This window comes from Sander vitreus, chromosome 14 (genome assembly GCF_031162955.1).
Source record: "Sander vitreus isolate 19-12246 chromosome 14, sanVit1, whole genome shotgun sequence".
In the NCBI taxonomy this organism is placed as follows: Eukaryota; Metazoa; Chordata; class Actinopteri; order Perciformes; family Percidae; genus Sander; species Sander vitreus.
Window position 1 is genome coordinate 8,196,596 of NC_135868.1, and position 123,293 is coordinate 8,319,888.

The 123,293-nt window shown below is 39.4% G+C and overlaps 13 protein-coding genes and 1 long non-coding RNA gene across 20 annotated transcripts in view; 9 read left to right on the forward strand and 5 right to left on the reverse strand.

The window, feature by feature from the left end:
* The window catches only part of ago3b (argonaute RISC catalytic component 3b), an 18,687-nt gene extending 14,715 nt beyond the window's left edge, over window positions 1–3,972 (reverse strand). For all 4 annotated transcript variants that reach the window (XM_078267046.1, XM_078267044.1, XM_078267045.1 and 1 more), the window contains exons 1-3: window positions 3,815–3,972; window positions 3,359–3,640; window positions 1–84 (exon numbers count right to left, since the gene is read on the reverse strand). The exon at window positions 1–84 is cut by the window's left edge and continues 100 nt beyond it. In XM_078267046.1, coding sequence (XP_078123172.1) covers window positions 1–84; window positions 3,359–3,377 — 103 coding nt within the window. In that variant the 5' untranslated portion in view covers window positions 3,378–3,640; window positions 3,815–3,972. The remainder of the gene's footprint in view (window positions 85–3,358; window positions 3,641–3,814) is intronic.
* A 1,063-nt stretch (window positions 3,973–5,035) lies between these two features.
* Window positions 5,036–9,815, forward strand: olah (oleoyl-ACP hydrolase). 2 transcript variants are annotated; one of them, XM_078266905.1, is made up of 7 exons: window positions 5,036–5,156; window positions 5,571–5,701; window positions 5,951–6,089; window positions 6,218–6,317; window positions 7,479–7,648; window positions 7,753–7,835; window positions 8,270–9,815. In XM_078266905.1, exons 2-7 carry the CDS (start codon window positions 5,572–5,574, stop codon window positions 8,410–8,412), a joined length of 765 nt encoding a protein of 254 aa, XP_078123031.1. In that variant the 5' UTR covers window positions 5,036–5,156; window position 5,571; the 3' UTR covers window positions 8,413–9,815. The 2 variants fall into 2 exon arrangements, with proteins under 2 accessions (XP_078123031.1, XP_078123028.1); XM_078266902.1 differs by lacking the exon at window positions 5,036–5,156 and adding an exon at window positions 5,322–5,384.
* On the reverse strand, window positions 9,448–25,748 carry slc9a3.2 (solute carrier family 9 member A3, tandem duplicate 2). The gene is made up of 16 exons (XM_078266901.1): window positions 25,286–25,748; window positions 17,376–17,678; window positions 16,674–16,834; window positions 15,849–15,927; window positions 15,492–15,669; window positions 15,158–15,378; window positions 14,853–15,055; window positions 14,644–14,733; window positions 14,485–14,555; window positions 13,834–13,963; window positions 13,567–13,703; window positions 13,052–13,175; window positions 12,412–12,585; window positions 11,900–11,954; window positions 11,702–11,788; window positions 9,448–10,479 (listed from the first exon to the last, which is right to left on the reverse strand). The coding sequence occupies exons 1-16, from the start codon at window positions 25,542–25,544 to the stop codon at window positions 10,202–10,204; spliced, it is 2,550 nt and encodes an 849-aa protein (XP_078123027.1). The 5' UTR covers window positions 25,545–25,748; the 3' UTR covers window positions 9,448–10,201.
* A 23,781-nt stretch (window positions 25,749–49,529) lies between these two features.
* Window positions 49,530–61,988, forward strand: lipea (lipase, hormone-sensitive a). Its single transcript, XM_078267807.1, has 11 exons — window positions 49,530–49,596; window positions 52,105–52,352; window positions 53,460–53,744; window positions 54,080–54,170; window positions 54,264–54,409; window positions 54,990–55,175; window positions 55,581–55,733; window positions 55,977–56,121; window positions 57,132–57,359; window positions 59,263–59,654; window positions 61,021–61,988. Exons 1-11 carry the CDS (start codon window positions 49,587–49,589, stop codon window positions 61,285–61,287), a joined length of 2,151 nt encoding a protein of 716 aa, XP_078123933.1. The 5' UTR covers window positions 49,530–49,586; the 3' UTR covers window positions 61,288–61,988.
* Window positions 61,989–62,656: 668 nt separating this feature from the next.
* On the forward strand, window positions 62,657–69,477 carry LOC144528402 (putative ATP-dependent RNA helicase ddx6). The gene is made up of 13 exons (XM_078266945.1): window positions 62,657–62,820; window positions 64,508–65,583; window positions 65,675–65,779; window positions 66,040–66,169; window positions 66,423–66,569; window positions 66,804–66,898; window positions 67,086–67,208; window positions 67,668–67,796; window positions 68,110–68,226; window positions 68,370–68,433; window positions 68,545–68,646; window positions 69,081–69,300; window positions 69,389–69,477. The coding sequence occupies exons 2-12, from the start codon at window positions 65,341–65,343 to the stop codon at window positions 69,293–69,295; spliced, it is 1,470 nt and encodes a 489-aa protein (XP_078123071.1). The 5' UTR covers window positions 62,657–62,820; window positions 64,508–65,340; the 3' UTR covers window positions 69,296–69,300; window positions 69,389–69,477.
* Window positions 68,705–69,455, reverse strand: LOC144528404 (uncharacterized). The gene is made up of 2 exons (XR_013502898.1): window positions 69,367–69,455; window positions 68,705–69,291 (listed from the first exon to the last, which is right to left on the reverse strand). It is a non-coding gene; the product is annotated as an uncharacterized LOC144528404 (long non-coding RNA).
* Window positions 69,478–74,638: 5,161 nt separating the features above from the next.
* On the forward strand, window positions 74,639–79,950 carry tomm40l (translocase of outer mitochondrial membrane 40 homolog, like). Its single transcript, XM_078266946.1, has 10 exons — window positions 74,639–74,740; window positions 76,243–76,466; window positions 76,632–76,699; window positions 76,968–77,060; window positions 77,160–77,261; window positions 77,747–77,852; window positions 78,025–78,147; window positions 78,288–78,364; window positions 78,547–78,649; window positions 79,175–79,950. Exons 2-10 carry the CDS (start codon window positions 76,244–76,246, stop codon window positions 79,312–79,314), a joined length of 1,035 nt encoding a protein of 344 aa, XP_078123072.1. The 5' UTR covers window positions 74,639–74,740; window position 76,243; the 3' UTR covers window positions 79,315–79,950.
* Window positions 79,951–81,515: 1,565 nt separating this feature from the next.
* LOC144529050 (uncharacterized) lies at window positions 81,516–82,459 on the reverse strand. Its single transcript, XM_078267978.1, has 3 exons — window positions 82,426–82,459; window positions 82,178–82,325; window positions 81,516–82,092 (listed from the first exon to the last, which is right to left on the reverse strand). The coding sequence occupies exons 1-3, from the start codon at window positions 82,457–82,459 to the stop codon at window positions 81,516–81,518; spliced, it is 759 nt and encodes a 252-aa protein (XP_078124104.1).
* Window positions 82,460–85,794: 3,335 nt separating this feature from the next.
* Window positions 85,795–87,100, forward strand: apoa4a (apolipoprotein A-IV a). Its single transcript, XM_078268149.1, has 3 exons — window positions 85,795–85,834; window positions 85,954–86,104; window positions 86,521–87,100. The coding sequence occupies exons 1-3, from the start codon at window positions 85,795–85,797 to the stop codon at window positions 87,098–87,100; spliced, it is 771 nt and encodes a 256-aa protein (XP_078124275.1).
* A 4,004-nt stretch (window positions 87,101–91,104) lies between these two features.
* Window positions 91,105–94,727, forward strand: apoea (apolipoprotein Ea). Its single transcript, XM_078267913.1, has 4 exons — window positions 91,105–91,147; window positions 92,101–92,239; window positions 93,556–93,843; window positions 94,421–94,727. The coding sequence occupies exons 1-4, from the start codon at window positions 91,105–91,107 to the stop codon at window positions 94,725–94,727; spliced, it is 777 nt and encodes a 258-aa protein (XP_078124039.1).
* Window positions 94,728–96,261: 1,534 nt separating this feature from the next.
* On the forward strand, window positions 96,262–104,909 carry msto1 (misato mitochondrial distribution and morphology regulator 1). Of its 2 annotated transcripts, none has more exons than XM_078267178.1 (14): window positions 96,262–96,463; window positions 97,774–97,903; window positions 98,151–98,220; window positions 98,569–98,644; window positions 99,531–99,588; window positions 99,684–99,837; window positions 100,742–100,856; window positions 101,009–101,143; window positions 101,278–101,430; window positions 101,864–101,995; window positions 102,083–102,267; window positions 103,071–103,175; window positions 103,292–103,404; window positions 103,508–104,909. In XM_078267178.1, exons 1-14 carry the CDS (start codon window positions 96,380–96,382, stop codon window positions 103,756–103,758), a joined length of 1,761 nt encoding a protein of 586 aa, XP_078123304.1. In that variant the 5' UTR covers window positions 96,262–96,379; the 3' UTR covers window positions 103,759–104,909. The 2 variants fall into 2 exon arrangements, with proteins under 2 accessions (XP_078123304.1, XP_078123305.1); XM_078267179.1 differs by having other exon boundaries at window positions 99,687–99,837.
* On the reverse strand, window positions 104,703–110,377 carry srsf4 (serine and arginine rich splicing factor 4). Of its 2 annotated transcripts, XM_078267180.1 has the most exons (6): window positions 110,171–110,377; window positions 108,931–109,103; window positions 107,043–107,149; window positions 106,360–106,574; window positions 106,058–106,135; window positions 104,703–105,610 (listed from the first exon to the last, which is right to left on the reverse strand). In XM_078267180.1, the coding sequence occupies exons 1-6, from the start codon at window positions 110,275–110,277 to the stop codon at window positions 105,121–105,123; spliced, it is 1,170 nt and encodes a 389-aa protein (XP_078123306.1). In that variant the 5' UTR covers window positions 110,278–110,377; the 3' UTR covers window positions 104,703–105,120. The 2 variants fall into 2 exon arrangements, with proteins under 2 accessions (XP_078123306.1, XP_078123308.1); XM_078267182.1 differs by lacking the exons at window positions 108,931–109,103; window positions 110,171–110,377 and adding an exon at window positions 107,645–108,393.
* Window positions 110,378–111,010: 633 nt separating this feature from the next.
* xkr8.3 (XK related 8, tandem duplicate 3) lies at window positions 111,011–115,495 on the forward strand. The gene is made up of 3 exons (XM_078268468.1): window positions 111,011–111,684; window positions 112,861–113,048; window positions 113,230–115,495. The coding sequence occupies exons 1-3, from the start codon at window positions 111,359–111,361 to the stop codon at window positions 113,979–113,981; spliced, it is 1,266 nt and encodes a 421-aa protein (XP_078124594.1). The 5' UTR covers window positions 111,011–111,358; the 3' UTR covers window positions 113,982–115,495.
* A 339-nt stretch (window positions 115,496–115,834) lies between these two features.
* On the forward strand, window positions 115,835–120,166 carry LOC144528383 (XK-related protein 8-like). The gene is made up of 3 exons (XM_078266900.1): window positions 115,835–116,292; window positions 117,031–117,221; window positions 118,210–120,166. Exons 1-3 carry the CDS (start codon window positions 115,997–115,999, stop codon window positions 118,995–118,997), a joined length of 1,275 nt encoding a protein of 424 aa, XP_078123026.1. The 5' UTR covers window positions 115,835–115,996; the 3' UTR covers window positions 118,998–120,166.
* The last annotated feature ends 3,127 nt before the right edge of the window (window positions 120,167–123,293 follow it).

A 123,293-nucleotide genomic window follows, 5' to 3' on the forward strand; every position in this document is an offset into this window, starting at 1 on the left:
TAATGGGCTTCCCAAGGGTGCCAAAGCCAGGTCGCCTTGGCAACGCAAATAAAGCTTGGGCTTCAGCGGCTGCTCCATCGTCTCCTAAAACAACACACAGCAAAAATAAATAAGTAAAATAGTTGACATCACTCTTTCTAGATACATGAAAAACATTGTTGTAAAAGTAATTTGAATATTCTTGTATATTACAATATCTATCTTGATAATTCAAAAGTGCAGTGTGCGGACTAGAAATGAATGCTAACGTTGCGCTATACTGTTTGTGTTGGACGTAGGTAGGCAAGTGTTCACTGACACGAACCGTATCTACGATCGGCATTTATATCAATTCTGCACCATCTGTGTCCCAACGTTCAACGTCCCAAAACAGCTGAAACAGAACCCGGACCAGTAATCATGAATGTGATCTCCCCTTTCAAAACAAGCTCTGAGAGGAAGGAAGTGGTTAATAAGGAGGAAAGAGCAGACAGCGGGTGCTGAGATTAAAGATGGTCAGGGACGTTAAATTGCCTCATGTCAAACTGACAAAACTGAAACAAGCGGGCCAACGCTGTATTCCCCACATCAATCTGATAATGACCGTATAAAAAGGTTACAGAGTTAGATGACATTTGGAATAAAGACCAGCTCAGTGGTCACAGACTTCTCCTGACTGACATGGCCTTTGCCAGACGTGATGAGAAGTAGGCGGGTGACGCACCACGCCAATCTGACACCAATTTTCAGAAATGCCAAACTGGAAAGTACTTGGTAAAAAAAAAAAAAGAAACTCACACAACCACACAATTTCCATAAATGTGACTCAGAGGATCCACACACGTACACACAATGTACTATGTGACATAAGGTCTGCACACCGAGCCGTTAAAATATGGCTTTGTTTGTAATAAGAGAAAAAAATAAAATAAAAAAGTGTACGGCTGAAAAAAAAAAGCAATGATGAATGTGGCCATGAAATAAGTACGACAGAGCAGCTGTGGGTGGAAAATATTAAATAGTTTCAGCTCCCGTCAGGATCAAGGGCTGACCCTGGACCTGCCCTGACGAGGTATCATTCAGTAAAAGACTGCACTTTCTGCTCATACGTCCCCAGGTCGCTTCCTCCCCTGTGCCGTTTCCATGGCAATGGCACCCATGTTACTACAGTTTCTCCATGGCAACTAAAGGTATGCTGACGGGAGGAGGAAAAACAGGTGCACACAGATCAGTCTCATTCATCGTGGAGGTCCGGTGACAAAAACTATTTGAAATATAGCTTTTAAAACTATATCTTACTTTAGTTTGATGTCATTGCGATTGCAGTTTTCTGTATTTATTGATTACTTACTTTATTATGTGATAAAATATTGGTTATCTCCTGCGTATAACTTATTTTAAGTACCGGGTGTAATTAATCTGTTTTTACTATTTCTGCCCTGATAAAGCCGGTCTGCCTAAAAGCGATTACGTCATGTTTCGATTCTATTTCTTTACTTTTATGCAAAAACTAAAGAATGGCAAATCAAAAAGTGACAAAAGGAATTTCAACCTTGGATTTCTTTCTGACACTGTAAAGACCAAATGATTAATCAATTAGTCAAAAACATGTTTGTTTGTTGCAGCCCTAAACCAGATTAACTGTCAGGGAACTTGAGAGATCTAAAACATATATAAGAACATTAAGTGGCTTTTTACACAGGGACACAGTAGATTTAAAATGACAACTTTCAAAAAGGTGAAATAACACACAGACAAACGATAAAAGAACAACCCCAGAGTTTTGTTAACACAAAACATGGGTGATGGATGTTTGCAAGATGAATATGAAGACAAATCTGAGGCTGATCTGTGTGCTTCAAACAGCAGACTTTTAAGAAACAACACCGCTACCACGCTTTTACCCCTCAATTCATTAAATAGGAAGATTACTCTAACAGCCCATTACCATCGTGCTCGCACAGTGTCCTATAATTGATCATTTCAGCCTCAACAATGGGAAGATTGACCTGTAGAAGCAACATAAAAAGTTTTCCTGGTGGATCAGCTGCAAGTCATACTAATCAAGGAACATTAAGCTGCCCTCAATGTGCCTGTTAGAGAGAAAAAGCTCCACATTGGGAGTTGAACACACATGTATCAGTGAGGACATTAGGAGGATACGACAAGTCCAGAATTTTCAATTGGAGCAGAAACACATGGTCAATTATTGATTAGTCAATTGACAGAAAATGAATTACCAAACACTCACTGGTTCCATCAGCTTCTCAAATGTGAGGACTTGCTCTTTATATCATTATTCATTTAATATTTTGGGAGTTTGGACCCTTGGTCAGAAACAAGCTCTTTGATGGCATCCCCTTAGGCTCTGGGACATTGTGATGGGATGTTTTACTGGTTTTAACATTTATTATACCAATCAAAATAATTGAAAACGTAACTGAGAAATGATACTGAAAATAACTTAGTTGCGACCCTACTTTCAAAAATACCTGTTCCACAGATTTTACAAGTACAGGCACCGTTGATAAATCTGTTATGTTTAAACTAAACATAAATGAGCTTATTCATCAAAGTCTGACTTGTTTCTTTTTTTTCTAAATCTATGTTACTTTCTGATAAAGCTTTGTTCTGCTCATTAGGTGAAAAAAGGGTAGAGAATAAATGAGTTAGTTTCAGTGAACCAGTCCCCTCCCAGTCCACCACTGGCCCCAACAACATCAATAATATACATGCTGTGATTCACAATTTGTGCCCGTTGGCAAGTAAAATGACTGTCCTGCCATGCTCAATTGATTTGTAATTAACAGAGACAGCGGTTAACTGAACATTATTCAATAACTAGGGTAACTATGGCAGCAGCTGGTGTGAAAGGCTGACACACACACACACACACACACACACACACACACACACACACACACACACACACACACACACACACACACACACACACACGGCTTCACGTACACCTGACGACGGGATCTCCACCTGCATTTGACAGCCGGCAAAGAATGACGTTGACAATACAAGTAACCTGTGAGACTGGTTTGGCGCATATGCACACAGACACAAACCGAGGCGCAAAAATGACCGGTAAAACACCGCAGAGGACCAATCAACCCAGTATATTATGCCTGTTGTGGCTGGAAATGGGAATTTGAATTACGTTTTCAAGCTGAGCTGCTTTTGCACCAGTGTCCATGATAGCCTGACAACTTATTTAACCACCATGTTAACGACTTAGATCAACTTGCAGCCCCCAAATGCTCAATCATGGGTGTCTAACTTGTGTCTAGCACTGCACACTGTCTGCAAATAACTCATGTGCAGCACCTGAACACCAAATTAAGCATGGCGGTTAGTAGAGGAATCCCACCTGTTGTTCCGATTTCCATTCATGAGGTCTCTGTCCGGATGACCCGGCACCCAGTGATTACTTCTCCTGCGCAGATTAAAACTTGACTATAGATCCGCCGACTATACGCCTCTCCCCGGCTACGCGACTCTCTGCTCCGCGGTCGCTGATTTGGAACCGGGCCGCTTGGGGGGGGTCCCCTCGACTGGAAGTCTTCTCCCCCGACCTTCCTTACCGCAACTGACAACTTAAAGTTGTACAAAATGTCCCAGCGTTCGTCCTTTGAAGCTCTTTCTGTTGTATCTGAAAGAAAAACAATGTTATGCTCAGTGTCGGAAATGTTTTTGACAGTTTGAACACGGAGTTGGTTACATTTCACTGATAGTCGTTAGCAGCGGTGGGTAAGCTAACAGCGATAGTTAGCTTTAGCCGACGACAACTAGCAACTCGACACACAAGACTGTTATGGATATTTACCCGGTCAGTGGCTGAATTAGTCCTCCCGGTTGGTTAACGTGACAATCCGGTGTTCTTCTTCTTTATCAAACAGATATGAGGGCTTTTCTGCCCCGGCGTCCTCCTCGGTATTGGCGAGTAACCGGTCTGAAATCTGCACTTACACCGCCCTCTAGCTCACAAATGTAAAGTTTGCGAGAATAGAAAATCAAGACTTCCGGCATGCTCTTTCATGATAAAAGCATGAATAACAAAACAAATGTTGCCAGGCAGATGTTTTAGCATTTGTCTTAGAGCTATTATTGTTCTACACACAGACACACACACACACACACATACAGACACACAGACATACACGCACGCACACACACACACACACACACACACACACACACACACACACACACACACACACACAATCAGTGGTGGAATGTACATTAACTCAAATATTTTAGTTTTATTTGACATATATAACTACTGGCTGCTTTTCAGATTAAACTTTAACATACAAACCGTGTGATCAGTTTGTAAAATATTAAATAATTAAATGTATGTACTATCAAAATTAATCTGTGTTGACTTGCAACCCCCTCACATGTTGCATATGCTACTGGGTGTTAGTTCAACCAAAGACTGATTTTCCTTCTTATTTGACTATGTTAAAGGCCTTAAGCAAAAAAAGAAAGAAAGCAAAAGCTGAGATTAGATTAGAAATATCAGACAAGTAAACACTATTTTGCGCAGGAGAAATATATCTCTTGTTTCTGCTTCCCAATTCAGTATACTCTCAACCCCTCAGATTGGGAACCACTGCATAGATTAAACTACTCATTAGTTAATCAGTCAAATTTGTGAAAATTGGCTCCACGTTGACAAATACACCATTAAAATACTGCTTACGTAAGAATAAAAGAATGTACAAAATGATATACAATTCTGTCGAAGGGCCAGTGTGACAATTATATTGACTTTTGATAGGCTTCTGTAAGTACTTTCCTGATAATGACCTGCTTCTTAAGGGCTTTACTTGAGTACAGTTTTGAATGCAGGATTTTTTTTCTTCTTGAAATTGAGTATTTTTACACTGTTGATATGTTGCCACCTTAACTTAAGTTAATGATTTTTATTGCTGCATATACACGGCAATGTTATCCCTCCCACAGAGAAGATCATCAGATTTCCGGTATTGCTCTGTGTAATGTTGTCTAACTTGACCAAGCTGTTGCTCCCTCCTCCTCCTCCTCCTCCACCACCACCGAGGGAAATCCGTCGGAAATACCAACTGTAGAAAACAGCGTCACTTCCTAGAAACTATTTTCTCAACTATTTACGTCATGTTTTGAAATAACTGATTGTATTTAAGGTAAGTGTTATGTTTCTATCCTGTCCTTTCCATCCAGGTAACAAAATATGACATGATCGTGTACACACAATTATTCTAGACATACACACTCCATACTGTAGATGTCTCCAAAATCCATGGATATCATTTTTACCACAGCTCCATAGAGAAACCATAGAAGAAAATAACCAGGAAATGTTACTTTTCAGCATGAGGAATTAGCACTGTTTTCCTGCCAGCAACTGACAGGTGTGAAGTAACAAGTCTTCCAATTACCCCTAACTGTTTAAATCAACTTTGCTTTAGGGTGGATTGTTTTGGTGATGGAGCAACAGTATTACATGTGTTTCCTCTTGTTTAGCAGAATTAGGAGCATAAACTGCAGTCCCAGCAGAAGTGAATGATTATTGGATCTTTGCTCTTGTGTTAAATTAGAATGGAAAAGGTGATCAGCTGTTTTAAGAAGAGCCCAGATGCTGTGGCCAGGCTGATATGCTTTCCCTGGGCAGGTGGAGGGTCCATCCACTATGCACGCTGGGGAAACGTCCTCAGCAGCTCCATAGAAGGTAACACGCCATCTCTATAAGTGCTGCACTTTGCACTGTTTATCTTTAGTGTTTGCTCTAAATTCACAATTTATTATCAGATGTTTTAAATATTGCTAATGTCCTTTATCTAAAAAAAATGAACTGAAAAGGAATTATGGGAACTTGAACTTAAAAATGATGTCCTTGTACTGTGAAAACAAAGTCCAGACATGTTACAATGAGATGATATTCCTACCTGAAATGGTTTTTTTTGTCTGTCACTTTCAGTGTTTGCTGTCAAACTTCCAGGCAGAGAGAGTCGAGCCAAAGAGCCGTTCTTTCAGAACATGCAGCAGGTTGTGGACGAGGTTATAAGTGTATTGTTACCATTGATGAAAGAGAAGCCATTTGCTCTGTTCGGACACAGGTATGATAACAATACAGGCTTTATAAGTAACATCATATCTGTCATGACAACCTGCCTTGCTTTTTCTATTCCACCACCTACAACTTCTTTTTTTTATTAATGTTTGCACTATCTTTATCTGGTTTTAGTTTTGGTGCCTTCACCAGTTTCGCCGTGGCAGATGCTCTGAAGAGACTGCACAACCTCGAACCCGTTCATATCTTCCTGTCTGGTGCCTCTGCACCTTATGTGAGTTTATTTATTACTTTTCACTGTATTTGGCCAGGATTATCCGCACAGCACCAATCGGTATCAATATATGTATCCAAGTCTCTGCCAACTCTGTTGATTAAGTGTAAAATGTCCAGATTTCAGTTTATATTTGAAAGCCTGTAGACAAGTTGGTCCCCCAGGTAGACCTGCGTAACTGATTCTGATTATAACTGCAGATAGTGGCGTTATAACAATGATGGCTTGTTATTAACCTACACAGTATCTAATCTTATCCACAAGCCCCGTAGTATTTTCATTTTCAAAGCTTTCGTCTTTAAATTTGCTATGGTTCAAAATGAGAACTTGATTTCCTGATAATGTTCTGCAAATTCATTAAAATAACTAAACCTGCATTGTGACGCTGCAAATTTGCCTGATTTAAAACTTTAGTGCGTAACTTTTTTAAATGAATGAACGTCCGTTGCATTCAAGCCATTGCCAAATGAGTTGCTACAAAGCTTATTAAGACTATCAGCTCCACACAACTCTCTCTGTATTTCTCAGTATGGCTATGTTCAGAAACTGGTGGATAAATTCATGTGGACTCTTCTGAAGAGTCATTCATGGTTTTTTAATCCTCCGTGTCCTCCTTGGTTACTAGCAAATGCGTGCAGTTTTGTTGTCATTACTTAGCATTCCTCATGGGGATTGACAGAAACTACGCACTATAGCTTTAAATAATTATTTTAGTGAGGTAAATCAATCAGTCCAGTTGTAGTACCTTCAGAACAATACTGCCTGAAGAAAAAAAAAAAATCAATAAATGTAATCCATCACACAACACCATATTTCAACATCAATCCATTGGTTTTCCAAACCATTTATCCTGTTGAGGGTCGCAAGTGAATTTAACAATGTCATCTTTCAATAGCTCTGATAATATATAGGCCAAAAATGTTCTCAGACACGGTGAAGTCTTTAATGACGAGTGCATATGACCAAAAAAAGCTGTAAATTGAGAAGGAAGAACAGTGTGCAGGATTTCTATTTATTCAGAAGGAATTGGATACAATTCTAACCTGATGTAGGTCTACGGACCAAAACATCTGGTTTCTTATACATATACAACTGTGTACACTTAAAGTTTAGACCTGGTGTTGATAATATACCGTTAATATGTTGTGTTTTGTCTTTTAGTCAGAGACGCGTATCAAAGCCCCAAAGAAAAGCGATTTATCTGATGATGATTTTCTCAAGTGGTTGATTTCGATTGGAGGAACTCCTCCTGAGTTGCTGGCGAACCCTGAAGTGCTGAAGCTCTTCCTTCCTGCCCTGAAGGCCGACCTGCACATTGTGGAAAACTACAGGTGGGCTGACAGTTTAATTTAATCTGTATTTACCCTTAATTTTAAATAATTTGGGATTCAGAATGAAATGTTTGTAGTGACTGAAGTTGCTGACTTTCCTGTAGGTGTAACGAGCCAGACATTCCATTTCTCTCCTGCGCAGTCACGTGTTTTGATGGAAAGGATGACATTCCTCATGACTTACAAGGTCAGGCCTCTCATGTCCTGCAGCACTGCGTTATCACCCTGTATGTCAGTTTCTGGATGCTCAAAATCAGAAATCAAGGAAAATTTGGTCCTAACAAATGCATTTTACTTATACATCTGGCAGCTTGTTTAGGTGTTCTGCATATGAATTGAAAAATTACTGATTTAGTGCCAAACACAAATGCCTACAAACACATGTACAAGTGCCCCATCTTTATGAGCACTAGCCTGCTGTGAGAAAAAAAAAAAGAAGAAAAAGCTAATATTGCTCTAAACTACATATCAGACAATAGGCAGTGTCTGTAGATTTTCATAAAAAAAACATGTTATGATAGTACAGGACTGTTTGTGTTCTCTGTGTATGCTGACTAGACTCAGTTTAAGTGGTCTCCCTGTTCATATGTAAATAATTGTATTTCTATATTTTATCAACAGCTTGGAAAAGTGTCACATCAGGTGATTTCACCGTCAGGATGCTTGACGGCTCCCATTTTTATCTGAAGGAGTCTGGAAATGAAAAGATTATATTAGACTACGTCACAAAGCAGGTGGAAACATCAGAAATGGACTATTTGTAATGAAATCACTTTATATTGTATCTAAAAACTTTAAACTTTTTTTTTTACTAATTCATTGTGATTGAATTTAATTCTGGAAGTAATTTCAGAAGTGTTAAAAATTGTGACAAATTTGTGTGTGGTGGATAATAAAGAGTCATTTAACACAATTTGACTTTTGATGTATCAATATTAGGGCTGCAACAATTATTTTATTATTATTGATTAATCTATTATAGGTTAGTTTATGAAATAGTCAGAAGATTGTTAAAATTGTCACAAGTTCCAATTGCTGAAGGTGACATATTTTTTACTTTCTCTGATTACCTTACTTTTATGTATTGGGTACAGCACACATTAATTAAAGAGCCCCTATTATGCTTTTTAGATTTTTCCTTTTAGTGTGTTATATAGTTTTTTGTTTATGCAATAGGTGTATAAAGTACAAAAAAACACATTTCACTCCAAATGAAGTTTTCTCTCCCACAGACAGCATTTTTTTCTCAACTGCTGGAAACGTCCCGCCCACATTTGTGTTTGATATTCCTCAATTAGTGATGTCATTGATTGAGAAAGCCAGCCCAGTTTTTCAAATATGCTGCCTATTGGTGCTGCCTGAGCAAAAGCACAGCCCGCCCAGTGGCTTGTTGGAATCTGGTTGACTAATCATAGTGGGCCAGCTGACTAATCAGGGCAGACTGGGCTTTTCAAGAAGGCAGGCCAAGAGTTCAGACAGAGTGTTTCAGGTGGAGGAGCTGCAGCAATGGCAGCATGAGAAACATAATGTTTTTTGAACATCAAACCATGTAAACCTTTCCTAGTAGACCCCAGAAGTACACATATGACAATGAAAAGGAGTGTAATAGGGGCTCTTTAACATCAGTTTGATGTAAATGTGCACGATTTAGCTAAAAAGGCTCATTTTCATCTGTAGTAATGCATATATATGAAAAGAGAAAAGCAGCCAAAAAACAGCCTGTTTAAATGAATGAATCAATGATTAATCTATCTACTAATCAATGAAATGACTAATCATTTCACTTAATACACAGTAACTGACTCCACAAATACTTAATTTTTATTTCCAAATCCATATTTTCAATCCATACAGTTAAAAACCAGACAGTCAAAGTGCTCTTTGTTAGAGGAACATAAAAATATATATACCTGTTCACTTGTGCACAGATTTGAGATGGTTGTAATGTCCACACAAACTTCATTTGTGAATAAATATAATGTGTCTTTCATAGACATTTTTACAATGATCTTATTTTCAAGTTTAATATTTGACCTCAAGTGCTGTTCTGAAACATATGACGAAACACACAAAAATGTTATATTAAGATTATAGAGCTGCGATTATTTTCATATCACTCTAATTAAATTCATCATCTTCATAATACAACACAATACATACTTATTTACTTTTTTGAAAAATGTTTCTGCATAACATTCAGGGATGAGATACTTCAGTAGCAATGTTACTATGAACCAGAGAATATGATGATGTTCGATGATTGCTAGTAAATAACTTGCTACTGCGCATACAGGATCTCTGGCTTTACGTGCAGCCTCCCTTTTGCTCAAGTTAGAGCAACAAACAGAAGCTGAAGAGAAGGGCACAGGGCAGTTTTGAGACTGGGAATGTTTTGTCTACAGACACAGAAGTAAGATTACCGGTAAGCAATGGCATGGAAAACAATTATTTCCCTAGTCAAAATTTTGAGAGTAGACTGTGCAAAGTCTGAGATTATGTTCTGTGTCTTTAGGCAGCCAGGTTAAAGGGAGATGAAGAAGGGATGGGATGCTTCTACTTGTCAGAGGGAGGTGGTGGTGGAGGCGGCCACTTCTTGTCCTTCTCCTGCGAGGCAGGAGTGTCGGCCTGGGCAAAGGAGTCGGTGGACTGACTGCTGATGCGTAGAGGAGCCAGGCGGAGCAGGTTGGTGGGCGTCCATGGCAGCCTCACCTGGGCCCGCTGCGAAGGACTCACTGTGCTGCCATCGGGCTCGTCCTCTGCCTGCCACGGAGGGATCTGCATCGGTGCCATAGGGTCCGGGTCTGGCATGAAGATTGGATTCTCAATTCCAGCTGGTTGTAAGAAAGAAACCGAATTAGTGCTGACAGGATTTGGGAGTTAAAGACAGTAACAACTAGTAGTGGAAAGTAACTAAGTACATTTACTCAAGTTCTGAACTTAAGTGAAATTGTGAGGTACTTGTACCATTTGAGTATTTCCATTTTTTGCTACTTTACGCTTCTACTCCACTACAATTCAGAGGCAAATTAAAAATGAATTAATTAAAAACTTTATACTCCACTACTATAAAAGCTTTGGTTACTAGTTATTTTTCTGATTAGGATTTTACATTAAATATAATACATTTTAAAGATTAAACCAGTGGTTACCAACCTTTTTGGCTTGTGCCTTACTAAAAACAGTGTCTAGTTGGAGCCCATTGTCACAGTATAGATGCCTTGAGTTTTAAGCAGTTCATTTAAATAACTGCTTGAGGTCCAACAAGGTAAAAACATTCAATGTTTCACAAAACCAGCAAAGCTTAGAGAAAAGTAGCAGAACTTTGTTTTTTTCTTCTTATCTGGCCATTCCGAGGGGCCTGATCTCTAGGTTTGGATCCACTGGACCAAACTACCATACCACTACATAAAGGAGTTAAAAAGGTAATACTTTATTTTAAGGGGTGTGCATAAGACTGACATGACACCATCTTAACCATGACATGACACAGTTTGATAATTGGGCCTGCCATGACATATTTATGAGGTTATGTTGTCTAGGTTAATGTCAAGTTGTCATAATACAGAGACTGTTGTCTTCCTTAATGACAAGTTGTCTCAAGCAACACTAACTTTGCATTAAAAGTGTCATAATTGACCAAATGACACTTAATGACAACAGTCATAAACTTTCAAAAACACTCCTTCATGTTCATGACAGGTGTCGTGTCATGTTCATGACAGCGTCATGTCAGTCTTATACACACCGCTTCAAATAAAGTGTTACCGTTAAAACCAACTCCACCTCAAACAGCTACAACTGTAAAATACTTCCTGCACATTGATGCATCATTGTTAACAATCTAATAATGTCAGATGTAATAATAAATCAGTCACCGGGCATTTTACTCCAGAACGAGTATTTTGCGATACTATTTCTGATAATGTTTTTGTACTTAAGGAGGATTGTAAATAAATGACTTTTACTTGTAATGAAGTATTTCTAGAATGTTGTATTGGTACTTTTACTCAAGTAAAGGATCTGAGTAGTTATTCTTCCACTGATTAATTTTACCTCCTGCTCTGTAGTTAACCCTGAAGGGGAATGAACCACCTGATGCCTCTGAGCCAGAGGCGTTGTTTCCCTCTGACAACTCAAAACCTAGAAGAAGAAAGAAATAAGAAATTGTTTTTCAAAAAAAGGGGTTTCATTAAGCACTTGGGCCATTCAGGGCTTATGTATAGTTTTTAAAACTAAAACACTGATACTAACCTTCATTATTAGCATAGTAGTTTTTACTTGTGTCCGTTGAGTTCCCATTTGGCATCTGCAGGTAGTAGAATAGTTATTTTATTTGTAAATTACATCTTAAACCAAGTTACAAAATGTGAAAAGCAAAGCCGTAGTACACTTGTTTTGACTCTTAGGGCTGGGTATTATTATAATTATTTTTTCTAGTGCTGATTTTAAGTACAATATCAAAATATATAATAATACTTTTTTATTATCTTACTGGCCTGCAAAAACTGTATTCTCTATTCTTTCTCTGATTTAGATTTTTTTTTAAAGGAATGCCTAAATTAAATATGATAAAAATGTGATACATTTTGATTTAAATCAGGTACTATCTGAACAGAAAATATGTTTTAAAAGATTACTGATTTTTGATATTAGTGCTATGACCACATTTTGATTGCTACCAAAAAAGGTTTTGTGGTTTAATACCCAGCCATTTTGCCTATTGTATAATACCCCATGTATTTGATACTGTAAATAAAAATGACCTTCTGTTGCTGGTCTTTCTTTGTGTGCTTGGTTATTGTCTTTGCTGGAGCAAGGCCCATCTTTGCAGACTTAAAGGACTCCAAACGGTTTCTCATGGTCCTCTGGAAGATCTCCTGCACCTCATTATCATCTGTGTTGATAGCGAAATGGTTCCGGCTGTACCTGTGCAAGTGCTATACACCAGAAAACAAGAGACAAAAAAATTAAAAAAGAGTCAGTATGAGAATTTGACAAAGACATAGAGGACAAGAAGACAGTAACTTGTCTGCAAAGAGAGTTTGTCATAAGTTTCAGACATTGTTTTTAATGGGACACGTTTATAATTGTAGTTGTAAAGTTGTAAAATGTCCTATGTGGCTTCTAAAGTTACAAAATAATCCTGATTGTGACAAACTGGGGGTGCAGGGTTTAAAAGAAGCGGGTGTTTAGGAGGCAGGTTGCATAAAGCTATTGTGTTGCATGACGGGAAATGTAGGCTACAGCATTTCTGGAGGTTGTAGGGACTGAAACTCAGGATAGCTTGGCCTCTGCTGCATCAACTTTGACCATTCTTTTTTTTAATATCTATCGTGAGTCATTAACCTATATGGAAATGCAATGCAATGTTGTGTGTATAGTGATGTTACTGAAAATGCTTACCTGTTTCCTGCCCTTGTACAGATGCTGTTGGAGCAGGTGATGAGCGTCGATGTCCTCTGTTTCCCTTGTACCCTGCATGGTCTTCTCATGCATTTGCAGGCTCACTGATGACACAGGGTCTCTTCTACAGCAGGAACAAAATACTGTCAGTTACTTCATGTATTTAACACACTCAGAGTACAGCATTAATTTAGGCTTATCATACAAAATATGGTGGAGAATTGGAGCTAGATGGTCAGAGCAAGATCATTTCTACTAGTTTGGTTGCTTGTGGTCAGAGTCTGAGCAGATCGACGACAATTGTAGCTCAACCCTGATTTTCAACTTCTAAGTACTTAATGCACCCTTGGTATCTTCTATTTAAAAATGTCAATCTTCAAATTCATATTTATAGAAGAAAATTAAAGGAATTGGAGAGTTTTTCAGTAAATTATGGCTCTTAGAGTTTGTTCTTGTAATTACAGACTACCTTCTCCTGTTATTGTGGTGTGAATCAGGTAAAAATGTTTGCTCACCTCATAGCATCGGGATCATCTGACGCAGCAGCCATGATGTCAGGCAGGACCTCTGAGAATTCATCACCAAACTTCTTCTTGAAGTCGATGAATGCAGATTCATTGCGGACAAACTCCAAAGAGCCTCTACGTTCACCCTACAACATCAAGACCAGAGGACTTCCTTTACCAACTGTCATTGCCCAGCGCCAAATCTCATGTCTGGTCCTTTAATGTCCACTTGAACAAAACACACTTGAATATACTTATGCAGCATTTGGCCCTCACCTCATCCACGTAGCCCACGGCATCCTTGAGGTTCAGCTGATGGAAGACGTTGAAAATGTTGTCCTGTTTCTTCCTCGCCTCCGACGTCAACAAAAACCTTGACATCCACTTCTCCTCAAATATTTTCCACCTTCACAGTGAAAGAAGAGATTGTAGTTTCATTGGTAGGCTACTACTTAAATGGTTTTAAACAAGGGCAATTCTAGGATCAGACCTTTAGGGAGGCTCAGCCCCTAATGAGAATTTGACACAGATACAGTGCCTTGCAAAAGTGTTAAACCCCCGCTAAATCAGTAATTTCACTGGATAACAATGAATATATGTATTTATTATTATAACAGAGGATAAATGCAAAATATTGAACATAAGAAAAAACTACGAAAGTCCCTTCATGGACTACCAGAATCAATTGAAGTGATAATGAGGTGTAAACAATAAATAAATAAAAACTAATAATAACTAATAAAACTTTCCTTGACTGGGTTACAGGTGCATAGCTTTGGCGACAGCGACACAGGATATTTAACCTGTTTTAATTTTTTTTTTTTTTTTTTTTTATAATTTTTAGGGGGTTGAGATTAAATTTAGGGGCTTGAGCCCCCCTAAAAAGGGTCTAAAATCGCCACTGGTTTTAATGATGTCTTTACATACTTGCCCCTCAGGTAGTTATCTCCTATTTGTCCAGATATATCTTCTATGGCAACAAGCGAGTGTTCAAACACCTAAAAAAACAAGAACAGAGATTCTGTAGTAGTTGGACTGCACCCTTGTACATATTGTTTCCTGCTGTTGTTTAATTTTGAGCTCTACCTTGTTCTGCACTTTTTCTATGAGTGTGACATCCGCCAATGCAGCTCTCTTTACTTTAAGCCACGTGACAAAAGGTTTCATCGTTACTCCCTGCAACAGAAGGAGATTCATAAGTTAGCTGTTATGCCTTTTGTGTGAGAAAGTTACAAAAAAAAAGTACCAATATTGTAGTTTCGATCGGTTAAATACATAGACAGAAAAGTGGTTACCTGAAGAATGACAGTGAAGTACACTACAATGAGAGTAGTGCCGATCATCAGCTTCTTCTCCTTTATTCTCTGGTCATCCAGCATCGTAGCCAGGCCATATGCGACAGCCCCTCGCAGGCCACCGTAGCTCATAATCAGCTGATCTATGAACGCAATAGGGATCAGCCTGTACTGGTTAAGCCACCAGGTTTGGATAAATGTACCTGTAGTACACATGCACACAAACACAGTATATGTTGTGACCTCTGACATCAGATAGTGGGCTGTTTGCACTCAAAACCAACAGCAAAATACATAAATCTCACCGATGAATCTATACACAAGGGTGAAGAAGAGCGTGAGGAGGACGAAGCCTGTGTTCCACACCCAGATTGTCTTATCAATGGCCGAGATGCCGAGGAACACAAAGATGATGGTTTCTGATCCATTTGCGAAAACCTTCATGACATATCTGACTGTGTTGACAGAGCTCTCAGCCATGTTTGAATTGAGGTACTTCTGGCAGCTAACACCACAGAAGGTGACCCTACAGAACAAAAAGCACAGAAATAACTAAACATATTTATGGTTTTGTGCCTGCTTCTATGAATCTTTCTATGTACAGAAATACAAATGAGATGTTTTTCATCGAGAACTCACGAAAGGATGGCAGACAGGGAGAGCATATCAGCTGTCAGGTAGGAGAGGTATCCCAAGACGAAGATAAAGCCTGGCTCAATGATCTGGATGTTTTTAGTGTATTTACTCAGTAAAGAGACCAGCAGTCCAAATGCTAAGCCCACGAGGGAACCACCGAACGCCACCACAAAAAAGGAAACTGGAAAGAGCGAGAGGACAAAATATGTTATCCAGTATAACTTGTAAACATGTCTGCATACATATAGCATCTCTAAAACCAAACCCTGGTAGAGTCTATGGACCCAGGCAGAACCGCCTACACCACAAGCACATGTTACATTCTTTCCTATCAATGTGTAAATACATTTGACTCCTTACTTATCCCTTTAATGATCTCCACAGCATTTATTCTGGGTCCTCCCAATTTCACAAACGCATCAAATACGTTGAAGAGCACCTAAGAGAAGAAGAAGAAAGTTAATTTTCTATCTTTTGGTAGAATAAGGTTAAAAACGAATATCACATATATAGATCTACATTTGTTCATTTCAAATGCTTTCTTCTTATTTTTGTAATTATTCTTTATCTGCAGCTCCTATATTGTCTGTAAATGCATCACAATGCCTTTGTTTTGGGCCTGTAATGCCAATGTGTATTGAATATGAGGCTGTACTAGATACTTTTACTTGACTTTTTGTTTACAAACTTAAGAAAAAATATCTTTAATCTTTATCTTTAATTGAACCACATGGTTTGAAAAAAATTGTTTAAAAGTGTTTCTTTCACTCCCAGAAGTTAAATACTTGGAGGATAATAATTATCCTCACATATATATAATACGCCTCAGCGATGTCAGAGACTGTCATTAGAAAGGTGTGAAAAGTTGAAAGCAGCTCCTTTTTCCCCCCTCTTCTCATCACTGTAGTTTCAGCATGAATAGAGTGGAATTTCATGATTCATAACACATAATAAAGTAATGTTTCTCATTAGATCAACCTTCTCAAGGAGCACTTAGACTGACCAGTGAGAGATAAAGTTCAGGCAAGATGACAAGACCTCAGTCAGGGTAAAGGTCCTCACTCTGAAGTCCACAATGTTTGTATTCCTTACGCTTTATGTCTTAGAAGTATGGAAATGATGGACGTCTCGGCAAACTGTTCTGCTTCTCAGGTAACATTAAAAAAAACGTTGTAGCATACGAACCACTGTCACACCGTCGTTGAGCAGCGACTCTCCAAACACCATGATGAAGAGGACCTCATTGACGTGGACTTGCTCAAACACAGCGAGGACGGCTACAGGGTCCACAGCAGCAATCAGACTGCCGAAGAGAAGATACTGCAGCAGACCGATGTCCAAAGCACCTACAGCACAGCACAAGGGCCAAAATATACACTAAATTTGGCTTTTATTTAGTTTGAAAGAAGCTGTAAGGCCCTTTAATTACCATACAATCCACTAGTTGACTAAAAATCCAACGACAGACCCTTCTAAATAAATCCTGGCCTCTTTTAATTTTATGTTTTTAGCCATACCAGCAGCATGGATTTATGGATGGCAAAGCAGGTTTGACAATCCACCGCTTTGGTCCAGACTGTAACACAACTATTGGATGGATTGCCATGAAATGTGATACAGACATTCATGGTAATAGCTACTATAATTCCATCTCAGACCTCCAATCCTTCTCATCAGATAAATTAGTATAGTATTTCCAACCCTAGTACAATGTTTTTTTAGTGCCTGACACTGACCCACACCTCACACAGTTCAAACTGTATTCACCCGTCACAGTCCTAGTGGACATTTAAATTAATAAATTAATTAATTCATTAAAATAATAAATTAACACAATAATGAGAGTGACAAAGCAGCAGGCAGCCTGCTAAAGTGAAAGTCTCTTACCCATGGCTCCTCCCACCTGACAGCCCCACAGCGACAGCCCCAGGGTGGCAGCACACCAGACGGTCCCCAAGATGGCGTAGAGCAGGATGCCCCCCAAGTTGGTAAAGAAGAGCTTGTTTGGCATGGAGTAGCCTGCGTCCAGGATGATTTGAGGCAACAGGAAGTAAAAGAAGACTCTTGGGGTCAGCGAGAAGGTCTGTTGAAGGTCTGCAGCCCAAATGATCCCACCCAGAATCCAGCCGAAGCAGATGAGCAAGGCACTCTCTGGGATCACATTAGTCACACTAGGGAAGGAATCGATGACTGAGAGAAGAGAAGAGAGGAGAAGAGAAGTTTTTTTCTTTAAAAATGTATCAGAAACTATAATGTGAAACTTTATCTAGTGGGATCCCACACAAGTAAGTGCAGTTTCATAATAACCAGTAATAAGACTGAATCTTAGATTCTTAGATATTCAGATTTGACTGACAAAGTACAACTCAGTGAGGTTGACAAATTTACAAATGATCAACTGAGAAAGTGCCACTTTCTTGGCATATGATTAACCAGCATGATGGTGCATATGAAGGGTTATAAATCTCTCTGTGTAACTAAAGTCTTTTCTTAAGGTCAATTTAATGGCCTGACAAAGTGTTATATATTATATATTTAATAATCAAAACCTACTGAACCATAAGAATAGACCCATTTCAAAATGTTGAGTTCTCTTTCCAGCCCACAGGGCTAAAGATTTCTTGTAACAATATGCTCTATTTAAAAGTAGTTAAAGAATAAGTTAAGACATTTTTGATGAAGGTCTGTTATATTCCAATGCTGTGTTTATATTTGTGCATGAGAGTGGAACCCAAAGGACGCTAAAAGAGCAAGTAGAAGATCAGTGCAACCTGTAAATATGATGCATCAAACATTAAACGATGAAGTGATTATAAAAGGTCAAAAACTTGTGACAATCTGTGGAATTTCTAATACAGTACAAACATGCATAAAAACTGTAGAAACTCTCCTGTTCTCAGGATCATCATGCTATCTTGATAACAGACTAGTGTTCACTGATGCCAGAAGTGACACTGTTTGTTATAATATAACAGCCATATGCAATTTAAAAAGAACAAATAGATAATAAAAATGTCTCCCTTTCCCAAAATTTAAGTATTGGCACCGTAAAGGCCCTGAAAAAACTATTTTCTTAACCAGCTTCTTATTATTAACAATAGGGCTACTTCACAAAAAACAAACTTGATAAGTTTTGGAAAGGACACGAAAAAACGAGTGATGGAATGATGAACTGATCTAAATGCTAAAAGGGCGGTGTGTGTTTTTTTTTTATCTTTCTCTTATTTGTATATGTGTATTGGCTCCCTTCTTGTAAAAGACAATATAACAATGGGGTCCTAGATGAACATATCATTTTCAGATATGTGTGTTTTTGTTCTAGATCTTGTGAGTTGTGAGAAACTTTTACATTTATTTAGAAAATTTTCAGGGGCTTTAAAATACAAGTTCAAATGAATATTCCCTTCTTTCACAAAACACATTTTCGTTTTAAAATGTAGGCCTAATAAAAAAATTTCAGTATGAGATAATGCCAACATGTGGAAGATCTTCCAGAGTGTGTAACAAGATGATAACACTGTAATTATTTGACATTAGGTGGGTTAAAAATAGCTCAACATTATCTTGTTTGACAAAGGAATCTGTCAGGTTGCAATATCCAAATTATGCATGATGTAACTCTAATAGGCTGGTGCTTTTCTTAACTTCTTTTCTCAACTCATAAGATCAATAGTCCTATAAAATGAGTAACTAGTAGTAATGGGTGACTGGTAGTTCATATCTATCAGTCTACATCATAAAAAAATACTTTTCTAGGACATTTGATTTCATAAAATGTTTGTTACATACCCAATTTAGCCAAAACAGCCACCAATATCCATAATGCAACTAGGTAAGGGGTCTTCACATGGTTCCACTTAAAGGTCACAATGGATATTCCTGTGATGACCCTGGAGCCATTGCCTTGTTCAGTCTGATTCAAGTTCGATTTGAACTCAGACGGTGGCTTCAGATGGGACTCTAGCGCCACGTCCCTGTTCACGCTTGTGACCCCCGAGATAAGGCAGACTAGTAACACTGACCCCAGCAGCCAGAGGTGTACGTATCCGCAGCGTTGCATTCGAACAAATTGATTTAAAAATGTAGTAAAAAAAAAGTCCTTTTATCTGAGATAGTCAAGCAGGTGAACTGATCGTACCAAGACCAGACCAAACTGCCGGACAGTGTGTCACACCTCTTATCCCTGCTTTGCTTTTTGTAGGTATGTGCTTTCTCTGTCTTTTGTTTACTATCACTTTCTATCTTTTCCCTTCTCTTTCCCTCTATCTTTTTATCTCAGTCTGTGACTCTGTGTCCTACGGCAGTCTGTGGTCAGCAGCGGTGCAGTGAATTCACAAGTGTGCAGAACCCTGGACTCAGCCTTTTATATGTACAGTGTCTCCTCTATGACAAGGTTATGTGTGTGTGTGTGTGTGTGTGTGTGTGTGTGTGTGTGTGTGTGTGTGTGTGTGTGTGTGTGTGTGCGTGCGTGTGTGCGTGTGTGCGTGTGAATGGGGAGTAATGGATGTCCAAGAAAGGTCTCCAGTTATTCAGTCACGTTAGAAACATCCACCAGTCATTACTTTGTTTGCGCTTTTTCCGGTCTCTAAACGCATCAACTCAAGTTTGTGTGTGTCTGGGAGTGAGGAAGTGAGTGATGGAGCAGAGGTCATTTGATGTTGAATGAATACCTGTGTGTGCTTGGTAACATTTCCACTGGCTTCGTAGGACAGCTTTGTGCTTAGTAATGATTGACATTGACGTTACTCAATCTTGGTTAAAGACTCCCAGTCCTTTGACGTAGGAGAGAGATGACAAAGCTGTTGTCTCACCCTCCCAAAATAAACTTCTACTATGATATAATGGAGCTATGATTCACTTCATAAGCGTATTCCTTTGTTTTGTCCTGAAACTTTTGACATTTACTTTATGATACTGATTTTTAAAGGATACGTCCAGGAGCTCCATTGTTGTCCATAAATTATAAACCGGGGTGGTGATGGTGCAGTGGATATGACACATACCTTGAGTGTGGGGGTTCTGGGTTTGAGTCTCACTGTGATGATACATCAACCAATGTGTCCCTGAGCAAGACACTTGTTTAATGTTTTATTGTTGTATGACTGTTTGAATGTGACTCCCGAAGGGGAGACATGTTTTTTCAGTCCACTGCTAGCAGTGTTTTATCGATGTATTGTTTTGTCATATCACAAGACTGTTTTGATGTGACTCCATCAAGGAGAAGCATGATTCAGTCCGCTGTCAGCTGCAGTGTAACATTTGCCTTTCTGTCTTGTCATTTTCATCATGTTGTTTATTAAACCTTTTTGCTTAACTTTCAGATCAAATGATCACGTCTTATTTAGATTTCTTAACATTACTCCCATAGGCTGTATAAAACCGTTACTCTTAGAAAATACACGATCGTATTTATCATGATTCATTTCTCACGGCTATGGCAACTGTAAGTCACTTCGGATAAATGACATGTAATGCGATGTAATGTAAATAAAAATAAAAACAGTGATCCAAACCGTTGAACTGGGAGCTGTAGTTTATTTAGACAATATCCTGCATACTCCGTCCTGATGCAATAAACACTAAAACACCAAATGTGTGTTAATCCACAGCTGAAAATACTCCCCCCAAAATACACTGTGTACTCCTCTTTGAGTAAAATTACTGAAAACCACAGTGCCCAGCTGTTAAAAAAGTACTGAGCCTCTACAGAATGAAACTGTATATTTGTGAGCCATTATTAATCAATAGGCTTGGGGCTTGGGAGTTCCACACACAGTATAAAGTTGGAAAGTATTAATAGGCAGAGTAACACATTGTTGGTTTTGGTCTTTTCGTGAGATTTGTTGACTTTAAGAAGAAAGAATTTAAAATATTGGCAGCCTTATCCTTAAAATGATCACTTAACTTCTTAAAAATCTCTCCAAAGCGAAGATAGATTAGTCTTCTTACAGTACTTTCAAGTACATATTCTAAGCATTGATTCACTGAAATGGTTGTATAATAATAACCAAATGTTTGTAACCATAGTGTCCCACCCTGTGGGAACAGTGCAAGGGACAATAGCCTCATTGGTAAGATTAACTGCTTTGATGATTTGATACATGTAAGCTCTTACACACACGCAATGTGTTGCACACACAGGTATGTGTCAGTATGTCTCTCATAAGACACAAAAATATTACTTATTTATTCCATTTACTTAATTTAAGGACCATTACTAAAAGCATTAAAGCACATTAAAGCAGCTTTATATGTGACGAACATTTGTTTGGTTTCTGACAGTGGTGGGGGAAAAAAAGTAATAATACCAGATATTTGAGATTATATTTGTGAATTATTATATATATATATATATATATATATATATATATATATATATATATATATATATATTTATATGATGTTTTGATGTAGTGGATTAGAAGTGCAAGTACCTTGTATTTGTACTTAAAAATAGTGCTTGAGTAAATTAGTTACATTCCACCACTAGTTTCTGATGTGCTCTAAATGTTGTAAATCAACCTTATAAGAATATTTAGCTGCACAGCCTGCACAGTCAAGCATGAAATGCCCTTTTCAGCCATATTAACTAATGACCTAATACATATTGCTGAACAGTGGCTGGCCTTTAACTTAAACCTTTCAATCATTCTAAAGTGGACACAGCTCTGTGCACACTTTTACAAGAGGTCAACTTCATGGTGAAAAAGAGGTCACATAGAGGTTGTTTTCAGACTGGGAGGTACATTAGCTGCAGTTAAGGATTAGTGTTTGTCAGGCTGCTGTGATAGAAATATCTTTTTTGCTCAATAAAATGAGTCATTTGTGACCCAGCAAACACGTCAGTGTAACAAACGTGGATAAAGTTATATTATACATCACTTCTTCTTGAAATACAAGTGTGTATGTCTAGTTTCAAACATTTAAATGTAAGTACATGCTAATGGTTTCCCCACTGCAGAACAATCAAACATGTATTCTTATTTTCTTTGTATCCAATATAGCACAAGTAGATCTTATATTTCACAATTTTTTTTTTTTCCGTCAGATGGTTTACAGATTTGACATTTCCGACCTCAGCTTCATTTCATGGAGAAAGAGAGAAGGAAAAGAGATAAGCGACAGGGCTTTGTGCTGAAGCTTGTTGCAGTTGAGGATTAGTGTTCCTCAAGTTACAGTGGGGATATCAGTTGTTTGTTTGTTTTTAGAACATATTTAAACTATGTTAAGTCAAATTTTAAGTGTCTAACCTCTCAAACTTGCAAAATTTGGAAGCATTTCTTTTCACAAAAATGTAAAGACAAATGTCAGTAGCTGCAGAAACAGCTACTAAAACTAAACATATTATTTTGTTTTCACTTATAACAGGACTGTAACGTTTTCAGCTAAAATCAGCACAGATTAACACTGAAGCTGCCAAAACATCTCTCACACGCTATATCTACTGTAAAAAAAAACAAGAAAAAACTAGTTAGTTAGTTGTGTCCTATTTCATTGTTTTGTTATCAACATCAGTCATTTTCTGGATAATCTACGGACAACCACAGTCCCATATTTATGTCAGTGGAGTTGTAGGCTACACAAACATGTACACACACACACACACACACACACACACACACACACACACACACACACACACACACACACACACACAAATGCATTAACATTTACATTGTCCACAGTGCCCCAACTCATTTGGGTCTGTTGTGTATACATGAATTGCTATTTACCATGTTCCAGGACAAAGACATCTGGTGAGATATATACATTAACAGAGGTCAAGCTTTCTTTAGGCCGCAATCTATCTAAAATTCATTTTTTCAGAAGTGGATTTTGTCCGCAACCATTTAAAGCGTTTGAATTTGAGCGCACGTATACTGAGAGGGTTATGCCTCGACACAAAGGTCCAGGGTTCCAATCTAACCTATGACGATTTCCTGCATGTCTTCCTCCTTTGTCACCTAGCTGTCCTGTCAAAAATTAAAGGCAGAAAAGCCCCAAGAAATAATCTTACACCCCTGGCATCTCTGTAGTCTCTCCCGGTACTTTAAGTATTTCCATGTTATATTACGTCGTACTACTACTCTACCTTTCAGGGGGGAAATAACCTACACACATTGATATAAGTGGGATGAACAAAATATTAGAAACACCTTTCAGTATAATGTGGTACAATTCAACATCACAAACTCCTGCTTCCGATATGACCATCAAGTTCAATTAACACCTGAAAAACTGATAATAACCTTCATTATAACGCATAGTAAGGTGACATTGGGTGTCCTGAAAAGCACCCTAAAATAAAATGTATAATTATTATTATTATTCATGAAGGGGTGATTTATTTCAGCACTGTTGTATTAGACTATTAAGACTAGTTTTAGCTACAGTAAGTAAATGTAAATGGACTGTTTTTATATTCCGCTTTTATAGTCTTAACGACTACTCAAATCGCTTTTATATAGTACAGAAACCATTCACCATTCACACACATTCATACACTGTGGCCGGGGCTGCCGTGCAAGGTGCCACCTGCTCATCAGATAAACAGTCACACACATTTAAACTCCGATAGCGCAGCATCGGGAGCATTTCAGGGTTCAGTGTCTTGCCCAAGGACCGACCGCTTTAAACTGAGCCACAGCCGCCCAGTGTGCCTAATAAACTGGCAGCTAAGTGTGTGATCAGCTTTTAAAATAGGATGCATTGTTTTCCCACCTGAAAGTTCGAACCAAGGTCCGGACTAAGATTCATGTTTTTGTTACATTGTATACATTTGATCCGGTAAGTTTTCACACTGCAGTTATGCATGCGCACTAAAGATCTATAGCCTACGTGACAAAACTACGTCCTGCCGTCCTCACATACGTGAGCTGCATCTCCAGATACTTATAATTGATTGGTTTGTAGACGGGCTTCCCCGTCCTCTCCTATCCTCTCTCTGTGTGTCGGAGTTTTTTGAACTGACTGCTGCTCTCCTCTACTGCCGCGGCTCTTTTTGTTTTGTTGTGATGTTGAGAAGCGTTCTTTCTGGAGCATTTATTCAGAGACAAACGGAAACCTACACTGTACATTTACTACCACTTAACAAGTAAACTGCTGATGTATTCTCTGCTGTGATAGCCGACCTCTGTCTGCTCTGAGCGCATTCACCGTCACTCTCCCTCACGTACAGGCTAAGCACTGAGCTATTCCCCGGTCTTGTAACACAAGGAGAGCCTGCCAGACCTTCTTGTATTTGGTCCGAAAGTCCGAACTATATATGCACTATAAACGAACTGGACCATGGTTCAGTTTGGTCCGGACCGAGACCACCTCTTTTGATCGGACCAAAATTTGGTCTTTTGATCCGGACCGTGGTCCGAGGCACCTTTCTCACCTGCAGTTTTGGTTCGGAGCAAGTGAGGTAGGTTTGAAAGATTAGCTCTACCTCAACCTGCTATAATATTAAAATGCTTACGTTAATAGATCATTAATAATAAGCCAATGACATAGTATAATATTATTAGACTAAAATGTTTTTCTGCTGTTTGTTGCAATAGTGAAACTATAAATGCAGGACTTTTACTTGTAATGGAGTACACTGTGATGTTAATACTTTTACTAAAGGATATTATAAGTATTTCTTCCACAACTCAATCAACCCCCTTTACCTTGGAAGTGTAAATTCTGCACTCTAATCACTGTCAGAATGCCCTAATCACAATTGAATGCAACCTCTAAATAGGTCACCACGACTTTATCAAAATATATGCTCAACTAAATCACATTTATTATTAAAATAACTGACTCACCGAATTTGCAGAGCCAGCTCACCAGGACCCACAGGGCCACCAGGTACGGGATGGAGACATGTTCCCACCTCCAGCTCACAATAGCCAGAGAGGTGACTTCTTGACTACTGTTATTTTCAGTTTCAGAACCTGGAGCCACCACGGTTTCGGTGCTGAAATTTGTGATGGTTATTGTAGTGACATCCCTGGCCAGACTCTGGCCTCTGGACTCCATCAGCAACATGCAGATACAAAGTGTGTATTGCCATGTAGCTGCCATGTTTGGGGAAAACTGCTCTACAAACTCTTACTGCAAAAGTTATTTAGGCTGTTGACTCAAGTGCTGCAGGTCAACCTCAGATTATGAGTCTTTCATTCCTCTCCTGTGTCTCTCCTTCCTTCTCAGGTCAGTTTCATGTTGTTCTTACCTATGTCCACATCTTTGGCCTGAGCATTGTGGCCCCCTCTCTGCTCTCTCCTCTCTGTAAGGATACAGCTTTTAACAGCCGCTGAAGCTCAGCCCATTCTAATGCTCGTCTTTCTCCTCCCACTCTCAACCCAGACCAGCTAGTTTAGTCACTTTCCTCAATGGAAAATTTGATTCTCCTGTCTTTTCTCTATTGGCTATGAATGTCTTATAAGCCAATTTTCACAAAATACTGACCTGTTTAAAGGCAAAATACCAGTCTAACAGATCCGATTTAGGATTTACCCTGATTTGTTCCACCCTGTTTTATACAGTCTATGGTTCCATTCAATCACCCTTGAGTCTTTGTCCCCTTGTCGGTTCATCATTGTTGCTTTAATGTTTGGAGTTTTTGTTACCTGTTACCTGTTTGCCTGCCTACATCTGGACCATAGACTGTAAGCCTTGTTTCTTGAAAAATTATTGAACTGCACCAGTCTGTCAGTCACACTACTCTCGAGAGGGCACACGCAGATGGCTCTCCTCTTTTTCATCTTCATCTCATCTGATCAATCTAATACACATAGGGCTGTCAAAACGGACGTTAAAATATTCCTTTCAAAAAAACACATTTGTTCGAACTATTGGTATATCTATTTTTGCACATTATGTCCATAAGAGGGCAAACGTACAACAAGATACATAACTACTTGTGTAGGTATATTTATTTCAACATAAACATGTCTTTTTAAAGATCTACATACCTAAACATTACAAAATAAACTAATAAAATAATGTCCTATACCGTATAATTTTATATAAAGACTGTAGTCCTCTCTTCCTCTCTCTCTCTGCACCGTGGTTTGTGCTAGACTAACTGAGCCCTCTAGCAAGCAAGCTAACTAGCCAGTCGGCCGGCCGGCCACTAAATTTAACAACTTAGAGTTTCAATCACACACTCTTGTCCCATGGTAGGAAAGCACAATACTATTGCCAGATAAGTGACAGCTTTGCTTGGCTCATTTTTTGTAACCAGTTTAGCATGAAAGCATGTTGGGTGGAATCATATATATATATATATATATATATATATATACACACACACACACACACACGTGCTGGTCAAAAGTTGATTTATTTCAGTAATTCCATTCAAAAAGTGAAATTTGTATATTATATTCATTCATCACACAGAGTGATATATTTCAAATGTTCATTTCTTTTAATTGTGATGATTATAACTGACAACTAATGAAAATCCCAAATTCAGTATCTCTGAAATTTATTTATTTATTATTTAAATTAGAATATTACTTAAGACCAATACAAAAATGGATTTTTAGAAATATTGGCCAACTGAAAAGTATGAACATGAAAAGTATGAGCATGTACAGCACTCAATACTTAGTTGGGGCTCCTTTTGCCTGAATTACTGCAGCAATGCGGCGTGGCATGGAGTCGATCAGTCTGTGGCACTGCTCAGGTGTTATGAGAGCCCAGGTTGCTCTGATAGTGGCCTTCAGCTCTTCTGCATTGTTGGGTCTGGCGCATCGCATCTTCCTCTTCACAATACCCCATAGATTTTCTATAGGGTTAAGGTCAGGCGAGTTTGCTGGCCCATTAAGAACAGGGATACCATGGTCTTTAAACCAGGTACTGGTAGCTTTGGCACTGTGTGTAGGTGCCACGTCCTGTTGGAAAATAAAATCTGCATCTCCATAAAGTTGGTCAGCAGCAGGAAGCATGAAGTGCTCTAAAACTTCCTGGTAGACGGCTGCGTTGACCCTGGACCTCAGAAAACACAGTGGACCAACACCAGCAGATGACATGGCACCCCAAACCATCACTGACTGTGGAAACTTTACACTGGACTTCAAGCAACGTGGATTCTGTGCCTCTCCTCTCTTCCTCCAGACTCTGGGACCTTGATTTCCAAAGGAAATGCAAAATTTACTTTCATCAGAGAACATAACTTTGGACCACTGAGCAGCAGTCCAGTCCTTTTTGTCTTTAGCCCAGGCAAGACGCTTCTGACGCTGTGTCTTGTTCAGGAGTGGCTTGACACAAGGACTACGATGGCTGAAACCCATGTCTTGCATACGTCTGTGCGTGGTGGTTCTTGAAGCACTGACTCCAGCTGCAGTCCAGTCTTTGTGAATCCCCCCCCACATTTTTGAATGGGTTTTGTTTCATAATCCTCTCCAGGGTGCGGTTATCCCTATTGCTTGTACACTTTTTTTCTACCACATTTTTCCTTCCCTTCACCTCTCTATTAATGTGCTTGGACACAGAGCTCTGTAAACAGCCAGCCTCTTTAGCAATGACCTTTTGTGTCTTGCCCTCCTTGTGCAAGGTGTCAATGGTCGTCTTTTGGACAGCTGTCAAGTCAGCAGTCTTCCCCATGATTGTGTAGCCTCCAGAACTAGACTGAGAGACCATTTAAAGGCCTTTGCAGGTGTTTTGAGTTAATTAGCTGATTAGAGTGTAGCACCAGGTGTCTTCAATATTGAACCTTTTCTCAATATTCAAATTTTCTGAGATACTGAATTTGGGGTTTTCATTAGTTGTCAGTTATAATCATCAAAATTAAAAGAAATAAACACTTGAAATATATCAGTCTGTGTGGAATGAATGTATACATTATACAAGTTTCACTTTTTGAATGGAATTACTGAAATAAATCAACTTTTTCATGATATTCTAATTATATGACCAGCACCTGAGTATATATATATATATATATATATATATATATATATATATATATATATATATATATATATATATATAAATTGGAATTAGCAAGCAAGCTAGCTAAGTAGCCAGTAGCCACAGCGGGCTGCTTGGTCCCTCCTCTTCCCCACCGCCGTGAGGTGGTTTTTGTCGCCACTAGTTCTTGCCTGTCTGCTTAATGTGTCAGCACCTGCATCCCTATTATTCCCTCTTCTTGCCACACTGCACAACAGTAACTGTGTTGAGACTTCATTACCAGTATAACCGTGTGTTTACGTGACAGACTTGTAAATGAAGCTTAGACGTGCCAATGCTTTTTTATGAGTCATTAATCAAGGTTTGCCTCTCTGCTCGGCACAATCATTTAAGTTAAAATTTAAACAGCCATATCAGCTCCTTATCTCATTGGAGGGATACTGTATTCATTCTCATTCTGTATATGTCAGGAGGTTAATGAACTGTGCTGCCAGGGCCTTTCCAGAAATCCCGAAAAGAAATGTACACAAAACAGTGTTTAAATAAATGTTTCCTCATAACTTCCCTGATTCTTGTCTCAAGAGTGCTAAGGATATTTAATGACAAAACTAGACCTTTAGACTTTGAATGAATAAGACTGAAAGTGAATGCTTCATCTGGCTCTCTTCAGTTTGACATTTTTTTCTGGATCTATAAACCTACATATCTGGATCTGAAGTGTGGTAAATAACAAAGTAAAATGCCAAATTGTTCAAAATCGCGTTATGGTGCATTGTTGAGAAATATTAGGGGGAAGAAATCAGGAAATGTTCAGGTATTTTTTCATGGATTTGCAACCAAAATCTTCCTCCTTTATCAGCCTAACACATTAAACCACACTGAAACCTACACAGTCAGTTTCATGCTGGTGTTCTCTTCTGGGACACCAGCATGAACTTCAGGGGAGCTGTTTGCACAGCAGCTCTGTTGACAGTTTATGAGTAAACTGGCTGCATCAATTGCTACGCTAGAAGCAAAAGTCGTGCTATATTTCAGGCCAATCCTTCTAGTAGATGTTGACATGTAGATGTAGATCAAATAAAATCAATTAATTAGTTGATTAATTAACAATCTACAGACAATCAATTGTATCTATTTAGCCATTTTACAAGTAAAACTGTGACATATCTGATTCCAGCTTCAGAAATGTGAGGAATTGCTGATTTTATACATCATATATGATAGTATTAGAATATAAAAAAAACAAAAAATTTGAAGACATCATCATGGGCCCTAAAATAGCATTGGGCATTTCTTGACATTTTATACAGTTTATAACAGTTATAGTTGTGTCTTAACTATACCGTTGAAAGGCCATAACTGCAGCTCAGTGATTCTATGTAGCCTACACATGATCAGAAATGACATTGATGAAGGCCACAAGCCAAAACAAGTTGGTCTAACAATAAAGTTGTTCTGCATAATAAAAGTATTGCTTGAGTTTTACCTCTATGTATGTAGTAGTATGTCAGTCTACAGATTTAGACCACGAAAACATATTATTGTGAGTACTAACTTGCATGTTAGGTGACAGGAAGGTTTACAGTGGAGAATGCAGAGTCATTAAAGCTAAACATCCTCATTCTTGTAGATAGATAGATAGATAGATGGATAGATAGATAGTTTATTCATCCCGAAGGAAATTTTAGGCATCCAGTAGCTTAGACAACCATAACACAACAAACACATATACACATATTTCACACATAAATAAATAAAAATAAAAATCACTCACAGAAATGCAATGACCATGATAAGGTGCTATGGCAGAGTGTGTGCAAGGTGGTAGTGCAAAAGTGACCAGTGCAGGGATTGAACAGTGCAATAGATTATTATTAAATATTAACTATGACTATGAAATATGAACTGGCTATGAATAAGAACAATATATAACAGGGAATAAATTATAAGCTGTAGATGTTATGACCACAGTCCAGATTGTGTAGGAGGGCTAATATAGCCTATAAGACAGTTGTACAGCAGACGTGATCATTTATAGGTTATCAGTGTTAACATTTAGATTAGTGCTTGTCCTAGACAATACCTTATTGATTGATTTGACAGGCTTGTGTCTGTCAACAAATGTCAATAAATGCCCAGTGACTCTACTCTTTTATTTATTTTTTTTAAACAAACTCATAATAAAAATCACTCCATGTAAGTAAATAAATGCTTCTTTTTTTTTTTTTTTTACAGAAAGTAGATTCTGTCATGATACAGTGAAACAAGATAAGGGCGAATTTGGGGCTTTCTACAACAAAACAAAATTACAGGTATTATTCTTCATATATGGCCGATTGTTCTTAATATTTTCTAGATAGATGACACTGATTTGTGGCAGAAGTGGGCAAGGAGTCTAAAACTTGGTACAACAAACACAACTATACTGAATGTGACAAAAAGTCACTGAAAGTTCACCTGCCTCAAGCTGTTTATGGTGTCAAATTCCAAAGGAGAGGATGTTCAATAAGGAAGGACATGTTTACGGTTCAAGTAAGAAACACAGACGTGTTGAACCAACATAAGATCACTGAGGTGACCTTTGATATGTGTGTGCGCCACTCTGACTCTTACTGAATATGCTGTATATATAACTTATTATAACAGGTGATTGTCTGAAGTATGGATAAAACAATACTTTCTACACAATGTCGTATCAACACTTAAATGATCATACATGGAAAATTGCCACAATGACCACCACACCCAATACGTAATTTAACAAAAAACCTTAACTGGAAACATCAATTAATTTATTACGTCTTATGTTATCTTGAGACAACAGAGCATAAAGAGGAGGATAAAAAAAACATTTCCCTCACATTGATAGACCTAAAGTCACCATTTGAATTTAATCATTTACAGACTTTACATGGTAAAATACATCAGTACCTTTTCACTTATATGCATGTACTGTATTTATTCTATTTTAAAATGTCGTTGCCACCCGATCTCAAAACATTTTGGAATCATATCACAGGAAGAAACGGCTATCATCAAGACCAAACTGTCACCGTCCTGCTCTGTGGCCAGTGGTCTTCAGACTCTTTGTCTCTGTGTGACAGTATGTCTTTAGTTGCCTTTACTCCAGTGTCTATTTCTTGAAGGGTTTGGGTTTTCTGTTCATGTTCCTTGTGTCATGATCCAGCTCAAAGTTACAACAAAACAAGGGAGACCACACATAATTAAGGATTCAATTAAAACCAATTGAATTAATCTAAGTTAAATAATATTTCAAAAAAAATGTAGTGAGGGCATGGGTGCAAGTGAGTGCGTGGAAAATAAAACAGAACCCAAAAGACAAACCAAACCCAACCATAAACAAACCCTGCTGGCTTTGTGGACACTGGACAGAGAGCTGCATCTCATGTCACTTATTGGATAGCTCCTCGACTCCTCGGCCCTCGGCTGAACCGGAAGTTGTTCCCTCCCTCCTCGGTGAAGGCTGTCTCAAAGCTCTTATTTCTGCCCCGAGGACCGAGGAGCGAGCATCGAGGAGGGATCATCGAGGAGCTATAGGCGAGGATACCCAAGAGCAGCCTTCCCGGAAGCCGTGCAGTTGAAAGCCGTTGTTAACTACGCCCATACAGCTGACGTATTCATGTGACGCTTCAGAGGAAAGCACGTCTCATCCCTCTAAAACACATTTGCTAGTTGCCTCTCTCCTCCGATGATTTCCTTGCGTCTCTCCCGTGCTTCCTCGGTGGGAGGGACTCAGACGCGAGGAAGGGAGGCAAGTCGAGGAGGCAATTTAAGTGACATGAGAAGCACCTGTAAACTTCTTCTTCTTTTAATTTCCAGCAGTCTAGATGCCTTTACGGCACATTGCTGCATCCCAGAGGGCAAATATATATTCCCATTTATTAACCTATTTCAAAAGGAATAATCCGGTTGCCTTGATGAATTCTAGGACAGCTTTTTTAGTCCCAGGTTGGTTCTCTGTAGGATTTAACAAGTGTTTTAATGATATAGTTTAGTGCCCAGGCTTTTCACTGCTGCACACAGTCTCTGTTTCTTCTGTGAATCCAGTGCATTCCATTAGTAGATGTTTCACTGTCTGTTGATGTTTACATAGTCCACAAAGCCCATCGTCATGCTTTCCCATTTTTCCAAGTCCCATGACAATCCACAATGCCCCTGCCTAGTCATCATGACTGTCTATTTTATTTCCCCAAATACCAATGGCCCTTTATCACACTTTTCTGGATGCTGTAATAATGCTTCCCCTTCTTTTCCCCCTCCTCCTGCCACACAGCCGTGATGCTTTTGTTAATGATGGACCTACACTTAGTTGACCCTAACTTCACTCTTAAGTTAACCTCCCTTTTAATGCCTGTGGAGTTATATTCTTATCTTTATTCAAGAGGGCATTCTTTCAATTTGAGAGTATTTCTCACTGATATTACGTTCAGATTTTGTAATAATTTCCCTCAAAACCTTGCTCTCACACTCAAATAGCCACTGCTCGCGCTTGGATTTGCTCTGCTTGTGCTCCAACTTTCTGCTTGGACTCAGATATGTTGTTGCTTGGATAGATTTCCTGCTCTCAGCTTTGGCCCTTCCAGTATGTGTGTTTAATGACCTTTGTGTTTTTTTCTCATTTGGTTAAACATGTTCCTGGGGATTTGGCTAGTTTCATGTTAGAGCCAATAGTAAAACCTAAACCGTAATATAACGTAGAAGAACACAAGAAACTGGATTGTTTGTGTCAGTTCTTGCATCAATGTTATGTGTTGTTCATCAGAATTTAATCTTCATTCCTTCATATAACATAGTCAGCATAGTCTGACAATTATGGATTCATATCAGTCTGTATAAAACGTAATGTTAAGTACAATTTCACCACTATAATAAAAACAGATCTAGAAATGATATGCTTTCTTATTTGCTCCTTAAATAGCGGTTATTTTTTTAATTAATACAAAGCAAACTGAACAGAAAAAACAAGTATTTTATTTTACTTTCGTTTCATCCAGGTGTGGCTGAAGGGCTCAACCACTGTTGAGCTGCTGCATCATGCAGCACAGTGTCTTATCACCAACCCATAAAAGCTAGAAGTCACCCTACTGCTCCAGATCTACCTACTGTATGGCTGGCTACAGACTACAACCATCTGCAAGTTTTGTTTGTAGTAAACATCATCAACAGCTGCACTTAAAGTCTCTTGGGGTCATATGGGACTTGGTTGTTCTCCATACTGCATCATACACTATATTATTTTTCTGTTTTGTTATATTAGTAGGCTACAGACAACACTAAGTATCATTACTTAATCACAGTATATATTATTCTGGTGTACACTGTTGACGTGACTCCCTGCTACTGATAATATGTCACTTTATGCTTGCTACAACCTCATAACTTTACCGTAATTGCTCTTGTATAGTTACAATACCTTAATTATTACCTGAATTATCCCTCTTGTGAACACTAGGCTTATCTTATTTTTATTTAAGTTCATATCATAACCCTGCTCACAAAGTCACCTGTACCTGGATCATCTGTTTGCCAATATCAATGTTCCTGCTACAGTAAATCCTAAAGGCAAAGTGTACTGCTTCACAGGAGTATGAACCATACGCTTTTTAGGTTTAAAATGTTGTAGTTGTGCCCTATGTTTGCTGTACATCTTTCTACAGAAATCAGCAAGTCCAAGAATGATGTACCAGCCCAACTTGAATCTATTCCCAGCCATTTTGATGGGGGACAGAAGACGGAGCTTCAGGCCAAACTGGTGTAATCTTCATCCATGGCTTGAGTTGACTCGAAATATTGTTATGCATGTAGACATTTTTCATTTTTTATGGCCCTACCTCTCTTGCACCTGCACTCGCTCTTGTACTAAATAAATGTTTATATTATTTTAAAGTAAAATAAAGTTTAATATCTTTAAATATCATTTGTTGCCATTTTTTAATGTGCCCCTCTGGTTAAACACTGGCCCCTCCTTGGCCCCCCTAGTAAAATTTGTCCAAGTACCCACTGGGTTTATGCCTCGACACAGAGGTCCAGGCTTCGAATCTGACCTGTGACGATTTCCTGCATGGCTTCCCCCTCTCTCTCCCCTTTCTCACCTAGCTGTCCTGTCAAATATTTAAGGCGGAAAAGATCCAAAAAAAAATCTTAAAAAAAAAAAAAAAAAAAAAAACTGATGCAGAGTCTGAGCATATCACTGCTGGCCCTGGTTTTACCTCCTCTACCCACTGCAGAGCCCAAATTATAGCCATCAACTCTGTTGTATACTGAAACCCCCTCAGACAGTAAAATGCTAACCCTTACTTCCCAGTTTTCGGATCTTGAGCCCCATCTGTAAAAATTTGAATGGACTGTCCCCAGGTGTCCGTTTGCCTTTCTCCAACTATTTCACCATATGCTGCAGTGCTCTTATTTGATTTTCTTGAGTCTAATACAGCAAAATCAATCTCTGGCGTAGGTCAAATACATTGTGGTATAGCTGGCCAGTGAACTATAGGGGCAACCCCCTCCTCCCCAAACTCTATCCTCTCCATAACCTTATTTACTTTAAAGATAAAATATTCCCTCTTCACTTTTTCTCCTCCCAAAACCCCAAGCACTTTCCAAAGCTAGCTTCTGTGGTGTCCCGTCAGTTTAGATAAATATTGCATTGCCAACTTGGATCTTCAAATTTCCAATTGGGTCTCCCCACCATTTCTACAGATCCATGGACTGCAACTTCAGCTATCTTAAATACGAGCAGAAGTCAATCAGGAGGATTGGAAACAGGTGTGCCACGCCGCTGCCTACTTCCTACACAGCTCACATGGGGTGTTTCTCAATCTCAAGAATGCAAAGAACAGACTTGTGTTCTTGGGGAGAACGTTCTTGCTGGTTGTTCTTGGAAGAATGAACTCGCAAGTTCACAAACGCTGTTAACAGTTTGAGACGATGCGCTCTTGCTGGTATTGCTCAACACCCCCAGCACAGAGGCTACCTGCAGGGCTCCAAAATAACAGCTAGAAATAAAAATCACAACAATATAACCACTTTGTATTAAAAAAATCTCCGGACAAGAAAACCTCACAATGATACAACTATTGCAATAATATTGAAAAATAAAACTTATTGAGCTTTAATTTTATTGTTTATGGTTTAGCTCAAACACCCCTTACTTATTCAAAAGAGTGGAACGCGATCCCTACTATTATTAGTGTATTAGTTTAAGTCAGTTTAAATTAAAAAATAAGTAGGCATATGCACTGGTGTGTCCTATGTGTCCCTATTAGTGTTATGTGGAATTATCATTTCTATATTATTGTAGTGCACTGTATATGCCCAGGGACAACAGATGGAAATTAGCAATTCAAATTATAACGGTTGGTGTCTCCCCTTTAATCTACATAACATGTCATAGCGTGTTACCACTTTATGTATATAACTGTTCATTTATCATACAGACTGAAACTTAACTCTAATAAATCAGAAAACAAATCCACCAAAAAAATATGAACTAAATACTAAATCTAATGTATAGCCTATGGCATAATTTAAACAAGTCTCCCGGAGAGAAACCGGTATCTCTCTCTCCCCTGCCTCTGCCTGCTGCGCTGTGTGCGTGTGCGTGCGTGCGTGCGTGCGTGCGTGCGTGTGTGTGTGTGTGTGTGTGTGTGTGTGTGTGTGTGTGTGCTTGTGGAGTTTAACTCTGAAATGACAGTTACACAGGTTCCCGTTAATCTTATGATGAACATGTGTTGTGATATTTAAACAAATGATCCGTCAACGGTGAAATAAAAGCCTCTTATTTACGAGACCGGTCTGAGAGACCTCCGGCTTACAGCGGGGTCTCCGAGCGAGACCGTCCGAGCGACGAGCTAGCGGCCCCGGCAGGCGCAAGCTGGCTGCCGCGTCACTTTATGGAGCTCCTCAACTCCGTAAACTTTGGAGCAAATTGTCAATTCGGCAAAGATTTTCGCAAGACTGCCTATATTCGAAATCTAAACCGTTCATTTCTCGCCTAAAATGTTCTCAGAAGTGAATTTAGTGATGAATAAGATGGCAAAATTTTTTGGTCTGTCTATGTACTGGAACCCCTACCCTCACTGAATGCCGAAATGAATGTTGGGATACGGGTGATGCCAAGTTCATACATTTCCAGGAATCTTAAAGGGGTGATAGAATGATTATATAGAACACTGTTCCTTAAGATCTCCGTAACATTGGTTGGGCTGAAAATTGCCCGAATGCTATTTCATGGGTCCTTAACTACCCTGTGAATATGGCCATATTTGTAACAGGAGCATTTCTTCAAAATATGGTATGCTCATGAATATTTAGAGGGATTTCGTTAGCTGCTACTGTCCCTTCAATCCTATGTGTACAGATTGCGGCTAGTTAGCTTCACTTTCGGCATAATTAGAGTATATTTACAGTTTGAATTTCGTCACGCCACTTATATAACATCTACCCCAAGGTCTTATTTTTTTCTTTCTTCGGTCTTTGCGCGGGTATGGAGCGCCTTCGTGACGGAGATCCAGCTAGCTCACAGCGAGCCAGAGTCTATGAAGTAGGACACGCCGGGCGGCGAGGCAGCACCGGCCGCTGTCACGTAGCCTGCTGAGCTCATGCTGAACTGCGACTCACAGTTGGACAAAATTTGCAATTAGCCATCAATTTTCGTAAAACGGCCCATATTTGACCTCTACATAGTTGATTTCTCGCATAAAAAAGTCTCAGAAGTGAATTTAGTAATTAAATAACGGACCTCTGTTGATCTGCATGACCTAGCTAGATTCAGAAGACTAAGCTGACCTCAGGTCAGTGGTGTAGCCTATGCAATTGTTGGGGCATGACAAAGACTAGGAGTTGAGATGCTTACGTCAACTTTTAGCTTTGTTCAGATTTGCCCGTTTTCAGCAGCAGTTTCAAAATGTGAGATTTGCATAGTAAAGGGGTATCAATGGGATTTTGAACTTCTATGTATGTCCTATTTACCCACCGAACTGTCATTATTCAACTATGACAAGGTAAAATCGGTTTTGCATTCTATCACCCCTTTAACTGTTCTTGGTGAAATGCAAACTTGTGTATTTGGACAGTACTTTGGCAACACAAGATGACGTTTTGCAGGGACACAAAAACACAAGTCAATAGAAGAACACAGATTGAGAAACGCCCATGGAAAAGTACCAAGAGCCATGCACAAAGTGGGATGGGTCTCATTCATTGTGTGATTTTGAGTTTTCTGTGCTTGCCATTGAGTTCCTGTAGCCCTGCATAACTTCCCTTGTACACCTGTTTTGTGTCTAGCCTTGTCAGCCTGCTTTTGTGTTGCCAGTCCTTGGTGTCTTGTTACCCAATCAGTGTTTCCCTCACTATTTCTGTTCCCTTCCCACTCCAGCTGTACCTTGTCTTGTGATAAGATTCTTGTGTAATTTTACCTGTCTGTTCTTTGTCTTTTTTGTGGCGTTTGCCTGCGTTTCTCCTCGTATTCTGTCTATCTTAGTTTTCCAGTTTGTTTCTCTGTTTGGAGACTACAATAGTTTGCTCTTATTAAAGATATAAAATCATGGATGACCTACAATATTCTAATGTTAAACTCAGACAAAACTGAAGTTATTGTGCTGGGAACCTCATTATCTAAAGACATAGCTACTCTGGATGGCATTGCACTGGCCTCCAGCACTACTGTCAGAAATCTAGGAGTTATTTTTGATCAGGATATATCCTTTAACGCCCACTTAAAACAAACCTCAAGAACAGCCTTTTTTCACCTTCGTAACATTGCCAAAATTAGGCACATTCTGTCTCAAAACGATGCTGAAAAAGTAGTCCATGCATTTGTTAATTCCAGGCTGCACTACTGTAATTCCTTACTATCAGGTTGCTCAAATAAGTCCCTTAAGACTCTCCAGCTGATCCAGACTGCTGCAGTGTGTGTTCTGACAAGAACCAAGAAAAGAGATCATATTTCTCTTCTTCTTCCAAATTCCTTCTTCTAGCTTCTCTGCACTGGCTTCCTGTAAAATCCAGGATTTAATTTAAAATCCTTCTCCTGACCTACAAAGCTTTAAATGGTCAAGCACCATCATATCTTGAAGAGCTCATAGTATCTTATTGTCACACTAGAGCACTGCACTCCCAGAATTCAAAGCTACTGGTTCCTTCTAAAAGTAGAATGGGAGCCAGAGCCTTCAGCTATCAGGCTCCTCTCCTGTGGAACCAGCTCCCAGTCTGGATTCGGGGGGCAGACACTGTCACCACATTTAAGAATATACTTAAAACTTTCCTCTTTGATAACGCTTATAGTTAGGGAGTGAGGAGTTGCAGCGTTCGCCTAGACCAGCGGGGGAGAGTGTATAACTAAAGACACGGCACCCCTTCTCTTCTCTGCTTCTCTTCATAGTCAGATTCATCTAGCAACCCTTATAGAACTGGCTCAGGTTTGCCTTGCACCAGCTCTTAATTATGCTGTTATAGTTTTAGACTGCCGGGAGACTTCCTTCCTTTGACACACTAAGCTCCTCTCTCCTCTCTCTTTCCATCTGTGTGCATCCATGTCCCAGAAATTCTTGTTACTAACCTAGAGTCCTTATGTTTTTTTCGCCCAGCAGTTTTCCTTGGATTAGGGTGGCACCTAAATCATGGTTGTAGCTTTCGCCGTGGTCCTGCTCCGCGCCTTGCCATGCCCTGCTACACCCTGCTATGCTAGACCTACTCTATCTGTAAAGTGTCTTGAGATAACTCGTTATGATTTGATACTATAAATAAAATTGAATTGAAATTGAATCTTAAATTCCTGTGTCCTGCCGGTTTTTGGGTCCAAACCTGAAGTAACCATGATACAAACAGTTTCTTCAGAGGACATTTGGCATTGCTGGGATAATTTATAGAAATTTAATGTAAAATAAATCCTAATTCTAGGGCAACAATTTATGATTTTTCTATTTAACAATTAATATATGTCAGAAAGTCACAATTACAACAGAGCTAAAGGTGACAGTCTTAAACTCAAAGAAGATATCGGCAAAAAAATGTTGCTGGTTGTAAGAGCATTAAAGTGGTCATATTATGCTCATTTTCAGGTTCATAATTGCATTATCCGGACACTCCTGAGAACACGGAACTCTGCCTTCAAGTCATGTGACAAAGAACAGTACAGCGTGACAAGGGCAGAGCTGCGGAGAGGCGAAACTGCTAAGGCGGCTCATAAGAGGAAAGTGGAGGACCACCTCGCTAACAACAACCCCTGGCTGGTGTGGCAGGGGCTATAGAGTATCTCCAACTACAAAGGCTCTACACCCGTAACTATCATCGCTGACACATCACTGGCTGAGAATTTGAACATTTTCTTTTCCCGCTTCGAGATAGAGGCTCCACACACAGCTGCACGGCCACCACAGACCTCCAGTCACAGTACACTCACACTCCAGGAACACCAGGTGAGGCAGGTGCTGAAGACTGTGAACATCAGAAAAGCAGCCGGTCTGGATGGTGTACTCGGAAAAGTACTCAGTGCCTGTGCTGACCAGCTAGTGGGAGTCCTGACTAGGTTGTTCAACCTCTCACTGTCACAGGCTACCATCCCCTAGTGCCTGAAGTCAGCTATCATCATCCCTGTCCCAAAGTCTCCTGCCCCAAAGTGCCCCAACGACTACAGACCTATTGCCTTAGCATCAGTAGTCATGAAATGCTTTGAGAGGCTCGTCTTGCACCACATCAAGGCCTGTCGCCCCTCAAACCTGGACCCATATCAGTTTGCCTACAGAGCTAACAGATCAACGGAGGACGCCATCGCTACATCTCTTCACACAGCACTTAGCCACCTCGAGCAGCCCGGGAGCTACGTCAGGATGCTGTTCATAGACTACAGCTCGGCATTTAACACCATTGTTCTTGATATCCTGGTGGACAAGCTGACCAACATCGCTCTCCCCTCACTTCTGTTCCATCTTTGTTGGGAGTCGCACATGCACGGTACCTAGGTGAGCACTGCTAGCTAATCAGAAGTGAAGTATGAGGGCGTGCCATGCTAGAAGCTAGGCGAGCATTATAACTAGGGCTGTCAGCATTAACGTGTTAATCGCGATGCGATTAAGGGCCGATCCCAAAAAATTACTACAGCTCTTGCAAAATGGGTGGCAACTAACTGCAGACCTGTCAGCATCGTAGATGACTTGGGTCTTAAAGACGTACTACGGTTGGCATGTTCTGACCCGTCTCATTGCCGTCGAGGGGGACAGCAGCCCCACGTACAGCCTGTATGACACGGAGAAAGCAGCCACACTGGAACTGCTGCAAAGTGCTGCAAATGCTGTCTCATTAACCGGTGATCACTGGACGTCAGTGAGTAATCAAAATTATTTAGGAGTTACTAAACACTATATTGACTCTGGTAAGGATAGGGATTTTTAGTTTTTTAGTTAGGTACTTGGAGGAATTGTGCAAATAATGACAGATTCACACATTTTTCTTTTGTTTACAGTAAATAAATAATTACAAATCTTAAAATCAAGTTCATAAAGTAACTTTCTTTGCATTCATTTGATTCCCAATCAAAATACTCTGATAATATTTCTTTCGATTGTTAATATGTACTTAAAAACTTTTCTGAAATGCAAAATAATAGAATTGTAATCATGTGATAAAATATGCAATTAATCGCGATTAAATATAGAAATTCAGCAATTAATCGCGTTTAAAAAAATTAATCGTTTGACAGCCCTAATTATAACGTTACAAAGTGACGCACTTTAGTCACGGAAGCAAAGGCTGGACTACAATAGAGCTGTTTGAAGCAGTTTGTGAACAATGTTTTCTGTTGGAGATGGTAAGTGCCTTTGGGGTGGACTTTGGGCTTTTTCACTTTGTACACCTATTACATGCACAAAAAAGATATATAACTGAACTATATATAAAGGAAAGGGAAAAAGGGAAAAAGCATAAAATGAGTACTCAGAAGTCAAAGGCACTCTGAAGAGCAAAACTTCACCAATGCCCAGAGTGTTGCAAATAATCTGTTGGCCACTAGAGACTCCCATAATCTCATCACATACTGCAGTATAAACTGTACTACATGCACAACATATTTTCTAGTCATTAGAGTTTGTTGTATTCTGTGCTTGTACAACAGTGAGCAGGAGCAAGTGTATTTCTACAGAAGTCTGTAAACTGACAGGACACAAGCATAGAGGCCTTTTTCCACAGAAGGCATTACTTATACTGCAAAACTACATTTGACATGTCACAGTAGGAAAAACACAGGTGTAAATAATAAAATTAGTGATGTGTCCTTAGGGCTATTTCACAAAACCTAGATAGGGGATTAAGCCAGGATTTCCCAGTTATCCTGGATTTATAAATTCTGCTTTTGTGAAACAGCCCCCTGGTATTATGTATGCTGGCTCACTGTTGTGTCATTACTGGGACACTTGAATAGAACAGAGCCTTATTTAATGTAATTAATAACACTTGTGCTTTCTCTACTATGAAAAAGGTCTATCTAAACCTTAATACGCCAATATCTTAACATGACATCAAAACACAAACATGGTGACAGCTTTGACAAATGTAAATCATTTTGATTTAGAAAGTAATATTTACATACTATCTCATAGTATTGATTTACCATGAGCATTTTTGTATCTATCAGCTTTCATTTTCCCGGGCAGAGTTAAAGTGTAATATTTCTCCTTACTGCTGTAGTTGGTCGAGGTGGAGCTCATTTTAAACAATTTTGTATTGGACTGCAACTAATGATTATTTTCATTAATCTGCTTATAATTTTGTCCATTACTTCATTGATTTTTTTTGTTTGTAAACATTATAAGAAATGCCATCACAATTACCCAGAGCCCAAAGTGACACCTTCACAATGTTTGTTTTGTCCAACCAACAGTCCAAAGCTCAACATTAGTAAAAATGTATAATATATAATATTATCATATTTGTAAAAATATAACCATGTTTGCATTAAACATTTCTTCAATGATTATCAAAATAATTGGCAATTTTTTTTTTGTCATTCGACTAACTGATTAATCGACTAATTATTACAGCTGTACTTGCATAATACTGTTGGAAAGTTTAATTTATAACAAAATATATTTTATAAACTTCATGTTTTGTGTGCAAAGATCTCAATTTGTAAAGTTACTAAAGCTGTCAGATAGCCTAAATGTAGTTAAGGAAAAAGAACATTATTTCCCTAAATGCACTTAGTTATTTCCACCACTGGGGGGGTTCCGGCAAGATGGCGGGTTGAGCAGTCGCGAAGTAGTCCCAAAGTATAGTTAGAAGTTGTTGAATGTCCACTCTGAAGTGTAAAAATGGATCTGAAACGTGTCATTAAACCTGCAACACTTAAAATAGATCACAAAGTAAAGAAATCCTCGCCTAACGTCAAAAGAATTGAAAACATGCGTGAAGAGGAGCATGACTATGCTATGGATGAATCTCTGCTAAATAAAAGGGACCGCTCTGGTAATGATTCCGCACCGCCAACACATACCAAGCAACTCGTGGAAAAGAAGGCCAAGTCAACTGAAGTCGGTGAGAGTAATAAAGCTAGCCGACTTAAGTGAGCGAACAAAGCAAAGCAGCGCCATGATTGCTATCTTAGCGAAGACCGTCCAGTTTAACACGGAGGCACTGACAGAATGTAAAAAGAAAGTAGAAGATCTGGAGAAACAAAACCACTATCTTTGCAAAGAGAATAATGAGCTTAAAGAGAGAGTCAAAGAACAAGTAAGGTACAGGATGAGGTGGTGCCTCTGGATAAAAGGTTTGGAAGAGAAACAAGACGAAGATATCTGTACGCAGGTCACCCAAATCCTGGTTATGATTGCTCCAGATATTGGGTCAAAGCTGAAAGAAGCAGTGGACATTGTCCACAGAGTCGGAAAGAAGATTGACAACCCCCCTATACTTCAGGACAAACTGAACAGGATGGGAGTGGACCCCTATCTGGTAGACTGGATCAAGGATTACCTCACTGACATGTCAGGCTGTACGTCAGGCTGAAGGACACCACGTCTGACACTGTGGTAAGCAGCACTGGAGCCCCCCAGGGCACAGTGCTGGCTCCTCTTCTCTTCACCCTGTACACCTCGGACTTCTGTTACAACTCAGAGCTGTGTCACATACAGAAGTACGCCGATGACACAGCCATCGTTGGGTGTATCAGGGGTGACAGAGAGGAGGAGTATCTCCAGAGGAGTCTGGTGGGGGATTTTGCTCTCTGGTGTCACACTAACTGCCTACAGCTCAACACCTCCAAGACAAAGGAGCTGGTCATTGACTTTGGGAGGTCCAGACCAAGACCAAGACCAAGACCGCAACCAGTCCTGCTAGAGGGAGCTGAGGTGGAGGCTGTGCAATCATACAAATACCTCGGCCTGTGGCTGGATAATAAACTGGACTGGACAACACACACCAGCCACCTGTACAGAAAGACACAAAGCAGGTTGTACTTCCTGAGGAGACTGCGGTCTTTCAACATCTACAGCAAACTGCTGTTGATGTTTTACCAGTCTGTGGTTACCAGCGTCCTCTTCTACACTGTGGTGTGCTGGGGGGGGCAGCATATCCAAGAAAGACACCTCCAGACTGGATAAACCGATCAGGCGGGCCGGCTCTGTGGTCGGCATGAAGCTGGACTCACTGGTGACAGTGGCAGAGAGAAGGACAGTGGACAAACTTCTGGACATTACTGACAATGCCAGCCACCACCTGCACACCGTCATCAGCAACCAGAGGAGCCTGTTCAGTGGAAGGTTGCTCCTTTCCAAGTGTAGGACCAACAGACTCAAGAACTCCTTTGTCCCTCATGCCATCATACTCTACAACTCCTCACTCGGGGGGGAGGAGGAAATAGAATAAATAGGGTAAAGAGGACAGAACAGAACAGGAAGGAAGGGAAGGAGTGGTAGCCACTCACTCATTCACTGTGCAATAAATTAATAATCTACTCACATACATACCTGGACACTCTAACTGATCTTAACTGCTAATTTATGCTAAATGTCATTTATTTATTAACTGTACAATAACACAATACCATACATAGTCCTATATATCTATATATTTATCTGTAGTTTATTGTTGTTTACTGTTTGTTTACTTTTTTGTAAAAAATATTTAGCTAAAAGTTTATTGTCATTGTTATTCTTATACTGTATTTTTTCTATACTGTATTTTTTATTTTTTATACCTCTTTATTTAAAGAGTGTTTTATATGCTGCTAAAATCTGCGGCTGGAAATCTAATTTCCTTGCGGGAGTCATCCCAAAAGGATCAATAAAGAGAAGTCTAAGTCTAAGTCTAACAAGATCTGGCATATCATCATTCTTTTCACTAAAAGATGGGTGAAGGAAGAAATCTGGCGTCGGACCAAAAACTCTTCGGTCTGTAAAGAGAAAGGCGTCCATTTTGCTGAGGTTCTGCCACGGGAGGATTGGGAAGAAAGACGGCGGTTGTGGCCTCTAATTGAACAAGCAAGGCGATCTCGTAAACTTGCTTTCTTTCGGGGTCCACATGGATACATCGACGGACGGACTGTTTATGGTTATAAAGCAGTGGAAACTTTTGGAGGGACGAAACTTAAAAAAAAAAAAAAGCCTACGGTTTTTTTCTTGAGTGAGTTAACAACTGTTAAAGTAGCAGTTTTTTTGTTTTCTCATTTCTGGTGTTCATGGTAAATGAGAACATTTGTTTTGGTTCTTTGAATGTTAGGGGCTTGAAAGACATTGTTAAAAGAAAAGCACTTTTTTTGTTTTGTAAAGGGCAAAAATGTCATTGTTTGTTTTTACTAGTGCTGTCAAACGATTAAAATATTTAATGGCGATTAATCGCATTAATGTCATAGTTAACTCGCAATTAATCGCAATTAATCACACATTTTTATCTATTCTAAATGTCCCTAGATTTCTTTTTGTCCAATAATTTTTTCTCATTTTAATGCTCTTATCAACATGGAAAAGTGGATCGGCTTGCTTTGTGTTTTGTCGCCTGGCTTTGACGAGGGGGCGGAGAATTCGTCAGCTGTGTGCTTGGCCATGAAGTGATATTTCAGACTGGACGTGTTGCGATGATAGCTCAGTTCACGACAAAACACACAGATCACTTTGGTCTTGTCAATGGAACCATTTGGCAACTTTTTAAAAGTAAACTTTCCATTCAGAATCTTATTGTCATCCATTTCGGCGTCTCGCGCTCGCCATCCACTCAAAACGTAACGTTAGCCTACTACTCTTTGGCCGGCTCGTAAGCCCAAACAAGTGTGTGCGGCGTACCTGTTGTTTTGTTTACGGTCTAGCTAGATCCGGTGTGGTGTTGTAGTTTTCTAACATTACTAGTTGTTGCAACAGCATGTGAAAAAAACGACAAAGTTTGCTATGCCAAAAAGAACGTTAATCTCGCGATAAAAAAATGTACGCCGTTAAAATGGGTTTGCGTTAACGCCGTTAATAACGCGTTTAACTCATGGATGTATTAAGAGAACTGACAGCACTAGTTTTTACAAAAGACTCATTCTTCTGAAGCTGATGCAGCTTTTTGGACTAATCAATGGGGAGACAAAATCTTATTTAGTCATGGTTCTAACCAATCTGGTGGGGTGGCGATATGCTTCAACAAGTTCCCTGGAGAAATAGTGACTCATTGTGCTGATGGAGACGGACATTATTTGACGGTGGTAATGAAGGTGGAAAGTTTATTCTTGATAATAACCAATGTTTATGGTTATAATAATGATGCTCAAAACAAAATACTGATGGAAAATATCACAAATGTGATTTCAGAGTTAAAAGATAGATAGATAGATATTTATTGATCCCAAAAATGGGAAATTACAGTGTTACAGCAGCAAAATATCAGTCACACAGCACAGAATATACATGAAATACTAGGATACAAACATGAAATAATAGGATACAAAGTACTGTACCCTACCAATTACATCTTAGCAGGAGGTGACTGGAATATGACACCAGATGAATGGGATAATAGAATGCCTCCTAGACTATGGAAAGCAAAGCATAATGACATCATAGAAAGTTTTATAACAGACAACAATTTGATTGATGCATGGAGAATCGTTAATCCTGGGGTTAAAACATTTTCATGGTAAACTCAAGAATGCTATCCCATGCATTGATGATCCCTTTAAAGATATTTGCGAGTCAGATCTGAGAATCGAGACGTTGGATTCAGTTATTCTCAAGATGAAGTTGAACAAATCCCCAGGGACGGACGGGCTCATAACAAATTTCTAGCAATTCTTTTGTAATGATGTCAGAAATTTACTATTTAAAGCGGTAATGGAATGTAAAGAGAAGAAAGAACTGATGTCATCTATGAAACAAGGTCTAATTACTTTGATTCCTAAATCTGGGAAAAACAAGAGAATTAATTTTAATAATTTAAGACCAATTACATTGTTGAATACTGATTACAAGTTACTCTCTGGAGTTGTTACTACTAGGCTAAAGGGAGGTATGTCGACCATAATTGGTGAGACACAATCAGGTTTTCTGAAAGAAAGGCCAATTCACAACAACATAAGACTTGTTTTAGATTTACTTGAGTACAGCGATATTATTCTTGATAGTGGGTTTATTCTATTCTTAGATGTTTACAAAGCGTTTGATTCTGTTGAACATCCTTTTATCTTGAAAACTTTGCATCATTTTGGATTTGGGGAGAAATTTATGAATATAATTGGGATGTTATATAATGGAATCAATAGTTCTGTAGCTCTAGGGCATGGCACCTGTCCCCAATTTGAGATTAAGAAGGGAATTCGTCAGGGTTGCAGCAGCTCTCCACTTTTATTCATAATGGCAGCAGAAATGTTGTCCATTTTAATCCAGAATAGTTGCATTGAAGTGTTAGTTGTAAGTGACAGACAAATGATCATAAATCAATTGGCACAACTTTGTTTCTAAAAAGTGAAAATCAGATTCCCTTAGCAGAATAAGCAGTAATAATAATAAGCAATAATAAGCAGAAAATCTGTGTACATGCGTGAATGGAAATCCAAGGGAATCTGGGCAATTGCTCATTTTATGGACAGTAATGGATTCTTGTTACAGCACGAGGAGTTTTGTGAGAAATATCAACTTCAATGCAATGTCAAGCGTTATGATAGATGGTTGAAAGCTATACCAATGTCTCTGAAATCAATGGTGAGAGAAGACATTACTCCAAAGTTTCTCCTGGTCTGAGGCAGCTCTGCATCGAAGGTATTGATTTCTGTGATTATAAATGTAACAACAAAGTTATTAGAAATATTCTATTAAAGGAATATTATCCTAATCCAGTAAGAAGAAAATATATGTTGAAATCATTTGGAGATGGAGAGGTTAAGAAAATAAGCAAACGTTATATCTCATTTCCTCTTCTTCCAAAGGTTAGAGAGGTCAACTTTAATATGTTAAATGAAATCTACCCAACAAACACATTTTTAAGACTGAGATTCAACTTTGATGCTAATAACCGTGTTGTTGTTTTTTTTTGTGAAAAGGAAATTGAGAATCTAGAACATGTATTTTTTCTGTGTGAGTCGATGCAATCTTTCTTTGGTTACGAGGCCTGTAAGAAGCAAGATTTGGCGTTAACGAGCTAACTTCAGGTTCAACCCAGGGTTTTCTGTACTATGCAGGTGGATCACTTGTGATCGGGTTCAATCGCTGTGGTAACTTATGCTGAACGCCTAACCTGGTCGGGAGCAGGTTATGTTGGAGATTAGAGATCAACCGGTGTTAAAGCACCGCCTACTGACTAATCAATACTCGCTTGATAACGGCGTCACCGTTCTTAGAAGATCAGGCGGAGCTCGGTGCGGAGAGAGAGAGAGAGAGAGAGAGAGAGAGAGAGAGAGAGAGAGAGAGAGAGAAGTGCGCACATAAAAGTTAAAACATTTAGAGACCGACAACCCAGTTAGCATTCCCTGATGTGTATATTTATGAAATATATAGATTGTAATGGGAGGGAATTACATATCGGCTCAGCTTCTTGAGCCGCGTGTTGCCAATGCGCACATCAGTTTGAATTTTTTTTTTAAATATTTTATTTGCTCTCACGATGGCTTCCCACTGCCAGGATTGCAACTGAAATACTAGGCTAAAGCAACGACAGGTTATGGAAAGTGCACAAGTGTAATTATGGTCAGATCCTGGTGCTGACTGATGGGGAAGTGATATTGATAAGCGTTGTGATTTACGCATCTACAGCGTCGGCTATTTTTTTGCCAGCGTTTCTTCCTGTTTTAGGAAGCAGCGACTGTATTGCGTTTTGCCTGCAAAACCGTGTCTGTGTTCTTCATATTTATGTAGAATTATAATTTCCTCTTCTCATGTAAAATATGCAGCTCTGGTAGATGTTTGCGATTGGTCGTGCTGTGCAAACACCGCCTCTTTTATGTGAACGCGCACGCCGCTGGATTGGGAAACCCTGAGTTGACTGAACTAGTTGATAACCAGCGTCGTGACGCAGGTTATGCGGGACCGCGGTTGTTAGGGTTAGGTGAAGCCGGATAACTGAAAGAAATCCAGGACATGTTGATCTCGCTTCGTAGTACAGGCCTCAGGGAAATTGAGATACCATCTCTGACAGTGAAGAATATACAGTTTGGTGTTTTTGTTGAAAATAAGAAGGTAGATTTTGTTCTCAACAATTTGGTGCTTTTAGGAAAACATGTTATACATAAATGTAAATATTTTAAGACCAAACCCTCCCTGATCCATTGGAAGAATGAGTTAAATCTTTTGTGTAAGTCATTGAAACGGGTTAAGGATTTTTAAAAAGCCCTTGAATTGATTTATTTACTTGAAACTCTTACCTTAATTTGAGATAGCTAGCCCCTTCTATATATTTTCTCTTATTTTATTTTATTCTTTATGTCAACTTGTTATGTATAAGCTCCTAGGTTTTGTTCATATGCTCGACCTGAGGCAAAAGCTCTATTTTTGAAGTGGATTTGTAAATATGCCTTGTTTGTTTGTATAGCCTATTTTTATTCTGAATGAATAAAAAAAATTAAAAAATCCACCACTGACTTCTTTGAATATTGTGTGTTAGCTTACCTCCATATTATGCTATCAGGCTCGGGCACGCGCGGTGTCTCGCGCTCTGCTCACATGACGTTACCAAAAAAAAAAAGGATGTTACCCAGCATTCTGCGCGGGCGCTCTGACACAAACATCAAGGAAGAGGATGCCGGACGGTGAGTGAAGTCTATTTAAAACAAGTCACATAAATATGTAGGCCTACATGTCTGTCGTGTTTGGTACATTTATAGAGTTTTATCGCGGCGCTAAATGTTAGAGACGAAAATAAAACAATGTCGTTGCTTTCTATTTTTACAAAGCTGTAAAAACCGAAAGCAACGAGGTAAGCGAAAGTCCTTCAACTTGGTGTTGTGGGTAAAGTTGTCACCGGTAGGTGAAATGGTGAGAACGGTAATGTCAGTAAAGTTTGTGTGAAGAAGTGGAGACAAGCTAGCGTTAAAAGCCTGAAAATGCTCCAAAACCCCCGAAGAGAAGTGTTTTAACGGCATGAGAAGCTGATATCTGTGCTGGAAACTGATATCAGTGTTGGGCAGTAACAGAGGCGAGCCTGTTGACAGGTTTACGTCAGTTATCAGCTGTTTTGGGCTTAAAGGGGCTGCTGGAGGACAACCCAGGCTTTTTAATTTGGGTAAATTGTGAGATGTGTAACGTTGCATATCGCGATAACGATATTACCTGCGGTGAATAAAACATATTCAAGTGTTAACTGTCTTTCTGCTGCTTTCAGTAGCCTATAATGCTAAAATACAAATTGCTTGTTGAATTAGGAACTGAAAATTATTTCCAACTGAAAGCAAAAAGCACTATTAAAAAAAAGTGATGGTTACATTTTAAAGTGCAGTTTTCCAATGATACTCTTTCAGCTAACTTAAAAAATATTAGGTGTCTTTATCGATGGTCAGTCTTTCACAATGTGTTTATGCTCAAGTTGGTATTGTGATAGTCTCACATTGCCAGACCGACCTCCACAGCGCTGCAAAGGAGGGTCTGGCAGAGGAGGGTCTGGCGAGTCCACACAGCATTCCGGGGAAAACATGCTCTGGTGTATTGGCATTTCTTTAAACCAATCACAATCGTCTTGGGCGGCGCTAAGCACCGAACGCAATAACGGTGTCTCTGCAAAATAACCTCAGGAAGGAAGTTGTTTTGGTGGAGAATGTGTGCGTTCAAAAGTTGTTTTAGTCGTGCAACAGAAAACTCCGATTGGACAGATAGTCTAGCTTTACCCTGCAGAGATCTGAGGAGCAGTTAACCATAGTCCTCATACTTCAACCGGAGTTTAAAATGCCAACACAAAGAAAGAGGAAGGTGACGGACATCCGGCAGATCTTCCGGCGGCACCAGAGCAATCCCCTAATGAATCCATCTTCGATATACAGTAGACTAGTATGAAGGGATCTATAGTATTTCACCAACGGAAATATACTTCTGGCAGTGTGGAAAACTCTTTGAAACCACATTGAGACCATCACATATAGGAGATAAAAACGTCAGATAAAATAAATATATTTACAGAAATAGTTTTTTTGTGTGTGTGCGTCAAGTGTCCTGGCTGCAGCCCAGCCTGTGCTCAAATGCAAATCAGATTGGGGCCTAGTGGGATGAAAATGTCTAGGTATCCCATGTTTTATGCAGAAGGCTCAAAGAGCATCTATATATTGGGCTGAGATATTGCTGTTGTCATAAACCTAAACTGCTATGTGTCAGAACTGTGATAAAGCCTAATGTGTTTGTGTCCTGATTTCAGTTTATGCTCCAGTGATCCAGGTTATGTACGCTAACAGCTGCCGGTAACACATTGGAGATTTCCCAAATGTTTTAACATTTAAAGCCATTCTGCACAAAATGTCCACATTCACATGATGGCTTTGATATAGCTTGCTAACCTGTGGATGTAGTCAAATTCAGTATAAAATGATAAAATAATCTTTTTAAAAATAGATAAAATAAACTTTATAAAATATTACTTAGCGATGGGGGAGTATAACAATCATCCCAGCCTATTTTGCTCTGTATATTTTTCATGCAGTCTCCCCTCCAGGCTTTGATCAGGTTTAGGTAGAACTTGTAGCTGTTTGCTTGTTGATTTGCTGGTATGCAAGTACATGCACATCAAAAAAATGCATATGACGTGTTATTCGTTTTCAGTCTTTGTCAGTTATCTAGATTTAGAAAGGGAGCGGACTCCTGATGTCCAAGGTTTCAATATTTGCAATCAATCTAACAACAGATATGCATGTTTGAAGACACGTCTTATCTACAACGTCATTTCATCTAGTCCATGTCTGTGTTATTATTGACATAAAAGAGGAATATAGAGTTTATGCTTCATCTTGACATTCGTTTTTTTTGTTGTGATTAAAATCCTCTCAAGTGCTTGATGCCATCACAGTCAGCTACTCTGAACTGGCCTAGTTTCAAAATACTATCGTCGTGTTGTAGCGGAACTTCAACCCTTGACTGAGTAGATAACAAGAATCATTAAAGCAATGAGTTTTGCTGCAGGAGATGAGGTCATTAACGTGCGTGTGTTTACCCTTTGGGTGATGGTCCCTTTTCTTCAAGATGAACTGTGCACATCACATGTCTGCTGTGACGAGAGCTACTGAGGCAGATATGAAGGAGGTTAAGGAATAATTCTCTCGTCTCTCTTTTTCTCTCAGCCTCAGATATGGAATACAAGGTTGTATTTGCAGCCTTGAAGAAAGTATGTGAAGACAACATTGCTGTTTTGGGAGGTCCCTCTGATTTGCCATACGGCGCTGTTGCCAAGCGCCTGGTCACGTGTATGAGGCAGATTCAGGAGCACTGCCGAGCCCTGGAGCCTGTGGTCGCCAGCTTCACCGCCGTCTTCCACCATTATGACTTTGACGCACAAACGCCTGGAAATGGCTACCGCACCCTGGTCAAGGTATGACTGATCCCACTGACTGGATGTGTTGGTCCACTCACTGCTGATATTTGAGCTGTGATTGCATTCTACACGAGTCATTATCCAAAAACAAGTGTATTTACTGTTTGATTTTAGCTTGTAGTTTGTTAACAGCAGTGTTTTCAAAGGTGTTACATGTAACATTTTCAACCATTATTATAAAATTAGGGCTGCAACTAACAATTATTGTAAAATGTTGATTATTCTATTAATAATTTGGTCTCTAAAATATCAGAAAATAATAAACAGCCCTATCAGCCCAAAACTAGTTTACTAAAAATAGAAGAGCAAGAAAACGGCACATTTTTCCACATGAGAAGCTGCAGTGCATTTTTGACGTGCGTTTCCTTCAAAATGACTAACAATTAATCAATACATTTTTTGTTGATTGATTTATAAACTAATAATTTCAACTATATAACGTAAACAATGTTGTGAGAACTGTGTATTATATAATACCTTATACACTCAATTAGACATCAAAAATAGACAATTTAAGTATTTTTAATAAAATACCAAAATTAGTCCTTCAAATCAAAGTATTTTACTTTTTCAAATCTGTTAGATTTTATCCGCATTTCCAAGTGTTGCAAGTCCAAGCCTTCATTACATTCAACGTGGACACTGTAGTTTATTGTCATTCGATCCCACAAATATCATCCAGGTACACAAAATGTTCACTAGTGCAACAAATCCACAGCTGAAAATAGTCCCCAACAAATGCACAATTTACTTCTGTTTCAGTAATGTTTGCTAAAAACTAGAAAACTAGATAAAAGTGTAATATAAATGCAACTGTCTCACTGGCTTTGTTGTGTTGAATAAGACTGGTGTTAAAACCAACAATGTGTTAGTTTGTCTCTTCCCTAGCCTGTTTGGGCCACTCAGTGTGGCTCTTTGTTTTTAAATCATTTTTGGACAACAATGGAGCTCTATGGCACAGAGAAAGCTTCACTATGTAACGTTTTGACTACACAGACTGTACTTGGTATGCATTGTTGTTTTTGGTCTTTTCATGGGATTTGTTCATAATAACAACAATATAGACCTTCTCAGCAAAAGTTACATTATTTTTCTTTCTTTCAGGTCCTGCTGTCTTGCCTTTTACACATCATTCACAAGGGTCGTTACATTGCCTCTAATTACAACGGTGCCTTCTTCAGGGCGGATCACAATGTCTCTGAGATGGAGGCATACTGCATTGCTCTGCGCCAATTGCGTGCCCTGCTCCACCTCGCCCAGCGGCTGATCAATGACAACAACCACGGCGAGCTGTACTGCCTGCAGGACCAGGACCTAAGCAACCACTTTGTGCAGGAGTACAGCTCCATGCACAAAGCCTGCTTCTATGGCCGCTGTCTGGGCTTTCAGGTCAGCCTGCAAAAATGGACTTACTTCACACCAGTTGCTTTTATTTTTGTCCAATTTTAGCACGTTAAAGTTGGTTATCTCACCTAAATGTGATTTAAATAATTCAAATGACTTGGCTACAAGCCTGTTGATTGTTCTGATCACTCATTGAGCACCTCTTGTCAGGTCAGAATATGTAGTCAGACATCAGATCCCAAATAACCAGCTTAATATTCTAATTTTGCCAAAGTAATGTATTTTAAGAATAGTCAGTTTTGGCTTCATTATAAAAACAATGTGTCACTCTCTTATTCAGCTCTTATTATTAACTGTCCATTGTTTGTTTGTTTTGACAGTTCTCACCCACTCTACGTCCATTCCTCCAGACTGTTGTCATAAGCATGGTAACATATGGAGAGACATATGGTAAACAGCAGTCTGGTTTTGGTAAGTCTTTTTTTCCCATTATGTCGTGGTATTGATGGACGTTCCTGTTGGGGCTGTATTATGTTTTCATGCTTAAAATCATCCCTCTTCCAGGTTTGGCAGCCCTTTCCCTCCTCACATCAGGGAAGTACGTCATCGATCCAGAGTTGCGGGGTGCTGAGTTTGAACGCATTACCCAGAACCTGGACATGAAGTTCTGGCAGTCCTTTTGGAACCTCACAGAGTCCGGCCTTTTAACAGTATGCAGCTGTGTTGCCAACTTGGCGACTTTCTCTGTAGATTTAGGAGAGAAAGCGAGATATATTAGATTTTAACTGATTTCCATGCATGCTGCTCAGAGTAATCGCAGTCCACGACTCTTCTGCCAACAGCACAGTGATTTTTCTCACTCTCCTATGGCGCTGTGCAACAGGCAGTCTGCCGAGACAACCAATAGATGGACACCATAGACTGATGGACACAACCTCTATAACTTTATTTATTTTTTAACTTATTTTAAGTTTGAGGTTTATTTCAGACTGGCTTTCAGCAACAACAACAACAACAACAACAACAATAGAGCCGACCAACAACAATGTATTTACAAGTCATATCAGCAGATGCAAATGATACACAATGACATCACTAATATGCAAATGACAGATGTTGTCATCTAGTCACGTTTAGCCACTTTTGGAGCTATTGCTAGCTACTTTCATTGGAAAAGAGTTGGCAACACTGGTAGGCAGGGTCAAATGTTCCTCCACTGACTCTCAAATTAGCTGAAGTCCTCCCTGATGTTTTAACTGCTCAATCCCCTGCATGTCTTTCTCTGTCCAGGGCTTCAGCAGAATAGCCTCTAGCCCAGTGCAGGTGAACTTCACCCTGACTGTGCCTCCTGTCACTCTACGCCTCCCACTGGCCTCAGACCCTAGACTAACGGCCACAGTGTCACCTCCAATAGCCCACTGGGGCCCCGGGCCAGTCAACATGCGTCTGATCTCCTATGAGATTCGAGAAGGACAGGTGAGTGTTGAGGAACGTGTACAGGAAAAAACACAGAAGACTTTAGGGGACTTTGGAAATTAGTAGAACCTGAATCTGTACTAGACATAGTTTTAGATGGAGCATATAATGACAAATACTCCTATGAATAATACATTGAAAAATATTAAATGGCTATATTCCATGATTTGTGATGCATTTCCTCTTGAAAGTTGATGCAGCATTTGAACATAATTAAGAAAGGGAATGTTGCAAAGTTTAGACCAATGAGATACAAGTAAGGGAGGGGGAAAAGGGGAAGAAAATTATGTTATAAAATATTGCTATTTTTGGGAATTTAATGAAATGTAATTCTCAAATGCCATGTTTTGTTGCTTTGTGTGTTTAATTATTAATTACCTTGTAACATATCCTCTAACTTTATAGGACAGTGAAGAGCTGCTAGCTTATTCTCGAACCGATCCTCCCCCCATCGCCGCGTCCCATTTCCCCTGGATACAGAAGCAGCCTCGCTCCCCGTGGCTGCTCATCCACTTCCATGGAGGGGGCTTTGTGGCCCAGACCTCCAGATCCCATGAGGTACAGCACACAATGCTGGTGTTAAATGTAGCTGTATCTGTAGTAGATGTTTTCAAAAGTTACCATATGGTTAAAGTTACCACTTACACTCTCAATCCCCCTATAACACTCTTAATATTAAGCACCAGAACTTCCATTCCTACAAAGTGTTTCAAATATTGTTTATTAAGTACAACAAAAATAACGATGTTTGCAATATATATTACACATATTTATTCTGCTCTCATTGATCTCATGAATCAGAATTATCTTCGGACTTGGTCGAAGGAGCTGAGCGTACCTATCCTCTCCGTTGACTACTCTCTGTCACCCGAAGCGCCCTTTCCCAGAGCTCTGGAGGAATGTTTCTACGCCTACTGCTGGGCTCTGAACAACTGTCATCTGCTGGGTACGTCTATGACGTCACACTCGGACAACACAAACCGTAAACCAATAGGGAGAATTAATGTATTTTATTTTAACAGATTAATTGGTGAATGTGGTAATATTTGGGGAAACAAAAGTAATTGTCACTAACTGTATATTTATCAATGTGGAAATTGATTTTTCACTGATTTCTGTTTTTTGTTTCATGTCATCTACCTTTAATGAGCTAAAGGAAGTAACTGGGTTTTTATTTAAAAGATCAAAAGCTGTAAAGATACCCAGAAGTAAACGGTTTCAACAGGAGAAAAAAGGCAGATGGAATATATGCGCAGTTACACTTACAGTTATTACATGAATACATATACAACTGCCCGGATATGAGAGGAAAATCTGTTTTAAATAGATTAGTATTAGTATCTATAAACAGAAACGGAATGTGTGGGTTCAAAATACAAATATATGTGCCAATGTATTCACACAAGCAGCTCTACAGATGGCTATATTTGTACAGAAAGCAATACAGAATTTGTATACCTTAACAAATGCTCCCTTTGCACTTTGCTGATCTAGATAGCCCATGTACACAGTGTACCAATTTCAAACGTGGTGTTCCTGATTGTCCCCCAGGAGGAGGGGCACATTATGTACTGAATATGGCATGGGAATTGTTATCTGTTCATTATCAGAACACAAATGTGTCACTCATACAGAAAAAGTGGAAAAGTAAAGAAATTGGGTCAAGGTAAAAAAATGGTACAGTATAGAACTGATGACAGGATTAAAGGTTTAATGGTGTTGTGTTGCTGTTGATGTTTTCAGGTGTCTACAAAATCTTAATTTTTTTTATTTTGACCAGCTAACTATCCTAAATCATTCAATGACTTTGAATTAAACACATGAAAAAGCAGCCTGTTATAAAATCCTAGTTTTTTATTATTATAGTTGAAATTCTCATCATTATTTAGATACTAACAGGTTTGTGTGTGTGTGTGTCTGTCTGTCTGTCTGTCTGTCTGTCTGTCTGTCTGTCAGGCTCCACAGCGGAGCGGGTTTGTCTGGCAGGTGACAGCGCTGGAGGAAACCTCTGCATCACTGTGTCCATGAAGGCCATATCAAGCGGCATCCGAGTCCCTGACGGCATCATGGCTGCCTACCCTGCCACCTTGCTCACAACTGACGCCTCGCCCTCCCGCCTGCTCACACTCATCGACCCGCTGTTGCCTTTAGGTGTTCTCGCGAAGTGTATCAATGCATATGCAGGTATGTGGGTTTACAATGCCTGCGAGTGTGAGTGTGCTCTTTGTGTGTCATTTAACATGAGTGCCCTTTCCGGCACCACTGGTACAGAAAACTCTAAATCTCTGAGGGATTTATGTTTACACGGCTACTCATACAGAGGTTACCAGCTGATGACGCCTGCGTTCCAGTCGGGACAGTTAACTTTACCGCTGTTGCGCACGACTCTCCGGCGGAAGCTCTCCACATTTAGCTGACTCACTGGATCGCCCCATTGAGTCAGCTTAACGTGGAACTAACTAATGCTCTGTTTGCACTGCTCTCATTAGCTCTGTTAGCGGTCCCTCTCTCTCCCTTCATGATCCGCTCATCAGCAGTACCAGCACAAATATTGATTTAAAAAAGATTTAATTGATTTAAAAATGGTCCGCCAGTGAATGATAAGAACTCCGACCATGGCAACGGTCTGTTATACAGATTTAACAAAAAAATGCCTGTATTGCCCAATCAGAATCAACTACTCAACCAAGTCGTGTAATAAAAACGGATAATGTGGGAGGAAAGGAAGGTGAAAATGTAACAACCTGCTGTCATGTACAGTGTGAAACCCATGATCACTCCTGCACTAAATATAAAGTCTGTATTAACCTATGGTCTGACATGGCTGTTATATCAGTATCATTGTGGCACCACCTAGTTGACTTACTGGTTTGGCTGGTCAGCCTCATATTATTCATTGCCACTGTAAACACTGGAAGCCTCTGATATGCCAGAGTCTGTCACTGAGCTCTCTGAATCCTTCAACACTGAATACATAAACGGTTCATTTTCTAAACATAGATCTGACTCCATGCAGTAGAGAGACTCAAACCAGTAATTTGATTAGTGACACATTGTAGCATATTTTATCAGTAAGTTTTGATGCCTCTTTTAAACTTTTGCTTTTCTGAACTCATATCTTAGGTGTCGGACAGAATATGCCATAGAGCTGCTCTGGTCACTTATTGTCATTGTTTGAGAGAAAACTTTGTTTTGTGTTGCAAGTCAAAAGGATAATCATTTTACATTTTCAGTTTTTGTGTATTTGGTTCAAATATTCCGTAACACTTTACTTGAAGGTATCTACATAAGAGTGCCATGACACTGTCATGAACACATGACACAGTCATGACACATGAACCCAAACCCTAACTCTAACCCTAACCAAACCGAATCACACTTACTAAAAGAAGCGTTATGTCATAAACGTCTATGACTTTTTTATAATGTTTATGTTCATGACAGTGTCGTGTCACTCTTATGTAAATACCTTCAAGTGTAACCAAATATTCTTCTGTCTTATCCAGCATTACCTCATAATGTGACTCTCGCATATTGACTAGCATCATGTGGTTATGAAAGTGACTTGTTATACTGTCATTGGAATTTCTAAAAATGTTAAGGCCTGTATTAAATGTTATGTTTTGATATTTAAGGACAAAATGGAAGATTCTTGACCACAGGGCCAAAAAGCCTCCATTTAAATACAGCATACTGTATTGCTGCCATGGGAACTGTGTATATACTGTATAGGAGGAGAGAGTTATATTCTGAATGTATTGCCTAGCTCTCTTAAAAGACACTTACGTATGTAGAAGTTGTTTTAATCTTAATTTAATTTTTTAATTTTGTTTTTAGCCACCAGTATTTCACTATCTTTACCAATTTAAGCAGTAAATTACCCTTTGCCATGTGTGTGTACTGTTACAGTACATCTAAAAATCAGTTTGACTCATCTACAGTGAGAACAGAAAACATTCAGACAGGAGCCATGATTGCATCCTGAAGAGCCACATTCATGTTGCGTTCTTCTTTCTCTCAGATGTCTGTTTTTTTCTGTTTCTGATTTATTTGATTCCTCGCTTACGTCGCGTCATCTCCCTCCCAGGTACAGAATCTCAGACGGCGCAGCCTGCAGTAGAAAGCGGCAGTCTGAGCTCTCTGGGTAGAGACACTGCTGTCCTGCTCGGTGATCTTACCCAGGGAGCCTCCAACTGGATCCAGTCCTTTCTGGATCCCATGCGGACTACAGGAGGAGCACGCTCCCTGTCAACGACGCCGAGGAGGTCTCAGAGCAACGAAACTGGCATGACATCCACTCGCACCTCCACTACAAACTGTGGAAGTCGCACAGATTACCCAGAGGGCTTTGAGCCCCTGCGCTCCGAGTGCCTGGCTTTTATTCGCCCAACTTCCTGTCCTATTATCAGGAACCCGTTTGTGTCGCCCGTGCTGGCTCCCAACAACCTGCTGAGAGGCCTGCCACCTATACACATAGTGGTAAGAGATGGAACAGAAACTCAGGGAAGCTGAGTGTGGAAGAGTTTATATTTCCTAGGACAACCTCATCTTAACCCTGAAGACAATTTTTTTAAACACTATAATTTATTTTCAATGGTGTGTAACTTCAGCTGAGGCAGAGCTACAAGTTCTTGATGAAATTATAGGGGCAATAAGATTTTTAGCTTGATAATCAGACTCCGTTGCCCTTTCCTTTACTTAAGGATGCACTAGGTAAGACTTGTAAACTAACTTTCTGTCATATTTGCTGAAACTGACCCTATGTTCCAGTAGAACTACATGAAGTAAGTAATTAAAACAAATCTGGCTCCTCTGGCACCACCTACAGCCTGTTCAGATGCACCAATCGGGGCCAGGTCTAACTGCGTTTCAATCACTGCTCATGCACACGCATTCATTCTCCCTTGTGGGGGGAGGGACTTAGGAGACCGTTTGGGCTTTAGCAGAAAAGGGGGGAGGGACTGAGAAGTTGTCGATGTTCAAATTCTTTGGCTAAGCCCTGGATCTTCACAATCCTACCTACGGCACCTTTAATTCATTGATTTTGAATAGCTACACATCTGAGATGTGGGCGTCACTTCTGAGATCTGGAATCAGGTTTTAAGATTTGTACAAAATTACATATCTGAATGGGTTCATAGGCTGATCAGAATAATCAATAATAATGAGTTAATGACTGATTTTTGCCAGGTATACTCACCCTTCAAAACTTCTTTCCGGATTGCATGCTAGTTTGGGACAGAATCTCTCCAGCCCCTGGCATTTAGAAAACACTTTTTAAACACTTGCTTTTACCTGTCTTTAAACACGGACAGCTAAGGTGTACTTTTATTGGATTACTTTCCCAAACAAGTTTCATGTCTATTTAAGATTTTCCACACTGATATGATTTAAAAACTTTTTACGGTTTACGAGCTTTAGGGCTGCAACTAACAATTATTTTCATTGTCGTTTATTTTCTTGATTAATCGATTAGTTGGTCTATAAAATGTTAAAAAAAAGGTCGATCATTGTTTTCCAAAGCCCAAGATGACTTCCTTAAATGTTTTGTTTTGTCCACAACTCAAAGATATTTAGTTTACTTTCACAGAAGAGTTAAGAAACTAGAAAATATTCCCGTTTAAGAAGCTGGAATCAGGTTTTTTTATTTGTTCTATTTTATTTTGTTCTACCCTAAGTCAGCTTAATTTTCTTATTTGTTGAATTTATTATAAGATAGACCGATAAATCTGCCAGGCCGATATTGGCATATCAATGTATCGGTAGAATTTTGCAATACAGAACTATGTTCTGTATGTTTTTTTTTTCTGTCCTTGTTTCCTGATTCCTTCATGTGTCCTGACAGGCCTCTGCTCTGGATGCCTTGCTGGACGACTCAGTGATGTTTGCCAAGAAGTTGCGAGACATGGGCCAGCCTGTGAGTCTGACGGTGGTGGAGGACCTGCCTCATGGATTCCTCAGCCTTTTACAGCTCGCCAAGGAGACAGAGGTCGCTGCAGAAATCTGTGTGGAGAAAATGAGGAAGATTTTCCAGAAAGAAAACCCACCGTCCGCTCTTCGCAAGCGGCCAAAGCTGGAAGAGACTTATCAGAGTAGCAATCCATCAGGCTGATTTATCTGTCATTCGTGGGACTTTGTTGTTCTTGGATGAAAAGAAATCTGACATGAGGGGGTGAGAGAGATGCAATAAATGTAATCGTATCAGGGAGAATTATGAGGATGCAACAAACTCTGTAAAAGTAGAGGAAGCTTAGGGACACTGCACTTTAAACCTAGACCGCACAACATTTTCTGTAGGCAACGATGATCAAAAGAAGCACTACAAACTTTTACTTTCTACCAGCTTTAATATGATCCTAAGTGATGACTAAGTATTTTTCTACCAACATTTACATGTTCAAGATCCAGATCACACATTGAGAATATAGAAACTTCACTTTAACCAGCCTTTGCAGTAATTTCTTAACTGATATAGTATGTCAGTAATGGAAGCTGTTGTGCCTTGAATTTAAGTGCTGCTAATGTGTATGAAGAAAAGCTTTGCCTATGTTACTGCACAGACTGACCAGAATTAAGATTTACTTGCACAGGAAACACATTCCAGATGCAATGTATTATTATTATTATTATGATTATTACTATTATATTTGAATTAAAAATGTATAGTCAGGTTATGCCAGTTTGTCACGTGTTTACAACATATTGATAAGGAGGCTTTCACCTTGTGTTTACCAGCAGGATGTGGGTTATGAAAGTAACTTGTACTGTAAACTAATTCTTATTTGATAATAATAAATACTGAACACTGTTATATTTAAAGTCCGGCTTCAATTTCAAAACTGCAAGGATTGCTTGTGCTTATTTGAGGCTTTTGAACATATAAACTAGGACTCGTCTGAGCAGTTAATCTGAGTGTTACCTCCTCTGTCTGCACAGCCTGTTCTGTGTGCAGCCACTTGATAAACCTCTCGGAAATGTAATTAAATCAGCCATTTTATAAATTGAGGTTATTTTTAGCATGTATTATGTAATAACGTGTTCAACTGGGTTTCACGGTAAGACAATTGCTATTATTACTATACACTAACAAAATTGCAACACATTTCAAACCCAAACATAACACACAATGTATCATTGACCAGTGGTTCCCAAACTTTTTCATGTCAAGGACTGCTAAACTGGCACAAATTAGACCGTGGACACCCCCCCATCTGATAGGATTTTGCTCTTAGATGTTTTATTATAGAAAGTGTATGAAATCAATGACCAAAATTGTCATACTTTCTGCCATTGTGTTACTTAAGGATAGAATTATAGTGAAAATAAATTATTTTTGTTGTGGAGCCCCTGGGGATCCTCTGACCCCACTTTGAAACCACTGCCATTGGTACAATATAATGTATGCAATAACCACTTGTGACAGCAGGTGACAGTAGCGTCGTAGAGTGCCACGTAATAAACAGGAGAGGGACGTCGAGGAAGAGAAGACGAAGAAGAAGAAGGCGACCATATTGATTTAAAGCAAAAAGAAACACAATAGAAGCGATTTATTTCAAGTAAAAATCAGTTATTAAAGCGAATTGTAAAGGAAGCAGTTCATCAATCGCACACTGAGTATCCCTTGTAAAATATCAAAGAAACTAAGGTAGGTTTGCGTGACACTGAACCGTCTAATTTCCGTAAAAAACATCCGAGTTGTTGTGAGCTGGTTAGCAAATAGCTAACGTTAGCGAGTGCTAAATTAGCCCTGCGGCTAACGAGCGTGCTAATTATGCCAGTTAACGATAATATTACAAAGAACGCAACTTTAACGACATGTAATGCCAAAAGTTGCTAAACTTTACACACATATTGTCATATTTCTTAGTTAAAAGCCTATAAAAAGTCCGCAAGTGTTGACACGGCGTATCGGTTGGATAGCTTAGAGCTAACACTGGCTTAGCAACGTTAGCCCAGCGGTGCTACTGTTGATTCAGCTGAGACGCAGCATTAAGGTAACGTTAAGTTACTGATTTATAAAGGCAGAACCGACACAGCCACACAGACATAATGCGTACTTTAACGTTAATACATGTTAAGTGTTTTGCAGAAAAGGTTTGGAAATTTGAAAAAAATAACGACGTTTATTTGAGTCGAAACACGAACAGTTGAGCTACTAACGTTAGCCCAAAGGAAATTCACAGTTAGCATGGCCAGAGCATCAGCAGCTTGGACCAACTTGCAGTTTTTGACAATCGATATATATACTGTAATTATTAAATGTATTTCTGTCAGACCTGGAGTCTTCACTGTAACGTCAGTCTTAAATCCGGACAGTTTGGTCTTTACTAATCGGCCTCAGACGATTTCCACCTGGCAAGTTCACCTGTGCAATCTTAACCCAAACCATTTAGCGAATTAGCTGTTAAACCCTTTCACTGTTGTGAGGTCTAGCGAGGTTTGTTATTTAAAATGCAACCAACTATGTTTAATGTTGCTCAATGCCAATACTTGTTTAGTCTGTAAAATGTCAGCAATGACAAGAACCCATTACAAGTTACCAGAAACAAAAAGTGATGTATTGAAATGAAATCGCTTTTGTCACTGGTTCCCAACCTTGTGGTCAAAATTCCCAAAAGGAAGATAACATTTGCTTGACTATTAGCAGTATAATAGCTGCATAGTTTGCTTTTTGTTTTATCTTTATAGGCCTATAAAATAGTTAAGAGTAAACAAGCTTAGAAAGGAGCGCCTCATTGGCCAACAGTTTACAACTTAGATATATTCAACGTGTAATGGTAAGTCACATTTCTTATTTTTTTAAGGGTCATGTGCTGAAAAGGTTTGGAACCACTGGCTTATGTATAGAGCTAAACTTATGAGGTGATTAACATATAATTAATTGATAACTATTATCATAATGGAGTAGTCATACTAGTCTGTCTTGAGAAAAAAATCCCCCAGTTCCAGCTTCTTGGTTGTAAGGATTTGCTGTTTTTATTTGTCGTTTGTGATCTTAAACCGAATTGGGTTAGCTGTCACTGTTGGACAGGGCTTTAGGAAATTAATTTTACAAATTTCTGACATTTCTATAGACCAGATGGATAATAAATGGTAAACGGCAGATTAATTGATAATGAAAATGGTTAGTTTGAGCCCTACTTTTAGTCTGATTTACTCAACTCCAAGATCTTAGAATTAGATTCATGATATAAATCTGAGAAAACCATATACATCTTTGTATTTGATTTGATGTGTTCCAGATTGGAGTCAGTTTTCTGTTGGTTACCTAGGTGATTAATCAACTGCTCACGGTTTGTTCTAAAACCTTTTGGTTGGGCTTTTTTTTATAGGTTACAAGTTTGAGTTGTTGGCTGACTTTGAGGAGGCAGCGGGTTGATCACGGCCACACTCGCACACCGACCTAAAGACCTGTGGTGTCCAGAGAGAGAGAGGGTCGAACACCTGGAGGAGAAAGAAAAAGAAACACACAGAGACTCAAAAGGGGTGGAAAGCTTTTGGGCTTTGGACTAGAAAACCCCTTGTATTTGTGAATTCAATTTTTTCACACAGTGGAGTGACATATATCCACACAGTGGAAATAAACGGAGAGCATTACAGACTATGATTTTGGGGAAACACTTGTACAAAGTTGGACATCCTTTTTTTCAAGGACAGGGATATTGAGCAACTCTATGGACTCAAAGTGGAAAGAGGAAATATTGTTCAATTTACAAACAGAAGTTCAAGCATTGAACTAAGATTATATTGAAGAGGCTGTTCCCCAAGTTCAGATTGCCTTAGTTGTTCTATTTCAGGACTTGAACCGCTTTGATACTTGTTCACATATAATTTTTCTATATTGTGGGCAAGTATATTCATGCATATGAATGCAAATTTCTCTTCATTTTGAAGAGCTCTTGTGTAAAAACGTGTTTTTTTTTTTTTTGTTCTTGTACGTCAGTCACTCTGTTGTTGAAGGGGACCGAACTGCACGTACATGTGTATATGTAAATACTATGAATTGACTTCTGTTGTAAAAGCTTTGGACTTAAAAAGAATAGAAAATATTGTTTGTTAATGCTTTATTAAACTTTTTTACTTTTGAAGAGAATTTTTAAAAAGAGAAACCTAAGAGGCAAAAATCTAATACTCTGAAGAAGAAGAAAAACAAGAGAGAGGAAAAATGGCAACGGCCAGAACAGAAAACATTGGCCCAGTTGTCATGGGACTGAACAAGCAGAATGGGCAACTCCGAGGACAGACTAAACCAGCGTCTGTCCAGCCAGCACCCACAACTCAAGGAAAGACTTTGGGTGCACCCCAGATAGCAGGCGGTGCCGCTCAGGACGGAGGAGGCATCAAGTTTGGAGATGACTGGAAAAAGAGCCTAAAGCTCCCTCCCAAAGACAACAGGGTCAAAACTTCAGTGAGTCAAACTTGATAACTGTTTGTTTTATCTTACTGTAAGTTAAAAGTAGTTTTCTACTGTATTCCTAACCATTCTGTATCTACTGTAGGATGTGACGTCCACCAAGGGGAATGAATTTGAAGATTACTGTCTCAAGAGAGAACTCCTGATGGGCATCTTTGAGATGGGTTGGGAGAAACCTTCCCCTATCCAGGTATGTTTTGTTTGTTTTTTTGTCAAATTGTATTTGCTAACCAGATGAACCTAATTATGTCATCATCATGCCTTTGTATACGTCTTTTTATATTTAAATGGAAGATTGTCCTTTTGTTGAATCAAACCAGGGATGTTGCAGAGAGAGAGAGAGAGAGAGAGAGAGAGAGAGCTCAGCTCAGCTCAGCGTTATGATTTAAGTATGATACTACAGTACAGTCATAGAATGAGACTAAAGATAATATTTTTCTTTCCTTGCAGGAGGAGAGCATTCCCATCGCCCTGTCTGGACGGGATATTCTGGCTCGTGCTAAGAATGGAACAGGGAAAAGTGGAGCCTATCTCATTCCACTGCTGGAGAGAATAGACCTGAAAAAGGACCACATACAGGGTGAGACGCTGCCTGTATTTTTCTACAGTAATCCTCATCCTCCATCCTTTACCATCAACCTCACTTTGGTTCCTTTGGTCATCATGCTCATTGTTCTTCTCTCATACGTCCTCTCTTGTCTCCTCATCCCTTACTACCTTATCTACACCCTCAGTGTCCCTCCTAATAAGGTCTTATAGTCTGTAAGCTGTTTTGTCATGTTGGTTTTACACTTTACATTTGCTTCTGTAACGTGTACATTTGTATGCCCTAGCACTTGTCATGGTGCCCACCCGTGAGCTGGCACTGCAGGTAAGCCAGATCTCCATCCAGATCAGCAAACACCTGGGGGGAGTCAAAGTCATGGCCACCACCGGGGGCACCAACCTGCGAGATGACATCATGCGTTTGGATGAGACTGGTAAGAAGCCACAGTGTATCTCACTGACCCACTTCATGGCATTCATCATGGCAAATATCACAAATGAGTAAATCTGCATGTTGGCTTATAGAGTTCTGATTCTTTTTTTAAAGTGTACAATTTGCACTTTAACAAGGTTAATAGTACAAATAATAGACAAATATAAAAAATAAATAATAATAAGCATATTTCAATGTTGTTTAACCTAATCTTTCCCGATGTTTTCCACATCAGTGCATGTGGTCATCGCCACGCCTGGTAGGATCCTGGACTTGATAAAGAAGGGAGTGGCAAAAGTGGATAGAGTCCAGATGATGGTGATGGATGAGGTAAACATGAATAAAAATCAACAAAACTACTAAAATCTGCTCATAATAATCAGTAGTATATATTGTCAAGGCATCTCTTTTAAATCAGATTTTTTTAACAAGTCTGTCATTTCATGTTCATCAAAATCAATTTCTTTTCAGACCCGAGCATTGCCTGCTACATGTTAAATTGTCTGTTTCCTCTCAGGCGGATAAGCTGCTGTCTCAGGATTTTGTGGTGCTCATCGAGGATATCATCAGCTTCCTGGCCAAGAACAGGCAGATCCTGCTCTACTCTGCAACCTTCCCAATCAGCGTGCAGAAGTTCATGGTGAGTAGTCGGCTAATTGCTGCACCACTCAGCCAGCCCGATGGCTCTGCGCCACTTGGCACCACTTGGCTCACACTGCAGACCAAGCTGTTCTCACACTGTGCCCAGATCTGTGTTTGTGTTTGTCTGTTGTATACTTTTCCAGGGCTGCTTTCGTCTAAAGCAATTCAGCCAGCAGTCGCTGGATTTGATTGTTTAGCTTCTGTAAAAGTCTTCTACAATGTCCTTTTGGAATGCAGTCATGCAAACTACATACTATGTAAATACTTCTGATTTCAGTTAAGTAAAGCTAATAAACCCCTACAGTGCAAAACAAACTGACCAAACAAAAACACATTTTATTACTTTAGGGCAGTCCTTCATGCTTGTACATTTGTAATAATTCTGCCGTCTTCTTGCTGTCTGAGTTTTTAAATGCACACTCTAATCTATTCATTCTCCCATGTGTCCTTGCTGTAGGCCAAGCACCTTCAGAAACCCTATGAGATAAACCTGATGGAGGAGCTGACTCTGAAGGGCATAACTCAATACTACGCCTACGTCACAGAGAGGCAAAAAGTCCACTGCCTCAACACACTGTTCTCCAGGGTAACTGACTAACTCTATATTCACCGTCCATGCTTTTTTTTAACCTGGCAGACTTGCAGTCACAAATGCACTTCTTCTCATATTGCAGTGGTGCAAACACAAATGAGTGGCAGTACAGTAGTGCATTTTTAGTTGTTGAAAGTCTAGTCTACTTATTTATGGTTGCATCCCAGGGGGTGGGATTTAACATCTCTAACAACCTGTTCTAATTCCTCTTTCAACATTAAATTGGCCAATTTAGCATCAAATCACAGGTCACAATGTTGATATAGTGATCCATAACATTCTTTTTGTCTCTCTCTCTCTGTCACAGCTTCAAATCAACCAGTCGATTATCTTCTGTAACTCCACTCAGAGGGTGGAGCTCTTGGCCAAGAAGATCACTCAGCTGGGCTACTCTTGCTTCTACATCCATGCTAAAATGATGCAGGTAAGGACAAGAAACAACTGAGCGAAATGTTGCCTCTATGCCCTTTTTTCTATTTTCAGATGGCCACTGTTTTGTTACGTGATTATTTCAAATATGATTTGAGCGAAAGTATTTATCGCCAAAGGGTTTTTATTTGTTTTCAGGAATACAGAAACAGAGTGTTCCACGACTTCAGAAATGGACTGTGCAGAAACCTGGTCTGCACTGGTGAGTTTCTGTTGTATACTTGCACATTTCAAAACTCAGAATGTAAAGTTACCCAGTGGCTATCAGAGATTTAATCTAATGTTCTATTGTGTCCCCCCCCCCCTCCAATAGATCTCTTCACCAGGGGTATTGACATCCAGGCTGTCAATGTAGTCATCAACTTCGACTTCCCCAAAAATGCTGAGACTTACCTCCATCGTATTGGCAGATCAGGTATGTTGTTGACCCCTCAATAATGTGCACTGCTTCATTATATTAAAGCTTCACTGTCTCATTTGTGGAAACTGGTTTTATTATATTTAGACAACAAATGCAAAGAAAACTCATGCTTCACATAAAAGTAAAAATGCATAAAGAATCGGTAGCTTCTTTTTGATTTAATACAAGTTGTTCAAATCGATGCATAAAGCAACGTGTGTACTAGTTCTTCCTGTGGGATGATGACATAAATACAGCTCCAACTGCTCTGTTTGCTCTTCACAGTGGTAATCCCTGGGCGCAGGATCTGAATTGGCTTTCATTCTACGATAAATTAGGACAAACCCTTACAGTAAAGCCTGTCTTGGTTAGGAATAGATAAAATAAATGACTGTTGGAGAAAGTGAATTTTTATATTTGACGTATTCTCTTGCTCTTCTCTCATTCAGGGAGGTTTGGTCACCTTGGCTTGGCCATCAACCTGATCACGTCGGAGGACCGCTTCAACCTGAAGGCCATCGAAGACCAGCTGGTGACTGACATCAAGCCCATTCCCAGCAGCATCGACAAGAGCCTCTACGTGGCTGAGTTCCACGCGTCCGGCGCTGACTGTGATGTGGAGGAGATTGAGGAGAAACCAGCACGCCAACAGGACAGCACCTAAAACAGGTGAGATGCTTTGAGATCATTGTTAGACTTTAACTGCATTAAAGATGTAAGACCCGTCTTCCTAACCTGAGTTTCTTCTCCCCTCCAGGACATACCGGGCTTTTGCACAGACATCAGCGCTTGCACACAGGCTTCAGGCAACTCTTCAGTTTTACATTTCTCACTTGTTTTCAGAGCCTGTCGAATGGATGTAAAGGCTGTTTTATTTTTTATTTTTAAGCATTTCCCTACCTGTTTCTCAAAGAAAGCTGCCTCATTCTTTTTATTAATTGAGAAACTATATTGTTTTGCACCAAACTCAGAATGGACCATGCATCCTGCGTATATGAGCTAAGCGTGTTTTTCGTAGGATTTATCTTGGTTAGACAGCACTTGCTGTTGAAACAGACCGCAGAGCAAATGTGTATCAAAGCTGTTTGAACCTGTCGTTCTTGGAAAAAGTTTTCATTATCAGCAGCGAGATTGGTCTCTTGCTAATGTTACAGTGGTGCACTTACACCAGCCATCGCTTTGTCCACTTACACTGTTGTTGTCACTAAGTGCCTTACTTACTGCCATGTGCACTCATCCATTCATAGCCTGCTGTCTTCTGTCATGCAGCAGAGTACGAGCACAAATATGGTGAATTTAATAGTAACCCTAGTTTATTTAAACATCCGTTATGCAAGGGAAAAAGACAACAATCGCACACCCTCTCCTGTTGAGAGATGTGTTGAAACACGGCTCAAACTCCTAAAAAACCATCCTGAATGTGAACGTTTATTTTTAATGTGAACATTGCAATAAAAAAAAAAGGGCAGCTTTATTTAAATACTGCGCGACTGTTTCTCCCTTTTACTATGAATAATATATGAGCAGAGTTAATACGATAAGACGGCTAAAGACACAAGCCCCCATACTGATTCATGGATGTTAGCCTGCAACCACACAAACGGCACGGGAGATGAATAGCAGCCTCATGCTTTTACATTGTGGTCGTTGCTGGTGAGTTTGCCCGCAGATCGCTTTAGTTTGGAAGTTCTTTTACATTAAAATAATCAATTGGGCTGGTGAATACTCTAAACCCATCGGCCACTGAAGCTGGTAGATGAAAAAGAAGTTTCCACTCCTGCATGCTGCGACAGCGAAGGACTAATGCATCAGAGGCTGGTTCAGAACCGTTTTGATAGTAACATTTGCCATTACCAAGCTGATACACAATTAAGTATCAACAGGTCCAAGGGATACATTGTTTTTGTAGAAGTTGGTGCAAAACTATAGTTTGAAATCCCTGCTGTTTTCCTCCCCCCCCCTCTAGTTATATTGTGTGGAATTAGTTACAGGAGCAAATCCAAGGTAAAACCCTTCTTTTTTTTCTTTTTTTAAACCCCCAAACGTGACAAAATGGAAGTTGGTGAATGAACTAGTTGCCAATGTAGTTATTCTCTAGCCCAGTGGTTGAATGCTAAGCTCTTGAGCATACTTGATTGAGTATTGCTGCTGTTGCATTAGAAACTCCTCTTCAGGCTTTGCTTTTATGAAATGATGTACTGGATATGAAATGGTGTCATAGACTACAAGGTGGTGAAACCTGCTCGGTCTGTAGAGGAGACCTCTAATTGAACCACGACTAAAATTAGAAAAGTTTTCTTTCTGCAGCAGCAAAGATCTCTTTTTTTTTTCTCCCCCTTTTCTTCCCCCAGCACAGCTGTGTTTTATAATAACAATGGGAGGGGTGGGCTCTGTGTTTTGAAAGCAAAATTGTAGCATCTCTGAACAGGCAGCTGTGACTTCTTTGTTTTTGTCCTCCCCTTTACAGAGCATCACTTGTGATTAGAAAAAAAGACATAAAAAAGAAAGTATTTTTGCTTTTAAGATTTATTTTTGATGTTGCTTAAAGCAGTTTGAAGAGGGGAGGGACGGGACTGTGAGGCTTTAGCACTAGGTAACGTGAAGGTTTTTTGGGTGGGTTTGCAGAAACCAAGGTGTTTGTTTTTTTGTTTTTTTTGGGGGGGGTTTGGGTTTAAAGATGCTCTTTGGGCATCTTGGATCTTTCCTTCTCTGGTACTTAAAGCAAAGACAAAAGCTTTGATTTAAAGTTGTTTTCCCTCAAAAGTACACAATACTTGTTTTCTTTGTGTTTTAAGTACCAGAGAGAGTGTTGAGTTATACGGGAAAGAGTTTTCTGGAAATCGTTAAAGCACTGATCCTCTTGAACCAGTGTGAGTATGTGTGACGATGATCAAAGTGCTTTGATTTGTTTTCAGCAACTCTGTAAATTTTCCACGAGGGCAATCTATATACGAGGTGTTATGAATCATTTTGAGGAAATTGTAAATGATTCATTGTTTACACTAGTCGTTTACAATTACAAAAAAGAAAATACTTTGCTTCATGAGCGGAGGACAGCGGTTGACATTTTTGTTCTCTTGAAATTGATTTTCAGGATTTACATTGAAGCAAAACCAAAAGAGTGTGTGTGTGTGTGTGTGGTGGGTTTGCATAAGCGAGAGAGTGTGAGCTGTATGTTTGAAGCTGTGACAGGCTGAGTTTAGTTACAAATCATTACATTTACATGCAGCTTCAACTGAACCAGAACATTGGATAGGTTTGGAGAAATGGAGCCAACTAGTTAGTCGTGCGGATGTGAATAATTTGGAATAAGAATAAAACTGCCGTTAACGGTGAGGCTGCATGTAAGCGTAATTGATGTCCTTTTTTTCTGTTTTCATGTGCAGACTCGTCGTCTTGTGTTTTTGTTGGCGGTCTACGATGTCTTATATCAGTATGGCTGTTTACATTTGTCAGGGATGTGTTTTTTGTTTTTCCTTTACCATCTCCATCGTCAAGTTTGTGGACATAAATCTAATTTCTTATGACAAATTTCCACTTTGCTGTTCTTTATCTATGTTTTATGTCCCTGATCACGTCCCTGACAGTCATTCCATGAGCTCTTTTGTGACCCAAATAACAGCAAAGCTTATGCATTTATAGCTGAATCTATCAAGGTAGGGATGTTTTTTGAAAGATGTAACATTAAAAAAAAAAAAAAGCCACTTGGCTATTGTCAAATATTCGATGTCATCCCAGACTTTTGCCTGGAATTGGCGCCCAAATCTCTAAACCCCTTAAAGGAAAAACTAGCCTTTATTACAACTTCATTCAACTTTTTGTAGCTCCAGCCATATGTTCTATTTGTTATGACAACCGTTTTATCATACACAATCCAACTGATGACTGGAGCAATGCAAATTAAGACCCAAGTTGAAATAAAATGTAGTGAAGTTGTGCATCAGTGGCCACAAAGGAGGTTATGATGAATGCCGTTGTGAATGTTGAGTGATTCTGTTGATTTTGTCATCTGGTGTTAAGACGTCTTTGTCTGTGTGTGTGCACTCTGGCCTGTGGAGTCAGGAGTGCTGACGGGGGGGGATAATTGTCAAAATTTGTTTAAAAAGGGTAACTGTTACAAAAATGAAAAGGTGGGGATTTGGGTAAAAAAAGTTTTGGCAGTTTTGGGATTCTTTATAATCTAAATTGGTGGAAATAAAAACAAAAAGTAATCTTGACTTAAACCTAGTATGAATGGCTGAGCTGCCCCTAATATCTATACTGTGCATAGCTCAATTTAATTGGATCTCTTAATGTGCTGCACTAATGTAGACTCACCCACGCTTCAGGCCATTTCAGCCAAATGTAATGAACTCAGCAGAATTGTTGTAGTAAGCTGAGGGTTAAGTCACAGTAGTATTTCCCCTGCAACATAGACTGAAAACAGTGGTGTTAAGACTCTAAATTGGCTTTCAAATTGTTTTATGTTTCAATGTAGCTGAGGATTTTCTCTACAACATGAATAAGGAGGAGTGGTAATACATTGATTCTAAATTGGCTCGCAAAAATGTTGGTTCAGTCGATGACTCATTCTTAAAAATTGTTTTCTTTATAAAACAAATTGTTTTTATTTGAGTTGTTCAGTCTTCTCTGTACTTATTGGTACCTTGGTGGCCCTGCTTCTCCTAAAACAATTATCAGCACCATGTTCAAGTGAGTAACATCATTTTGGACTTGAATTGTATTAACTTAAAACCAGACTCCATGTTTATTTATCCCATTATTTCCTTTTCATACCATTAGAATAAAACTCGGGTGGTACCAGGAAAAAAAAATGTAATTTTTGCATTGTTTGTTTTCATTCCTTACCAAATGCATCGAAGACGCACTAGGTATTTCAACGAGTGCTGATCACTCTGTCCTCTACTGTTGTAATGTGGAAATACATGCAGGGGTAATAAAATTCGATGAATTGAACTGAAATTTACGCTGCCAGGTGTTCTGTTTTATTACATTGTCATATTTAATTACATGATGTGGTCTCTTAGGCGTGACATGTTACAATACTAGTTATTATATATATAATTATAATAATTGTGTAAATGGTTTACCATGTAAGCTTTAAAGGACCATAACCAGTGTTTTCAGGTGCAAATCAGGCCCCAAAAGCCCCAGATTTACTGTGTGTCAGTTGGCTTTTGGTAATTTGACAAATTGCATTACAGTTTAGGAATTTTCAACAACTTCTACAGTAGCACTGAACTTACTTTTTTAGCCATTTGTTTGGAACGGATGAGCTTACAGGTTGAATACATTTAATGTATTTTCACTTTGGAATTAAAAAAAGCTTCTGCCAAATGACTGCAATATCAATTTGGTCCTGCATTATTATGTAGCCTAACCTTGTGGCTTTGTTTAAATGGACTCTGTGACAAAATCTAATCTGAAAACCTTACATGTTTTACTTTGAATAAACATAAAATACTTTTGGAACATCCATTACAAATGCACAATATACATTACTAATTAGCACTCGCCTGTTAATGGCTTTCCACTCCTAATAATACGTTCACCTTTGTACACAGGTGTGCACGCTACTCTCTCATTAGGCTGTTCAGTGGAAACAGTGGGGCCCCTGAAAGCTGCTGCTGTGGTGTGGCTGGATAAATAAAGAGGCGCTATTGTGTGTCAACGTTGTTAACGTTATGACTTTGCAATGTATACAGACCGTCAGGGTGCCATTTGACCTTGAAGGAATTCCTTCATAACATTTTACTACACCCGCTCTACTGCCTGCATTTCTCCGCCAATCGTTAACCCCAGAATTAATCATCCCGCCCCTCTGCAACTGACTGCACTTCGATTAGCCAATAGCGTAAGAGTAGGCGCGTGACGTAATCGACTTAAAAACACGCCTTCGACGCTTCTGACACATACAAAAAATAAATAATAATCTTCCGACACTGTTTGCCTGGCAGGTGTTTCAGCCAATCATTCGTCAGGATCATGGTCCGTCATGCAATTGTAACGTGTCTTGAGAAAATAGGCGGGACCCTAGCGTTACCCACTTCTTCTTCTTTGGTGCTACCGGACTCAACTTCCGGCTGCATCGTCCTCTGGAAATCACAACGTGAGTAGTTATCGTTAGCTATGTGTTTTGTATAACAAGAGGTTTAACTGGGGCCATATTAACTTATTAGCTGTTTTTTTCTGCAGTTGAAATCTCACAAAGTGATCTTTGTTTTCCTTCACCGGCAGCAACCGTTTGTTTTAAGGCTGTCAGCTGCTGGCTGGAAGCTAGCTAGCTTAGCTAACTTTTCTATACTGGCTTGTAGGTGAGGCAGGTTTCATTCAAACCATTAGCTACATCTAATAATGACAGCAGTTAGCGATCACTATTTTCTTACTTATCTTCATCACATAACGTTATTGTTACTTATTATAAGCCGGTCTTTCATACCTGCTGCTGCTCTTCCTTTGTATGAATGAACATGATCTGTGTGAAAGGTTAAAGGGGCCCTCCACCGATTGAACACATGAAGATACGTTTACTCATTATGGGAACTATTACTTAGCCTGAGGCCTGTAGTACAGGTTTGCCTTCTTTTGCTCAGAGAGAAACGTGCTAACTTCTGGGAAATTAACCCTGAGGATGTCATCAGGGTGTGTTGTGTCCTTGTTCTATGAGTTAATTTAATTACCAGTTTCTGACTTGCAAATTGAGTTCACGTCAACATCAGATGTTTCTGAAAGCTTGGATATATCGGACTAGGGCTGTCAAAATTGGCCAAAAATGCATGCTTCTGTGCATCAGTGATAAAATATTTAGCATTACAAACTGTACATGTTGAGTTTGAAATATGTGGGCATTAACCAGGCGTGGAAGGTCTAATGAAGCTAGTGGTAAGCATTATGTAAAATATAGCATCCAAAATACTTGTATTATTTATTATACGTCTTGATGTGGTTATGGTCAAGAGGTAGTTTTAGCCTCTGCTTCTCCCATTCTTTTCTTTAAATATGTCGGTTGTATTTCCAAATGTTACAACTTTACATGTTAAATTGCTCTACACTATTGGATTATCTGGCCTGCCTGCATCAGTTACACTACATCGATCAGGTTATTTATTGTCTTAAAGGTCCCATGACATGGTGCTCTTTGGATATTTTATATAGGCCTTAGTGGGGGGGGTCGGCAAGGTGGAGGGTGGGGGTGTGGTCTTGACCAACTGCCACTTTGCTCGTTTGAAAGCCATGATGTCTCTCTCTTTCTCATGGGCGGACCAAATTCTCTGGGCGGGCAAAGCAGAGAAAGGGGAGGTAACCTTCCTCCTTATGACATCATAAAGGGAAGATTCCAGATCGTCTCATCTGAGCTTTAATTTTCTCAAAGGCAGAGCAGGATACCCAGAGCTCGGTTTACATCTATTGCCATTTCTAGCCACTGGGGGACCATAGGCAGGCTGGGGGAACTCACATTAATGTTAAAAAAACCTCATAAAGTGAAATTTTCATGCCATGGGACCTTTTTAAAGTACGTTGCGTTGCCGTTATCTGCATGGTACTACCAACAGCCTCTTGGCTAATCACTCACCCTCTCGCTTGCTCTATCCCCTAATTTCTCTCTGCCAGAATGGGCAGTGTTTTGGCTGCCAGCTCCCCCAACCCTCCACCTCCTGCCTCTGGCGGTGCTGCTACTGCTGTTGCCCCTGGGTTGACGGTGCCACCAGGCTTTGGGATGCCTCCAGTCTCCCCAGTTATACCCTCTACTGGGGCAGCCTCAGGACAGGAGCAGGGGGCAGAAAGCTCTTTGCCTAACCCGGGTGCATTTGAGGAGTGCCATCGCAAGTGTAAAGGTAAATGGAGATAATAAAAAAAGAAGTCATTTGAGTCGAGGCTTAAGAAGTCTTGCTCCTGATAATTATGCACAAAATAATGTATAACTATATACCTGTACTACCTGGTTTTGCTTTCTTATTTGTCTTTTCTAAATCTAACTGCATCCGTGTTTTTCTTCCCAGAGGTTTTCCCTATGCAGATGGAAGGCGTCAGGCTAGTTGTCAACAAGGGCCTTAGCAACCACTTCCAGGTCAGTCAAGTTTCTTTTTACAGCTGAGATTTTTACCAACAGAAATTGGAACGTTGGACGTGTAGTTACATTTTGTGCACGTCAGGCTACGGCGTAGGGTCCGGCGTAGACGCAGAGGGGTCTGCGGGGGTACGCTGTCGATTCTACACACGACTATAAAACTTTAAACTCCAAACTTGAATTCCAGTGTGGAACAGACCAAAGTAAGTGGACTGCAAATGTGTTAAAGGTATATTTTTAATTGTGTCCTTTTTAAACTCTCTTTAAGGTGAATCACACTGTGCTGCTGAGCACCACGGGAGATTCCACCTACAGGTTTGGTGCTACATATGTTGGAACAAAGCAGATGGGTCCAGCAGAGGTATGCTGCAGTAAAGTCACTGTGAATCCAATCTGTAAGATGTTTATATTTTCTTTTTCTTTTTTTTATATCTATGAAACAAATGGTCTTTTTGTTCAGTTTTTTCCAGTCATGGTGGGAGACATGGACAACAGTGGCAGCCTTAACGCCCAGATCATCCACCAGGTCACCAGCAGAATACGATCCAAACTGGCCTTCCAGGTAAAGCTCAAACGTTGTTTTTTTTTTTTCCCACTGTTGGACCTTTTCATAAAAAAAACTTTAATACCATTGGTACCGTGATATTTCTTTACTTTGACAGTTTATTTCCATTTAATTTTTCCTGATTTCTCTCACTGTGCATGATGTCAACTGGAGCTAGATCGATTAATTGGCAGGCCCAATTGTAGTTTTTTGCAGATTTATTGTATCTTGGGATCAGTAAGTAAATAAATAAAAAATAAATATATATATATATATATATATATATATATATATATATATATATATATATATATATATATATATATATACACACACACACACGTTTAACCAAATTTAGTGAAATTGAAAAAACAATAATTACCCGCTGATGTATCATTGTTAGACATTTTAAAATCGCAAATAAAGATATCGGTATCGCCCTTGAAAATCGAGCATCAGTCGGACCGTAACGTTGACTCTGTAAAACTCTGTCCTGTCCTCAGACACAACAACACAAGTTTGTGAACTGGCAAGGCGATGCGGAGATTAAGGGGGAAGATTTTACTGCAACGATGACACTTGGAAACCCAGATGTCCTTGTCGGCTCTGGTAGGTCTTCAGTCTTCACTTTGTCATCCAAAGACTAAAACGACTTTCTATCCTTTTTTAAAAAAAAAATATTTTAGGATTGGTTTTTAATTTTCTGAAAATGGACATCTAATTAAACCAAAACAAAGATTTAGTTCTGAACCTGAACACCTGTTTTTGTGCACCTTGTCAGGTATTGTTATAGCACACTACCTCCAGTCCATAACGCCAACTCTGGCTCTGGGAGGGGAGCTGGTTTACCACCGCAGGCCGGGGGAGGAAGGCACAGTGATGTCTTTCGTCGGCAGATACACAGGTGAGACACACGTTATTATTCAGTTGGAATTAATGAGTCCACAATGTTGTGTGTGTGTGTGTGTGTGTGTGTGTGTGTGTGTGTGTGTTTCTCTCTCTCATTTGGTTAAACCAGTATTGACTTGACCTTCCTCTGTATAGGCAGTAACTACATCGCCACATTGACCCTCGGCTCAGCGGGGGCTCATGCTTCGTACTATCACAAAGCCAACGAGCAGGTAACTTTGTTGCCTTTTTACTCGTTTGTTTGCCAGCCTCCTGTTAAAAATACAATGCAAACCATTTGCAGCTTTTGTTTGTAACTTGATTGACAAGTGGGTAAATGCTCCCTGACCTGAAAGCATTTTTCTTCATAAATCTGGTATTCATCGGGATCTAACTGGCTGCTGCTCTTCAACAGTTGCAGCTCGGTGTGGAGTTTGAGGGGAGCACCCGCATGCAGGACACCAGCGTGTCGTTTGGCTACCAGCTAGATGTGCCTAAAGCTAATTTACTGTTTAAAGGTACGATGTGTATACACTCTTTATTCCAGGTAAAACACACGGGGATCGTCCTGCACAGGTAGCTTTACAAAGTCTTCGTAGCAGCCAAGTATTATATATTGTTATAGATTACAGAGGAAAACCAAAAAGGCAGTCACTTGGAAAATCATGGAGTTGATGAATTTACAAGCCATTGTTAGAATTTAGCAGCAGGTGACTGGACATTTTGTGTCCTGATGTGTTATGCATCCAGGCAAGACTATTCCTTCAGGAATTAGAGCTGCACTTTGACATTGCCCGTGTAATGTCTATATGTATGTGTATATTTTTTAATCGATTTAAAATGGACAGTTTTCCAAGAGGAAATAATGAAAGATTCTCACGGAAAAGTTGTTATATTACCACACAGAATAATGGCCTATACCTGTGAATGAGAATGCTATTTTTTACAAATGATAAAGAGGACAGTGCACAGGCATACATGTCTGCAGTTGTTTGTATCACTCTTTATGAAATCTAATATTCTGTCTCCTGCTCCTCTTCAAGGTTCAGTAGACAGTAACTGGGTAGTTGGTGCAACGTTAGAAAAGAAGCTGCTCCCGCTGCCGCTCTCTTTGGTTCTCTGCACCTTCCTCAACCACCGCAAGAACAAGTTCCAGTGTGGTTTTGGCATCACCATCGGTTAGACTGACTGAGCAGCAGGTTATCGACCTGCAGACCGACTTCACAGAACAGACAGACCCACTATGGACAAGCAGACTATGCCATGTACAACACTGTGTAACACTGTGTGTCCCATCACTTCAATCTGCTTTATTCGGCCATTGTCACGTTATTGGTTTCATCAAATGTGGTGAATAGAAGGTAATATTGTAAATTTATTGCATTTAATCCTGTAAGATTAATTAACTGAATGATCAGAAGTGAGTAATGTGATTGGTCAGGAATTAGTTGACTGTGGACTCTCAAAACAAACCAATAGACAGGAGAAAGACTTAACACGTTAAGAGACATTACAGAATTACTCTTTGTTTTATTCACTGAGTTCATTGCCCCTTGCTCCGGTCTTGTTTTTTTTTACTGTAAAGTCTGTCTTGGCGTGCGGTGAATGAAATCCTTGTCATTTGCTTGTTTAAAGGTGATTTATTGGTTACAGACAAGTTTACAAGCTATCAAAGGAAGTGTACTGTACTGCATGTCACGTTCACAATCCATCACTTGTTTTGTTGCCTTTTTTATGTTGCATACATATGTTGAACAGTATATATGACCTGTATATACCTCTTGGAAACTGATAAATACCATTTCTTACAAAAAATAAACTGTCTTTTGTCATTTCCTTCAGACGATCTTGTCTCTGCTGGAGTGTGAGATACTGTGATAAGGGAACATTATTATTATTATTATTATGATAAAGATTTTACACCCCAAAACTGTGCCGAATGAGTTCAATTTACACAAAAATAGGGGGGGGGAGACTAAAAAGTTTGTTTCCCTGCCAGCTATAATAATCCAGTACAAATGAGATTCAGGTAACCAAACCCGGTAGTTGAGGCACATTTGCAGTTTTTCTCTGTGGTCAAAAATCAGTTTAGACTTTGCCTTAAAGACCTCTTGTGTTGACCTCGGGTCACATTGACCCGTTTTAAATTTTTGTTTTATATCAGGAAAATATGGGACGTAGAAATAAGCGCTGAAATGTGTAGAAGAAAAATTTAAAACGTTGGAAAAAGCAAAAACAAATTTTGAAAAAAAAGGCGTCAAAAATGTCAGGAAAAAAAAAAGGTTTTTTTCAAGGTTGAAGGGAAGACAACACAAGGGTTAAATAGAGTCAAATCATAACCAAAGTTATCTCAAGACACTTTTCATATAGAGCCGATCTAGACCACCCTAACATTTACAGAGACCCAACATTAACTCATGACAGCACTTGGTGCGATGGTGGCAAGTCAATTTTGAGATTTTGGGCTGTTTAGCTTCCATAACATGTCTTCTTTCAGACTAGTAGGAAGAAAACATCCAAAATACACTTAATTATTTTTATTATTCAACATTTTATTCCTAAAAACATGGTGAAATTATTTTTTTAAATGGCTGGGTGTTGTCAGTATTTTCAGATTTATGGGCTGATAAAAAGAGATATCCAAAACTTTAACATGCCAACAAAATGTAACACCCTTTAATGACCCTTTATCCCATGTTCAGATCTGTGTTCAAATTATGGAGTTTGTGTATTATGTATATGAACATCTTTTGATATTAGGATAGAAAAATATGGAAATATTGTTTAATATTTGGTTGGATCACTTGGAGAAAAGTCTTGGAAACTAAAACTGACTGAATTAAATAAAAAATCATCAAACAAAAAGAATGCATTTTAATAGAGTCAAGAAATTGAGGACTGATTAAGAGGATTGATTTGTCCTCAGCTGTGATTTGAGTTGGAATTTTTGAACCTGGTACCAGGATCCCCATTGAAATAGTTTTTATTTTTTCATTACTGCTTTACACACAGGAAATAGGTTAGTTTTATTAAGGTATGAGCAGTGATCTCACGTTAATTCTTTAATCCTGGATGTAACGAGCATTTAGGTTTTTGTTGGAAATTGCTGCTGTACAATGTGTGAGTTAGTCATCTCCTGCACAAAGTGATTAAATGGACGGAGTCATGAAATGAGTCATGAAATTTGCCATTTATTATACAATCATATATTTAAATGTTCTCGGTTTGAATCCCTCTTCTGTGGAAAAACTCTGAAAAAGTCTTGGGTGCTACTGAAGACACCAATAGACTGAACTTGATTGTAAGATTTTTATTTAGTATAATTATACATTGGGTCAATTTAAAATAAATATTTGGTGTGTGGAGGCTGATGGAGGAGGTTGTTTACTGGGTCTTCTTGAAAGACTCCCACAGAGCAGCCAGCTGAGCCTGCAGGTCCTGAGCAGTGGCGTCCAGCTTGGCCCTCAGCTCCTCTCCTCTCTGAACCAGGGTCTGCTGGATCTCCTGTATTTTCTGGGTCAGCTGGGTGTCAAAGCTCTGGGTCAGGGGGATCATGCTCCTCTGAAACTCCTCCAGGCTCTGCTCCATCTTCTGCTTCATCTCGTCGGTGTAGGGAACCATCTGGGCCTGCAGCTCGCTCACGCTCTTATCCAGCTGCCCCTTCAGCTCCTGGCTCTTCTGCAGCAGGACGGCTTTCAGGGCCTCGGTGTCCATGGACTCAGCGTAGGGGGCCACCTCCTTCTTCAGCTCCTCCACCTGCCTCTGGAGGTGCGCCACTATCTCCTCAGCGTATGGCTGCATGTTAGTGCTCACAGCGGTCAGATCTTTCTCCAGACGAGCCTTCAGCTGCTCGGCCTCCTGGGTAAACTGAGTCATGAAGTCCTGGGTCAGAGGAGCGGCCTGAGCCCGCAGAGCAACAACGTAGTGATTCACTGTGTCAGCGCTCTGAGAGATCTTGGCGCTGACAGACACAGAAAAGAAAACCGTTATTAAATTGAAACACATAGTATATTTCTAATGTCATTTAGCTTCTTCATCGCTCTTACTTCACTTCCTGTCCCAGCTCAGACTGTCTGATCTGCTGCAGGGAGTCCTCAGCAGTCAGTGTCGCTTTAGCAACGTAGTCCCAGAAAGCATCTTTCACCAAGTCCATATTGCTCTTGGGCTCTTGCCACAGGATGTTGGCATTGCAAACTGTGGATAAAACATTATATTTAGTAGAACCCCAACATTTATTCAACCAGTTGTGTTTTACATGGATCAAGCTTTCGTTTCAAGGTAAAACGTCACTCACCAGAGAAAAGTGCGAGAACCACAAGTACCTTCATGATTGAATTTGGACTCTGTTGGATAAAGAAAAAACAATTTTCAAAATGTGTAAAAGTGTTTAATCCGGCACTTAATTTGAGTGTAGGTAATAATAAAAACTGTTACCTTACAGAGGCAGCTTGTCTCTTCTTCACTCTGAGTTTGATGACTTGTGTTGTGCAGGCATTCGTTAAGACCTTTTATAGCCATATTGAAGGGTAAAGTCCTTCTCTGGTTGCCTCGCTGGACAGATTCTTGTCACTGCTGGAACTCCACGTCATAATTTAAGTGCCATTGCCTTATTCGCACTCCACGTCATAATTTAAGTGCCATTGCCTTATTCATCCTGTGATGCATACATCATCTGAATGGGTTAAGTAATGGTTTGACACCTCTAAATCTGCATCACGTGCAGCATACACAGAAGGCCATGGGCAACAGGGTATTCAAATATTTTAATAGTCATGGCAAATAACTTTAATTTGAATATAGTAAGTACATGTACGAAAGGTTTCACTTAAGGCTGCATTACTTGATTTTTTGGGAATCTTGGGGGCTGTGCAAGGAGCTGATATAAAGAAACATTATCACCTTCTAAAGTTGGCATGGGGAACATGTTAGCAAACGGTTACACATCCAGAAGACACTGAGCAACATAAGCATCCCACTGTAGTCGTGTTTCTGGCCACTTGATGAATTTGAATTCACTCTCTTTTTGCTCTGTTTTTGGTCTCCACCACCTCCTGATGGAAATAGCTGGCTCTTTAACTGCTAAATGCTTCACTATGTTCACCAGCTAGTCTCTATCTGTGCCTGTCTGCTTTTTGGCACTGAGCAGGTAGAGTACTATCATTTTTTAGAGCCTAAATGTAGGCTGATGAGAGCGCTGAGACTGAACCAAAACAGTAAAGATGAGGGCTGTGAAACCAATACAATGAGCTGTGAGATGCTATAGGGGAGGAACTGCAAAGTCGGCTGATAATTATCTCTGGGTTTGTCACCTTTCACATTACACTTAGTCATTTAACCTGTTGTTAAAATACAAATATTGATCAGTGCAGCTTTAAGTCAAACTCTAGAAGTATTAGCAGTTAGAGGCAGTAGAAATGTTATTCGTGATTCAACATATTAGCTTATTTGTGGCTCTCTGCACAGTCCAGGATCGCTTAGTGACTTCTTAATAGCTTAGTTGAAGAGCATGGGTGTGCACAGACACTTTGAGGGACAAGAGTAAAAAACAATAAATAGATCTTAATAAGTCCTCTGTTCACACTTTCTCATGAAAGAGAAAGTTTGTCCAATCCTTTGACTGGTACTGTATATGGGCGGATTATGTAATAGGCCCCCAACCCTGTCTACATTGGAACAAGGCAACCAAAGTTAAAGGGTCATTTGGCATCGGTTTGTAATCGTTTTGCATTTATTTTTATTCTTTTTATAGTAATTTTGGGTTGTTTGTAGTCATTGTGCATGTATTTTTAGCTGTTTTTAATCTTTTTGGGGTGGTTTTGTATTTATTTTAATTAGTTTTTCATCTTAATAAAAAATAAATTTACTGCGAAAATAATTTTTAGTAACTGGGTCTCCTTTTGGTCATTTAGCATCTATTTTTAGTCTATTTAGTCTATAATTTAGTCATCTATTTTAATTTTTTTTTAACGTTGTTTAGGATTGTTTGTAGTTGGTACATGTTCATTTTTTGTCGTTTTGTCTATTTTCAGTCATTTAGCTTCTCTTTGTGGTTGTTTTGCATCTCTGTAGTTATTTTGTGTGTTTTTAGCAATATTTTGTGAGTCAGAAGTCCAGGATCACTGACCTTAACCGCTAATACCCATTGAGTAATTCATCCATGGTTATGTACTTTTAGCATCAAGGCTGTCATTTAACGTATTCCGTCTTCACTTATGCAACTTGTGAGGAAAACAGTATTGATTTGCCACTTTTTCATCAGCGAGGGACATCTTTAGCTTGATCCACTCCTCTCTATAATTTGCTTAAAGGTTGCTGTGTGCGTCATATGAGAACAGCTGGATGTTTATCAGTAGTTTCACCTCGGATGAAGACATTATGAGTCTTATCAGTTTGTCAGAAGGGAATTGTTATATAATGAAACATAACATTCCTCAGTAAAGATAATCTGCAGGTACAACTGGACAAAGTCCTGCTCACATTTCACTGACCTATCAAACCTCTGACAACATTACTTTGTCTTTAAGCTGAGAGCATTCCTGTGGATCAATATGTATGTTTACTCTGTGCTTCTTAAGTTAAAATGTAATGAACAGAAACAATGCAGTGGTACTGTTTGTCACAACTAAGTGAAATAGTGTGGGAGGAGTGTCTTTCCACTACATTTAAATATGATATAACATACATCATGGTCTGTAGATGATGAATCCTACTGACTTTGATGATCCTCTGCCTTTTCTCTTGTGCCATCAGGTTGACATTTGTAGTTTTAAGCAACATGTCTCAACAACTATTGGATGGATTGTCATGGAATTTGGTTCAGAGATTCATCAGATTACTTTGGTTTCGGACTGAATTCCTGTAAAAAACGAATGGCATTCCCATGATGAGCCTCAACTGAACTTTGTGTTTAGTGCTAATAAGCAAACATTAGCATGCTAACACGCTAATGGCTGTAGACTGTTTATGAAGTTATAACTATTATTATTATTATTATTGTCATTGATCATTTCTCAAATATGTAAAAGGAAATCTGATCATTGATTGTTAATTCAAGTCTAAAATGTTTGGCTCCTGTCTCCAACAACAGGCACAACATCAATTTCTAATGTATTCATTTTAAACATAGGAAATAAAGCTTTTCTCTCAGTGCCAAGGCTATATATATATATATGCCTTATAGGTTTTATGCCTTTTTTTATGCCTATAACTTTTATTTAAAATTTGATTGTATTGCTTTTGTTTTAAATTTTAAACCTTAAATTAAACATTTTTGTTTCTTTAAATAGACCTAGAAAGTGTCCTATGAAGACAGACATTACAACAATTACAGAATAAAACCACATCTTTCTTTAAAATAATATCTGTCTGATAGATGACATGTACATGAGGTTTCATCGGACAGTGTGATGTGGAAGCAGCAGCAGTGACAGCAGGGCACTCAGCGTTGGACTTTACTCCTGTTTCTTCAGTACGACTCAGCTGCCTATATATACTGAGTCATGACCTGTGCAGGACACACACACAGAATTCAACAGCTCGAAGCTCATCCACACAGGTGAGACACCCATAGGAGGACGTCACTTTCAGGTTATGAGATAAATATATAAAAAAAGAACCACAAAGAGCTAATTTTACACGTTTGTTTTCAGCTGCAGTGTCAGTCATGAAGGTCCTCTTGGTGCTCGTCCTTGCAGTTTTTGCTGGTAAGTAAGTTTTGTAATTTCGGTGTTGAATGAACTTGTATTTGTTTTAAGTTGTATCACTGATAAATCGATGTTGAACATGTGGCAATAAATGATTTTGACTCTTGTTCTCTCAGCAGGTTGCAATGCCAACATCGTGTGGAAAGGCCAGCCCAAGCAGCAGGTCGACATGGTGAAAGATGCTTTCTGGGAGTACGTTGCCACGGCAACCAGGACCGCCGAGGACTCCCTGAAGCAGATCAGACAGTCTGGGCTGGGAAAGGAAGTGAAGTAAGTAAGCCCTAGTCCTAAAGTGTCAAAGACGCATTTACTAAAGGCTTGAAGGAAAACAATAAAGTGCCTGCAAACTCCAAAATATTTCTCTGTAACATGAATCAGAATCAGAATCAGAATCAGAATCAGAAAGGGGTTTATTGCCACAGTAGTTATCCTGTGGAATCTCCCTTGGTGATTGGTGCATAGCCTACATACAAACACATAAAACATTAACAAGAATAAACAATAAATACAGAAACAGAAAAGAAACAGAGACAATATATACATAATATGCATACTCTTGACCAAATATGCAACAATCAAAGTTAAAAACATATTTTTAGTTGTAAGTTTCAGCAAGGAGTGGGTAATAGACACATCAAGAAGGAGCATCATTTTTTAATGACTTATTTTTGTTTGTGTCTCTGCAGCACCCTCATCTCTGAGAGCACCGACGCCATCAACAAGCTCACCGACGCTCTCCGTACTCAGGCCGCTCCGCTGACCCAGGACCTCATGTCTAAGTTTTCCCAGGAGGCCGAGAAGCTGAAGACCCGTCTGGAGAAAGATCTGACCGCCGTGGGAAGCAGCCTGCAGCCCTACGCAGAGGAGCTGGTCGCTGACCTCCAGAGGCAGTTGGAGGAGCTGAAGAAGGACACGGCCCCTTACGCTGAGTCCATGGACACCGAGGCCCTGAAAGCCGTCCTGCTGCAGAAGAGCCAGGAGCTGAAGGGGCAGCTGGATAAGAGCGTGAGCGGGCTGCAGACCCAGATGGTTCCCTACACAGAGGAGATTAAGGAGAAGATGGAGCAGAGCCTGGAGGAGTTTCAGAGGAGCATGATGCAGGTAGCCCAGAGCTTTGAGACCCAGCTGACCCAGAAAACCCAGGAGATCCAGCAGAACCTGGCTCAGAGAGGAGAGGAGCTGAGGGCCAAGCTAGACGTGGACGCCCAGAACCTGAAGATGCAGCTGACTGCTCTGTGGGAGTCCTTCACTAAGATGACCCAGTAAACGGACTAATATTTATACTTAGTTTTTTCTCTGTTGAATCAGGCTTGTGTTTATGGGACAGATGAAAAAAATAGTGCAATACCTCATTTTGTATTTTTCTGTGGATGAAGATGCTCTAAAAGGAATAACGTCAGTATTTCCTCTGATATGTTACTGTTTACAACTATAAGATTTCATCTGTAAAACAATAAATAGGTTTAATGTATATTGTGTTGTCACTTTCTTCGTATTCATCGATTCAAAAAAAGAGCTATAAAACAAGAAATGTAACTTTTGCTGTCCAACATATTATTTATGCATCAAACATAACCTTTTATAAAATACAAGAAAAAAGAAAATCATTCTTTCTTATAAATGAAAAGGTGAATTCATAAAATACTCAATACTCAAATGCTCAAATGAATACAAACGGATTGGTTTTGCTGCTACAGCTTTATTTAATCTGGTGTGACCAGAAGCTAATGTTATCAAACTTTAAACAGATTTCACATAGATTTCACTGTGTAACTGAAATGATTGAGTCACACTGTTGACTTTACAACTGTGCTCTACTTGTGCTATTGTTAACCCCTTAGCATTCCGCCCCCTTTTTCTATAGAGGTAGGGGATGTTTAGGGGGAGATCGCAGGTCAACAGTAGCCTTTATGTAAGATGGAAGTGGTATATCATCTAAAATCTGGGAACCTGAAGATTAATTTGAGATGCAGCTCAGCACTGTGTCAAGTTTTTCTTGCCATGAATAAGAAATAAAAATTAGTTAATGAATTAAATATCTGCAAGTGTAAAAGGGCTTAGTGCATTATGATATGAGTCGATGATGGCCATTCTCAAGCTCACTTATATCTCATCTCAATTGTTGCAGCAGGTTTTTGGGTTGATACCATTTGTCACACAGATTCAGTGCACAATTTAACCATTTTTTACCACTCGAGAATTCATAAAAAATCCCTCCAAAATACCACATTAAGACACCAAGACCTGAGAAACAACATAGACAAATCCATGTTGTGATTTGGTATCACATATTTCTGCAATAACTGCGTTTCTTTGCATGTTTAAAGCTATAGTGCGTAGTTTCTGTCAACCCCCATGAGGAATGCTAACTTATGACAACAAAACTACACCCATTTGCCAGTAACCAAGGAGGACACGGAGGATTAAAAAAACACGATGAACTCTTCAGAAGAGGTCATTATCTTCACTTTTTTTCTGTGCGCGAAAGTCGCCCGACGACACTATTTTCTGAACATAGTCATACTGAGAAATACAGAGAGAGTTGTGTGGAGCTGGTAGTCTTAATTAGCATTGTATCATTGACTGTAACTAGCGCGCTTTGAAGGAGGGTCTGCCAAAGCGAGACTAGAATGTAACAGACGTTTATCAATATGAAAAAGTTACGCACTAAAGCTTCAACTTAACATGCTTATTTTAGACAACATGACTTTGCTAATAAGTTTTAGTATTAACTACTAACGTAAACTTGATTTGTCTACTGCATCAATTTACCGCTCTAAGATAACAGTGTATGGTAAATATACCTATGAAAGCCATACATCATCTGAATGCCCTAATGTAGGTCTCTAGTTTGTGGTTGTAAAGTTTTATTAGGCTGTGATTAGCCTCAAGGTCACAACAGGTCATTTTATACAGTGATACAAGTTTCAAAAAACAGTCTCACTAAATTGAAATGGCTACTAAGGGAACTAACATCTTCACACAGGAATACAATTGGTCTCATTGAATCCACAAAAGTCTCAGCTTTCCATTTTCCCAATTTGTGCAACTCCAAGATCCCAGTATGCAGACATATTTAAATACACCATTTTACTCTATACTGCATGAGAAAGACTGCATGTTCTTTGCCCCAAACTGCATGGGATTAGCATAAAGTGGGCATGTCTGTAAAGACTAGACTTGTGGGTACTCATAGAACCCATTTTCATTCAGATTCTTGAGGTTAGAGTCTCAGTATTTACCACTGTCTTTTTGGCCACAGTGGCTGCTGTTCAGCAAATCATCAAACACAGAAAGGCAGAGCAGCAACCCAAAGAGAACTGCCGCCCTACCCAAAATAAGCTAAAGAAATCATCTAAATAAAGAAAACAATTTGACAATGTATGAAAATAATATAACTTCTTAATAATGATGACATGTGTTACCAAAAAGTTTTGAAACAATCAGAGTTGTATAAAATGTCAAGTCTAAGTAAAAGCATCTGGATGCCAGCCAAACTTAGCCCCGCCCACAAGATTTGAGGTCGGGAAGTTCACATTCTGACTAGAATCTGAGTATGACGATGTCAGGCTAGCATTAATCCTTACTTATTTCAAATATTCAAGCTGATTCAAAAACTACAAAACACAAACTTGTTGCCTTAAACCAACCTTTTTGGCTTGTGACCCACCAAAATAAAGCAACATCTACTTGCGACTCCTTGTCAATTTAGATCAATTTATGCAGTACTTCACTAAAAGAAGGAAGGTTAGGTCAAAACTCCACACATCTTCTGATGGTTGTTAATGTGTTTAATGCCTCATGTCTGTTTATTTGTTTTGTCAACACTGAGGGCCAGGTTACATTCAGCCCAAGACTATTTGTTTTAGGAGATGGATCAATTCATGATAAGCACGAAGTTGGGTCCAAACTAGTTTAATGATGGCTAAACAGATTATTTTAAGAGGATGGAAGAATAAAGGGATGCCATCAATCCAAGAGTGGGCTTGTGAGGCAGCTAGAGTTGAGCATTTGAAAAGATGAAAAGAAGAACGGTTTGCCAGATTGGATGTCTACACTAGAAAATGGGGAAAGTACTTTTTTACTTTCTGGAGGGCTCCTAGCTACGTGCTGGGGAGAAGCGTATACTATGTGCTTATGGTGTTATCACATATACATGTGTTTATTTGATTTACAGTGTATTGTCTATTTGGTTATTATTTTATTATATTTTCTTGAATGTTATGGATATTATGTCATCTTTTCTCAATTTTTGTCTAAGTGAGTGGTAATGACGAGTGTGTGTGTGTGTGTGTGTGTGTGTGTGTGTGCGCGTGTGTGGGGGGTGGGTAATTTTTATGTTGTAAAGTGTACGTTTTGTACGTTGTAAAAATGTTAATCATAATTTTTTTTTTTAAACACTGAGGCCCAAAGTACATTTCCACACTTACAGACAATAAAGTATTTCATTACCCCAATCTGTATAAAAGTTGTATATATGCAGGCAGTGGTTGTTAAAGCAGGACTATGAACCAAATCAGTTGGACACTGATTAGCTAATGACCTTTAGCTTTTTGGCTGTTATCAATAGCATTGTGGTTGTGATAGAAAAGGGCAGTGCGACATTTTGATTTGTTTCTGAGCTGACGGCACACTGGTATTACTTCGCACATAAACTGCACTGCATTTTCTTTAAGGAACTTTACAAAGCAGTTGTTGGCTACTGAAATCAAACTATCCCACAACAGAGGCCTTGACCCCGTGTGAATTCTGATTAGATATTTTGGATGTTCGTAATTTCTGATTGGTGCTTGGTGTTCTTTCATTGTGCGGCGTGGAGCCAAAATAACACACACACTGCAATAAAAGATGCCAACATGCTGGGAACTTCGGACGCAGGTCGGCAATCCTGACATTTATTGGATGGAATCAAAGCCATCTAAACTGTATAAATACTGAGTGACAAGCTCAGTCAGTCTCACACAGACATACAGATCAGGATCACTGAGGTAAGTGTCAGACCATTCCTACGCTTCTTTAACAGCTGCTTGGTTTTGTAGTGGTTGAATTAAAGTTTGTCACTGTGGCAAATAATTAGTTTAAAAGTGTGTGTTTATTCAAACTGGATGTGTAAAGAGTTTAATTAAAAAAACAGTCAGGTTGATTATGCATTATACATTTAAGTTTTAAAGAAAGAAATAGGCCTATGTGTGACTGAATTTACTAAAACCTGTATGTCATTTTAACCCATTTATTAAACCTATTTATTGTATGATTTTCCAGATATCATCATGAGGGCGTTTGCAGTAATCCTTATGCTGGCTGTCCTCTCAGGTGAGTTTAAAATGTCTTCTAAGGGACACATAAAAACTCTGATGTAAGAAACTTCTTCAATCTTTTTACTGTTATATATTATTTTTATTGGACTTTTTGACATATGAGAGAAAGGGAAGAAGACATGCATACATTTAAAAGAAGAAAATTATAAAAGTAAACATAAATAAAAACAGCATCTACAAAAAGTATTTCCTGATGATGAAGTTGCCGACCGCTGTAAAGTCAGTGAATGAAAAGCTGTAAAAGAACAGAAAGGAAGCAAAGGAGGATAGACAGAAAGAAAGAACAAGGGAAAGAAAGGAAAGGAAGAAGGGAAGAGGGAGAGACATATATGGAAAGAAAGGAAAGATGAAAATAAAGCAAAAAAAGAAACACATTGAGATTTGTATTTTGAAAGTCTTCAACCCTCCAGAAGCCTGCCATTAGCTTCTACTCCAGGGTCCCCAGTAATAGTAATAGCCTAATAAATATAATAATAATAAGTAAAGGAAGCAAATGAGCTATTATATTTATTAACAGTTAACATTAAAGTTTTCTCTGAACATGTGAGCATATATATATATATATATATATATATATGGGGGGTAACTTTGGGTACAACATTGGGGGTGTTGAGATCTCCAACTATCTAGGGAGGTCCTGAGACATGTCTGCATGTATTGAGAAAAGCGACAAAAACATTGAGATAATTGCAGAAAAAAAGTGACAAAAACCTTGGAAAAAAACTTTAAAAAAGAGACAAATGTCGTCCAAATACGGGTCCCAGATTTTATAAAGTGTTTGTCCTTCAGAGATGAAGAGAAAGGACACTTGTTACAGTTTGCAGCCAGATGTTTAATCCACAATCCAACGCAAAATGTCTTCCATCTTTTTATTGATTTATTGATTTTTTATTTCACATAAAAAAATGTGAATATTTGAGTTTGTTTGTCTCTCTGTTCAAAACCTAGGCTGCCATGCAAGAAGTGTGCCTGATGATGAGGAGAAGAACCCCTGGGAAGTCACGGTCGACAAGTTTAACGATTATTTGACGAAGGCTGACTTGGTGGTGAAGGACATCAAGAGCTCCCAGATCAGCCGGGAACTGGAGTGAGTTCATTTACGTCACAGTGATGAATTTAGGATAAGTTATCAAAGTAATAAATCAATTTATTTTCATCTTTGACTTTTTATGACCTAATATTTTATGCACAATAAATAGGCTACATCATGTGCAATAAAACCTACCTGCCTCAACAGACTACAGATCATATTTGTAATATTAGTAGTGTTTAAGCTGCACCACCAGCTCAAGGATTTTTTTTTTAAATTACAGCAAATCCAATATAGTAAAAGGATCACTGCAAAACCAGCAAAATCTGCAACTAGAGGTTCCCACTCTGAGTAAAAGATAGCATGATTACTATCTTTATTCTTTTGTAAAGAAGGAGAGTAAGAAGCCCAAACATCTCAGCTAATGCCTTCCTCCGTGTGCAGCCTCCAACATTAATTAACATTAATTTTGTTCATTTCTTCCCCAAATTTCAAGGTAGAATTTATTGTATTCTCTCCATCCACAACAGGGAAATCAATTAACATATGAAACACAAACAGTGAGTACTTTTGATACTTTGAGTATATTTTGCTGGTAATACTTTAGTTTGTTTAATGCAGGACTTTTACTTGTGATGGAGTACTTTCAGATTGTGGTATTTTACTCAGGGAAATTATCTAAAATACGTCTTCCAGCTGGTAAACACTGCAACTGGAGCAAACCAGATTTCATCTGGGTCTTTGTCAGACTGTTAGAAAGCATCAACACAATGTTGTTTTTAAAGATTCTTTTTGTGGCATTTTAGGCTTTTATTGTATAGGACAGCTTAGACATGAAAGGGGAGAGAGAGGGGGAATGACATGCAGCAAAGGGCTGCAGGTCGGAACCGAACACACGGCCACTGTGTCGAAAACTAAGCCTCTGTAAATGGGGGGGCACTCTACCAGGTGAGCTACCAAGGTGGCTCCACAATGTTGTTTTTAGACCTCTGTCTGGCTACACAACACACATTCTGCCCTCAGCTGAGTGACGAGGTTAATCAGCATGTGTCAGTGAGGTGAGACATGTAAAGAGCGGCTGAATGCAGTGCCCTCCAGACTCAAGTCCACGTTCCTGATGTCTTAGTTGGACTTTTATTGGTTCAGCCACTATTAAATCATTTGATTTTTGCATTGATTTCTTGAACATGGAAGTGCTCAGTACAAACAGAGCTCCTGTAGATTGATCGACATCTCTGCCGAGACTGACATTTTATGTCCTGTTTCATCTAGAATGAGACCGTTATTTGCTCTGACCTCGGCCTTGACCCCTTTGGATCCAAAATACTTCACAAAAACACCACAAAAATCCCTAAATGTATCTGTCTCAACAGCACCCTAATCCAGGACAGCATGGCTGAGCTGGCCATGTACAAGGACGACCTGCAGACCAAGCTTGCCCCCTTCACTCAGGACGCTGCAGAGACTCTGGGCAAAGACCTGCAGGAGCTGTTCAACAGACTGGGCGATCACATGAGCCAGGCCCGGGAGCAAATGGAGAAGTACACCCAGGAGCTGCAGACCATGATGGAGCAGAACGCCGACGACGTCAGGGTCAGGGTCTCCACCTACACCCGCAAGCTGAAGAAACGCCTCAACAAGGACACACAGGACATCAAGAGGTGAGTGAAATCTACTGAAGCAGGGAGGCGTTCACTAGAGGCTGATGAGAAACTCTGTCCAGTAAGAGGCTCAGATAGTTTCTCTAACATTTACCAACCAAACTTTTATTTGTTTTATTTTGTTTTATAAGTTCTTCCTCAAACACTTGTTTGCTTATCTGTTTTAATATGTATTCACTTTTTAATTGCATGTTTTTAATATATGTTCCCAAAAAGCAGTGGATTGTTTTTTTTGGTGGTTGATTCTGATCATTTGTATGTTTGTATACTAAATAGCTTAAAGACTGACTGTTTTTTATTCTTAATATATACATATACATACTTCCATTCTGCTTAAGTATGATTTTAGACTGTAGGACTTTTCCTTATAAGTATTTTTACACTGTAATTCTTTTTTTTTTAACTACTACTGTAGTAGTGGTACATTTAAATACAAAAATCAGAATTATTTTTCCAACACTGCAGTTCTACAACATATAATAACACTTTCTTTACAACATGCTGAAGCTATGTGATAAATCAGATGTTTTTGAGTCTTATTCTTCACTCAGTCAGAACTGTTCTGTGCTTCTCTCAGAGTTGTTGCTGACTTATTTGAGGAGCTTCAGTCCCGCACCTCAAACAACATGGAGGACATGAAGACACGTTTAGACCCTTATTTTGCTCATGTGCGTGACAACGCCCAGGCAAAGATCACCACCCTGAATGATCTGCTGAAGTCGCAGGCGGAGAACATGATGGACAAGATTCAGAACAAAGCTGAAGACATGAAGGAGCAGTTTGAGAAAACCGCTGAAGACCTGCGATCCACCCTGGAGGAGAAGTGGAAGGAGCTGAAGAACTGGTTTACGCCTGTAGTCTCCATGTTTAGTGATAACATGTAAACACTGCTGAAATCAGACAGTCCTTGGACCATCTGTTTATCCATCACTTTCTGTATCGAAACCACCTCCGGAAACTGTTTTAAAATTAAGATACTCCTTGTTTTATCACAAATGTCCACCACAGTCTGAATGTCTCACTGAAGGTCCTTCAATAAAAAACTGCTGAAAGTCAATAATGGCATCAGTGATGTCATCAATGATGCCATCATTTATACTCTTGTCTGAAAGTCCTCTTGACCAAATTGTATCCATTGCTTGAACATATATAAATAATTACAAATAGAAGGATTTCTCACTTTAGGGGGGCATATGCTGAAATCAACACAGACTGCACAAGTGTCTTAATTTAAATAACACAAAAAAACTAACCGATCGAGGCAGCGGTAGATCAGCAACTCCTGTGTTCTGTGAGATAAAATGATGTTTTTGTCTTCTTTTTCTTCTTCTTTTTTGAGGTTTATTGGAAGTTGGCAAACAACGATTGGTGCATTTCCATGTGTGTGGATCAGAAATAACTAATATCTACAATATTCAAATGTGTAAAATAGCCTAAAATAATAACGCAAAAAAAATATATAAATAACTAAACTCATCTTCTCAATTATATTCGTTTGTAGTCGCTCCAGAGGTGTGCGGCCTCTGACGTATAGCAATTGTAAGTCGCTTTGGATAAAAGCGTCAGCTAAATGACATGTAATGTAATGTCTAAGATACTGAAATAGTAGGCTACTCAATGACACTCATTTCTTGAGTTCTTTTGACAAATATCTATTAGATCACACAGTACTTGTATCTTTGTGAGGTTTTGAATCAAATGCCTTCTTTCTTTCTCATATTTTTTGACAATATACCATAATATGCTCTATTGTTTCTTCTTGCCCACAGTAGTTTTCATACTACTATTGTATTTTTTTCTATTCTATATTCTACAACGTATCTTGACTTTGCAGTACTTAATTTTTATTTTCTCTTGCACTAAAACACCAAGGCAAATTCGTTGTATGCGAAAACCTACTTGGCTAATTTTCATAACATACAAATCATTTTTTATTATATTACTAATAGCAACAATTTCTTCTTTAACCATAAAAGAAAAACTTAAATAATAAATAATTTGCATAATTTATTTGGAAATCTATATATTCATCTAAAAATGCACATACAAAAATGGTCCTTGTTATTTTTTTTTTTTTTTTTTTACCTAGGACGGCGAAGGCATAGGGACGGCATGACACGCCCTACTCTCCCTCTGATTGGCTAGTACTCGATACATGCTCTGGTTGAGTTGGTTAGGTCGGTTAGGTTTAGACAAGGGGAGTGGGATTGGTTAGGGTTAGAGTAAGAATGTCAGAGAAAGCCAATCAGACGCAGAGAAAGGCGTAGTAGGGCGGGACATGCTTCGCCATCCTAGGAAAAAAAAAATTGCGCACGTGAAGCTACGGCACGGTGAAACCATACTTTTGCGTCTACGTCATTGGACATCCAATCACATTTCTCCATACACTTCTCTCAGCCAATCACAAGAGCCCGTTTACATGGGGCACAACATCGGGTTTAGTTGTCGCAGTTTAGTGTTGTCATTTTCAAACATGTCCATCACGTCCGAAGTAGATGATTTTAATATTTTCTCCTGATTTTTGATTTCCGTCACAATGAGTAACTTTTCTAGAGAAGTCATCACTCTTCAGTTGGGACATTATTCCAACTTTGTTGGGACTCACTGGTGGAATTTACAGGTAAGCTAAGCTAACGTTAGCTTTGCATGTGTGATCAAACTTTAGAGTTTCTGCTCCGAGCTTCAAAGATAGCTCATGTTAGCAGCACCGTCAATGAGCATGTTGTGGTCATTTTAACACACCGACGACATGCGATATAAAATCAGGCTGGCACATAAAGATAACGGTAGCAACCATCTTTGTGGAGCTAAAGCTGCTAAATATCAAGTCTGAAGTCAGCAGTTTATTTGTGTTCAGATAATTATATTTTTTTAGACGGAATTGTTCATGTTATCCAGTACATTACAGAAGAATCACTTAGCATGATAACTTAAAATAGGGTTAGATACATATATAAATGATCCTCTGCTTAAATTATGGAGACGTTGAGCTACATCATAAGCCAACATCTGTGACCCTCATCCAGCTGCAGAAGTGCCCTGTAAAGGCAGATAATAATAATAATAATAATAATAAATTGAATTTGTATAGCGCTTTTCATGGACTCAAAGTCGCTTTCAGTTGTTGTTTATCAGTGGTGGAAGAATATTTACCTAAGTACGATTTTGAGATACTTGTATTTGACTTGAGTATTTACATTTTATGCAACCTTATATTTCACTACGTTTGTCTGACAGTTTTTTTTCCTACCCTTCCTGTCCAGTGTATGTGTATATATATAAAAACATGTATCTCCAGATGTGTTGATGTTGAATGTTTGTGTTAAACTGTGTTGAGCTAATTGTCCTACATCTTAAGTTAAATAAAGTCTTTAAAAAGCCTATTGGATCAGCTGGAAAAAGCATCGTTACAAAGCTGAAAACAGGGCTGTTTTTTTGACCCCATGAAAAGTTTTCAAACTTTTTAGAGATACGTGGTTCTCTCAGGACAGCGACGCTACAAACGGAAAAATTATGATCTTATAGAATATGATGCATTGCTGTAGATTAAACTACCCAACAGTATATAAAGGAGTTAAAATTAGCACAACCTTCAAGATCTACAGCAGTAAAATGCAACAGACATTATTGCAGCAGAAATATTTATAAAAACAACAACAGTCTGGAGTTTTTAAATGTCAATTCCTTGTATAAAAACAGAAATTAGAAGTTGTACCCAAGTAATGTCAGTTTTCATTCGTTTTTTTTCACCATTGAGACTTCTTTCAGATTAGATGTTTGATGTTTCGATGCTGATTCTATTAATACATTTACCACTCTCTTCTTTTATCTCACTCTCTGTTCTTCTAAGATGGAGCTATTGTGGTATTTCTGATCATTTTAGCTTCCATAGTCTGTGACAGGTGATGGTGGGCTTGTCTTTGTTTGCAGGATGCGTCTTTATCATATGATCCAGAGGCGCCACCGAGTGAGATCCAGAGCGATGTTGTGTTTCGCGAAGGGGAGACTCTGGGCGGGCAAGTCACCCACACACCTCGCCTCATCGCCATGGATCTCAAAGGTAACTTCTGCCTATCACGTGCTAACTTATTGCTGAAAACGTCCTCTGTGCTGGAGCAGCTTTGTATTTCTCGTTTGTTTTGATGTAAATGTTTCCTATGTTTGCGTACTAATTTAATTACTTTAGAAAAGGTTTTGTTTTTGTCATTTAAGATTTCTTAAATGGATACAGGTTCATACAATAACTTGAATGTGAATAATGATCGCTAAAGATCAATCACCTGCCTGTCACACTCTGTCTATAACAGGAAGTCTTCGCACTCTACGGCAGGAGGGAAGTCTGTATGACGCCGGCAAAGACATCTCTGCTGCCACATGGTAAATAAGAAAGTCTCTGTGTGTTCAGCTATAATAGGACATCATCTGCATAGTGTATCACTGGTGGATTATTGCACCTTTTAAACATTTTTGTGATTTTCTGTAAGTTCTGTTACTCATTTGGTTTTGCGTATTGAAATACTTTACCTTTAACAGAAATCCTTACAGTGCTCACTTAGGCTACTGTTTGAGAGAGATTGTTTGCATACTGAATGAAACCTACATTGATCGGTTTATGAGATCCAATAAAGTTTCCTTCCTTATTAAAGGTTTAATTACCGGTATTTAAGACAAGTCTTGTTTCGACAATTCTAGTTTTATGATGTAAACATGTGCTCCAACTGACAGGGAGGGAAACCTCATGATGCACAAAGAGAGTCCAGCTGAGAAGAACCTCTTTCTTGAAGATCTGGACAAGTTGGATGTGAGTATTTATGGTGGAAATGAAACTGACAAGCCACTTAATAATAATAATAATAATAATAATAATAGTACATTTTTCATGTCTTGAGACAGTGATGCCAAGCCATTCAAAATAATGTTGTTCTATATATTTACCAAGTACCTTGATCTAGTATGAATTGCTTTTAGGTCATTGATAGTTTGATGTTAATATTATTATATATTTGCGTAACAATCAAAAGAAAACAAAAGATCACAACTACTACAACCTTCAGTATAATTGGCTTCCAAACAGGCCACATTCTTTTTCATCATTTATAAAAAATGCTACTAGGGGTGCACGATTCAGAAAATGTCACGATTCGATATCGATTTTCGATTCCAAAACGATTATCGATTCACAGTATGTAAATGTAGTTACTTTTCCCATGTGATTGCAGTAGACATACAATAAAAAAATATATATATATATGAATCGATTTTTGTAATTCTATGAATCGATTTTGAATCGGTAGAGCTTGAATCTCGATTTGAATGTGAATCGATTTATTTATTTTTTGCACACCCCTACCTGCTACATTTCTTCTTTTTTTTTACCAACCAAATAGATATTCCGAAGAGGATAGGATCAAATCATGGCAGGTTACTGGCAGAACGAGAAGACGTATCCACCACAGCCAGAATTTACAAGCTTGATGGCGTCTATACTGCTTTATATAATAATAATGCAGAACATGTTAGCTCTGTTAGTTCTGTCTCTGCAATTTATATTGTAATTTTGATTGGTCAGGACACGGCTAGGAAACGGGCTGCTTTTCCACTATGTGTAATTCTATAGTAGAGGCATTGTATTGCACCTTGATATAAACATTCTCAAGCCTTATGCTGGCAGCTTTTCTTGTCTCCAGAAAGGGGAGATCCTTGCTGAATCTGATTTTTACCCCAATTCCCAGCCTCAGCGCTCAGGTAATAAAAGCCTTAAGAAACCTTCCTTTAAACTCTGCATGAAATACAAGATTCTGTGTCAGACGCAGCGACCACTCTGAAAACTCTCCCACCAGCAGGTGCAGTGAGTGTGAATACTGTGAACAGCCAGCTGGCTCGAGTCCAAAAGCGCTACAGGCTGGAGGGCAGCGTGAAGGTGTGGTCCGACTTCCTGAGGATCCACCTGCACCCTCGCACCATCTCTGTCATCCATCAGTACAACCATGACGGGTAAAGTGCAACGCCAGACTTCCTATACAGTGTTAAACAAAATGAGGAAACTGCTGAATTGCATTGTCCTCCACGAGGATAAAATCATCTGGTCCCAAAAACAAGCCTGTGCAGTATCTGCCTTCCTCCAGAAGATGTCAGGCTTTACACAGAGTTGGGCTTAAACACTGAATCACAGGCTGCTCTCTGTAGGCTGAATCTTTATGTTAAAGTGCTCATATTATGCTTTTTCCCTTTCCTTTATTGTGTTATATATCTTTTCTGTGCATGTTATAGGTTTACAAAGTGAAAAAGCCCAAAGTCCACCACAAAGGGACTTACCATCTCCAACAGAAACCCCTGTTCACAAACTGCTCCAAACAACTCTATTGTAGTCCAGCCTTTACTTCCGTGACGAACGTGCGTCACTTTGTAACACACGTTATAATGCTCGCCTAGCTGCTAGCGTGGCACGCCCTCATACTCTGCTTCTGATTGGGTAGCAGTGCTTACCTAGGTACTGCACACGTGTGACTGCCAACAAAGATGGAACAGAAGTGAGATGTCTCACTCTGTAGCTAAAACAGAGAGCTCAACACACAGGGTGAAAAGAGGAGTTGCAGCAATGTGCAGTACAACAAAAATATGTTTTTTTTTTTAATTAAACCATGTAAACCTATTCTGGTACAACATCTAAATACAATTATGAACCTGAAAATGAGCATAATATGAGCACTTTAAAGCTTGTTACACTCCCTACTGCACCCCAAAACAGTGCAGCTAACCATTTTACAGCTGATCAAAAGGACATTTCTGACTGGGTTGTGGCCGTGAGCGCAACGTGTTTAAAGGATGGATTTGCTTGTGTTACATTCAATGGCTTAAGTCTCAGCACAGCTTTATATTTGTATTTGTGGGTGTCCAGGGAGACTTCCCGTTTAGAGGCTTTCGGCCAGGGAGAGACTCTCCTGCAGGGGTCGGTGCTCGAGCAGCTGGAGGACAAACTGCACTTCTTTGTAGAGGAGTGTGATTACCTTCAGGTAAGCCATTGTTTTTGTACTATACTGTATTATATTAAAAAGATGTAGGATATTTCAGAATTTTCAGCAAGTCGTTTAAAAGTTTAGAAGTTTAAAACTTGATTGCTGATGTATTTAATTCCTCATCTCGCTGCATCCTTTTTTCCTCTCAGGGTTTCCAGGTTTTGTGTGACCTGGCTGATGGCTTTGCAGGCCTGGGGTCAAAGGTCACAGAGATGCTACAGGACTCTTATGGTGGAAGAGGCATCCTAACCTGGGGGTTAGCACCTGTCAGTCACCCGAATTCGGTGAGTCACAAACTCAAGTCAAACTCAAGTCAACGCTGGCCGATTTATCTTTTCAGTGTTTTATAAGAGGCTGTGTAAAAGCAGATGTTTTGTAATGGGCTTCTGTACTTCTTGTATTCTTCCTGTTCAACCAGACTCCAATGAAGGACCTCTACCACATGTTGAACTGCGCATTAGGGACAGTCCACATGGCCAGTCACAGCTCTTTCTTCTGCCCGTTGACCCTGCGTGGTGGACTAGGCAGATGGCCCTCCGCTCCCACAGAATTCCCCCTCCTAAATTATGACGTGAGGTTTCATTTCATTTTTTTTTTTTATCACTTATTATCTATAAACTATTAAAAGGATGTTTAATGGTAATTAAACTGGGTCAAATTCAATATATTCTCAGTTCATTTTGATGCCTTATTTTAACACTTGAATTGACTTTGTTTTGCTTAAATAAAAATTAAATAAAGTCAATTTAAAGCAACATGATGATAAATGGAAATAAAAAGAAGCGTCAAACTGTCATAAAACTGTCACTCTGAACTAGGACAACTCTAAACCAGATGTTTAGACTTATAAAACTGTATTAGAATTACATTTCTTTAAGATTTAGAGTTTAGATATAATTAAAGACATGTTATGACTTACAGACCCCCGTTTTACGGTATATGTGCATGAATGCATCTGGTATTGTCATTGTTTAACGATATTGTTTGTCTCTCTCCCCTCTCAGCCGTCACTGTGGTACCACTCCAGCTCTGTGCTGGCTTTGGCCCTAGATGCCCTCACTTTGCCTTACAGGCTGAAGAACAACAGCGTCCCAATGTGGCAGGTGGCAGATGCACTGGCTGTATCTGGGAGAAAGGTGACTTACTGCTATTCGTTTTGGTATGTTCACGTCTCTGTAGAGACGGCTCTGAGCTTATGATGACCGTGGTCATTTAAATCCTAGGTGGTGGCTGCTTATGGTGCCATCCCCTTTCCCATGATGCATGGCAGCTCTCTCCCTGACGCCCTAAATGCCTGCACAGATGTGTTGCCCTGGAAACCTTTATCATCTTGCCCTGAACCCGGCGACGGTCGATGCTACAGCCAGTACGTAACACTCAAAGGCTTCGAGGGCCAGAGACTAATCAGGTTAGTATTTTCTGAATACATTTATTTTGTGCCACGCTTTCACATAGCTGAGAAAACGCCACATAAAATATTAAACGAAGCTAACTGTTCACACAATACAGTAACGTGAGCTGTTTAAATTAGCTGGATACATGGTAACGCCATGTGTACTTTGTCCGTAGCAATCGGTCCCAAAACGTCCCAGTCAGAGAGTAAATGCTGTAAAAATATTCTTTGTAAATCTTAGCGTGTAGCTTGCTAGTCGAAGTTTGTTGTTGTTTCCCAGAGCAAAGAGATTTCGCGAACGGCAACACACAGAGAGCGGTCAGGCTTTATCCACGGAAATGTACTGTAATGTACCGTTGATCCAGACTAAACAGACTGTAACCTGGGTGGGTTGGGTCCTTACTGATGTTGCTGGCTTTCTTGCATAGAATGCCAATATACTGTGTGTACGTTTGGGACCACAATTCCAACAATATTCTGTGCAGCTGGCATACCACACCGTGGCACAGCAGCAGAGGACACTCTCTCCAGGGTGCTTCTGTAAAAGTTTATACTGGGACAGTTTGAAAGGTGCTAAACAAAGATAAATTGTATAGGAAAGTCGACCAAAATACACCTGTACTCCAGAGGGTTTAACCAAAAATGTGGTTTTGATTTTAGCTTGATTTCGGAGATGCTGTATCCAATCAAAGTCAATAGGATTGCAAATTTAGGAAAATGGCTTGTGGAAACATGCAGGCATTTAACGCCTCCCCAATCCTCACATTGCATTTTAAATCACCTAGACTGTGTTGATTTGATAATTTGTATTCCATCAGCTCTCTGGCTCCAGGGACTCAACCACCCACTCCCCTGCATAGCCTCCACAGTGGGGAAGACGTCCTGGCTTCCTACATTGGATCGTTCTATCCTACAGCTCCTCTGTGAGTCCCCACACCGTCACATGCTGTGAGCATAATCATTTTACTTGTTTATCTTTGGGGGCAAAACACTATATTTAAACCCAACACTGCACTTCTGTCTATCTTCCCTCTCCCAGGGCTCTGCAGTTGGTGTCTACACCCAGTAAACTGACAGCACCTTTCCCTCAGATATTCAGTCAGTCCCTCGGAGCTCAGGGCTTCCTGCAGAGCCAGCCTCCTCCACCTGGCTGTAAGCTTATCTCTATTTCACTTTACTCTTTTTGTAGCTGTGAAAACTTTTCTCCAACTTGGATTTGATGGTATTATAAAAGAATCCTTCCCTATGTCTGTAGCTCCAGCCCCTGTAGTCTCCTCTGCACCCGTCATGACTTCCCTCCAGTGTGGGCCTGCAGTTGGCTCGTGGCTGTCTGAGCTGCATCGTGGTGCCAGGACTTTAGACATCCGCCGCGTGGCCCCCAGCTTCCTCTCCCAGGGGCCCGAAATGGCAGAATACGAGGAGGCACTGGAGGAGCTGCGGCTAATGGCGCGGTGTTATCGTGACGACAGTGGCACGCACTCCTCCTCCTCAGAAGAAGACGACTAGCACTCTGATCTGGATAGACTGACGACTGCGAGCCTGTCTGCTTTGTTCACCAGCTTGCATGCACTCATACAGACACAGAGCGATGAAGAGGAGCTGTGCCTCTGGGTTATGACTGAAGACTGAACTACATGGCAACAGAAAGGGGTGAAAAGTTTCTCATGAGTTGAAAGACACAGATGAGGGACTATTTAGAAGTTAGGCCTCTACCTGTGTGGTATTCAGTGAGGAGATGGATGTAGCATCACATGACTGTAATGAACTGTTTATTTCCTCAAATGACTAACTGTAATTGTGTTTTATACTAAGTATACACTGTAAAATGAATGTATTTACATTGAGATGTAATTGTTACACCGGTTTTGGGCACAGGTTGCTCTGACCATTAATTCAGTTAAGTTAGTGTCATATTGGAAACGGCTTATTTTCTCTCATTGCCAGAGCCCAGAAGGGACCAGCCGCCAGATAAAGCAAATTGACATATTAAACTATTTAAAGCAAGCAAACAAATGCCTTGTATTTTTACTCTGATTAGCAAAATTGAAATCAATGTTCAGATGTTAGTTTGAGACCTATATGTAGCTAAAGGATGAGGCTAAGTTCTTATGAAGACTGAAACAAACTCATTCAAGTCTATTTTCTACCTGTGGCATTCATCCCCGAGCTCAGTTTCTACTGATTTTAGTAAATCTTTAAAAACAGAATACACTAGTGTATTCTCATTTTGTAAAAAGCTACATAACTTTCTAAACGAGCTGGGCGCTGTAGTTTTTAGGAAACATTGCTAAACAGAAGGAATTAATTAGTTTGGAGCTCTTTTTAGGCAAAGATCACAAATTGTGTAAATTAACATCTCCTCCAACTGTGCTACAAAGGTAATCGTATATCATGCCAAAATTGAAATAATACCTTACTGACCAATTTAAAAATACAAACCCAATGACAAATGTAGAACAGGCATTTTTAATTTGAAATAAAATGATACAAGGATTTCACAAAAGGTAAGATGTTACAACATATTCCCACCCAGCATTTTGACAACAGTATGCTTCTACATTTGATTTAAAAAAAGGCTAAGACACATACCATACCATCATTTAAACTTATAAAACTGAGATTGCACCCTGTTATTTTACAAACACCTTCATACAAGACAGCTCCAATGAAAAAAGATGTAGAGTAAAAGTCAAATGAAATGGAGTAGCGTGTGCATAAAAGACATTGAGCACGAGTGCCTGGTATTCTACAGCTATTTATCAAAAAACAGGAAGCAGGGGTAGTGTTATGGGGTTCGGGGAATGTAAATGGAGGGGCAGAGGGAGACACAGGGATAAGGGCTCATGACAAACGGTCCAAAAATCTGAATTAAGAGCGGGAACGGGAGCGGGAACGAGACTGGGAGCGGGATTTGGAGCGGGACTCTGAACGGGAGGCGGATCGGGAGTGGGAGCGGGCTTTGGCAGGTGAGGGGGAACGTGATTTAGATTTGGACTTTGATTTAGACCTGGCTCTGGATTTGGATTCAGCCGGGGAGCGTGAACGGGAGCGAGAGCCCCTTTGAGGCTCGGCGCCCTCGTCGTCGCTCTTGGGCTGCGCGCGGCCCTTTGAGCCAGATTTTCTAGAGCGATCCTTAATCCCTGATCTAGAACGAGACCTGGACCTAGAGCGAGACCTGGACCTGGAGTCGTCCTTCTTGTTCTTCTTCCCGTCTTTCTTGCTCTTTTTGCTCTTGGGGCTGCGACTCCTGCTGCGGTCCTTGTTCTTCGGAGCGCCGTTGCTGCGCTCTTCTTCCTCCTTTTTGCTCTTGACCTTATTCTTCTTGCTACGAGATCGGCTGCGGGAGTTGGACGCCGCTCTGTGAACAAAGTCAGAGAGTAGAACTAAGTGTTTTGATTCCATGCTGTGTCCAACTCTCTCACTTAAAAAAAAAGAAAAAAAAACATGCACACAGGATTTGGGATTATTTCTACTGTCCCTCCTACCACACCCTATCAGACTAAAAGCTCTCTTACATAAAGTGCATCACAAAAGGCACAATTATTTGCTGGTGACATTCATGTCATGTCTTTGTGGAAAGTAGATGAACTATCAGTGGACTGAGAGACTAGGTAGCCTTGGCCTAAGATTAAAAACTCACCAGTTCGTCACCAGATTTTAACTACATGCACACCTGCATGTTCCTGGAAAATCTATTTATAAAAATGTGCTCTCGTCTTACTGCTAACTGGAGTGCCAATATCTTAATGTGGAATTTACATGCAGCTGCTAAGAGGATTGAGTGGCTTGAGTTTAGATTTCTCACCTGGAGTGGGAGCGGCTGCGACTGCTGCTCTCACTGCGGCTGCGGCTCTTGCGAGACCTGCGGCTTCTGGAGCGGGACCTGAGAAAACATAGTAACTATTAGCAGCATTCACATCGCCTGCTGGCCACCTGCAGCGGGGGTTGTTACGAAGCTTCATCTGTTGCTAAGCCAGCTCCTCCTCTATATCTAACTGGATGCTCCTTCCAAGCACTACATGTGAAGCACAGCTAAAATCCCAGTGCATTGTAAAGTACTATTGCTATATTTAGAAACTCAATATGCATCAGGAATCCATGTCTAACCTGGAATGGCTGCGACTGCGAGAATAAGAACGTTTGCGTCTGGCTCCAGGCCGGTCCTCAATGAGCCGGATCTTTCTACCGTTCACTTCTGTGCCATCGAGCTTCTCCAGGGCCCTCTTCATGTCAGAGTAGAGCCTGAACTCTATCACACCCTCATTTTTCCGGCCCTTGTGGGTGTCAGCGTAAGTCACCTCCCCTGCCTGCCTCATGTAGTCCTTTAAAGAAAAGAAAAACAGTGATCAGAGGGAAAGTACTGACGTAAGAGATATGCTCAGAAGAAATCTTTTAGACGTGGTGGGGGAAAGGGCGCTAGAGCACTGATGGTCGATGCTGCGATTTGCATATTGGTCTTAAAGTTTGCCGTCATGTATCTTTCTGTGGCAATAGGAGCACACTGTGTTTATGTTTCAGTGGTCAAGTTTTACAAGCGTGCACAGTAATTATCTATTTCAACATTCATGTAACCATTGTGGAAATCCATCTTCAAGTAAAACAGTTCTGAAAAATTGTTTTTGGTTTCATCAATATATATATATATATATATATATTTTTTTTTTTTTATTTAAATATAAAGTTCTTAGGAACTAGACAGTAGACAAATGAAATAACAGTGTATACCGTATTGGCTTTAGACATTACTTCCTTAAAATAAACAAGTTATGCAAGAAAAACAAGCTTCATACCTTCAAGTCCTGCCAGCTGCAGCGGCTGGAAAGATTCTCAACAATGAGCCGATAATCTGTCCGTATAGGTGGACCATATCTGTCTCTTCCCCACCGCCCATATCCACCTTTTAAAGGTAACAAGGAAAGGACAGAAAAAAAATGAGGACCAAAGAGAAACTGTGATGGTGCATTCATACTAAACTCCAAGCTAGACTCTACAAAATATAAATATTCACTTGGGAAAAGGAAACAAAGAGGGGGGGGAAAGCAAAGGTGAAGAAAAAAAAAAAGAAGAAAAAAAGCAAGACTTACATAAAAAAAACTCAACATATCCTTAAGATATTTCTGTCTACAAATCAAAAAAATATATTTAACAGCCTAAACCTATACAACACATCTGTAGCTTATTCAAATTTGGTAATAATGTCAATGGGGCTATTCTCTAAATAGGAAAAAAAAAAAAATCTCATTCAAAAACATAACTGATCAAGGAAGTACTTACGGTGAACTAAAGCAAGTTTCTAAGCTATCCTACATATAAAAAAAAATTTAAAAAAAAAACACATTTCACTGTTACAAAACATGTTCTTTTTTCAGGCACCTATAAGAGCTGAACCCACATCTGTTCCTAACCCCCATGGCATCCTCACCACCCGGCCTGGGCCTAATGGGAAAAGCGGTCTTCATTCACAATGGCTCCCTTTTTTGGTCTGCCCAGGGGCCCAGAATGGTCAAACCACACTCTTGGAAAGGGGGGACACCATGGCCAGCAATAGGGGCAGGCAGTCAGCAAAGGACTCTTTCAATTAAAACATTGAGGTTCTTTGTTAAATCTTTTACCTTTAAATTGACAATCATTTTAAATAAAATAACGGAATAAGACATCAATAGATTACAAGATATTTAACAATCAAATAGTTATTTTACAGTATTCAAATGAAGACATTTATAACCTTTCCATCAGTAAGCCATTTCCCCATCACATATTCACATGTAACTCCTTTTTCAATCCATCAAATGGTAACCCAAGATATTTTTCAAGTCATTGGTGGCTCTGGTGCACACAAATATAATTGTGACATGTACCAATATGAAATATATGCCTACTGTTCAGTTGGTGAAAAATAACTTCTATTTTTCTATCTTTCTATCTATTTGCAAGATGATTAAAACAGAAACTGAGACTTTGTTAATCAGACCAGAAAACCCAGAGGGGCTCACTGAGGCCAGAACAATAGTAAATACTGATGAAATGAAGATGAATGGTGTGGATGGGCGTGTGCAACTCAAAGACAAAAGCTGAAACGAAAACAGTTTCATTTAAAGATGTGCAAGTTAAGGAGGATAGACTCTTCCCCCCCCTCCCCCCGACCTCTCAGTTGCTGCCCACATCCATTGTTTTCAGCAATTGAGCCTATTCTGACATTTCTATGAATATATGAATCAAATCAAGTGTGTGTGTGTGTGTGTGTGTGTGTGTGTGTGTGTGTGTGTGTGTGTGTATATATATATATATATATCTCTCTCTCTCTCTCTTCATAGGTCTCTCTATATCAGAGAGGTTGTTGCATTACTTTTCGGGGCAGATTTTTGTGACTGGGGAAAAAGACACTATATCACAGTATAATAACAAACTCAATCTTTTCCTAGATCACAACACCCAGCTCAAGGTTCCACCTAGAGCAACAAATGTTTCCGTCACAGTCAACCAACCTTTATCAGTGTCAAATCTACAATTTCTAATACAAACACTAGGGTGTAAATTGAATGCACATCAGCCACCAAGGACAAGCTTACAATTTTGCCGCCCCTTTGAAATTTAGATTAATGGTTCCCTGTAATGAATAAAACCCCTCATCAATGACATTATTCATGTGAAAAACACAATTCTCTGTTGAACACTTACTTCTTCCACTTCCACTCCCACTTCCACCACCACCACCACCACCATAACCTCCATCACGACGAGGTCCCTTGGTGTGCTCCACAATGACCCTTTCCCCACACAACTCCTTGCCGTTCAAGTCATACACAGCATCATCTGCATCACGGGGGTCATCAAATTCAACAAACCCATACCTTTATAACAGAAGAGAACAAGTTTTAACACTCATTTTGATCATGTTTATACTTGAAAACACAGCGGTCGTCAGGTTTGCACACACTGACCAAACCCACACAGTACACTATCGAGTCCCGACATAGCACTGTCAACAAAGTGTTGGACACGGATGTGTCAAATTTCTTTAAAAAAAATGTGTTCTGAAGGTTTCAATGCAATAGAAAACGGATGTGCAGATCTCGTTCACAAGTGACACTGTTAAGAAGTGATAGCTCAAATGTCTTGCCAACATGTATGTGTGTGTAAGCTAGTTAATATTGCTAACGTTAGTCTGATAATGATGCTAGGGCATGAAAAATAAGTTGTGTGCCTCATGGCACAGCGGTTTAACAGAGATTTTAACTTAAGGCAGCGTTACACTATATATATATATATATTTATTATACAGCGGGCTAAACGTTTTTTTGTAAACAGTTCTTATTCATGTGAAATAAGGCTATATTAAATGTTTCATATATTTGTATGTTTGAGATTATACGGGATGAGTGACTAACAGTTCAGCTATTTTTATAATTAAGATTTCTTCCTTTTCCCTGCGGTCACAAAAAGGGGGGGGGGGGGAACAACAAAAACAAAACATCTGTTTCTGCCCAGAATTTCACAATCGAGACATCGCACGTTTTTTAAGTCGATCTAAAGTTACACACGAGTGTGACTGAACCATAGGGGCTGAACTTGCACTTGTTTAGCTCACGGATTGCTTGCAATTCACACAGCCGCCATTGACATTGCCACGTCTAACCTTAGCTAGCTAGCTAGGTTAGCTAGTTAGCCGTGGTCGAGATAGCGATGCTAACGCTCACAAACGCCAACCTTTAAGCATTGCACCGAGAAAACAAGAACTTTAGCAAAACTAAAACTTTACTGTAGATCACATTCGTGACGGCTTTCATTGAAATATTAGACATACTAGCTAGCATTAGCAGGCCGCTGCAAACAACAAGGCCCAGTCTGCACGTTATCTTCACGGTGCGGCCTATGCAGGCATTAGCTTCACAAAAAAACGGACATCGACAAACGTTACCCATTTTTCAGATCGACTTCGAGTATCTTCCCGTAGCCTTTGAAGAACCTCTCCACGTCCTTTTCTCTGGCCCTGTAGCTCAATCTTCCGATGTACACCCTCGACATCTTGTTAGCTTGCGCTTGCTAACCTAGCGAAATGTGGGATCCGGCTAAAACCGAACAAGCACAGACAGAGATGAGGCGCGACGCGAGGCTGAAAAAGATACATACACGCGGTCCTTTGATACAATAGGTCGCGGCTACAGGGGGCGTGTCTTCCGGTGTAGAGGGTTCAATGGCCTGGGTTTAGTCTCTCAGGTAGCCCCATTATTCCCACACAAATTATCTGTTTATTTACCTGCTGAGACGATCATTAGATTAATTAATCAACAGCAAATGAATAGCGAAGAATTCCCATAATCGATTAACAGGGTTAAATGTACCATATTTCCCATAAGTTTTTTTTCTTTTCTTTTATAAATATAAAAACAAAATACTGTGCAAGTACCAAAACGCTCAATCCACAAAGAAATGCACACAACACCAGTCATTCATGGTGCAGGGACTCCGAGAGCGTAGTCCACTACTTGAGTAAATGTAACGTTACTTAGTTACTTTACACACCACTACATTTGAGAGTCTGATCCTCTTTGTCTGTCCTCTTACAGTCTGGCTGGGACTAACACATTTTTGGGATTGCAAAATGCCTTAAACGATTAGTTGATATTGTTCGTGACATAATTTGTGATGGACGACCAGATCAATCGACTAACCGTTTACGTTTTAATTTAAATAATTTTAATTTCGAACATGCGGGTTTGTCCAAAGTGGCTTTTAAAAGTTAAAACCTTCGAATTTAGCGACCTGTCGGTACACGTACACGTATGAGCGGCGGTGGGCGGGCCTAACAACTGTACACAGACAGGGTTCGTTACAAACACAACAGCTACTTTCCTATGTGCCGGTTGTTTGTTTTTTTTACACAATTTTCTTCCTAAAATCATGCCTGCAACGCTTTAATATCCCCTCTTTGAGTGAGTTGAAACAGTTGCTCAAATATGAAAAGTGTTGGCAACTTTTTTCTTCAATGGGTTGAAGAATGTGAAGTCGCTTTGGGAGGGAAATAACGGTGCAGGACGTTAGCCGAATGTTAGCTCACCATCAACAGGTCAGTTGGTTGGTCAACTAGCTAACTGACAAAACGGTTATGGAGCGCGCGACTTTTTCAAAATACTCCTGGATCGATTTTGTCTTCTCTGTGATCGGAGTGTGTACCTTCTTGGTGGACTGGGGCTCGGACTTGTGGGTGGCCACCGAGTTTTACTGCCGCGGGGATTTGTTCTGGTTCGGGGTGCTGGTCGGCCTCATGGTCCTGTCGTCTGTCGTTGTCCAGATGTTCAGCTGGTTCTGGTTCAAGTATGACCGACAGCTGCTGGGGTTCAGCGCGCGGACCGAAGGAAGAACCGTGCTCTTCGGGGACCAAGTGAAGCTCTCCTGCGTGTTACATGTGCTGCAGCTGGGTTTCCTTTGCAGGTAGACAACAAAAATAAATGTGCATTGCTGGAACTAAGAAGTACTCCTATCCTTAAAAGTAGAAATACTGTACTATACTATACCATATACTGTAGTAAATACTCTACTAGTAAACTCCCTGAGATAAAAAAAAAATGTACAAAAGTATCATCAGCACAATGTCAAACAAAAGTAAAACTACTCATTATGCAGCATGGCCCATTTAAGAATAATATATAGCCTATTATAACACTTAATCATAATTAGTGATGCATAATGTACACATCACAGTGTTGCAGCTGGAAAGGTTGTGGCTAATTTGAATTACTTTGTATTCTGGTGGGTATCTTAAGCTACAGTATTTATATCTTAATGCATTACTTGATTTATATTTTGTATTAATCTGAATCTTCAAAGTAACTAAAGCTGTCAAATAAATAGTAAAGTAAAAAGTTAAGTACAATATTTGCCTCCAAACTGTAGCCAATTATGTAACCTCAAAATTGTACAGTACTGCAATAAATGCAGTTATGTAAGTAAACAAGTTAGTAAACCTATTATATTAGTACAATAACACTGAGCTAATACAGCAAATCCCTTGGTTGTTGGTTAAACCTCATATTCAAGTTTATATATATATATATATATATGGAATCAAACAGCCTACATCTATTTATTGGGACAGAAAATGCTCATCTGATGGCAGTTTCTCAATATGAGGAAAGTGTTTCAACAACAGGTTACATGAAATCAAATGTCCGGCTTGTGTGATGCAAACACACTTTAATCTTGACAAAACTGAAATAATACACCCTGAGCACAACACCTTCACTGCAGGAGTATTTCTTTGTATCCGTTATTAAAAAACTGGATATTCCTACAGAGTATCAGACAAGCATGTAGGTAATATAATTTGACAGGTGCTGTGACCGAAATGAAAATGTCAGGTGTGGCCCACTAGTAAATCCAGTGTCTCAGAAGATAAATGAATGTTTAAAATACACAACTAATGAGGTATGACAAGCTCAAAATATGAGTCAGTGCTTTTCAAGATAGTGCATCATGCTACATTGCTTCTATTCACCCTTAAAAAAAAAAGTATGTTTAGCTGCATGGGTTTGGTATGCGTTGCCATTTTCTTACAATCTATATGTCATGCATACTGTAACAGAACCTCTGACAAATTGATCCACGTAGGCACATCTCCGCCATACGCCAAGGCTTCAGGGTCTGGTGGCGGAAAGAGGAAGGGTCAGAGTACGCCGTTTACCTGACACATGACCTCAGCATGCTCCGGCTAATCGAGACGTTCTGTGAGAGTGCTCCTCAGCTCACTCTGATGATCTACGTCATGCTGCACACAAACAAGGCCAGGACTGTTCAATGTGAGTTACTTCCGCTCTACAACAAAAGTAAACCTCTCCAATTTAGAGAAGTGTTTTTTGTGTGTGAATCAAAGATATCTACCCAGTTGAGTCTGAGTTGTGATAAGTCAAGAAACGCCACAAATGTGTGTTCACTTCCTCTTGGTTGCTACATTGATGGTTTAACTTCTGATTTTTGCAGTTGTGAGCATTGCTGCATCAACCACTTCCATAGCCTGGATGGTAGTGGATTACCACCGCTCCCTGCGCTCCTTCCTCCCCGACAAGGCCAAGCAGGGCTGGTGTTCCTCTTTGATCTACTTCCTGTGGAACCTGCTGCTAATCGCCCCACGTGTGACGGCCCTTGCCCTCTTCGCCTCAGTCCTGTCTGGGTACATCGCTGCCCACTTCTTGATGTTGTGGCTCGTCTTTGTGTTGTGGGCCTGGCAACAGGGGACAGACTTCATGGACAGCGTCGGTGGGGAGTGGCTCTACCGGGCCACCGTAGGGCTTATTTGGTACTTCAGCTGGTTTAATGTAGCAGAGGGTCAGACCAGAGGCAGGAGCATCATCTATCATTCTTTCATCACCACTGATGGAGGAATCCTGCTGGTGACTTGGTGGTGTTACAGGGACCCTGTCCAGACTGAGTCATACGCCCTCACTCTGCTCATCACTCTACTTTTCATCTACCTCTTGGGACTGCTCTTTAAAACCCTCTACTACTGCTGCTTCCACCCCAAGCTGTGGAGGCCCCCGGTGAGGGAGCCAGGACTGCCCGATGATCTGCCCGATGCAGAAGTGTCCATTAGAGACGTTTCCATCCAGGACGGCACCCTGTCCTCCCAGCTCCTCAACAAACGCATGGCCTGCCATGCTGCTCATTTTTACTCCGAGCAAGGAGTCAATAGAAACACTGACAGCACAAACAGAGCGGAGCCATCACATCTGTGATGTCTGACTTTTTGTGTGCCAAAGTCAACAGTGTACTGCTGATAAATGTTACCTTGTTTGGTAGTGATAGTATGCAACAATCTCTCTTAAGACTCCGGTGTCCTATCTGTGCTGCAATTTCACCGGGTGCTCAGTATAATATGAACCAAAGTACAGGCTCAAAAACGGTACCTGAAACTAAGAGTGGGCAATATGGATAAAATCCTTTTCATATCAGTACATACATCAGTTCCTACAGTATATTGGGATATAGTAAATTCCTGGAAGAACTGTTAAAATAACTGATAATTGTTTGTTTTTTTACCTATCCAGATACTTCATCACATTGATGTAAATACCTTATAAAAATCCAGTCCTGCTAGTTGATTTGCAATCTTGCCACAATGTTCTAATACCACCATAGATATTGCCACACTATAAACTGTATGGGTTATAAGCTCACTGTATACATTCCCATATTTTCTCTACTCTACTTGAAACTGGGGGTATTTGATAAGCTCATTGCTAAACCAACAAAGTCAGGTGTTAGCTTTATTTTTATTATTTTCTACAAAGCAACTTGAATGTTGTTATCTTTACACAAAAGTAAGTAAATTTGTACATGTTATGGGGACAACCTTTTTCATACATACCATATAATCATATGGTTTTGTTGTTGTTGCTGTTGTGTGAAGACCTTGTATCTCCAAAAAAAAAAAAAACTTGCAGGAAAAACAAAACCTTGTTTTTTGACATGTTAAATAAAAATATACTTTATTTGTAATAAAATATTGTATATTAATAACATATAACAATCCGAATATTTTGGACATTATAAGGGTTTTGCAAGCCCACAGGGTCTGAAAATGTTCTCAATTTATGTGGATAATCTCTAATTTTACCAACCAAGATGGGATTTCCGAGGTTTTTCCATGACAACAAGGGTCATCTAAATGTGTGTTTGTGTGTTTTGTTGTTACAGCTGCTACTGCTGGAACCTATTGAAATGACTTTGAATGTAGATTTTGACCATTCTCTCTCTTTTTTATAATTTCTGTGTTCAGTTACTGTGCTGTTTTTAGACCACTTGACTGGGTACTCAATTTTATCAAGATGATATTGATGGTGTAAAAGTCAAGTGTTATTTCTTCAAATAAGAATTGTTAGTACATATTTAACAACAGATGACATCACTAGCTTTAGGTACAAAACCAGTAGTGTTTGCTTATCTTGTTTAAATGTCACATGTGCTAAATGTCTCTGTTTACTGAAGTATCAGTGTAAAACGCAGTGCTACACATAGACAATACTCGTTATTTTAGACAGAGCATGTTTCATCGACATCTTTTTGGGTGCTCTTAAAGTTAATTCAATTTGTCGCTTTGTTTTATGTTACGTTCTGCGAATGTTCATACAAAGTTTTGTAGAGCCACTTATTTGCCAACAAACTCCGCTGAAAACCAAACGTCAAGGCTGGATGTTAATATTTTACCTCATTTGCCATGTGCAATTATTAAAGTGGTGACAATGTTGTATTATCTGTTCTACTTTGTGCTTTGTTTATATTTGATGATACAGACTGCAAACCGTATCTGATTTGCATGGTGATTTACCGCTCAGTTTCCTTCTTCTTTTCAGTGAAGTCACTTTATTTAAATATAGGAATGTTATAACTCTTAAAGGTTTAAGTGACAGCTTTCAATATAAGTTGTATGTATGTAAACTGGTAGTCTTGCGTTGCCAGACCTATCTCCACAGCGCTGTGGAGTAAGGAAACTGGCAATGATTATATTAATACAGTATGCCTTTAAGATGTCAGATTACACTAAAGGAGGGCCAATGGGAGGGGTTACACAGTATTTGAACACTGAACCTTTGCTCCTTGCATACTTTCGGTTGTCTTTCTTCATTTCTGATGTTAACGGTGTGACGTGTAAACAGCTTTGTCCAAAAGTATGTAGGTACTAGAAGAAGTACTAGGCACTAGAAGCAGGCAGTTCAAGTGGATATGTAAACTTTATTTTGACAGTATTAGTATGGGTGTGTTCAAGTACCACAAAGTGGACTTCCTCTTAGTTTGTGCGGGTCTGCTGTTCTTACTGCTCGACATAGTGTTGGATGTATATGCTGTTGTGTCTTTCTACCAGGAAAAGGCTTATGTGAGCCTCGGTATCCTGCTGCTGCTTCTCCTGGGCTCCTCCTTTCTTATTCAAGCCTACAGCTGGCTGTGGTACAGCTATGAGGACTTTGAGAGGTGGACGAAGGTTGAGAAATGCCTGAGCCAATGCCAGCTCAAGATTCTTCATGTGTTCCAGCTGGGAATCTACTTCAGGTTGTGTTAGCCTTGTATACTAAAATAATCTTTGTGCTTTCAAAGTGCCTCGGCTGTTTTTCCTTCTGTTGTAAGTGTGGGAAGCTGGATGTGAATGCAGGAAAGGAAGCTGTTTTAATTGAGGTTGTTTTTGTTAGAGGTAGCTGGTTTCTTTTTTACATGTCTCTTTATCTGTGAGCTCCACCCTCGCCTGTTCCTGAAAATGTTTAAGTTTACAGGAAATGCAAAGTAGATGAATAGTCTGAATGGAACAATTGTGCTGTACTATCATACTGCACTGTAGCCCACTTCCAAACATGGGTGGTGTGAATAATATGTAATTTTAGCATACAGAAAACAGTAACCTTTAAAGAAGAAAACAGTACATTAAGGCATCTTCTGCTATGAATTACATCATCTGCTTCATTTGCTCCAAATTTGATTAATGAAAGAGGATATGTTATTTATGTGACCACAATGACAGAAATACAGTAGTAGAAACATGAGTTATGCCACAGTTTCCTTGTTTACAGCAGATCATGTGATTAGAGTTTGGAGCATGTTGTTATTCTGATTGTTTGTTCGTAGCTCCTTTTCGTGCTTTAATAAGTTACGTGTGACGAGACTGCCAAAGAAATCAATATTAATGGCTTTCACATGATGATTCAGTTGGTACAACTGGTTATTATTATGTATAATATGTGGTCATTACAAAAGTTTTAACTGTTTGCTCTCCGTCCAACAACTTTTCCTTCTCAGGCATGCAGGTGTCGTGGAGATGTCTTTACGCAGTTTCTTCTCTAAGATCAATAACCCCGAGGGTTTCGCTGTGTACATGTGTCACGACCTGAGCATGCTGCGGCTCATAGAGACGTTTTCAGAGAGCGCCCCTCAGCTCGTCCTCATGCTCACCATCATTATGCAGCGCGGCGAGTTCAATCTTGTGACAGGTGCAGTGTGTTACTCATGTCTCTACATCATGTAGTTTTGGGGGCAGAAATGTGAGTCGCCAAACTCAAACTTAGTCATGACAATAATGGGTATATATTATAAGGCTATATATATAAGGCTCAAGCATGGTTGTATCAAATTAGAAGTGTTGAAGTAAAAATGCAAAAGGTGGCTCTTTTAAAGATTACTCTGAATATCAGTTAAAAGGGTCATAACTTTCTTCTCTTTAAAGGGTCAGTTCAATCAAATTCATCAGTGGAACGTTACTTAGCACATTTTCTGTGTTGCACTTAAGTACCATTTAGATCTACTAAATGTATTACTTTATTTGAGTATTTCCATTCTACTTGATAATCTATATGGCTAGATACTAGTAGAGAGCAAATATGCTTTTCTGTAATTTTGGTGGACTGACCCTTTAAAAAAAGCCATCTTGAGGATTTCCCATAGTTTTAAGTAATATCCTCTTACAGCACAATTGAAGGTTACGCCAGCGGTGTAGTCTACGTGATACGCAAGTATACGCAGTTTACCCACTAAGAAAGCTCCAGGATTTCCATATACCCACTTAAAAATACCCAATGACACGCAACAACATACTTTCCATTATATTTTTGATATATTGAATTGTCATTTCTGTTTTTCTTCTTCACATAGGCTAAATAAAGGTATTTCCCCAGTAAATTGGTGCATAAAGTGTATCCGAATACTACACCACTGGGCTACACTGTAATCTTCGTCTTTTCTAGAAGCTGTTGAGTGCAACTTCAAAAATGGACTGAAGTTAAAGTGTATTTCTGAGTCTTAATGCAATCAAACAGAGCTGCATTATGCAGGAAAAGGCTACTCCAGAGTAGTATATCAAGTTACTTTCTACCCTTCACCAAGATGAAACAGGTTTTTACAATACTTCCCTGGTTGATTTACCGTTACATTGCAATCATGTCTGGACCTCATTCATTTATTCATTCTTCTTCTCCTCCTCAGTGTTGAAGGCCTTTGGGTCAGCCTCAGCCATCGCCTTCAGTGTGACCATGTACCACCGCTCCCTGCGCTCCTTCCTGCCCGACAAGGAGAAGCAGCAGATGATTTCATCAGGGGTCTACTTTTTGTGGAACCTGTTTTTCATCTCATCTCGCCTCACCGCACTCGCCCTCTTTGCCTCCATGCTGCCGTGCTTCATCTTCACCCACTTCTTTTGCTCTTGGGTGGTTTTATTCTTCTTCGTCTGGAAATCCAAAACGGACTTCATGGAAAGCCCTTGCGGAGAATGGCTTTACCGAGCCACCGTGGGCCTCATTTGGTATTTCAACTGGTTTAATGTGGTCGAGGGAAGGACAAGGTACAGGACTATGCTCTATCATGGGTACATGCTCGTTGACATTTCGCTCCTCTGCAGTTTGTGGTGCTGGAAGTTTATAACAGAACTGCATTATTTTGAAATTTCACCCGTGTATGCTGTCATCACTGCTGTCAGTGTGGTTGCAGTTTACATCCTTGGTCTCATATCAAAAATGATATATTATAACTGCTACCATCCAAACCTTGTTAAAGGTCAGTTGAAAGGGGACGCCACTACAATGTCCAATGCTGGACAGGGACCTACTAGGATGAGCGCATTTGCTGGAGATGAGACAGACTTTACTGTGTGCCAACTCAGTGTTAGACACGTAGACGAAGACGTTACAAATCGCAGCGGACCCAGCCCACCAGCATCCGACATCAAACACTACAATAAAAGAATGAGGAAGTTGGCCGAAAACTTCTACTGCTGACCTGCATCACTTGACATCCACCAGACACGAAAGGTTAGACTGAGTCATGCTGACTTGACCAGCCTTATCAATCAAGATCATGGGTTTTTTTGGGACAGGAGTGTGACCTGCTTCCTGATTATCCACGGATTCAACCTCATGGGTTCAACTTAGGTTCAAGTCAAGACTGCTGTATTCTCCTAAATACTGTCTAGATAGATAGATTTTTACTTTATTGATCCCCAAGGGGAAATGCAAGGTCCCAGTAGCTTAAGACATCACACACAACATTCACATACATCACAAACAGGATGATAAAAAAGCAAATCCATATGAATAGCATGGACAATAAAAGAAAAAATACTAAATAAAATAAAATAAAAAATCCACATGAATGTACTAAGGGATGTATAAGCATGAGATGCTTGCAGTGACAGGGCAGCAACTGACCCTGTGATTCAGTATGAGAGTGTGTATCATGGTGGTAGTGCAAATTGGTCCAATAGTGCAAGGATACAGTCTAGAGACCAGCATTAAATATGGACAATATAAGAGAATAATGTAAACATAGTAATATAAATATATATATATATATATATATATATATATATATATATATATATATATATATATATATAATATAAAAACTATAGCAGTGCAAGGATACAGTTTAAAAAAGACAGCATTAAAGATGGGCATCATAAGGGAATGAAGTAGACAATAGGATAGACACAAATCAACAGTCAATATTAGAGGTTTGAAGTAATAGCTGTATTAACTGTGCACCAATGTACATGAAGCTGCCAATCATTATTACCTCTGAATCTGCCAAGTTTTGTTTGTTTGTTGCCAGTTTGTCTGTCAGCAGGATTACGGGAAAAACTACTAGCCCGAATTTCATGAAACATGGTGGAAGGGTGTAAAATAGGCAAAGGAACAACCCATTCGATTTTTGAGCAGATTCGAATCATGTGGCGGATACACAAAAAAACTTTTTGACTTTCTTTAAGACTGTGGCATTTGTTCTGCATTCATGTCTTGTCGCAAAAATGAGTTCTGCACCCTCCACTTGCCATTGAAGTTTAATTAGTTTTAATTATAAATATTATTATTAACGGATGCCCTCATGTTCTTCCTGTATTGCAACATACCGCAACAAGAAACACATTAAAGAATATATTTATACCTGATGGCTTGTTAATATGTAAGTGTACCTTTTTTTTTTTTAAGTGGACATATGCTTTTCTGTATTTTCTGTCATATCTACAATGTTATGTCGGATTTTCAAATAATGAGGTAAATGTATTTTAGACAAATCCTCAAACATTCAGATTTCCAACTGTTCTGAACGCTCCGGTTTCAACAGATTTTTCTACTCTGGGCTGAGTGTAATGCTAGTTACACCAAAGACATTAAAGAACATGAAGCCTTGGCTGCACTTCATGCTGTCAGCATTGCTGAAATTCCCTTCTCCGGCCTTCTATGATTGGTCATCTGCCATCGGTCACATTTTCGGTTATGTAGTATTTGGTTTAAAAGCCTTAATCTGCGATTTTTGACTGTAGAAAGTGTTGCTATAGCTACTCTTATTGTCCACTGCTAACTATAGTAGCTAGCTACATGCTAACGGCAGTAAACGATGCCATCTGGGCTGCCAATGTTGTTAAATTCTCCCAATTTCATGTCGCATTATTGCTGAAACATGTCCGATTGGATAATGTTTGGTTCAGAAGCCTTTACCTGCATTTTGATGCAGATAAAGGTCGACAGTAGAAAGTGCTGCTTTGGTCCACTCAAAGGGGGTAAGCTTCTCATCAGACCGCGAACCTCCTATGGCGCCATTTTGATGCTAATAAGCCATCACCTCCCGTGTCGTTAGCATTCCATTGACTGCCATTCATTTTGACGTCACTTTGACAGCGAATAACTTTACATCTGAAACGTTTAAAGACTCTATTTGTCCATCGTTTATTTCTAAAGAAACACGACAATGTATAAAAGGCTCTATTACCTTATACCTCACGTTAAGGCTACGTAGCAGACGTTTTTGTAAAAATAGGCTAACGATTGTGTCATAACCACGCGTCTTACTGTCACATAGTAATTACCGTATAGTACAGGAGCGCGCAGGCAGTTTCGTCTCACATTAGCTGTTTAAGTGTAATTACTAATGTTAAGTAGCATTTTAGTTAGCAATGATTAGCCTGTGCCTATGTTGTCTCCTTACATATACCTACGCTCTCCATCTCTGCAATATTCGGAATGATTGAGATTTGTCTTGGCACAACTACCAGAAGACTTACAACTTTCAGACAGGTTGCTCACGTCACATCTACGTCGTCTCTCTCAGTTGGAGGCTGCGCAGTAACGCTCAGCCATTGACAGAAAAGTGCTTCTAATGGACTTCACTGGTCTCTCTCCGTCCAGAGCAACGGGATCTGTTGGTCCATTCTTATATACTGTCTATGGTTCCACTACAATCTAACATTAGCATACTGCTAAGTAGCTGCATGCTAACGCCAGATAGCTTTAACCATCCTGTTGTCCTCGGGTCAAATTTGACCCATTTTCAAAAAGTTTCTAAACCAAATTTTCAAATTGGTTGGATGGCTCCTTACAACGCTCTTCGTAAGTTTTATTCAGTTTTATAGCATTTGAAAAAATGAAAAAAATGATAAAAGAATGTTGAAAAGTGACAAAAATGTGGGGAAAAAACACAATGTCAAAAAGGTGCAAGAAAACGAAAAACAACAAAAAGTGACAAAAACATCAGTGGAAAAGCAACAAAAGTGTCGAAAAAGACGACCAAAACGTTGGAAAAAAAAGTTTACATTTTGACACAGAAAAACAAAAAGCTGCATGGTCGGCGGGAAGACAACACAAGGAGTCACATTACTGCTGGGACATATCCGGTTGTGTAGTAATTTGTTTTAGAAGCCTTTGTGATTTTTCACGGTACAAAGTCCCGCTATATACTCTGTTGCAGTACCTCCAGTTGTTACTAGTTAAACAAAACTGGAGCGCAGGGGAAATTCAATCAGAGCAGACTGGGCTTTGTCAGAAGAGGGGCTGAGTGGGTGGTGCAGCAGAGCGTCTAATACAGAGGGTGAATACAGGAGCAGCAGCCATGGGCAGTTTGAGAACGAGTGTTTTTTTAACATTAAAGCATGTAAACATGTCCTAGTACAAACACAAAATACAAGTATGAACCTGAAAATGCTATATAATAGTTCCCCTTTAAACTAACAAATAAACAGAAGATTTAGTCTGAAACTTTTTAAAGTTTATTTACACTGTATCGAGTGTCTTAGGTACACAGGAAAACCTTACAGGACTGTGTTGAGCTACTGTGGGGGGAACTAGTGATTATTGTAATTAAATTTGCATTGATTATTATGATATTGTTAAGTTTAACAGGATCATTCAGGCTCTCTACATGTCCCTATATGGCCTTCCAGGTCCTTGGAAATGAGATGAAATGCATAAAAAGAAAAAAACTAAACAGCATTTTAAAAATAACAGTATTTGGTATTAGAAAGAAAAAGAGGACACAGAAGAATATAGCCCGTTAAACATTGCAAGGTCATTATTTAACATCCATGGTATACTTCAAAACAGACACGACATGCAGACAAAGTAAAGAAATAAACTGAAAACACATTCAAGAAAAAATGCTAAGATTGCATATGGTCTCTCTATTGTGTGTCAGGACTGCTAGATGAGCCCATTTACCTTTAACTCACACTGAACAATCAAACATGCCTTTCACTTAATAGTAATCTGACCTGCATTAAAAATACAATACGTTATAGATTGTGATTGTCTCTAAGCGATGCCAAGCGTTTCACAGCAACAAAATAAATGCAATCTCCTTTTCAAAAGGAAGTAGAAATCTAATACAAAGCAGAGGTTGTTTAAAGTGAGATTTTCACAAGTACATTTATGTAAAACACAAATGTATTGTCACTCCAAATTAAGATATGTTTTCTTGAAAAATATTTTAACAGCAAATTAACTGTAAACCATCTTAAGCCCTTCACTAAAATTGCTTTCTTTAAACAATGAACATGAACAGTTTCTCCCCAAAATGGATATACTGTTTTCTAGTAGAAGGCCTTTGGAATACAGTGCAGACAGGGCAATCAAATCAAACAAGGTCTAGTAACAAAACACTTAAAAAGTATTGAGTAATTTAAAAAAAATAAAATAAAAAAGGTAAGATAACACTTTGGATAACAATGCAGTGATACATGTATCAAACAAAAATCTTACATATTTCAATTAGATTATGCATACAGATGATGGTTAAAGGCACAA

Excerpts from the sequence above, each read along its gene's own strand:
- slc9a3.2 (XM_078266901.1), bottom strand. The coding sequence starts at position 25,544 with ATGGCAGCTACATGGCAATACACACTTTGTATCTGCATGTTGCTGATG. Across the intron at positions 15,670-15,848 it reads GGAGATCATTAAAGGGATAA|TTTCCTTTTTTGTGGTGGCG; the intron begins GTAAGGAGTCAA and ends CGCTCTTTCCAG. Across the intron at positions 14,556-14,643 it reads TAGAAAAAGTGCAGAACAAG|GTGTTTGAACACTCGCTTGT; the intron begins GTAGAGCTCAAA and ends TTGTTTTTTTAG.
- apoea (XM_078267913.1), top strand. The coding sequence starts at position 91,105 with ATGAGGGCGTTTGCAGTAATCCTTATGCTGGCTGTCCTCTCAG. Across the intron at positions 91,148-92,100 it reads TATGCTGGCTGTCCTCTCAG|GCTGCCATGCAAGAAGTGTG; the intron begins GTGAGTTTAAAA and ends TTCAAAACCTAG. Across the intron at positions 93,844-94,420 it reads GACACACAGGACATCAAGAG|AGTTGTTGCTGACTTATTTG; the intron begins GTGAGTGAAATC and ends TGCTTCTCTCAG.
- LOC144528383 (XM_078266900.1), top strand. The coding sequence starts at position 115,997 with ATGGGTGTGTTCAAGTACCACAAAGTGGACTTCCTCTTAGTTTGTGCG. Across the intron at positions 116,293-117,030 it reads CAGCTGGGAATCTACTTCAG|GCATGCAGGTGTCGTGGAGA; the intron begins GTTGTGTTAGCC and ends TTTCCTTCTCAG. Across the intron at positions 117,222-118,209 it reads CGAGTTCAATCTTGTGACAG|TGTTGAAGGCCTTTGGGTCA; the intron begins GTGCAGTGTGTT and ends TCTCCTCCTCAG.
- xkr8.3 (XM_078268468.1), top strand. The coding sequence starts at position 111,359 with ATGGAGCGCGCGACTTTTTCAAAATACTCCTGGATCGATTTTGTCTTC. Across the intron at positions 111,685-112,860 it reads CAGCTGGGTTTCCTTTGCAG|GCACATCTCCGCCATACGCC; the intron begins GTAGACAACAAA and ends TGATCCACGTAG. Across the intron at positions 113,049-113,229 it reads CAAGGCCAGGACTGTTCAAT|TTGTGAGCATTGCTGCATCA; the intron begins GTGAGTTACTTC and ends TGATTTTTGCAG.
- LOC144528402 (XM_078266945.1), top strand. The coding sequence starts at position 65,341 with ATGGCAACGGCCAGAACAGAAAACATTGGCCCAGTTGTCATGGGACTG. Across the intron at positions 66,170-66,422 it reads GAAAAAGGACCACATACAGG|CACTTGTCATGGTGCCCACC; the intron begins GTGAGACGCTGC and ends TGTATGCCCTAG. Across the intron at positions 66,899-67,085 it reads AGATGATGGTGATGGATGAG|GCGGATAAGCTGCTGTCTCA; the intron begins GTAAACATGAAT and ends GTTTCCTCTCAG.
- srsf4 (XM_078267180.1), bottom strand. The coding sequence starts at position 110,277 with ATGTCGAGGGTGTACATCGGAAGATTGAGCTACAGGGCCAGAGAAAAG. Across the intron at positions 107,150-108,930 it reads TGGGAGTGGAAGTGGAAGAA|GTGGATATGGGCGGTGGGGA; the intron begins GTAAGTGTTCAA and ends TACCTTTAAAAG. Across the intron at positions 106,575-107,042 it reads GCAGCTGGCAGGACTTGAAG|GACTACATGAGGCAGGCAGG; the intron begins GTATGAAGCTTG and ends TTTTCTTTAAAG.
- olah (XM_078266905.1), top strand. The coding sequence starts at position 5,572 with ATGGAAAAGGTGATCAGCTGTTTTAAGAAGAGCCCAGATGCTGTGGCC. Across the intron at positions 6,090-6,217 it reads TTTGCTCTGTTCGGACACAG|TTTTGGTGCCTTCACCAGTT; the intron begins GTATGATAACAA and ends ATCTGGTTTTAG. Across the intron at positions 6,318-7,478 it reads CTGGTGCCTCTGCACCTTAT|TCAGAGACGCGTATCAAAGC; the intron begins GTGAGTTTATTT and ends TTTGTCTTTTAG.
- lipea (XM_078267807.1), top strand. Across the intron at positions 55,176-55,580 it reads ATGAGATTCGAGAAGGACAG|GACAGTGAAGAGCTGCTAGC; the intron begins GTGAGTGTTGAG and ends CTAACTTTATAG. Across the intron at positions 55,734-55,976 it reads AGACCTCCAGATCCCATGAG|AATTATCTTCGGACTTGGTC; the intron begins GTACAGCACACA and ends CTCATGAATCAG.
- msto1 (XM_078267178.1), top strand. The coding sequence starts at position 96,380 with ATGAGTAACTTTTCTAGAGAAGTCATCACTCTTCAGTTGGGACATTAT. Across the intron at positions 101,144-101,277 it reads CTGTCAGTCACCCGAATTCG|ACTCCAATGAAGGACCTCTA; the intron begins GTGAGTCACAAA and ends CTGTTCAACCAG. Across the intron at positions 103,405-103,507 it reads CCAGCCTCCTCCACCTGGCT|CTCCAGCCCCTGTAGTCTCC; the intron begins GTAAGCTTATCT and ends CTATGTCTGTAG.
- LOC144529050 (XM_078267978.1), bottom strand. The coding sequence starts at position 82,459 with ATGAAGGTACTTGTGGTTCTCGCACTTTTCTCTG. Across the intron at positions 82,326-82,425 it reads GGTTCTCGCACTTTTCTCTG|TTTGCAATGCCAACATCCTG; the intron begins GTGAGTGACGTT and ends TTTTATCCACAG. Across the intron at positions 82,093-82,177 it reads GAGCTGGGACAGGAAGTGAA|CGCCAAGATCTCTCAGAGCG; the intron begins GTAAGAGCGATG and ends TGTGTCTGTCAG.
- tomm40l (XM_078266946.1), top strand. The coding sequence starts at position 76,244 with ATGGGCAGTGTTTTGGCTGCCAGCTCCCCCAACCCTCCACCTCCTGCC. Across the intron at positions 77,262-77,746 it reads GATCCAAACTGGCCTTCCAG|ACACAACAACACAAGTTTGT; the intron begins GTAAAGCTCAAA and ends TCCTGTCCTCAG. Across the intron at positions 78,365-78,546 it reads ATCACAAAGCCAACGAGCAG|TTGCAGCTCGGTGTGGAGTT; the intron begins GTAACTTTGTTG and ends GCTCTTCAACAG.
- apoa4a (XM_078268149.1), top strand. The coding sequence starts at position 85,795 with ATGAAGGTCCTCTTGGTGCTCGTCCTTGCAGTTTTTGCTG. Across the intron at positions 85,835-85,953 it reads CGTCCTTGCAGTTTTTGCTG|GTTGCAATGCCAACATCGTG; the intron begins GTAAGTAAGTTT and ends TTCTCTCAGCAG. Across the intron at positions 86,105-86,520 it reads GGGCTGGGAAAGGAAGTGAA|CACCCTCATCTCTGAGAGCA; the intron begins GTAAGTAAGCCC and ends GTGTCTCTGCAG.